The sequence below is a fragment of the Microcaecilia unicolor genome, chromosome 3 (genome assembly GCF_901765095.1).
Source record: "Microcaecilia unicolor chromosome 3, aMicUni1.1, whole genome shotgun sequence".
NCBI classification, from domain to species: Eukaryota; Metazoa; Chordata; class Amphibia; order Gymnophiona; family Siphonopidae; genus Microcaecilia; species Microcaecilia unicolor.
Genome location: NC_044033.1, coordinates 355,030,779 through 355,174,957, shown reverse-complemented (window position 1 = coordinate 355,174,957; position 144,179 = coordinate 355,030,779). Strand labels below are relative to the sequence as shown.

Below are 144,179 nucleotides of genomic sequence, written 5' to 3'. Positions count from 1 at the left end.
AGAGGAGGCAGACACTAGATTGAAAGGGGGACAGAAACAGGACAGAGAGCAGTTACTGGATGGAAGGGGGGAAGAAAGGGCAGATACTGGCTGAAAGAGGGAAAAAGGGGCAGATGCTGTATGGAAGGGTTGGGAGGCAGAGTAGTCCTGGGCCCACCAGCGGTGGGGGGGGGGGTGCTGGAGGGAGGAATGAGATAAGGATGCTTGCTGGACCCCAGGGGGTAGGAAGAAAAAGAAATGCCAGGATTTGGGGAAAGGAGAAACAGGGATAGATGCTGGTTGACGGGGGACAGAGTACACAGCAGGAGGGAGGGAAGCGAAGGCAAAATTGTTGGATCCTGGAGGAGGACATCAGGAGGGCAAGAGGAAGGGAAGAGAGAGGGAGTGATGCTGGCCTGGGGAGAGGGAGACAGGAGGGAAGCAAGAGAGAAGGAGAGATGCTGGCACATAGGGGGGGGGGGGTTATAGGGACACAGAAGATTTATGTTGGACAGGGCAAGAATAGGGACAGAGAGATGGGAGATGCTCAACATGGCAGGAAGATAGGGGCAAGGACACAAGGGTGATGCTGGGTCAGATAGACAGGAACATAGAGAGAAGATGTTTGGTGGACATGGAGAGAAAAGAAGTGCTAAATAAGAAACTCTGGAAAGACAGTTAAGAGGAGAAAGAGGAAAGCAGAAACGAGAGACTAGGACCAACACATTAAGAAAAATAAAATGACCAGACAACAAAGGTAGAAAAAAAGAATTTTATTTTCTATTTATTAACTGGAATGTCATCTGTCAGAATACGTTTTAGACATGGCTAGAGCCCATGAGGAAAACTTCACTCATTACATAGTAACATAGTAAATGACGGCAGATAAAGACATGTACGGTCCATCCAGTCTGCCCAACAAGATAAACTCATTTTACATGGTATGTGATACTTTATATGTATACCCGAGTTTGATTTGTCTTTGCCTTTCTATCAGGGCATAGACCGTAGAAGTCTGCCCAGTACTGTTCTTGTACTAAGTTCTGAAGCTAACGTCGAAGCCCCTTAAAATTTACACTCCAGCCCATCCCTATCTATTCAGTCATGATTGGGGTGTAGACTGTAGAAGTCTGCCCAGCTCCCATTTTGTTTCCCAATTACCGGCGTCGCCACCCAATCTCTGCTAAGATTCCACGGAACCATTCCTTCTAAACAGGATTCCTTTATGTTTATCCCACACATTTTTGAATTCCATTACCGTTTTCACCTCCACCACCTCCCATGGGAGGACATTCCACATATCCACTACCCTCTCTGTGAAAAAATACTGCCTAATAGTCCTGAGTCTGCCCCCCCTTCAACCTCAATTCATGTCCTTTAGTTCTACCGCCTTCCTGTCTCCGGAAAAGGTTAATTTGTGGATTAATACCTTTCAAATATTTGAACATCTGTATCATGTCACCCCTGTTTCTCTTTTCCTCCAAGGTATACATGTTCAGGTCAGCAAGTTTCTCCTCGTATGGTTTGCAACGCAAATCCTATACCATTTTTGTAGCTTTTCTTAGCACCGCTTCCAGTCTTTTTACATCTTTAGCAAGATACAGCCTCCAAAACTGAACACAATACTCCAAGTGGGGTCTCACCAATGAATTGTAGAGGGGCATCAACACCTCCTTTCTTCTGCTGGTTATGCCCTTCTCTATGCAGCCTAGCATCCTTCTGGCCACGGCCGTCGCCTTGTCACATTGTTTCTTCACCTTTAGATCCTCAGAAACCAACACCCCAAGGTCTCTCTCCTGAGTCGAGCTTACTAATCTCTCCCCCTCTATTTGGTATCTCTCTGGTTTCTGCACCTCAAGTGCATTACTCTATACTTCTTGGCATTACATTTTAACTCTCAATACAATACTCAGTACTAAATCAATATTTTAACCCTCAAAAATTTTATATAAATTTTTGTGAAAATAATGTGCTCAGTTCATACCCATTCCAACCATTATATCCCCAAGGGAATATGTGGCAGAGTCATAGATGGAACCATCATAGCACATTAGGTGTTCCGAATCCCATATCAAGTATGTACATACACTGTTCTTACAATAACTCAATTATATACCGACTGAGTCTCCCACTGTACCTGAGTCCAACAAATGTTGGAGGGTGACTGAGATGGCCTGGTGCTTTGCATTGTGGACTAGATGGGCAAACTTCAGGATGTAGCCCTGACTGAACACCTCAAGGAATGATTGGTCTGAAGTGACATGGGCTCACTTGTGGCCAAAGAGGACCAACCTACCCTTTATTCGAGCCAACGGGGGGCCTGATGTGCCCCTGGAAGAGCTAGTACACAGTCTCCTTTCTGCTTGGGGTCACAAAAGGACCCTGGCTTGAATGGTCTGCTGGGACCCAGAGCAGGCCCAGACTGTTGCCTATCTACCTGAAACCAGCCCCCTCCCTAAGATCAGGGATTAGCTAAGGAGGCATGCAGGGACCCTTTCTGGCACAATTTGAGGAGCCTGAGAGGGCAAGCCTCCTCCAGGTCTTTGAACAACTTTTCCAGGTCCTCCCCAAAGAGCAAATGACCCTTGAAGAGAAGTTGACTCAGATATTTCTTGGAGTCTGCATCTACTACCCAGTGGCACAGCCAAAGCCACCTCCAGGTCACCACACCTGAGACCATTAAACAAGAGGATATTCACACAAGAACACAGAGGATATCTGCCAGGAAGGCCATCACTGATTGCAGCTGGGCCACCTCTGGTGACTCAGGTATTTATTGCAACCAGCACAACATTGCCTTAGCCACAAAACCCCTACATATGTCAGCCTGAATGCTCACCATAGTGGAGGAGAAAGCCAGCTCAATCTATTGCTCCACCCTCTTTTCATGCATCTCCTTGAGAGCCATGCCTCCTTTCATGGGAATGACAATCTTCTTGGTCACAGCCATGACCAGAGCACCCACCTTGGAAAACTGCCAATTCATCTACACCTCCTCAGGAGGGAGAAGATATAGCCAATCCAGAACCTTAGAGCCCCAGAGGATTCCATCTGCCAGAATCATGCAGGAGAGCGCCTTGTGTAGGCGGCACAAGAGCTTGAGGGGCACAAGGGGCTATCCAGAATAGGGTCCCCTTGCATTGGCACAGACGAAGAGGCTGAAGATTAAGGCCTTGAACACCAAATCAATAAGGTGGGAAAGTTCTTCCCACTGAATCAGGCAAATGACATGGGAGTATTCTTTCTCCTCCTTCAGAAGGGGGGAGGGGACGCAGCCTCCAACCCAGAGTCACCAGACTGTGACCTGTGACTCCAAAAGGTCCTCCGGCTCCTCATGTCCACTCCCAGAGGTTGATGATCCTCCCTGCAGTATGTGGTCAATCCTATACCTTTTGGCCCCTGGATCAAGGTCCCCCATCCCCCCCAAATGGCACTCTAGACCCAGGAGGAAACCTATGGGCAGTGAAGGACCAGTGTTAGCTGCCAGCACCTGCTTAACTAGCAAGACCACTGACGTGCAGCTAATCTGAGCTCAGGCCTAGGACAAAGCTCCTAACTTGTTCCCCTACCCTAAATTCACCCCTATTACCAACAATTTTTTATACTCCTGAATCTAGGAATTTAGTGAAATTTTAAGAAAACAAGTTAGGTGCTCGGTCCTGGTTGATTTTCAAAGTTGCCAATTTAGGAGCATAATTCTCAAAGATAGGAACATAAATCCTTTGATTATTGAACCCATGAAGTTTAAGAGGCTGCTGCATTTCCTAGCCTCCAATTATCAAGCGCTTTCTAGGACAACGTTTAGTAAATGTGATCCCCACTACTCTGCCACTTGGCTTGAATAATCAACCTGAAAATATTCAATCTCTTTTTCTCAGCTTTTACTAGCTAGCCCTAATTTTTCAGACAGTTCCGGTTTCTTCTGCACAAATACTGCAAAGTGTGCATATAGACCCTTGAGAAATAGGAAACCACACAGCTTAGGTTCTACTTTTATGACTGTAAACCTGAAAAAGTTTTGAAATAGCATTGTCATTCTCAAGTTTAAACACTTTACCGCAAAACATAGCCAGAAGGAAATCAAGCCCAAGCACGTTGCATCTGGGGTTTGAAACTTTTGCCTGAGACAGTGAGGCCTTATGCTGTGCAACATTTGACCACTCTTTTTTATACTTGCAGAATTTGATGGGCTTCGCTTGCATCAAAGTTAGCTAACAAGTCTGAAATGTGGAAACTGAATGCCATTCTAACTCCTGCACAAGAAGGATAAGAATAACCCTAGATCTTAAGTCACTACATTCACTAGATTGTTTTATTCATTCAATCATTTGTTTGTTAAATACAGATAAAATTAATCTTTTTTTCATTTTACAATGCATAGAATTTTATCTATGAACGGCCAATTGCCCCATTCAATCTGTCCGGTTAATCCTGTTTATACTGCTGAAAATCTATACAGACCAGCCATGAGAGCAGTACAGGATTAATACAATGGCAAACTAAACAGTGCTTAAGGCCTAAATTTGAGAAAGGCCCCATAGATATGCCATATCTCCCACATGAAAGTGGTAAACTCCTGAGAGATGTAGTTTAAATATAGAAAAAAAATTACCTCTGGCAGGAGGAAAGAGTGGTTGCCAGCATCAAGGAAGTCCCGTGGGGAGGGAGGGAGGCTTCAAGGGTGTGGAACCTCATTAGCAGCCATCAGTGAAGAGAAGGGGCCAGCAACCCTTTGGAACCCAGAAGTGCTGCAGATCGTGACTAGCAGCTATTCTCCGGGCCATGGGGAAGGAAATGGACAAGTAGGCTGGAGACAGGGTGAGCTGCAGCAGTCTCTGGTGCCACAGAGAAAGTGGGAGGCAGGCCCAGAGGACAGCCATGACACCCAGAAGAGGGCCGCAGACACAGGAGCCAACTTTTCAAAATAATTGGGGGTGCTAAGCCCAATGGAAATGACCCCTCCCTGGACACATACAAGGAATTTTCTCAATATTGGGGGTGCTCAAGCACCCACAACACCCACAGAGTCAGCTCCAATGGCCGCAGATGCTGGGCCAATGATAGCTAGTGGGGTAACCCTAGTAGCGCTCTAGAAATGTTAAGCAGTAGTAGTAGTAGTAGTAGTAGCAAGAAGCCAATCAGGAGGGGAAGAAGGCGGGAGCCCTGAGCTGGTGTGAAAATCAGATGAGAGGAGGGGCAGAGCAACACCCGAAGCCTGTGTAGACTTGGGCAAAGAAGAGTTCCAGGCAAGCTTAGGCAGGAGGGCAGAGGAAGCAAGCCCAGATTGAGAGAGAGAGAGCTGCTGGCAGCAGGGGAGCAGGCAGACCCAGGCAAGAGAGAGCTGGGCTAGGAGCAGTGAGGCAAGCCCAGGCAAGAGGGAGAATGTCAGAGAGCTCCTGAAGAGAGATAGCTGGGCTGCAGAAAAAGCAGAGACAGAGAGAGACCCAGCAGCAGCAGACATAAGCAGAGGCAAGCTCAGAAGGGAGAGAGCGAGAGCTGCAGGCTTGACTCCCTTGAGAGAGAGAGAGAGAGAGAGAGCGCACTCCTGAGCCAAGGTGTGCTCCAGGGAAGTGGAGCAGTGCAGAGAAGTCCTGGACAGTGCTGGAGGGGCTCAGAGCAGAGAGCAAGAGAAGAAAGCAGGAGAGACCAGAAGTAAACCTGGGGCAGAAGAGGGAGGCTAGCAGCAGATAAGTCTGGACAGGAAGAGGGTTGAGAAAAGTGAGTGAGAAAACAGCCTTCAGGCAAGTTCTACGCTGGGAAGAGAAGCAACAACAGTGAAGCCATCCTGGACAGTGTGAGCAGGAAGAGAGAAGAGGGCTGGTGTGCTGGGCACAAAAAAGGACTGTGTTGAGAAGCTGCACTGGGAGCAGCACTGAGTCACGAAGAGCAGCAATCCTGGGCAGCGCCAGAGAAAGCACGGCCGGAAAGCGAAGCTGAGGGAAACTGCATGATTGGAGCCCCAAATCCATGAGAGAATCGCAGTTTGTCTGCCAGCATAAGTTCCTACCCTGTGAAGAAGAAGCTTGTCCTGAAGAGGAAGTAGCCACACTCAGAAGAGAGCCCGGCCTGAACCGAGTACTTACACCCAAAGAGAGCCAGCAATGGAACGTCTAGCAACATAAGTTCTTGTCCTGAGAAGAAGAATCTGCCGTGCAAATACCTGCACCTGAAAGCCCATTGTGAGTTTCTGCCTGCACCTAAAGGGAAAGAGATCCTGTATCTAAGTGCCTGCCTTGACGAAAGAGAGCCTGTCCTGAAAAGAAGCAGTCTAGTCTAAGCTTATATACCTGTGAGTGTCTATCTGAAACCAGAAGAAGCCTACTAAATTAAGTGCAGAGACGCCAAGGGTGGCCCATCCTAAAGCTGGAGATTTACCACCGCGATGCTGGAAGGTGAAAGCCAATGAGTGACATTTTCCATGTGGGCCCCAGTCATGCCTATTATTGACTGGATAAATGTTACATCACAGAACGCCAGGGAGATGAAATTCCTAGATATAATAAATGACTGCCTCTTAGAGCAACTGGTCCAGGAACTGACAAGAGGGGGAGCTATTTTAGCTCTAATCTTTGGTGGAGTGCAGGGCATAGTATGAGAGGTAACAGTGTTGGGTCTGCTGGGAAACAATAACATTAGCATGATCAAGTTTGAGCTACTATATGGAATCAAGCCACAAAAGAAATCTACTGTAGCAGCATTTCATTTTTGAAAGGGCAACAATGATAAAATAAGGAAAATAGTTAAAAAGAAGCTAAAAGGATCAGCTGCAAAGGTTAGGAAATTAAATCAGACATGGACATTGTTTAAAAATACCATTTTGGAAGCCCAGACCAGATGCATTCCATGTATTTACAAAAGTGGAATGAACAGAAAACAACAACCAGCTGTTTGTGATCTGTAACCTGTCGTTAAAGTTGTCCATAGTACCTGAAGACTGGAGAGTGGTCAATGTGACACAAATTTTTTAAAAGAGTTCCAGGGGTGATCCAGGAAATTACAGACCAGTAAGCCTGAGGTCAGTGCTAAGTAAAACAGAGGAATCTATTATTTTTATTACATTTGTACCCTGCACTTTCTGACTTGTGGCAGGTTCACTACAGCTTACATGGGGCAATGGAGGGTTATGTGACTTGCCCAGAGTCACAAGGAGCTGCCTGTGCCTGAAGTGGGAATTGAACTCAGTTCCCCAGGACCAAAGTCCACCACCCTAACCACTAGGCCACTCCTCCACTATTATAAAAAATAAAATTATGAAACACATAAATAAACATGGTTTAATGGACCAAAGACAACATAGGTTCAGCCAAGAGAAGTCTTGCCTCACCAATTTGTTTCATTTCTTTGAAGATGTGAATAAACACGTAGATAAAGATGAGCCAGTTGATGTAGTGTATCTAGATTTTCAGAAAGCTTTTGACAAAGTTCCTCATGAGACACTTCATGAGAACATTAAAGATCCATGGGATAGGAGGCAATGTTCTGTTGTGAATTAGGAATTGGTTATTGGACAGAAAACAGAGCGTAGGGTTAAATGGCCATTTCTCTCAATGGAGGAGAGTGAATAGTGGAGTGCCACAGGGATCAGTACTGGGACTGGTGCTACTTAACATACTTATAAAAGATCTGGAAATCGGAACGACAAGTGAGGTGATTAAAATTTCAGATAACACAAAACTATTCAAGGTGTTAATACACGTGCAGACTGTGAAAAATTGTAGGAAGACCTTACAAAATTTGAAGACTGGGCATCCAAATGGTAGATGAAATTTCATGTGGACAAGTACAAAGTGATGCACATTGGGAAAAGTAATCTGAATCATGGTTACCTGATGCTAGGTTCCACACTGGGGTTCAGCACTCAAAAAAAAAGATCTAGATGTTGTTATAGACAATACTCTGAAATCTTGTGCGTAATGTGTGGCAGCAGCCAAAAAGCAAACAGGATGCTAGGAATTATTAATAAAGGGATGATAAATAAGACCGAGAATACTATAATGCGTCTGTATCGCTCCATGGTGCGACCTCACCTAGAGTTTTGCGTTCAGTTCTGGTCGCTGTATCTCAGAAAAAGATATAGCAAAATTAGAAAAGGTTCAAAGAAGAGTGACCAAAATAATAAAGGAGATGGAACTTCTCTCATATGAGGAAAGGCTAAAGAGGTTAGGGCTCTTCAGCTTGGAAAAGAGACAGCTGAGGGGAGATATAATTGAGGTCTACAAAATCCTGACTGGTGTAGAACGAGTATGAATTGTTTTTTACTCTTTGAAAAAGACTAGGGGACACTCAATGAAGTTACATGGAAATACTCTTAAAACAAACAGGAGAAAATATTTTTTCACTCAATGAATAGTTAAGCTCTGGAACTCTTTGCCAGAGAATGCAGTAACAGCAGTTATTTTTTATTTATTTATTTTATTTTTGTTACATTTGTACCCCGCGCTTTCCCACTCATGGCAGACTCAATGCAGCACATCTGGGTTTAAAAAAAGGTTTGGACAAGTTCCTGGAGGAATGTTCATAGTCTATTATTGAGACTGACATGGGGAAGCTAATGCTTGCCCTGGGATTGGTAGCATGGAATGTTGCTACTGTTTGGGTTTCTGCCGGGTACTTGTGACCTGGTTTGACCACTGTTGGAAACAGAGGATACTGGGATAGATGGATCATTGGTCTGACCCAGTATGGCTATTCTTATGTTAGTTCTGGCAGATACACATTCCAAAAACGGACATATTCCAATCAATAAATAGAAAATAAAATTATGTTTACTAACTTGCTGCCTGATCATTTCATTTTTCTTATTGTGTTGGTCCCAGTCTCTGGTTTCTGCTTTCCCCTGTCTTCTCTTAACTGTCTTGCCAGAGTCTGCTTGTCCATTTGGCACTTCTTTTCTCTTCATGTCCACCAAACATCTTTTCTCTATGTCCTTACCTATCCAACCCAGCATCACCCCTGTAGTCTTGCCCCTATCTTCCCACCATGTTGAGCATCTCCCATCTCAGTATCCCTATTCTTGCCCTATTCTTCTGTGTCCCTATACCCACCCCTTGTGCCAGCATCTCTCTCTCTCTCTCTCTCTCTCTCTCTCTCTCTCTCTCTCTCTCTCTCTCTCTCTCTCCCTCTCTCTCTTCCTTCCCTCCTGTTTCTCCCCCCACCCCCAGGCCAGCATCTCAACCTCTCTCTCTCTTCCATTCCTCCTGCAGTCCTCTTCCAGGATCCAAAAATTGTCCCCTCTTCCCTCCCTCCTGCCGTGTGCTCACACACACACACACATTCAGCATTTTTCCCTGTTCCTAGCATCCTGTTTACTTTTTTTGGTTGCCGCACACACTGGGAAGAAGATTTCATCATATTGTCTACAATGTCACCTAGATGTTTTTCTTGAGTGCTGACTCCTAAGGTGGACCCTAGCATCAGGTAACTATGATTCAGATTATTCTTCCCAATGTGCATCACTTTGCATTTGTCCACATTAACTTTCATCTGCCATTTAGATGCCCAGTCTTCCAGTTTCCTATAGTGATGATCAGAGGCATAAAAGTGACTTGTAATTAATCAAGATATTCAAGAAAATCAGTTACAAAAATTGTCTTTTCATGTTTGCCACAGATGTCTATGGACCCTGTAGGTTTTATGCCACAACCCCCTCAGGAATCCATGAAAGGTGTCAAACTGAAGACAGGCAATCGGACATCCTTACGTATGCTTCCAACTCTGGAAGTTAATTTATTACAGTGTGGTCTGATTTGTGTTCCATCTTGCAACATGATCCATTTGACATTCATCAGGCATTGTTTAGATTTTTTTGGACTTTGAGATTCAGAGTGCTTTTTCAGAATCAGGAAAGTCATATGATTGATTCAGAATGCCCATTATTGAGTAGGGTAAAATCATCATGGCTACCTCCAGGTGTTCTGGATGCTTCTATTTTAGCTTTTCAAAAATTCATTTTAAAATATCTAGACACTTTTGAACAACAGGGCATTTGAAGTAAATCTAATCTTACTAAGGAGTTAAGAAGGATTTTTGCCTGCCGTGGCTGTGGATATCTCCCTTGTCATTACTAGAGCTGACAAGGGGGGGAGTGATTGTAGTCATGGACAGAGCTCAATATATAAGGGGGGGGGGGTCAGCATTAATTGGTTAGCGCTGCTGAATATTTGCGGTTATTACTTGTACCTAAACCAGCTAACTTGTGAGCGTTCCGGAGGCAGAGCTGGCACAGTAGTTAAGTACCGATACTCAACCTTTGATCGCATAAGATAACCACTTAAATTGAGCCACATAAATAGCAGTTCTATATTTAAGCAGTTCAACTTATGCGGTCAAAGGCTGAATATTACACTTAGATCCTCTATAACAATAAACAAGTGGTTGTGGATTAACCAAATACGCTATGAAATCACAAATACAAATCAACTCAATGAAAAATAACAGATCTCATATATTTAAAATGCTGAAGATAGCTAGAGAGGGTGTATGACAAGCACTATGCCTAAGATATCCTGCCGCCTGGGACCCTGAAGCAGCTTAGCAAAATGCTGGCCATCGTTGGCCCGGGGGCGTGTGGACTGCCAGCAGAGTATTGGCTTGGCTCTGATCTTGGACACGACTCAGGCTCTTTAAAGATAAGTGTTTGTTGACTAAAAATCTAAAGTGATATGGACATAATTGCCAGAAAAGATTACATTAATAAGCATTAACAAGCAGCATAAAGAGCTTTTTTGAAAATATTTCCAGGGAAGGTTTTTGCCATTGATGAAAGGTTAAGAGATCCTTTGGATCCTTCCAGCTCTTCAAATCTTTTCAGATTTTGAGCTCTTTGTGGCTTTTCCTTCCATTTTTTCAAATGAAGAAGGGCTACCTTCGAAAGCTAATCAAAAAATGTATTGTTCGTCCAAATAAAAAAGGTATCATCTTATTTTCTTTTCTATGTTTAATTTTATTCTATTTCTGTTGATTACCTTTAAAAGTGGACTAACACGGCTCCCACATCTCTCTATTCCAATATATGAAAACTGTTATTTTTCATTGAGTGAATTTGTATTTGTGATTTCATTGAATATTACACTGAAACCACATAAGCTTTAGTGGCCAACCTAAAACCAGATTTTCAATGCCCAGTACTGAATATCTGTGAATACAGCCGGCAGCGGACATAAAAATGCTGACCGCTGCCAGCTGAATATCAGCCAGATAATATGCAGTACTTGTAAATATTTTAGCCAAGCTGTGCACTTTAATAGTGTATAATGTAAAAAGATAGCAGCAAAGCTAGTGGGACAGTGCCACTTTTTTTGCTGCCCTGTGCAAGTGATTACTGTGCTGCCCCCTCCCCCCCAGCAGTGGCGTAGCCAAAGGTGGGCCTGGGTGGGCCACTTAGGGCTCAGGCCCACCCAACAGTAGCACATGTTTAATGGTAGCTGGTGGGGATCCCAAGCTCTGCCAGCTGAAGAATTCCCCCTTATGGTAATGAAAATGCTACTCTCCACGATACCGGCACCTGTGCACGCTCCGTTTTCAGTGCATGCCCGCTTCAGACACCCAAAGTGCAAAGAAGCATTTTCCTGCCAGCTGACATATTTTTTTGGTGGGGGGGGGGGGGGGAAAGAACACTTGGTGCCCACCCACTTCTTGTCCAGGCCCACCCAAAATCTATTGTCTGGCTACGCCCCTGCCCCCCGTCTCCTACTGGGAAAACGGAACAAGTAAGACTGCTATAGATCTCTACACAGAAACTGCCTTGGTCACAAGCATAGCACAGACCAAATGCAGAAAAAGGGACCACAAATTAAAAATAGAAATATGAAGATAAAAATTGTACTTGGAAGCATAAGAAGCCAAACTTAGCATATTCTGCAACACTGGAGAAAAGAACAGACATGCCATTTCCTTTTGTACTGAACAAAATACAAAGACATCAGCTGCTTTTTTCTACCTTTTTTGTCTGTGTGTTTTTTTCCCCCCAATCACATTGGTCCCAGAATGAGAGCTGTATAGCTGTAATATCCCTTCCCCCTCCCCCCCCTCCAGAAGCCACTGACATCAGGGCATTTTAAAATAGAATCAAGCTACTTAAAGGGAACTGTTATAATTTGTTTCACCTGCCCATAAGGAATGAGATAACTAACCTGCATCCAAATTATCTCCTGACTATAGTCCAGGAAAGGTCGCAACCTTTTCAGAAGCTCATTGCCTATCAGTAGCTCTTCCCCTGTATACCTGGTCTCGATTACCAGACGTGGATGGATAGTCTGGAGACAAACATGCAATTAGTATTGCACCTGTTGGAGAAGCGACGCAAAGTCAAATCAACCTCCTAAAGGGAAGCATTGGAGGTCTCCTAGGAGAAATGAACCTGGAATCCCTAGCTCTAAGCCCAAAGCAAACATTGGTTCTCCTATAGGAGATAGTATATAAATAATAAGGGATACAAAACCTTTTACAAACCAGTTACTAAGAACCCATCCAAAATAATTTTACTCTGGTATTTTCTACATACATTTTACGAACCATATCTTTATTCATCTAGATTTAAAACATATAAGTACAAAAACTGCTAAACAGGAGTCACATAACCCATGATCACCAATCCCCCACCACACACATGCAAAACAGAGTTCCTCAGCTATTCTTCATAAAAAGCTTTCAATAATGTGCTGAACCTCGTCCAAATCAATGGTGACTAGCCTGCTTATTTTCGAAGGAGAAGGGCGGTCATCTTCCGACACAAATCTCCTAAGGCCGGCCAAATCAGTATAATCAAAAGCCGATTTTGGCCAGCTTCAACTGCTTTCCGTCGCAGAGTCGACCAAAGTTCAAGGGGGTGTGTCAGCAGTGTACCGAAGGCGGGACGGGTGCATGGTTAGGAGATGGCCGTCCTCGGCTGATAATGGAAAAAAGAAGGCCGGCCCTGACAAGCATTTGGCCGACTTTACTTGGTCCTTTTTTGTTCACGACCAAGCCTTGAAAAGGTGCCTGAACTGACCAGATGACCACTGGAGAGAATCGGGGATCACCTCCCCTTACTCCCCCAGTGGTCACCAACCCCCTCCCACCCAAAAAAAAAATGTTAAAAACATTTTTTGCCAGCCTCTATGCCAGCCTCAAATGTCATACCCAGCTCCATCACAGCAGTATGCAGGTCCCTGGAGTAGTTTTTAGTGGGTACTGCAGTGCACTTCAGGCAGGTGGACCCAGGCCCAACCCCCCTACCTGTTAAACTTGTGGTGGTAAATGGGAGCCCTCCAAAACCCACCCGAAACCCACTGTACCCACATCTAGGTGCCCTCCGTTACCCTTTAAGGGGTATGGTAGTGGTGTACAGTTGTGGGTAGTGGGGTTTGGGGTTTGGGGGGGTTGGGGGGCTCAGCACACAAGGTAAGGGAGCTATGCACCTAGGATCAATTTGTGAAGTCCACTGCAGTGCCCCCTAGGGTGCCCGGTTGGTGTCCTGCCATGTGAGGGGGCCAGTGCACTACAAATGCTGGCTACTCCCATGACCAAATGGCTTGGATTTGGCCAGTTTTGAGATGGCCGTCATTAGTTTTCATTATCGGCGAAAACCAATGGCGGCCATCTCTAAGGGCGGCCCAAATGTTGAAATTTGGCCGGCCCCGACCGTATTATCGAAACAAAAGATGGCTGCCCTTCTTGTTTCGATAATACGGTCGGGTATGCCGCTTTACGGGGCCGTCATTAGAGATGGGCGCCCATAGAGATGGGCGCCCCCGTTCGATTATGCCCCTCCACGCGATCCTCTACTTCAAGTCACTCCAAATATGACTGAATCCATAACATTCACTGAAGATACAGTATAAATATCCATCAGCAAATACCCTTGAAACTTGGCAGTTGAGTCAGTAGCAGTAATACATCTTCGGCACACATTGCATCAGGTACTCACTTCTCGAACTTAGCTGCCGACACAGCAAACATACATCTGTTTCCCCAATGACTGTGTCCCTACTAATGCTACTTCCAGAGGTAAAGGGTCATTTAAAAACTCTTGAATCCAGATCAACCTCTTGTCCTCAATATAGTCCTGTATTTTGCAAAAATGCTTCCTCAGGAGCACAAATCTCTCAACCTGAAAAACATAAAAATTACATAACCCCTCAAATACCCTAAAATTCCCCAATCATCATGAATATAAATACATCACAATTATTTATATAGCTCATAATACAAAAATTGACAGCTTACTGAGAAGAAACACAGACCCAAGCATGATTGGTCTAATGTTCAAAAAAACACTGTGAAGCCAACATAGACTCGCCCACACCACCGCGGATCCACGGCTTCACTGTGCACGTATAGGTGAACAACCTACCCACCTTGACTGCAGATTGGTCAACAAACATACCATCTAACCAATCATGTGCCTCTTACAACAGCCAATCCACTTCATTATTTAAGCCACTCAGTGACACTGTTTTCCACAAATCGCTGTTCCCTATATAGCAATGCTTTAGACACATCCCCCCCCCCCCCCCCCCATTTAGAACCACTTGTATTAACACAACTTAATGTAAATCAAAGAATGCCCCACTTGGATCCAATGTGCTACTAATGTTGCTCAAATGTTCCGCTATCCTCTGTTCAATGTTTCTCTGGGTCTGCCCATTATAATAAAGGTCATATTAGCAAATTATGCAATAGAGTACTTGATCACTCTCACAGCTAGTATTGCATTTCAAATAAAATGTTTTTGCCGAATGTGGTACCTGAATAGTAGAGGATAGCATTGAATGCTGACAATGTACACAGTGACCACAGGGGGCATGCCCTCCTAAATGCGGCCTAACAGTCCTTTGTGTCAACATTTTCCCCATATTACAACTATGGCGATAAGCAAAATACACCCAAAACATGGCAGTATTTTGAAATTAAATTTCTAACTACAAATGAATTCTGTGAATAAGGGAGGATACATACTGGGACATTCTCACGTTGCTTTCTCTAAGTTGACAATAACCATCATCTATGTGTATGTAATGCACACCTTGTATGCATGTTTAATAACTCTATGAGGATAACCCTTTTGAGCAAATCTATCAAACAATGTTCCAGCCTACTCTTTATAATCCTCTACTGAGGAATATAAACGTCTTAATCGCAGGATTTGGCCCACAGGAATGCCATCCTTCAAGGCTCAAGGGTGTTAACTTGAATAATAAAGTAGTATATTATGGTCAGTCTCCTTCCTAAATACTTTAGTAGAAATTGTATTAGTTTGAGAAATATGGATGTTTATATCAAAACAATTGATGTTATCCCTACTAAAGTGGTAAGTAAACTTAATATTAGGGTCCATTGATATATTCACAAACCCTTTTAACTCTCCTTCAGAGCCCTGCCAAATAAAGATGACATCGTCAATGAACCTCTTCCAAGGTATAATCTGCCCTACATACTGTGAAGTATAAAACTTTCCTCAAACTTAGTCATATACAGACATGCTATGGATGGTGCCACTGTGGCACCCATGACAATGCCTTTAATCTGAAAAAAATGAATTCTTTATGAAATTCAAAATAGTTATGACAAATAACATATGACAACATATCCATCAACACATGTATTTTACTTCCTGAAATAGGAGCCTGCAACAGATATTCATAGGCCACTTTTAAAGCACGTGATTGAGGGATATTTGTATACAATGCAAACATGTCCAAATTTGCCAAAATCACCTTCTCAGAATTGGGCAAGGATAAAGTGTTCAAAAATTGATTAAATTGTGTGGAATCTTTCACATACAATCTTGCTTCTTCAACAAAAGATTTCAAAAAATGGTCAACAAATTGTGACAAGGGTTCCATCAAAGAACCCTGGCCTAACACAATGGGGAGACTAGGAGGTTGCTGCACAGACTTATGAATTGTAGGGCTAAAATAAATATAAGGAAGCTTAGGGTGTTGACAATATAAAACTTTATATTGGCTTGAGCTAAAAATGCCAAATCCCATTTTTGTAAATCCTGAGTAGGATCACAAGGATTTTTAACATAGGTTAGAACAGTGGTTCCCAAACCTGATCCTCCTCTGCATGTAATTTTATCTCATGAATATTCGTTGTGGGTATCCTGAAAACCTGACTGGAGTGCCTCAAGGACCAGGTTTGGGAACCACTGTTCTAACCTATGTTAAAAATCCTTGTCTAACATAAATTACTTCACTGTGACCCTTATACCAGTGCTAAGACTTGGAATGAACTGCCGAGGCAATTAAAAGGGATATTAGACCACCAATTATTTAAGACTAGTAAAAGAGGCCCGTTTCAGAGCAAATAAAACGGGCGCTAGCAAGGTTTTAGTCACCAACACCCCCCCCCCCCCTCCCTGGCCAACCCCTTTGTTGTTCTGCCATTGCTCCGCCCCCAACATCATGACGTTTGATGCGAGGGCGGGGCCCGGAGCGATTATCCAACCCCCCACCCCGCCTCCCTGCCTCCCTCCCTGCCAACCCCTTCGTTGTTCTGCCATTGCTCCGCCCTCGAGGGCGGGGCCCGGAGCGATTTTGGTGGCTTCACCACCACGAACCTTCGAACCTTTTTGAAGGAAGTCAGGGCTTGCCTTCACTGACGTCAGTGTCCTCAGAACGTTGAGGGTGAGTTTTATTATAGTAGAAGTTCTTAAAGACATTCCTATTTGTGAAAGCCTATTCCTTAACGAACCCCTCCATTGACTCTCCCGTTATAGTTTGAAGTGGGACTCTATCCCAAATGCACTTATTGGACTGTTTTTCGTTCCCATGTCTTTCCTGTGAATTCAACCTCACTCTGTCATCCTATGTCTCTACCTTTCTTTCATTGTAATTTTTCTTGAGTTACTGTACGCCACATTGTGCCTGCGCTAGTGGGAAAATGTGGGATAGAAATGCACTAAAATAAATAAATAAATAACCACTGCTTTAATCATTTTGAATATTGGCCGATCTGTGACAGTTTCAGTGACTAGGACAATATTCTGGCCATCATGCAGCTTGAACTTGTGATTTCAACATTCATGCTGTGCGTGTCACATCAAGTCCTTAGAAGCAACAGAACAATGCCAGAGTCTGCAACACAGCAGCATCTTGCTCACTCATATAGCCAACAAACCAGTGACTGAAGCCTTCTCAGTTATCAAAATGAGCAACAGAAAAAAAAATAAAAATTAAAAATGTGTTCCAGGCAAACTCCTGAGCTAGCCAAATATCCTTACCACAGCAACTACATTAATACACAAAGGGATATTCAGTTGTTAAAAATAAGAATAAAATTTAAAAATGTGTGTGTGTGTGTATATATATAATTGAATTAAAACATGACAGAGATCGAGGAGGGATTGGAGAGGAAAATGCTATTATGTGCTTAATAGTGTTAAAAAGTAGAAAGACATGAGCATTACAGCAACACTTCCTCAGGAAATGTTTCATCATGTTTTGTTTTGTATTGCATTGCCAAGCTTCTTTCTAGACACCATGAAGTTCTGTAGTCTAATATTCTGACACTTGATCCTGTGCACTTGGTTGTCAGGCATAACACCGCAGTGGTGCTAATAAAAAGAACAGTGCAAGGTGATAGCAAGACTCTACAGGGGGGCTTGTAAACTCCTGCCTGTTTATGGTTGCTCTGTCCTGGTTTGGGAAGCCCTGAGCCAGATAGAAATAAGAGGTTCAAAACTGAAATACTTTGTTTTAAATTTATGTTTAAAATGTAAAACAGAGCAGGGGCATAGCCACAGGTATCCACTTTTGCCTCAGGCTCACCCTGCAGCAGTGCACCATTTGTGTAGCTGGTGGAGATCCACTGAAGACATCTGCAACCTGCCAAACACCTGTCAGAAAATGGCAGCAGTCAGCTGCAGACTCTGAGTGGCCAATGCTGGCACAGTGTGCATGTTCAGTTCTCATGCATGCCACAGTTTTCTGATGGAGCAGCTCCAGCGCACTGTGGATGTCTTCAGCAGGCAGGGCTTGGGGATCTCTACCAGCTACGGTATTTAATTTTTTACTTTGATATGGGTGAGGAGGAAATGAGTGCCCACACATCCTACCCATTGGCCCACCCCAAAATTGCCTTCAGGCTACACTACTAAACCAATGGGACATTTATGCATTGCTTTCTGCAATGATAACAACTGGAAAACGTCTAGTGTAGTGTTCTGAATGAGATTAAAACTGTAATTGAGAAAGTCATTCTTTTGTATATTATGTCCGAGCATTGCTTTGGTCCCAGTGTCTCTTTTCAGCTTTTCTGGGGGGGGGTTTCCCTTAATTCTATTTCCAGGGTCTTCTCTCCTTTAGACATTATTTTTTTCACTCTATGTCCACTATTCATCATTCCTCTGCATCTCTATCTGTACTGTTCATGTCTCCTCTCTCCAGCATCCCTTCTCTGTGTCCCTTTCCCTCCCCTTGTGTCCAGCAATGTCCATTTCAGGCTTATTTTCGAAAGTGATCACCGGCCATTTCCCGACATAAATTGGGAGATGGCCGGCGATCTCTCAAAAGTGGCGAAATCGGTATAATCGAAAGCGGCGTTTTTGACAGCATCGCCGCTTTCCCGTTGCCTCGCCGGCAAAAGTTCAAGGGGGGCGTGTCGGCGGCTTAGCAAAGGTGGGACATGGGCGGGCATGGGCGTGGCTACCAGATGGCCGGCTTTCATGGATAATGGGAAAAAAAAGCGGCGTTCATCAGTATTTCGCCGGGTTTACTTGGTCCTTTCATTTTCACGACCAAGCCTCAAAAAGGTGCCCCAACTGACCAGATGACCACTGGAGGGAATGGGGGATGACCTCCCCGTAGTCCCCCAGTGGTCACGAACCCCCTCCCACACTAAAAAAATAAAAATAGAAACCTTTTTTGCCAGCCTCAAATGTCATACCCAGCTCCCTGACAGCAGTATGCAAGTCCCTGGAGCAGTTTTTAATGAGTGCAGTGCACTTCAGGCAGGCAGACCCAGGCCCATCCCCCCCTACCTGTTACACTTGTGGTGTTAAGTGTTGAGCCCTCCAACCCCCCCCCCCAAAACCCACTGTACCCACATGTAGGTGCCCCCCTTCACCCATAAGGGCTATGGTAATGGTGTAGAGTTGTGGGGAGTGGGTTTGGGGGGAATTTGGGGGGCTCAGCACCCAAGGGAAGGGAACTCTGTACCTAGGGTGCCCAGTTGGAGTCCTGGCATGTCAGGGGGACCAGTGCACTACAAATGCTGGCTCCTCCCATGACCAAATGCCTTGGATTTCGCCGGGTTGGAGATCGCCGGCCGCTGAAAAACAAAACCGGCGATCTCCAACCCGACGAAATCCAAGGCATTTGGCCGGGCTAAACCGTATTATTGAAAAAAAGATGGCCGGCCATCTTTTTCGAAAATACGGTTCCGGCCAGCTGTTGCGCCGCCGCCAAAATAGATCGCCGGTGACGTTCGATTATGCCCCTCTTTGTGTCCCTACCCCTGCCCTATGCTCCCTTCATGCCCAGCAACTCTTCTCTGGATTCCTGTCCCTCCCCATATCCAGCTTGTCTCCGCTCTCTCTCTCTTCCCTTCCTCCATGACCCCAGCATCTCTCTGTCTCCTTCCCTTCCTCTTTTGGTCCAGCATCTCTCCCCATTGGTCTGGTCTCTTCCTTCCTCTCTCTCCCTCCCTCTTTCTTCCTTCTGCTCTTTCCTGCCCCCGGTCCAGCATATCTCTCTCTCTCTCTCTCTCTCTCTCTCTCTTTGCTTCCTTCCCCCTTCCCTGTATCCAAATCTGGCATCTCTCCCCCTCTCTTACCTCTCCCCTTTGTTCCAGGTCTCTCTCTCTCTCTCTCTCTCTCTCTCTCTCTCATTTCTCTTTGCTTCCTCTCCAGAACCAGCCTATCCCCCCCCCCCCCAGTGCAAGTCCAGCATCTCTCCATCACCCCCACCCCACCAGTCCACCAAACACACAGTGAGTCACTGGCAGAAGCAGCAATAAAAATAAGCTGTTTCCACCTGGTCCTGCCAATGCATTTCCTGTGCCATATCTTGCCTCTATGATGCAACTTCCTCTGGGTGGGGAGAAGCACAGGAAAGATCCTGGCAGGGCAGGGCTGGCAGAAGCAGCTTGTTTTTACTACTGCCTCTGCTAGTGCCCAGTTTCAAGTTTGGAGAACTGGCGGGGGGGGGGGGGGGGCTGGGAAGCCTACAGAGCAATGCCAGATCCATAGGGTGCAGTGGGCAGAGGAAGATAGGACTGCTAGCCCTGTGAAGGGGGGAGGCTCAACTGCATGTGGCCCTAGGCATTTTGATAGGCTTGCTTAGTGATAGCTATGCCCCTGATTACAGCTTTACTTCTGGGGAGTTTGGATCACTTCATAAAGTTCATTGGTACAGAGAACAGATTTGTCTATCTTGCTCTGTTTTTGACTAAAAGGGCTTTTTAGCTATCTTGGTGGGAGATTGGGCATCATCTATTAAGCTTTGCAGCCAATGATATTCAAAGACAATTTAATTTGGATGTTTCAAAAAAATGCTCCAGAGCAAATCAATGGCATAGTTTTGCCACTGATGCAGGCATTCCCACATATGCCATCCTTCTTTCCCCCCTTTCCATCCAGTGTCTGCCCTCCTTCACTCTCCCCTCCATCCAGCATCTACCCTCCTTCTCCCATTGACCACCATCTCTCTCTCTCCCTCCTTTGTGTCCCAGGTCCAACATCTCATGCAGCATCTCTCCCTTCCTCTACTCCACCATCATGTCCAACATTTCTCCCTCTCTCCCCCATGCACCATCTATCCCTCCCCTCCACCCTAAGTCCCTCTCTCATCCCTCTCCATGCAGTATCTCTCCCTCTCCTGCAACCCCATATACAAGATTTTCCCTTTCTTACCCCTCACCACCCCTTTGCTGCATCTCTCCCTTCCTCCCCCTCCCACCAACAATTCTGCCACTCTCCCCCCCATGAAGCATCTTTTTTCCCTCACCACCCCTTGCTGCATCTCTCCCTTTCTCCCCATCCACCCCATGCAGCATCTCTCCTTCCATCACCACCCTTTTGCTGCATCTCTCCCTTCCTCCTCCTCCATCCCAATTCAGCCCCTCTCCCCCTTCATGCAGCATCTCTCCTTCCCTCACCACCCCTTGCTGCATCTCTCTGCCTTTCTGCCCCTCCACTCCAACAATTCTGCCCCTCCCCCATGCAGCATCTCTCCTTCCCTCTCCCACCCCACCCATAACTCTCCCCCTCACTTCAAATGGTCCCCTGCAGCAGCTCCCACAAGCTACCTGCCGCTAACCTGGCAGCTTCCTCTCTGCCACATCCTGCCCCTGAGTTAGCGGCAGGCAGCATGTGTAAATTACTGCTGCTGGGAACCTTTCTACTATTGCTCCTCATCTTCTGGCAGCAGAGGGTCCAGGATTCGCTGCTCCCTTGCAGCCTTCTGCCGCTCCTCAACCTCCAGCAGCAGTGTGTGCTGTTCTACAAGCATCAGCAGGAATGGCTACATTAGCATGCTACTTGTGTTGATGGTGGGCATGCTCATTGTTTCCCCACAGTAGAGGTCTTTCAGCATTGTGCACCAGTAAATGCAGGCGCTAGTCTGGTGCCTGTGTTTACTTCTGAGCATTGGGGCCTTAATTTCTTTTATGTATAGTATTTAATACACACAAGATACTCTTTAGATAGTGCTCCTGTGAACTGTATCCACCTTATCGTTGCCCTTTTGCAAATGTGGTCTCCTGAACTGCACACAATTTTGAAGATGGGGACTCAACACAGACCTGCAGGTAAAATTACTCCCTCTTTCTACCAGTGATTCCTGATTCCTTTTTTATGCATCCAAGTGTACCATTAGTTTCCCTAATTACTTTTCAGCCTCATTGGTTATATTGAGATCACTAGAGATGATGACCCTCCTGGTCTCTTCCCTGTCTGGTGACAGCTGTTCTTCTTCTCCAAAACAGTACCTAATCCTTGAATTTCTGTATCACAACTGCATGTTTTTGCATTTTGGGGTTTAAAACGTAAGACACCAAACCTTTGAAAAGTCTTCTGATATTGTAAAGCTATCTTTTATTGCATCTGCAACCCCTCCCCCCAATGTCTACTCTGCTATAGATTTTTCTGTACAGTGGTTCTCAACCAGTGTGTCTGGACACATTGGTGTGTCCCCGAGAGATGGGAGGTGCCTCACAAAAAATGTGGTATAGACAGCAAAAATTGTATTTCCTTTACAACCATCACTGGCTGCAAGCTGAGAAGACCAGCAATTTTGAGAGTCAGATTCTTGAAATCCCTGTAACTGGTCCCTATTTCTGCTTCCTTAAGACTCCCAATAATAACTGCTACCTTCAGCCCCAACTGAATGTGTTGCAGGGCTGCTGTCCATAGATTCTGTCTGCTAAATAGTTTGAGTAGCGTATTTGCAGGTTTATGTGTTGCTTCACAGTATTTGGCAGTGGAGGGATTTTGTGCTGGTATTACTGAGGTCACATCAGAATTTGAACATGTATTTCTTTTGTTGTACGAGAATTGAGAAATCTGGGACTGATGTGTTGCATACAGCTTTTTGATATGGGGTGAGCAAATTCATACTAAACTTATAATTAAACAATGAAATATTTAGGCATGCTTTTGATCAGCTGTGAATTTCAGTGTTCGGTGTGTCACAATAGAAGAAAGGTTGAGAATCACTGATCTAATACTAAGATTATGTCAACAAAGATTTCAGTCATATGTTTGTTAAGAACAGTTCCTTGTGAAATCATTTCTAGGATCCTGTAATTCACTGTGTTCAACATGTTGCAACATTCTTTCCTTCAGCAATGCTTCAATTACTATGCCAGCCCATGATGTCAAACTCCTTCTTCTCCATTTCCACCCTTGAGTTATTGTGACAAAGTTGAAATTCTTGGAGTACAATACTCATTTCTTTACAGTATCTATAAACTCTTACAGCACACAGTAATCAACCTCAATAGCTGTACACCAGCCTAGGTCATCTTTTTATGGAGTTATGGCCATCAGAATTGCCCCTTGAACAGGTGGAATCAAATGCACCAATTGAAACAAGCCATTACAGATGTGGTCACTGTAAGACCTGCGCTATCACCATGCAAGGAGATCTATTTACCAATCCGATTGACCGAAGAGAATATCGTTCCACATTCTACACAGACTGTAATCATCACATGTGGTCTATGTATTACAATGCCCATGTTTGAAAGTATATTTGGGCAAGACCATTAGACCTTTAAACATCCGCATGAATGAACATAGACATAGCATTCTCCACTCAAGAGTTGGAGCGTCATTAGTTTCTCACTGTAAAGCATTGTCACACACTCTGGAAGATTTCAGTGTCAGGGTGGTCGACCAGGTGCTCCCCCGCACTCGTGGGGGCAATGTAGACAGACGTTTGCTCCAGCTGGAACAACAGTGGATATTCCGTTTGCAGTCTGTGGAGCCTTCGGGCTTGAACACCAAAATAGATTGAACTGTATTTTTTTGACGTACCTGTATTGATTAAATCTGTTTTTGGCACTTTTTTGATTACCCTATTTTGTTTTTTATATATTCTGATTTTGGACATACAAAAACTTCTTCTGTACATTCTTCTTTTGAGATTTGTAATTCTCCCAATGTAATTTGGCCTATTCTGCACATTGTAAGCCACTTTGAGTCCGCACGACTGTGGAAAAAAGTGGGGTATAAAGGTTCAAAAATAAATAAATAATGGTTGAATGCATAAGCATCTTTCCCCTAGAACCTTTTTTGTAGTCCACTACCAGGGTCTATGGACTGAGGCCTGTATATGGGGACGGATGTGAGGTTGGGCCAACCCATGCTCTCCCCTTCTTGTTGATGCATGGTTGCATCTGTTTGTGTTTTTTCGATTTTTGTTTTGTTTTTCACATTCCCATTTTCACTTTATGTTTGCTTGGCCGTTTGTTTGGCCACTGCAGCACGTCCTCTGACAGTTGCTCCATGCCCATTTTAGAGAACCTAGTCTGCTGATTGGCTACATGCTTTTAAACAGCTGTCTTTTGTACCTTTCAAGATTACGCATTGACGTAGGTGGGGGCGGATGTGCATATAAGACGCCGGCTTTTTGTGGCTCTTTGTGCAACAGCCATGTTTTGAACTGATAGTCGGACGGACAATGTGAAAGAGTGGGTATTTGTTGCTGTTTTTCAGTTAAGACTTCGATGTGTGACAGGATAATTATTTTTGATTCACAATTGGGATTTTTTGTAGGACTTTCTGACTATACTGAAGCAGTGATCCTCAGTCTGGTGTCCCCATCCCCTGAAGAAGCCCCTTGGCGAAGCGGGTCCGTTGGGCGGGGATGTCCATGCAAGACGCTGCTATCAGCTAAGTGTTTTGTACTTTGAGTCTCTACAATTTTGGCATGCACAGTGGATTGAGTCCCTTATATTTAAAAAAAAACCTTTTTGGGTTAAAAAAAACCCACATTTTTACACAAATGGAGGAGGTGGGTGTTAAGACCGATGATTGAAGAAAGCACGTTGACTCTCTCTGAGAAATTCCAGCAGTCTTGCTGTTTGTCACCTTTCTGAGGTCTTTCTCCTCCTCTGAAAAAAAATTTTTATTTCCTGCACATTGCATATAATTAGATTCACTTATATATTGCTGTTGGATATAAATGTCACAAATAAATAAATCAGGGTCACATGGAGCTGCAGAGGGAATTGAACCCAGTTCCCCAGGATCTGAAACCACTGCTGACTGTTAGGTAGCAGTGGGAATTGAACCTGGTTCTCCAGGTCTGCAATCCACTGCACTAACCATTAGGCCACTCTGCCATGTATTCATGTTTATATTAGCCATTTTTAATGTTATGCTGTTAACAAAATTGTAAGTTCTATATTATGTTAAACTGTATCTGCTGTACACAGCCTTAGGTGAATCTCTTCATAAAAGCAGTTAATAAATCCCAATAAAATAAATAAATTAGAGCATGAGCCCTTACCGCCTACAAAATCGGTGGCAGAAGGGGGCTCACATGCTAATGGTCACATGCTAATGGGAAAATTAGCGTGTGGCCATTAATTTAAAAATCAGAAAAGGTTTGGTAAAAGGCCACTTTTTACTGCAGTTTAAGGAGCCCTTTTACCAAACTGCAGTAAAAAGTGGCCTTAGTGTGGTGTCTTTATGCGGGTCATTCCCCTGCGCTAAGGCTCTTTCTTCTGCATAGGTAAAATGGAAGCCGAGACTAAGTCCGAGACTAAGATACAGATAGGTGGAACCTGGCCTTCGTAAATATTCCCCACCACCAGGCATCTTAGACCTGCACTGCCAGCTGCCTGAAGGACTGATGACTGGGCACCCTCTTCCTTTCCCAAGAAACCTTTGTCCAAAAAATTGAATGTGATTCACAGAAAGGCGCACCTACCTTTAATATGCAAAGTATTCCAGCAGGTGTGGAGTTGTCGTAGCATGATGGCAACTTCATGGTGGAGCAGTCTGATTGCATTTTTATTTGACATTATATGTGCTATGTGTGTGTATTGTATGTGGGTGTTGCACACGTAACAGTAACATCTGATTCGTTAATATTATCTGCAGGTGTGCGAAATATGCCTTGTGTGTGTGTGTGTGTGTGTCCCACAGGTAACAGCACTATTAAAAGAACCTTAAAAAAGGCTGATTCACATGCAGAATGCACATGCACGTTGTGTGTATATAAGCCACACCCATCTCTTCTGACACAGAAGATGGAAGAGCAGCAGTACTTAGGTCCCCTGTGGGTCCAAGCCCAATTTCTCCAATATGGATGTCCTGTGGTTCCTACAGTTGTTTACCATAAATGAGAAAAACCTCTTCCCACAGTGGATATATATAATGCACACCTAGGACTCATGCCTAAGATGCGATTTTTTTCCCCTGGGTATACATTTAACATCAACAGTTACCGAGAAACTGTTGTGCATATGTACACATACCAAGCCATTTGCAGAATTTCCATGCATCTCATTTGCATATGGTTTCCCTTGATCATCCATTGATATTTCTGAATCAGTAAGTTCAACTGCTGATAGAAACACACACGTTTATTTTTACAGTGACTTTTGAGTTTATAATCAGCTGCCTACTGAGATGTAAATGATAAAAACTTTTACTGTATCTTTCAGCTGATCAGATTACAGTTTCACTTCATCCAGGGGTGTGCTGTTAAATTTTTAACAACAGGCTCTTTCTCCAGACGTAGCCAGCTCTGCAGTTGGAAGGGCCAGGGGTGGCCGGGTGGGGGGGGGGGAGCAACAGTTGCCTCTCTCTCCTCCCTCCCTTTGTGCGGGCATGCTAGGCATACCTTAAATGGACTGCCACCACTCCCAATGTCTTGCTCTGAGCAGCATGCTGAAACTTCTCACACATGCTGGAGAAGTCCCAGCCTGCTGCTCAGAGCTGGAAACAAGGAGCTGGGAGCAGCAGCAGTCTATTTACTTGGCTGGCAGGGCTCAGCATCCCCACCAGCAAAGTAAAAGAGAATTCAGCAGGGGGCCCAAGTCCACATTTTGGGAGCCAGTTTTGTTAAAGTACCATGGAGGGCCCTACTTTAACAACCGGCTCCCAAAATTCTTAAAAACTTAACAACCGGCTATTGCGAGCCTGTGAGAGCCTGCTCCAGCACACCACTGACTTCATCTAACAGTGGCCAACTGTATACAATGCCTTTCTTCCCTCTCCTCCATGTTTAAAAGAACAATTTCCTTTAACTCCTTTTTTCTCTTTCAACTTTCTCACCTGCATGGTGGGGATCACAAACAGATTCTAAGTACTGTACTTCAGTATGCAGGATGTCAAAATTATCAGTTTAGTTTATACAGATGTTAATTCAGACAAAAGGACTTGGTATGGACTGAATCATTTGTGTGGAATGTGCTTAAAGTCTGATGCCTTGTTTGTTCAGTCGGCTGGTCTCCACCTGTCCTGGCCCTAGTCCCAAAGCAGTAGATATTTATTTTTATTTTATTATCACATTTATACCCCACATTTTCCCAACTGCGTCAGGCTCAATGTGGCGTACATCACACTGCAAAGGCAAACGCCAATCCAGTAAATTAAGCTAATACAAAATAAAACCTACATAAGAAATAATGGAAAGGATGGGGAAGGAACGAAAGGAACAGGGAAACCAGGGGAGAGGGGGGAAGGGTGGATTTGCCCAAAATTGTCATAAAATTAATGTGTATCAAGCTGTGGAGACACAGGCAGAGTCCTTGGGGGTAGGCTTTTCCAAATAAGATGGTCTTAAGAGATTTCCTGAAATTTAGATGGTTTTGGATGGTTTTTGTAGTTTTGGCAAAGCATTCCATAGTTGTGAGCTGATTAAGGAGAAGGATGAAGCATATGTGGATTTATACTTAAGACCGTTGCAGCTTGGGTAATGAAGGTTTAGGTATGAACGGGATAGTCTTAATGCATTCCAGGGTGGTAGCATGATTAGTTTAGTCATGTAGTCTGGGACTTCACCATAGAGAATTTTGTGAACTAGGGAGCAGATTTTGAAGGTGATTTGATCCTTGACAGGAAGCCAGTGCAATTTCTCTCAGAGGGGTTTGGCACTTTCAAATTTGGATTTTCCATAAATTAATCTGGCCGCTGTGTTTTGGGCAGTCTGCAGTTTCTTAATAAGTTGCTCTTCATATCCTGCGTAAATTCCATTGCAGTAATCCAGGTGACATAATACGATTGACTGTATTAGGTGACAATATGATTGTGTGCCTCTCATCCTTATAGCACCGGGTTTACACTAGGCATCCACCTAGTCACTTTAGCAAGGGGTTTACAATTGTAAATACATATCCACCCTGCTACACAGCTCTCACCTCTAACCTACATTCTAGTCATGCATCCCGCTTACTCCCAAAATGCAAGTTAAATTATCCAGGAGATTGGAGCCTTGATAGACTGAATGGTGAGTATCTGGACAGGAGACTAGTCAAGTGTTCAAACTACTTTGTCAGAGTCTTCTACAATATAACATAACATAAGAGTAGCCATACTGGGTCAGATCAAGGGTCCATCTAGCCCAGTATCCTGTTTCCAACAGTGGCCAAGCCAGGTCACAAGTACCTGGCAGAAACCCAAATCATGGCAACATTCCATGCTACCAATCCCAGGGCAAGCAGTTGCTTCCCCATATCTGTTTCAATAGCAGACTACAGACGTTTCTTCCAGGAACTTGTCCAAACCTTTTTTAAACCCATATAGGCTAATCGCTGTTACTACATCCTCCAGCAAAGAGTTCCAAAGCTTAACTATTCATTGAGTGAAAGCATATTTTCTCCTATTTGTTTTAAAAGTATTTCCACGTAACTTCCTTGAGTGTCCCCTAGTCTTTGTACTTTGGGAACGAGTAAAAAATTGATTTACATCTACTCATTCTACACCACTCAAGATTTTGTACCTCTCATCTGTCTCTTTTCCAAGCTGAAGAGCCCTAACCTCTTTTGTCTTTCCTCATATGAGAGGAGTTCCATCCCCTTTATCATTTTGGTCGTTCTTCTTTCAACCTTTTCTAATTCTGCTATATCCTTTTTGAGATACAGCAACCAGAACTGCTACTACTACTACTACTATTTAGAACTTTTATAGCGCTACAAGGCGTACGCAGCACTGCACAAACATAGAAGAAAGACAGTCCCTGCTCAAAGAGCTTACAATCTAATAGACAAAAAAACTGAATGCAATACTCAAGGTGAGGTCGCACCAAGGAGCAAAGCAGTTATTCACCATCCCTTTCCTAATAATTCCTAGCATCCTGTTTGCTTTTTTGGCAGCCACTGAGCAGAAGATTTCAGTGAATTATCTACAATGACACCTAGATCTTTTTGGGTGCTGACCCCCAAGGTGGAGCCTAGCATCAGGTAACTATGATTCGGATTATTCTTTCCAATGTGCATCACCCATTTGGATGCCCAGTCTTCCAATTTCCTAAGGTCTTCCTGCAATATTTCACAGTCTGCATGTGTTTTAACAACATTGCAGTCTGCACATTTTCTATGTAAATAAAGTTGCGTGTACGATACTCCTTTTTGGAGGCGAGTGCCTGTTTTTATGGAATTCTCAGTTGGCCACCCTAATATTTCAGATGCCTGTTACACAAGTTTGATTGTTTCTCGGTCAGTGTTTACCACCAATCAGGGTGCTATTGTATTCTGATTTGACATCAGAACTGATCAGGTATACTGCAGAAAAGTTACTGCAGCCTGATGCTGCATCCATTCCTGCGCCCTTGCTCTGCTCTCAGCACTTCACAGCAGCAAGACAGCAGTAAGACAGCAGTGGCAGTTCTTTAAGCATGCAGGTGCTCCTTTTTGTACATGTATGCCTCTCCTTCCTAGCTACTGCATGAGCCTGGGAGTGTCCATGATGGGCACTGACAGCTGGGTCCTGCTTTGTGCAGCTGCAGCCAAGGGCGTAGCCAGACAACAGATTTTGGGTGGGCCTAGGCAAGAAGTGGGTGGGCACCAAGTGTTCTCCTCCCCCGCACCACCACCAAAAAAAAATATCTCAGCTGACGAGAAAACGTTTCTTTCCACCCTGACAGTCTGCAGCAGGCATGCACAGGTGCAGGTGCCAGTATCAAGGAGAGTAGCGTTTTCATTACCATCAGGGGGAGGTCTTCAGCTGGTGGAACTGGGGATCCCCACCAGCTACCACTAAACGTTTGCTACTGTTAGGTGGGCCTGAACCCTAAGTGGGTGGGCCCTGGCCTACCCAGGCCCACCTGTGGCTATGCCACTGGCTGCAGCACAAACTCATTGAACACAACACCTCCTCAACTTCCACCTCCAGAGCCTCCTCCTTGAAAATTTCCATCCTTGCTCTTATTCTCATGCCAAGTGAGATGGGGAGAATATACAGTGGGGAATGGGACTTGATATACTGCCTTTCTGTGGTTTTTGCAACTACATTCGTGGTTGACATATTATATACAGGTACTTATTTGTACCTGGAGCAATGGAGGGTTAGGTGGCTTGCCCAGAGTCACAAGAAGCTGCAGCAGGAATTGAACCCAGTTCTCCAGGATCAAAGTCCACTGCACTAACCATTAGGCTATGTATTGGGACCTTCAACAGTGCTGGAACTCTGGGAGCCATGTGCAATACCTGCCTTCTCCTGCACTTGTAAATTGAGGGAGTGAGGAAACGGGGATGCCACCTTGTGGCAAGGAGCTGAAAGGATGGGACAGAGGGAGAATGGGTCCATGCAGAGTTCAAAGATAGCTACAAATAGAAAGAGAGCAGCGTCTGCAAGGTGAGGAATTGAAACAGGTAGGCAATAGACACAGTAAAGTAGAGAAAAGCAGAAGAAATTTGGGGACCCTGAACTAAGACTTCTATCTGTAGGAGAGTGAGGTCAAATTATGGTGGAAGCCCAAGGAGGCATTACTGAAAAATGTGCTAAAGCAGTGAGTTTAAAGTAAACCACAAATGTAACTTGCATATACATGCCTTCAGAAAAGGGCAAGGTGTTGAAGTCATCCCTCCCAAGTTTGGATAATTAGATTAAAAGCTTTGTAACTATTCCTATGATATTTTTTTTTCATACATCCCTATTACTTGTTGGTATTCCCCTTAGGAGTGTGCAGGGATTTTTTTTTCCTGTTGTTTTGTTTGGGTTTTGATTTGTTGGTAGGGGATTTTTCTTGTAAATATTTTATTTCACTTTAATCTATTTCGTTTTAGTGCATGCAATTGGCAGTGCTCACTTAAACCATTTCCATACTGCCAAACTTAAAAGTACCCCCTTTGGACTCCCCTAACTCACATACTCTCCCTTGGTTCAACTGGTGCCATTTTGGAGTATGGAATAAGTGAGGCAGGATCAAATGGGGATCCACTCCTGCCCCCTATGAACTCTGGGGTAGTAAGCTGGATGGGCATCTGGATAGGTCAAGGGGATGACAGCAAGCCTGGGGGGAGGAGCTTTTTTTTTTTATTTGGCAGCAATTTAGTCAGAGAAGAGGAGGTGGTTTAGAAACAATTAGAATAGGAAATGTTGTTGCATTTTCCATTTTGTTTCAAACAAAAACTTATTCCCAATGTATCCCCCAACCAAAAATGTATCTGTGGGCACTTACGATCTTGTACTTTTTGTTTGATTCTTGATATACCGCCGTTCTGTGGTACAACCAAAACGGTGTACATATAACATACAGGTACCAATAATGCAACTCTACGTACTAAGTTGCATTAAGGTGCTAATGCACATTAACGAATATTGACGTGCATTAATTCAAAATAAGCACGTGGGGATAATTTTATAACAGGACACCTACGTAAGAAATCCGAAAGGTGCCAATTTTATAAAGGTTACTTGAGCAACAATGTGATTTTATAAAATATATTCTCCAATCCAGCCCCCCTTAAGTGCATAAATGGCACACATTTACACCTGCTTCATGAATGTACACCCACATTTTATAAAATAAGCACGCACATCACAACTCTGCCTTCACTTTGCTCACGCTACGTCACCAAGGATTCCTACACATGGAGAACAAAATGTTATATATGGTGCTGAAAAATTAGCACTGAAAAAAATGAGCACTAGGCATATTCTGTAACAGTGCTCGCCAGGGTTGGACTGAGGGTGGTCTGGGCCCCCCACCAGGCTGCTGCCCCCGCTGCCCCCGTCCTATCTGAGGGGTCATGATGGTCTGGTGTCCTCTGTGGGGAGGGGGGGGGGGACAGCATGTTCTTTCCTGCCTGCTATGCTGCTGCTGCTATTCCCCTGCCTGCCGACACCACCGTGTTTTCAAAATGGCGGCTGAGACTTCCTGCGGGTCTCGACAGTCTTGCATGACTTCTACAGGGAGTATAGGCTGCCAATTTTAAAATACTGTGGCACCGGGTGGGTGGGGAATAGTGGCAGCTCAGTGGGCTGGGCAGGAAAGAGCATGTCCCGTCCTGTCCCCCACTGAGGCGACTAGATCACCAGCGGCTTGCTGGGAATCCAGCCAGAACCTCTGGGCCCTCTAGAGCCTCTGAGCCCTTGGGCACTATCCAGTTGTCTGAATGGTCAGTTCGCCCCTGGTGTCTACAAATTCTTGGAACTCACATGCCCCTTTTTCAGATGCACGAACTAGAATTTTTACATGCATCTTTATAGAATACACCTAGCAAGATGCACACATAAATTCTAATTGTTGCCATTTAGCACCAATAATTATTAGCACCCAATTACCAACACTAATTGGTTCATTATTCAATTAAAGTGCATGCAGAAATGGGGCACATACCCAAATTGCCGTACACAATTTTGAGCACCGCATACAGAACCCGAGGGAGATTGTGTAAAAGCAGATGTACACTTTCTGTGTGTGTACTTTTTATGAAGACAGTCCTTCAATGCACTTCATCTTTTACTACTACAGGTAATAACTGTAGGAATAAATACAGCAGCGGTTACCTGCATGGTGAGTATGTATGTATGTATGTCTGGTGTGCAATCTCTCTAGATACGGACATCGATTCAGATATAATCACAATTAAGGATGATAGAGTGGGGCAGCCATTACAGCATCCTCTTGTAACACAGACATGTCAGCCAGTTGCCTACAAATGTCACTGCAATCCTTCTTCATTGTAATGGGTTCATATGTGTCTTTGCTCTCTCTCTCCCTAAACCCCCAAATTCTATATATCACACTGAAAGTTGCTCACTGAGGGGCATGTTTACTAAGGCATGTTAGCGTTTTTAATGTGCCTTTAAATTTAAGGCGCATTAAACGCTAACGCACCAATACATTCCTATGGGTACATTAGCATGTAACGGGCGTCAACCATTAACACACATTAAAAACACTAAAGCGCCTATATTACCTTAATAAACATACCCCTGAATTTTGGGCATGCGCCCTGGATTAATCAACAAACTTAACTAGCAATAATTGGGTGCTAATCACCAATTACTGCAGTCAATTGGTTTTGATTGGCAGTTGCACTCGCATCTTGCTATGCACTATTTTATAAAGATCTGTGTGCAACTTATATAGTGCTTATCTGAAAAGGGGGTGTGGCCAAGGGCATGTTAGAGGCGTTCCCAAAAGTTGCACGTGGAATTATAGAATTAGGCAGAGATGGGGTTGTTACTTTTAAAAAGCACTTATATAAAAACTAAACGTATTGGCTTCAAAAGCAGTGAAGTAAAAGTAGAAAGTCTTATCCCAAAAAATATACTAGTACTAGTAAAAAAGGCCCATTTCTGACACAAATGAAATGGGCGCTAGCAAGGTTTTCCTCAGAGTGTGTATGTTTGAGAGAGTGTGTGTGAGAGTGACTGTGTGTGAGAGAGAGAGTGAATATGCGAGTGTGTGTGTGTGACAGAGAGAGAGTGAGACTGGGTGCAAGTGTGTCTGTGAGAGAGCAAGTGTGTGTGTGAGCATGAGAGTGTGTGCCAGGCCCCTCCCTCCCTCCCTCCCAGTTCCAGGGTCCCCCTTCCCTCCCTCCCACTGAGTTCCAGGGTTGTTGTCCCCCCCTCCCTCCCTCTGAGTTCCAGGGCCGTCCCCTCCCTGCCTCCGAGTTCCAGGGTCGTCCCCTCCCTGCCTCCTTCCCAGTTTCAGAGTCCCCTCCCTCCCCTGCATTATGCTGTCTCCCCTGCATTCATCCATATGCAGGCAACGTCCTCTGTGCCCTGCCCTCTCCATCCATCCATGTGCAGCATCTCTCCCCTGCCCCCTCCACCTCCCTCCAAGTTCCAGGCCCCCCTCCCTCCGAGTTCCAGTGTCCCCCTCCCTCCCTCCCATTTCCAGGGTCCCCCCTCCCCCTGTTCCTCCGTCCCTCCCTCCCAGTTCCAGGGTCCCATGGAACTGGGAGGGAGGGGGACGGAGAACGTTGGAGGAGTGACATCAGCAGGTGGTTACAATCCCAGTGACACACATTGGAATGTTGGAGTAGAGTGTTGGAGGAGTGATGTCAGCAGGTGGTTACGATCCCAGTGAGACACATTGGAATGTTGGAGGAGCAAATTATTATATTAGATACTGTACAGCTCTCAAAACTATTTTTTTAAAATACAAAGTAATAAGTATTTTCAACAAGTTGGACCACAGAATCTAGTATATTTACAAGCAATACTGTATTGTGATTATTTACCTATCAACTTGTAATCTATCTAGATCTCTGTGGGTACAATGGAACAGAAACTTAAATGAAATTACAATTTTAAGTTAAATATCTTTTTAACAAGCTTGTTAAATGTATTTGTGAGAAGGTGGAGGAGGGAAGGAGTTTTGTGTTTTACATTTTCAAATGGTTGCCACTATAACATTTTTAATAGCCATATGCATAGCATTTTTAAATGAGGATTAATTTTACATTTGTAAATGTTGTCTTTTAATCACCTCCATGATAGGCTTCCGTATGGGACACCAGCAAGAAAGGGTAGGACTAGGAATGGAAAAGGGAAGCCCTATGAGAGAGAACAAGATGAAAAGCCACCTGTGTCCACTGCTTCCCTTCCCCCCTTCCCCACCTCCTCTGCAACCCTAAAGAGGTCAGATAAGCCAGGATATAGGACCTGCAAATATCCGGTCGGCTTTCTCTTGGCTCAATGGTGGGCTGATTGCTTAGCTTGCTGTTGCAAAAAATAATACACCTGAACTGGTACTGCTGCAGAATGCAGATCAGACACAGCAGTGGCGTAGCCAGACAGCCAATTTTGGATGGGCCTGAGCCCAAAGTGGGTGAGCACAATATTTTCTCTGCCCTGCCCTACCGCAAAATATGAATACATTAGCTAATAAGGATCCTCAAACTCTGTCAGCTGAAGACTTTCTCTGAAGGTGGCCAGAACTCCCTTTTACCAAACTTGACAGGCAGTAGCAACATCCGTAGGCCACTGATGCCAGCACCCTATGCGTGCTTAGCTGTCGGTGACTCAAGCATGCTGTCACTGACTGCAGAGCTTGGTAGAAGGAAGTTATGGCCGTCTTTGGAGGAAGTCCTCAGCTGGGGAGGCTTGGGATCCCTACCAGCTATACAGCAAGGGTCATAACTGGTGTTAGAAATGCTAGGGCCCCCTCCCTGATCCCCTCTCCTCCCTGCCTTCCCTCCAATTTCCCAACCTGCCATTACTGTCACACCAACAGACCCTCACCAAATACAGAACATGGGATCGCGTATCAGAAATAAAAATATTTAGACAAAAATTGAACTCGGAACCCCCAAAAAGTTAAACTTAGCATGTACTTCAACACTGGAGAAATAAAAACAGAAATGCATTTCCTTTCTCCTGAACACGATACAAACACATTTGCTATGTAGATTTCCCAAAGCCAACATATTCCATTTAAAACATTCAAAATACATTGTTTTCTACCTTTGTGGTCTGGACATTGTATTTTTCCATCATGTTGGTTTCAGCTTCTTTTCTGCTTTCCTGTCTGTCGTCTTCTAATTCTCTTTCAAGCGGCTGCTGTCCATTTGTCTTCTTTTACCTTCACTACACATGCTTCTGACATATTGACTTCTTATTTTTAGCTCTTTCCTCTCTTTTTTCTTCTTTCTGCCTTGCTGTCAACTCAAATTTCACCCTCTCACTGTTCTCCTCCTTTTTAGTTTTCATCTTTTTCTCTCACCTACCAGCTTTTCCATTTCCCCATCTCACTCCTTCCTCAGCCCTCCATTCCCTTTCATTACCATATTTCTATCCTCTGTAATCACTATCTTTTTATTTATTTCCTTGCCACCCTCTTCCTCTCCTTCCTGGCCTCTCCCACATGGTTCCACCATCTTCCTTCCCTCCACCCTTGTAGCCCAGCATCTGCTCCCTCTTTCACCCCACCCCACTCTTGTAGCCTTACATCTCTCTTCCCTCCTGCCCTCTCCCCCATGTTCCAACATTTCTCCCTCTCTCTTCCCTCACTCCCACTGTCCGGCATCTCTCCATCACCCTTCTGCTCCTGAATCCAACATCTCCTCCTTTCTTCCCTCTCCACCTCCTGTGTTTTTCTCTCCCTCTCATTCACCCCCAGGTCCAATATATCTCCCTCTCTCCCACGTTCTACCATTTCTCCCTCTCTTGTGCCATGGGTCCAACACTTCTCTTCCCCCCTCCTCCCATGCAGCATTTTCTCTCTTCCTCCCTTCCACTGCCGTGCCATGTCCAACATTTCTGCCTCTCCCCCTCCCTTGTGCCCCATCCAACATCTCTCACTTCCCCCTACAATATCTCTTCCTGCCCTCCACCATCATGTCCAATTTTTCACCATCTATCTTCTCCTCCTCACCACCCCGTCCAACATTTACCATCTCTCCCTCCCCACTACCCACCAATGTCCAACATTTCTCCCTCTCTTGTCCCTCTCCCCTCCCCATGCAAGATTTTTAACTTTCTTACCCCTCTCTACCCTATGTCCCACAATTCTCTCTCTCTTGCCCCTCTCCACCTCATGCCCCCCCCCCCCCCATGCAGCATCTATCTTATGGAGACCTCCCTCCAACTCTCCCTCTCTTCAATGGGGCACCACCCTTAAAAGGCTGAGCTCCGATCCTGCATCTCCCTCCCTCTGTCCCACTGCAGCGCTTCCCAGACGCTGCCTACCTACCACCACCATGATCCAACATGTACCTCCCGTTTCAGCAGCAGCAGTAGCGATTCATGCTGCTGCTGCTTCGTTCTAACCCGGAAGTGACTCCTCTGCCAAGCGCCCGCGTCCTGCCCCAGCAGAAACAAGAAGTTGTAATAATGGGGACGGGACGCTGCAGAGGAGACGCTTCCGGGTTAGAACGAAGCAGCAGCAGCATGAATCGCTACCGCTGGTCCGCACTGCTGCTGAAACGGGAGGATCGTGGCGGCGGTTGGTAGGTAGCGTCTGGGAAGCGCTGCAGTGGGACAGAGGGAGGCAGATGCAGGATCGGGGGAGCTCAGCCTGCTCCCTCTGCTGCCGTTCAAACGAAGGTGCTCTGCTGGGTGGGCCTGAACCCAAACTGGGTGGGCCTAGTGGTGGGCCCCCTGAGACACAGTGAAGACTCCGAGACTGAGAGGTAGCTGACTACTAGTTAGTAGCAGTAACTAATGGAATAAAAAACAGACTGTTTTTTGTTGGCCCCTAAATAGATCCTTTGATCTAAATTTATTACGCAAATTGATTAAATACAACAAGACACATAAAAAGGGTAAATCCCGCACAAAACATTTATAAGCAATTTATTTATTTTAGTTACATTTGTACCCCATGCTTTCCCACTCATGGCAGGCTCAATGTGGCAGGCAATGGAGGGTTAATTGACTTGCCCAGAGTCACAAGGAGCTGCCTGTGCCAGGAATTGAACTCAGTTCCTCAGGACCAAAGTCCACCACCCTAACCACTAGGCCACTCCTCCACTCTATCAATTAATAAATGGATCCTGATTGGAGATAAGGAGCACTCATATTTCAGAAAAATTTGTAATTAAATAATTGCTATTCTATTAGGGAAAATATTTTTATGTAACTTGAATTCTGTTCAAATCTCATTCTTTGAATTTTCTTTGTTCCTAACCATGCTTCCTTTTTCTGCTCTGACTCCTTGGATTATTAAAGCTACAGTGCTTTACAAAAAAGAAAAAAAGGCACAGGACTGCTAGAGGAAATTCTTGGTGGCCATAAGAAACTTCTCTACATTCTTGTTTTTTTAAATGTTTGATTTCCTGGCTCTAAAGCACTGTAACTAGGGATATATTTAATTTTAGTTGTAGGCAGCGTCTTTCTTTTCAACACATTTTTCTTTTTCTTCCTGGAGAGAATATTACTGAAAGCATAGATTAATTGTTTCCTTTGTTATGGACTGAATGGCTTGATCTAAATAAATTATATGTGTTTCTGTTTGTCATCTTTACTTAGCAACTTTCCTTTGTTTTCAATTCAATGCTAGAAACTGTACTTTCTGTTTAAGAGCACTATTTGAACAGGATATCTTATTATATCCTCTACGTGAGCATTCCAGCACTACTGATAAGGATTAAATTACCTTTTGTCTTTAGCCCAAAGCAATTAACTGAACACATCTGCTGACCTGGCACTACTTTTGCATCATAAAATTTAAAAAAAAAACAGTTTCCCAAGTTTGCCCTACAGTTTTATTTCTATTGTCTTAAATCTAATATTTATTGGATACAATTTTATTTCAATGTTTTCCTTTGTGTATATGATTTCTAGATAACAATTTTGTTTTCCTGCTAAGAATTCTACAGTTTTATTTTCAGGATATTTAAAATATTAGGAATATTTGGTCCACATTCCAGTATGAAAATTTATGGTATTTTTTTCCTGCTTCTTTTGAGATACTATGAATGAAACATGTACATGTGTGTCCTAAAAAAAATGACATAGCTAGACCAGTGGAATATAAAGAAATATTTTCTTTCTTTTTTAATTATTTCAATGCACTCCACCGAGATTTCTGATCAGCTGCAGAGATACAGAATCTCAATGGAGCATTTAAACAGTACTATTGTACATTTTTTCCTACATCTGGCATAGCTATCTCATATTAATTCATGCACATAAGAAGTACTTCTAACCCTAGGACACTTTTGGTAATTTATCTTACATAATTGTGAATAACACCATGTTTAATTTAAAGGTTATGCCCAGTACTGCATTTCAATAGCATGATCTAATTTACAACCTCTTAATTCTTTCTCTTTTATTTGTTAGTCTGTCTTTATGTTACCCCTTACATACAATCAGTATAACCACTTTTGATTTTCTTCCAATTTTGTGGGTAATACAATCAGTACATATAAAAAGTTTCTCTCTTGAATACAAATCAGTTGTATATGCAATATAACAAAATATTTATTTTCTGCATTCCATAGTAGGCATGTTAATTACTTATATTCTGTCTCTTATCAACATTTTTAATGCATTAGTTACAGCTAAAGTGTAATGTTTTCACATTCCGTACAGAATTACGGTCCCTTTTTCTTTAAGAATACACTTTTCCTTAAAGATAACTTTTACCTGGATGTTATCTTTGCCCCACCTTGATTGTACAGACATGTGTGCTATATTTCTTGCTTAATCTATGTGAACCTTTGTAAAAGTCAGTCAAGGATGCAGCTTTTGTCTGCCTCATTAGGATTTTTCTTTTTTAAATCTGATTTTTGTTGCATTGCATTCAAAATTTGACATCCACATTTTTGGATAAATTTTACAATAACTGTGAGATTTACTGTAAGGTTCCTGCCTATATAGCCTATATATTTCTGTTATGTCTACATACTACATACTTTTACACTTTAAACTTTGTGATGCAGTTTTATTGTTCCCATATGTTTGCATTCTATTCTTCCATAATATCCCTGAGCAATCACCTGTATTTTGCAAGTGAGATTCATCAACACAGGATTTAACACAGTCCTGCTAAACCTTTGTCTCCTGATTTACTCAATCTGTTTAGTTCATCACTCTTATGATAAATATATCTATATCACTGTGCAGACCTTATAAGCATTCTCCATTCAATTTTGGAAATTTTATGTTGAAAGTTACAGAAATGTTTAAACAAATGAGAAAGTCTATTTGTAATGAGAGCTGAGTAGAGCAGTGTGGTAGCCGTGTTAGTCCACTTTTAAAGGTAATCAATAGAAATAAAACAAAATAAAACATGGAAAAGAAAATAAGATGATACCTTTTTTTATTAGACATACCTTAATACATTTCTTGATTAGCTTTCGAAGGTTGCCCTTCTTCGTCAGATCAGAAATAAGCAAATGTTGGTAGATGACAGTATATATAAGTGAAATATCAAAGCATTTCAGTGACAGTCTAACAGGATGGGGTGGATAGTTGAGAGACAGGAAGAATCAGGTGGATGAGGGACAGGGAGATATGCATGGAGATAGGAGGGTGACATGCATGAGGCATATTTTCAAAGCACTTTGGGAGGCTAAGTTCCATAGGTTTCTATGGAACTTTGGGAGGCTAAGTGCTTTGAAAATGAGCTTGAAAGCAGTACAATTTTATGGTTTATAATGGGCTAGAAAACCCAGATCTTTGTTAAGTCCTGTCTGGTGGGTGTCAAAATATTTAATCATTCTGACTTCAAAGGTCCTACGCTCCTGTATTGTTTTAAAGTTCCCTTTGAAGATTCTTACCACGAAGTCACTGGTACAGTGTTCTGGTTTTGTAAAGTGCTGCCCCACAGGCGCAACATCTTTATTGGTATTGGCATTTTTCATATGGTGTTTATGTAAATTAAATCTCTTCTTTAGCATCTGACTGGTTTCTCCAATGTAGCAGCCTTCATTGCATTTTTTACACTGAATGATATATACCACATTGGAAGAATAGCATGTGAAAGGTTCCTTAATGTTGACCCCTTTGTGAATGCCTGTGGGGTCCTGCAAAATGTTTTGGCATAGTTTGCAGCTGGATATATTGCAAGGATGTGTGCCATTCTTTTCTTTTTGAGTCTGTGTTAGGAGCTTACTTCTAATTACCTTGTGTTTTAAGTTGGGTGGCTGTCAGAAGACAAGCACTGGTGGGGATGGGAATACAGCTGAAAATATGCATGTGTAAACTGAATCTAAGTAGAAATGTTTGTACAGGGACATGTATATCACTTCTGACATCCTTTTTTTGGTCAGACCAGTATGGTCATTGAGTTTTATTATATCCTACATATACCTTGAACTGTGCAAAGAATGAAATCTGAGAACACCCTTAAGTTAATGACATGTTATTAATGAATTGGACAACTATTATATGGACTATTTAAATTGCTGGAAAACATGAGGCCCTCTAAGTAGAAGTTTTCTAGATGCAACATGATGCCTGCCTGGGTGAGCCTTCCAACAGTATACAGACTGCTGCTTCATAATACCAGAACCTACACTAACCTATAAATTTGTCTGATGCCAAGATTGTCTACTTATCAAATCAACAAAATTTTAAGTGACTTTCCAGCTTATTTTCGAAAGAGAAAAACGCCTATAGTGCGACCTAAATCGGGAGATAGACGTTTGTCTCGCAAAGGTGCCCAAATCGGTATAATCGAAAGCCGATTTTGGGCGTTTCCAACTGCACTCCGTCGTGGAAACGAATAAAGTTGACGGGGGCGTGTCGGAGGCGTGGTGGAGGCGGAACTGGGGCGTGGTTATCAGCTGAGGAGAGATGGGCGTCTTTAGCTGATAATCGAAAAAAAAGGCGTTTTTACCGCGATTTTGGGTCACTTATTTTGGACCCTTTTTTTCACCACCAAGTCCCAAAAAAGTGCTCCAACTGCCCAGATGACCACTGGAGGGAATCGGGGATGACCTCCCCGGACTCCCCCAGTGGTCACTAACCCCCTCCCACCCAAAAAAACCCCACTTTAAAAACTTTTTTTCCAGCCTGTATGCCAGCCTCAAATGCCATACCCACCTCCATGACAGCAGAATGTGTTTGATCCTCTCACAGCCTTTCCCTGGGTCAGATGTGGCTCTCGGGTGCAGTACAGGGTCACATCAGCATTGCATTGTGGTGGGTGTAGGGTATTGGGCTCCTTGATTTCATTAGCTTGTATTACAGTCTCACGATGTTGGTAGTTGGTAGGCTCTTCTCCCTTGGCGCTTTTCCCCCTGCCTACTGGGTCAGAGTGTGCCCTGTTGTGTTTCCTGTTGTAGTCCATGCGGTAGTGGCCATTTTTGTAAGCCAGTTTTAGTTCCCTTTCCTGTGTTAGCCACGTTGGACAACTTAGTTTTTCCCTTGAATGTGGCTGAAAGAGGGCATTGTACAGCATTCTGCCAGCTCTGACCTACTGCTCATCTCAGTACCAGGGAGACTCGTTGCCAGTGGGGCACAACCTCTGATCTGCAGTTAACTGTGAGTAAACGCGGTTATTCCAATAAAAGACGTTTTCGGAGAGATTAGTCTTCAGGTGTCAACTGGTGTGCCAATGTTATATAGCAGCAACCAGTCCTAGAGGCCTGCGTGTATGCAGGTCCCTGGAGCACTTTTAGTGGATACCGCAGTGCACTTCAGCCAGGTGGCCCCAGGTCCACCTCCCCCCACACCTGTAACACTTGTGCTGGTAAATGGGAGGCCTGCAAAACCCACTGTACCCACATGTAGGTGCTCCCTTCACCCCTAAGAGCTATGGTAGTGTTGTACATTTGTGGGTAGTGGGTTTTGGGGGAGGGGGTTGGGAGCTCAGCACCCGTGGTAAGGGAGCAATGCACGTGGGAGCTGTTTCTGAAGTCCACCGCACTGACCTAGGGTGCCCAATTGGTGTCCTGGCATATCAGGGGGGCCAGTGTACTATGAATCCTGGCCCCTCCCACGACCAAATGGCTCAGATTAGGACGTTTTTGAGCTGGGCGTTTTTAGTTTCCGTTATCGCTAAAAAAAAACAAACGCCCAGCTCAAAAACGTCCATTTTGTCGAAAATACGGTTTGGCCCGCCCCTTCACGGACCCGTTCTCTGAGATAAACGCCCATGAAGATAGGCATTTCCGTTCGATTATGCCCCTCCACAAATACCCTGCTTTCTAGCAGCTTACATTGAAAAACCACACATTATGGACTTTTCAAAATTTTTATTTCTGAATTATCTCCTTACATCACAAGCTATTTTATGTACTGTTGATGTTAATTACTCACTCATACATTGTTCACGATGCTATGGAAAACCTTGTTATTCTTAATACATTACCTTAGCTGATGAGCTTGCTGAGAATTCTGTACCTGGCCAAGGTGGATGGACAATATTTTTGGGAAATGGAAAACCTCCATATTATCTGGTCTGACCACATTGATAATCGTTATTACTGTATTCATACCTCTCGGCTGTTGTGTAATACCCTGTGTAAGGAGCTTGGTGCAACAGTTAATTGAAACTGCTTTAAGTAAAAAAGAACCTATAGGACATGCATATGTATTGTATGAAAGACTACGCATTAATGCAGAAACTGAAAATGTTGAAGACAATGTTTAATTTCTTTGTGATACTCTTTATTGTGCATTATTATCTTCCTCTAGGATCATTTAGATGGTAAGGCCGGGGGAAGGTTGAAGAGGGGCGACTTAGATCTCATTATAACCACCATTTCTTATTACCTATAGCCCGATACCTGTAAAAAGGAGTTGACATTGTGACTCAACCCCACAATCACCCTAAGCTTAACATGCATTTGAAAAGGAACTTATTGCTCCCCTCTGGAATGGATGGGACTACAGCAAAAGTTCAAAAACAAATGAGGCCCTTACTCTCGAAGGCCTTCAAGGGGGGAGATGTAAATAATGAGCACAGGTCACGCACCATGGAACACAGCCAAAGAGCGAAAAGCTGATAAGTATGTGAACCAGAAACTCATGATCTGATAAGATATTCTTGTGTGCAAACAGGCATGAGAAAGGAGCAATTAGGAATAGACACAAAAATGTAGTTTAGCAACAGAGGGGAAACAGATGGTGAGAAAAGAAAACAAGATGATCTCTGAGGAAGATAACGTACTAAACCTATGTGAAGCGTTGTTTAAAATAAAGGTATATAAGCAATTGAACTAGAGCATATCTTTGGAGAGAGAGTTTCAGATAGTACTTATGTATAGCAGAGCTGTTCTCCCATGAGAAACTATTAATTGTATCTGTATTTGGTAAGTAATAAAAACTGCTTTTCTCATACGTGGCCTTGGTCTTTTATCTCTCCAAATTGTGGGTGGTTGGTACATAATAATTTGGGGTGGTGGTAAAAAGATCTAAAACCACCACATGTACTAAATCCTCAGAAGCTTATTTTATACCTATGGGCTTCTTAGTAGTGCGTGCTAAGCTTCAGTAAAAGAGTCCCTCAGGGGCCTTTTTATAATGGTACGCTAATCATCAGCGCTCATAAAATGCTAGAGACGCCCATAGGAATATATGGGCATCTTTACCATTTAGCGCACGCTCACTTTTAGCGTGTACTAAAAATGCTAGTGTGCCTTTGTAAAAGGACCCCTAGAGCAGGGACTGTCTTTCTTCTATGTTTGTACAGCGCTGCGTATGCCTTGTAGCGCTATAGAAATGCTAAATAGTAATAGTAGTAGTAGTAGTTTCTTTACCCATTGATCATCATTCACTAGATTGATTCACGAGACTAAGCTTTCCTATCATACTTGTTCATTAAAGAGTTAAAAACCTGGCTAGTTAATAAGTATCTAAATGTTAGATAGTCATTTCATGTTAGCAGATTTATTTTTCTGGTATTATGATGTATTATGAATACTGCCTTACTGAGTTGAAACCATTATGGAGCTTATGATTCGTGACAGTTTGTAAAATGTTTTATGTTGTGTTATGTTATGAGAAGGGCAAGGAAAATGAATGTGACTTGTGATAGGGGGAGGGTCTTAGAAACCAAGGGGCCAATGCTCAATACTGGCTCAAAAATTAACTCAGATTACAAGTTGGCTCCATGAACATAATCTTGTCTTGAACCCTAAGAAATCAAAATATATTCTCTTCTCTGTTAGAGGGAGCAAAGCCTTATCCATACCTGCTTGTCTTTTTAATACTCCAGTACCACAGGTTGATGCCATTCATATTTTAGGTGTTCTTCTAGACTCTCTTTCAGGCCCCAAATTTTTCAGGTGGCTCAGCGCTCTTTCTATAAGCTCCGGTTGATTCACTCTACTCGTTCCTTGATTTTTCCCTCTGAACTCAATATTTTGGTTCATTCTCTACATATTACCCAACCAATAATGAGGACTTTATAATGTCTTTGTTTTGCTCCACGGTGCAACCACACCTTGAATATTGCATTCAGGTCTTTTCACCGCATCTCAAAAAAGATATAGTGAAATTAGGAAAGGTGCTGAGAAGGGCAATGAAAATGATAAAGGGGATGGGACGATTTCCCTTTGAGAAAAGGCTAAAGCAGCTAGGGCTGTTCACCTTGGAGAAAAGACGGCTGAGGGGAGATATGATAGACGTCTATAAAATAATGAGTGCAGTGGAACGGGTAGATGTGTATCGCTCATTTACTCTTTCCAAAAATACTGGGACTAAGGAGCACACAATGAAGCTACAAAGTAGTAAATTTAAAGCGAATTGGAGAAAATATTTCTTTGTAACAAGGAATAATTTATACTTAGGGATAGCTAGAGCACTCACTAATATTTATAATTTTAAAAAAAATATATATATATATACATATATATTGGATAATTCTCCACCAGTTGCCGATTAAAGCAACAAGATTCACAATTGCACTGAATGAAAGGAATTAAGCATATTTATTGGATTACATTAACCTGCATTACCAGGTTTAAGAAAGAACAGACCATATATTTATCTTCAAAAGGAGGTTATCTATACAATTGCAGCGAGAGATAAGAGTCTTACAGAGAATCTGTGCTTAAAGTAGGTAGCAGGTTTTTAATTCAGAAGTTATAACTTACAGAAAAGTCTTTGTTATAGGAGCTGAGTGATGAACACATGGTTATAGGAGCCCAGGGATTTCTGCAGTCAGTGATGGACAGAAGCACAGGAGAGCAGAGAAATCTTGCAGAGAATTCCTTGATTGCAGAGGAGAGAGAGAGAGAGAGAGTCTGTAGCAGGGCTTCTGCAGAGATGGATCTGGGTTGCAGCTGAAGAGAAGAATCTGTGTGTGTCTGGACCAGCTTCTCTCTTTTATATCTTCCAAGCTGCAGGAAGACATGCCACGTGAATCTGGGCATTTGCTTCCTGGTTTGCACTCGATCCTGGGCATTTGCAAAGCATTGTGGTATCTTGGTCTCATGTCTTATGACATCACAAGACTTCCTGTCTGGATTTTGCTGACAAATGGTCTTTTGAAGCACAAGGCTTCCTGTCTCAATCTCTGTAGCAGATACACATTATACTTTCATAGTAACAAAGTAACATAGTAGATGACGGCAGAAAAAGACCTGCACGGTCCATCCAGTCTGCCCAACAAGACAACATATGTGTAAACCTTACCTTGATTTGTACCTTGATTTGTACCTGCCTTATTCAGGGCACAGACCGTACAAGTCTGCGCAGCAGTACTTCCCGCCTCCCAACCACCAGTCCCACCTCCGATCACCGGCTTTGGCATAGACCATATAAGTCTGCTCTCCACTATCCTCGCCTCCCAACCACCAACCCCTCTTCCCCCCACCTGCTCCGCCACCCAATTTCGGCTAGGCTTCTGAGGATCCATTCCTTCTGCACAGGATTCCTTTATGCATATCCCACGCATGTTTGAATTCTGTTACCGTCTTCATCTCCATCACCTCCCGCGGGAGGGCATTCCAAGCATCCACCACCCTCTCCGTGAAAAAATACTTCCTGACATCTTTCCTGAGGCAGCCCCCCTTCAACCTCATTTCATGTCCTCTCGTTCTACCGCCTTCCCATCTCCGGAAAAGATTTTTTTGCGGATTAATACCTTTCAAATATTTGAACGTCTGTATCATATCACCCCTGTTCCTCCTTTCCTCCAGGGTATACATGTTCAGGTCAGAAAGTCTCTCCTCATACGTCTTGGAATGCAAATCCCGTACCATTCTCGTAGCTTTTCTTTGCACCGCTTCCATTTTTTTAACATCCTTCGCAAGGTACGGCCTCCAAAACTGAACACAATACTCCAGGTGGGGCCTAACCAACGACTTGTACAGGGTGTAAACGGGCCCGCTGCTCCAGTATGGGGGAGGAAGCTGTCTCCCCTGAATAGCCAGAACTTCACAAAACTGCCACCAGGAAATACTTCAAAAACATTCCTTTATTTTCCAGATTCATAAACAAAACTTCACTCCAGAGTAGAGACTTGCTTCTCAGGCAGGGCTGTTAATATACATAAGTAATGCCATACTGGGAAAAGACCAAGGGTCCATCGAGCCCAGCATCCTGTCCACAACAGCGGCCAATCCAGGCCAAGGGCACCTGGCAAGCTTCCCAAACGTACAAACATTCTATACATGTTATTCCTGGAATTGTGGATTTTTCCAAGTCCATTTAGTAGCGGTTTATGGACTTGCCCTTTAGGAAACCGTCCAACCCCTTTTAAACTCTGCTAAGCTAACCGCCTTCACCACATTTTCCGGCAATGAATTCCAGAGTTTAATTACACGTTGGGTGAAGAAAAATTTTCTCTGATTTGTTTTAAATTTACTACACTGTAGTTTAATCGCATGCCCCCTAGTCCTAGTATTTTTGGAAAGCATGAACAGACGCTTCACACCCACCTGTTCCACTCCACTCATTATTTTATATACCTCTATCATGTCTCCCCTCAGCCGTATCTTCTCCAAGCTGAATAGCCCTAGCCTCCTTAGTCTTTCTTCATAGGGAAGTCGTCCCATCCCCGCTATCATTTTAGTCGCCCTTCGCTGCACCTTTTCCAATTCTACTATATCTTTCTTGAGATGCGGCGACCAGAATTGAACACAATACTCAAGGTGCGGTCGCACCATGGAGCGATACAAAGGCATTATAACATCCTCACACCTGTTTTCCATACCTTTCCTAATAATACCCAACATTCTATTCGCTTTCCTAGCCGCAGCTGCACACTGAGCAGAAGGTTTCAGTGTGTTATCGACGACGACACCCAGGTCCCTTTCTTGGTCCGTAACTCCTAACGTGGAACCTTGCATGACGTAGCTATAATTCGAGTTCTTTTTTCCCACATGCATCACCTTGCACTTGCTCACATTAAACGTCATCTGCCATTTAGCCGCCCAGTCTCCCAGTCTCGTAAGGTCCTCTTGTAATTTTTCACAATCTTGTCGCGAGTTAACGACTGAATAACTTTGTGTCATCAGCAAATTTAATTACCTCGCTAGTTACTCCCATCTCTAAATCATTTATAAATATATTAAAAAGCAGCGGTCCTAGCACAGACCCCTGAGGAACCCCACTAACTACCCTTCTCCATTGTGAATACTGCCCATTTAACCCCACTCTCTGTTTCCTATCCTTTAACCAGTTTTTAATACACAATAGGACATTTCCTCCTATCCCATGACCCTCCAGTTTCCTCTGTAGCCTTTCATGAGGTACCTTGTCAAACGCCTTTTGAAAATCCAGATACACAATATCAACCGGCTCCCCTTTGTCCACATGTTTGTTTACTCCTTCAAAGAATTGAAGTAAATTGGTCAGGCTGTTCTGCCTTGCTTAGTAGATCAGCCAATTACACAAAGACTTTGCCCCCTTCCCTGAGGGGAATGCAATAGTCCTTTGGAAATCCCTGCTTTTTTTGGTCCCAGTCAGTAGCAAACAAATAGTACTTGTCCCACAAGCAGGATTTCCCCTCAAGACAGTGTTAATCACCAAGCAGCCTTTACTTTCAGGAGGTTCAATACTTTTGGGACTTCCTTCCACCCAAGGTATTTCAGCCTGCTTCAGTTCTTTAGGGACCTGTCTTGCCCAAGGATTTTCAGCCTGCACTGCTCCTCTCCTCCTGAACTGAACCCCTCTTCCCACCAGGCAGCCCTCCTTCATAAACAAGCCTTCCAACTTTAGAGGTTCTCACAATAATCAGGTTTCAAAACAGGGTAGTAATTCCCCACCACTCAGGGTTTCCCCAAAAGAAACCCATGTTTCTCTACTTAAGCAGGGTTTAAACAAAAATAAATTCCCAAAACCATGTAGGTTCCAAACCTTCAGGGGCTGCCTTCCTCAGCTCTCAAGCTCCCATTCCATTCTGCTTTCTTCCCCTGCTCAGGCTGATTAATTCCCTCTTCCATCCAATCCTCCTCCTGCTTCTCAGCCCACCCCTCCCTATTACAGGTGGGCAGCATGATATACAGATTGCTGGTCCCGGGAACTGGCTCCTTCATTCACCCTCCCTCTTGTGTTCAGAGACGGTATATGGCCAGCTTGCCTATCCCCTGGGATCTCACTGCTAGGACTGGAAATGCATTCTGGGATATGTAGTTCATGGTTCTGCTGCTTCACTCTATACATCGGGGATGTAGCCTTGTCACAAGGGGCATCAACACTTCCTTTCTTCTGCTGATCACACCTCTCTCTATACAGCCTAGCAACCTTCTCGCTACAGCCACCGCCTTGTCACACTGTTTTGTCGCCTTCAGATCCTCGGATACTATCACCCCAAGATCCCTCTCCCCCTCAGTACCTATCAGACTCTCACCGCCTAACACATAAGTCTCTCTTGGGTTTCTACTCCCTAAGTGCATCACTTTGCATTTATTCGCATTGAATTTTAATTGCCAAACCTTAGACCATTCTTCTAGCTTCCTCAGATCCTTTTTCATGCTTTCCACTCCCTCCCGGGTGTCCACTCTGTTACAAATCTTAGTATCATCCGCAAATAGGCAAACTTTACCTTCTAACCCTACTGCAATGTCACTCACAAATATATTGAACAGAATCGGCCCCAGCACCGATCCCTGAGGCACTCCACTACTCACATTGCCCTCCTCCGAGTGAACTCCATTTACCACCACCCTCTGTCGTCTGTCCGTCAACCAGTTCCTAATCCAGGTCACCACTTCGGGACCTATCTTCAGCCCATCGAGTTTATTTAAGAGCCTCCTGTGGGGAACTGTGTCAAAAGCTTTGCTAAAATCTAAGTAGATTACGTCTATAGCACGTCGATGATTTAATTCTCCAGTTACCCAATCAAAGAATTCAATGAGATTCGTTTGGCACGATATCCCTCTGGTAAAACCATGTTGTCTCGGATCTTGCAACTTATTGGCTTCCAGGAAATTCACTATCCTTTCCTTCAGCATGGCTTCCATTACTTTTCCAATAACCGAAGTGAGGCTTACCGGCCTGTAGTTTCCAGCTTCTTCCCTATCACCACTTTTGTGAAGAGGGACCACATCCGCCGTTCTCCAATCCCTCGGAACCTCTCCCGTCTCCAAGGATTTATTAAACAAATGTTTAAGAGGACCCGCCAGAACCTCTCTGAGCTCCCTCAATATTCTGGGGTGGATCCCGTCTGGTCCCATGGCTTTGTCCACCTTTAGCTTTCCAAGTTGTTGATACACACTCTTCCGTGAACGGTGCTCTATCCACTCCATTCTCAGGTGTACTTTTGCCAGTCCCTCTCGGTCCTTCTCCAGGATTTTCTTCAGTGAAAACAGAACAAAAGTATCTATTTAGCAAATTGGCTTTTCTTCATCATTATCTACATAGCGTTTCGCTGTATCTTTTAGTCTCACAATTCCCTTTTTAGTCATTCTCCTTTCACTAATATACCTGAAGAAATTTTTGTCTCCCCTCCTTACATTTCTAGCCATTTGTTCTTCCACTTGCGCCTTCGCCAGACGTATCTCTCTCTTGGCTTCTTTCAGTTTCACCCGGTATTCCTCCCCGTATTCCTCTTCTTGAGATTTTCTATATTTCTGGAACGCTAACTCTTTAGCCTTTATTTTCTCAGCCACTTTCTTGGAGAACCATATCGGTTTCCTTTTTCTCTTGCTTTTATTTACTCTCCTTACATAAAGGTCTGTGGCCCTATTTATTACTTCCTTCAGCCTGGACCACTGTCCTTCCACTTCTTGTACGTCCTCCCAGCCCATCAGTTCCTTCCTCAGGTATTCCCCCATTTTACTAAAGTCAGCACGCTTGAAATCCAGGACTTTGAGTTTAGAGTGACCGCCCTCCACTTCAGCCGTCATATCAAACCAAACTGTTTGATGGTCACTGCTTCCCAGGTGTGCACCCACTCGGACATTTGACACACTATTCCCATTTGTGAGCACCAGATCCAGTGTCGCTCCCTCCCTCGTGGGTTCTGTCACCATTTGTCTGAGCAGAGCACTTTGGAAGGCATCCACAATCTCTCTACTTCTTTTCGATTTTGCAGACGGAACCTTCCAATCTACATCCGGCAGATTGAAATCTCCCATCAAGAGAACCTCTTTTTTCTTTCCTAATTTTTGAATATCTGCGATCAGATCTTTATCTACTTCCTCTAATTGTGTCGGGGGTCTGTAGACAACACCCACGTGGACAGAGGTTCTATTCTTTTTTTTTAAGGTGATCCATATCGCTTCTTTTCCCCAGGTCCCTGTCATTTCAGTCGCCATGATATCATTCTTTACATACAGAGCTACTTCTCCAACTTTTCGACCCTCTCTATCCTTCCTAAATAGATTATAGCCTGGTATGTTTGCATCCCATTCATGGGAACCATTGAGCCACGTCTCCGTGATTGCAACAACGTCTAAGTCTGCCTCCAACATCAGGGCTTGAAGGTCATGTACTTTATTGCTTAGACTACGAGCATTTGTGGCCATCGCTTTCCATCTATATTTCCTGGTATGTGTTTTAACATTTGTGATTTGGGGTGTCTTTTCACTTTGGGTACCTTCGTATCTTTTTGTTCCAACTTTATTGCTTTTTCCTCTGCCTCAGTTTTATTTTTAGGAGTATCACAGTGCTGTAATGGAGCAAAAGAATTCTTTAGTGGCAACACTTGTGCGGGTGGATGCTTCTGTGTCACCCGACGAAGTCTGCCTGAGCCTACTGTGAACCATCTGTTCTTATGTGGTTTTCTTTGAGGCAGTGGTGAGAAGTTTTTATTGTGTGCAGTCCTAGAAGCTCCTTTAATTGTATCCAATTCTTGCATTACTTTACTGAGCTCTTGTTTTAAACTAGATAGCTGAAGACAGATAGGACAAGCTTTAAGTCTCCAGATGATTGGCCTTGAAACTAAAGCACCACAATTATTGCAGAGAATAAAAGTCATCCTCATTGGTTGAAATGGGTATGAACAGGTGTACTTAGTTGGGGTTAACAGTCTGTAAGACTGCCTGTGTATGATTGAGTAAAGTTAATGAGGTTTGGTTTGTTTATAAATGAGTGGAAAACCCTGGGGTGGGTGGGATTATAAGTCCCAATGGGTCAGCTAAATGCTGTTATCAAGGCAATTCTCTGGATGGGACCAGAAATGGTACAGTCTGGTCAAAGAATTTTCAAATGATTTAACTTTCAAAATTGCCCTAGAATATAAAAATATTTCCTTGTTGTAATATAAATCCAGATATTCCCAATAATTATATCAGTTTCAACAATGTAAAATGCACTTTAGAGCCTCAATACAATGCAATGCAGCCTCCCTCTCTTTCAGAGCTTGGCAGGAAGAGAAAGAAAGAAAATAAGAGGTTTCACAGGGCAAATTAATTAATTAAGCAATAAGCATTAAATTAAAGAGAATATCAGGTATCTCACCTATAGCCAGAAAGTTGAGAAGTTTGGAATTTAAAAGGTCAGAATTTGCTTTACTTTTGCAGGAGTTTGGTTCAGGTACAGACAGGTCAGCACCTGAAGAAAGTTACAAATGGTTTGTCCCCTATTCAGAGCCCAACCCTTACCTCCTGTTGTGAATTATTTCATTTCTCATCAAAAGCTTTCCTTTTGTCAATAGGTGTGTGAATTCCCACCTTCACAGGTTTCCGGTCTCATTGTATCTACTGATTACCTTTGATCCTTTGTTCTGTTGACCAGCCAGGCTTTTGATCAGAGGAAGAAAGTTAAACCTTTGAAGCAGCCTCTTACTTGTTTGTCCTTTTGTTAAGTAGTAGAGGTGTTAATGGTTTTAGGTGAACGCCTAGCCAGGCTTTTGCTTATCAAAGATTTCCCAAGGAAAAGGGAGGGGGAATAGGGACTTGAAATGAAAGCCAGTTTCTCTGTTGCAGTTTCAAGTCTTTTAAAAGCTGCATTTTTATATCTGATTCAGCATAATCAATATTATGCTACACATTTAATTACGATTAAACTCATATCATGTTACATCTTCACTCAGCATGTAATTAAACTCTGGAATTCGTTGCCAGAGAATGTAGTAGAAGAAGTTAGCTTAGCAGGATTTATAAAAAAAGGTTTGGATAGCTTCCTAAAGGAAAAGTCCATAGACCATTATTAAAATGGACTTGGGAAAAATCCACTGCTTATTTCTAGAATAAGCAGCATAAAATGTATTGTACTGTTTTGGGATTTTGCCAGGTACTTGTGACCTGGATTGGCCACTGTTGGAAACAGGATACTGGGCTTGATGGACCTTCAGTCTGTCCCAGTATGGCCATACTTATGTACTTATGTAAACTACTGTACTTCTCTATACAAAGGACTTTAAAAGAACTCCACCATTTACAGATCATTCAGGACACCACAATCTGGCTGATCTTCAACATTAGGAAATATGATCATGTCACTTCATACCTGAAAGATGCACACTGGTTACCGCTCACTCATCACATAACCTATAAAGCATTTAAAGTCCTGATCTCTGGTGAACCCCAGTATTTTTCATGCCATCTTATCCCATACAGCCCTGCCAGAACTCTCAGATCAGCTCATCAAAACCAGCTGGTGGTTCCCAGCTATCGTGAGATAGTTCATGAATATACTAGACACTCAATCTTCTCTGTTCAGGGTTCTCAGCTATGGAATGCTCTCCCACTTTCCCTCTGCTTTCAGACTTCATTAGCTAAATTTAAGCCTGACCTTAAGACTTATTCTATTTAGCGATGCTTTCTACTAGAATTATTTCATTTCTCATCAACTAGTCTAGGTTGGGATGAGCACTAATCACATTTGTAGCACTCCTTGTGTTTTTTCCCACCCACTGTCCTATTTGATTTGTAGTTCCACCCTTCTACACTACTATTTCATTGTCCTGTCCTTACTTTACTGTAGTCCTATCTATCTTATGTTTTAGATTGTAAGCCACCCTGAAAGCCCCCTGTAGGGCAGGATAGTAAATTCGAAATAAACTTGACTACTACTGCCGGTATAAATGTGCAGTTAACAATAGGTTTGCATGTACATTATACAGTGCCAAATACTCACAGGGCTCGAGTGCTGGTGTAACATGTACATCAAAAATGGTTGCAAATTGTATTGAGATTGAATTTAAATAGATGTAAATTAGGTCAGTAGTATTCCTTCCCAATTCTCAAATGGAAGTGCTTCAATGCCCAGAAAGAAATGATGGAAATGATGGCCTTTAAAGCCAAAACTTACCACCAGCTCAGGGGTAGCTTTAAAGATGTTCAAGAGAAGATTTCTTGTCACTTTTTTACATTAAACTGTGGACTTTGTCCTCTCTTTCTCAAGTGGAAAAAAGCCTGTGCAAGTTTTAAGTGCTGATAGTGAGGAACAAACATGCGTATGAGTCCAAGTAAAACTGATAGTGGAAGCACACATCAGCACCTGTTGTTCTGAATTTAAATGTGAGCCTTTCAAAAATGTAAGTGCAAACTATTTTTGAAAGGCTCATATTTATAGGGCAAGAAGAACACTGATGTGTGCACTTGTGGTTTTGCCTGGACATGTGCACAAGAGCCTTGCTTATCGCAAAACCTTTGTGCATGTGGACCAGACATGTTCCTCCTATTACTTTTGGTTTAATAGAATGACTTAAGCACACATAAGCATGACATAAGCACACCATCCCTGAGCTATTTTTTGGTGGTGTTGTTGCTTTGAGGGTTTTAGCACCCAGCTTTGAACATCATTCCCATGAAGCGCTGCGTACGACTGGTAGCGCTGTAGAAATGATTTATAGTAGTAAATGGAAGTCCATGGTAGGGGGGCCCACTCATACATGTTTGCTTAAGGCCCAATAGTATTAATCCAGTCCTGGTTGCAAAAGGAGCTTCTACCAAGTACTGAGTATGAAGACTCATGAAATCAAGAATTTTTGGTTTATTATTAATTTTGTTATATTTCTTTTTTTTCCACATTGAAAATGTAGAGTATGTTGTATAAATCAGAGAATCAAAATTTAATGCATTATATAATAATGAATTTTATTAACAAAACGTGGAAAGTGTGGAATAATAAGACAAGTTTCACTGATTCATATTGGGCATGCTATAATGTACCTCAGTCCTAATATGCCATGCTGCGTGGTTCTGACATGTTATTGCTCATCGACATCTGCTGCCATCTTAACCACATCTTTTACTTTTACAGCATAGTATCATCCTCGGTTACACAGCATTGTTCTTACGTTCTTATTTGCTAAGGTTGCTACAGTGCTGTTTTGTTCGGTTTTAATGTACTTTTGATTTAAGGCTGCGCTCTTGTTGTGAAACATTAATTCTCCCCTGTTACAGTTTTCCACTTTATTGTTTCGAAACGTTGTGCCCTTGATGTGAGTGACAAAAGCTAGCAACTGCACGGACGAGTTCTATGAAAGCGCGAAGGAAGGTGAACTGTGACATAAACAGGAAACAGTAAAGCCATACTGTGAAATCAGGACTCTTCTTTTTACCACTTACTATCCTCCAAGAATGTATCAGAGGGGTACGGGACAGAGATTTTTTTAAGACCGTGGGTTTGGATCCGCTAGGTCCCAGGGATCCACGTTTTACCCGGGCGAACACGTATCAGAGCCGGCTACAGCAACAGCACGCGCCCTCAGGCGCACCGTTAACAGTTCTTTTTACTGGAAGGCCAGCAGAGACTGCACGTACGGGCGCGCGCGGTCTCGTCTTATTGCCGCAGTTCCAGTCCAGTCACGTGAACACGGAGGAGGGGCGGAGCGAGGAGGGGATTCCCAGACCCAACTCTAGTGCTCACTGCTTGTCCTTCAGGTTTGGATGCAGTTCCCAGATTGCTGGGTGCGGAGGAGTCCGGACAGGTGCGGTGCTGTAATTGTCGCGAGCTGGAGAGAGCGGAAATGACGCGGTGTCCGGTGTGTGATACCGCGCGTGGTTGAAGCGGGGAACCGAACCGGTACCTCTCTTCTCCCCCGGCTCTGACAGTGTTTCGGCCTCCCCTTATTTTGGCCACTGCTGTCAGGAATTTCCGTGTTCAGAATGCGGTCTCATACTTCTTGGAGCCTTTCTAGAAATGCACTGGTGATTCTTTTACTGCTGCAGCATGACACGAGGGCGACGGCGAGCCAGAGCACAGGTGAATACTGCTTGTTATATTCGGTGGATTTCACTGTGTGCTATCATGTAGATATAAATATAGATAATAATGAGAGAGGTGCTGCTGGTGACAAGAACAAGTGGTCGTGAAGATACGACGTCATCTTTGATCTTTTTACTTCTTTGCAGTGCGTCTTCTACATACCAGCTATTACCTTGCTTTGGGTGATCGATAAATATGCGTATTTATTATGCAGGATGTGATGGTGTGAGGCTTGATTTGAAGAAAGGTTAGGGTCTGGGGGTGGGGGAGATGGAAGGGTAAGGTTCTGATATTGAGACAGACTTCAGACATGAAAGAGGTGGCCCTTAGCTGCGGTCCATTTTAACCCCGAGCCTCTTTTCTCCCATGCAGTGTGTTCTTATTCCCTTTCCCACTTCCAGTCCTGTCTCACATTCATCTAGGCCCTATCTTATCTTCTCAGTTGTTCTCCCCTCCCTTATTTTCTCTTCAGCCCCTTAATTCTCTTAGCTCCCATTTGATGTCTTTCCCTTTGTAATTTCCAAGTAGCTGGTGAGAGGAGGTTTTCACCTCAACTTCTGTCACTGAAGTTCAGGTTGCTTCATGTTAGATGATACCACAGGACAAAGTTTGTCCTCATCCCCACCAGCTCCGATCCCGCTCCAGTCTATTTTGTGGTATATGTAATGTAAGTCTTTTTGTAGGCGTATAACCAGTATAACCAAAGAAAAAATATTAAACGTATATTTTTAAAATGTAATCAAAATACTGTTATGATTTTAATTGGTGGATGAATGATGAATGAGTCGTCAACAATCTCTGGATTCAGTCTAGTTCTCCTTTCTTCCACAGTCCTTCTCACAATAGAAAATGTGCATTCCTGTTACCAGCATGTCTTCTGAGACAACAAGATGCTAGTTTTGGCAAGCACTTTTCGCTTGTTTTTCCAAAATGATAAAACATCATTGTCAGCATTACTTGAACATTAATAACTATCCAATTCCAGACATGCCAAGTCATATGCATTTATGCCCCTTATCCGCTCGCATGCATTCTGACTCCCAGCCAGGACAGAGCCGGCAACTACACCATGTTTGACCCCATGGTGAGTGTAGCTTATTTTGCCACCACCGCTGATATTTATCTAGAGAAGCAGCAGCAGGGGTGTCGAGGTGAGAGGGGGACAGTCTGGATGGCAGGTAGATAGGGGCAGGGACATAGAGGGGAGTTGAATGATTGACATGGACAGAGAAGTAATGGACCAGAAGACCCTGGCAGAAGAGTTAAGAGAAGACAGAGAAAGGCGGAAACCAGAGACTGGGACCAACATGGTTAGAAAATAAAATGATCCAACAACACAGTACAAAAATGAATTTTATTTTCTATTTATTAATTAGACTTTTTTTGTAATGTACATATGCCAGAACTGATGTTGCCAGGGGCCTGTGAGAAAAATCTCACTTATTGGCCTTCAACCTCCAGCATAGCAGTGATACATTTCCAACTTTGGGATAGGCCACCTTTGCCATCTGCCTTCAGAAAAGACATCCTATATAATAAAACGCACCTCCAACGTTCTGAAGCTGGCAGCATGGACAAAAACCTTGAAGCATTTGTGCTTCTTCTGTATCCCTCTCCTCACCCAATCACAGCACAGCGCGAGAGTCCATAAGCGTCAGAAGGGGGCGGATCAACCGGGCAAGGACCTACCATGCTTTCTGCCACAGAGGAGGAGTGAGGGCACACCAGCGTTAAAACAAGAGCGGTTTCCCCAGCAAATTCGGCTTTCCTTTACAAATTTAAACCTCTCTGCAGTTGACAGTCAGCCACCGTTCCCCTCCTCTCTCCCTCCCTCCTTGCCTCGGCATTCAGCTCATCATGCGACTACCACGGACAACGAGAATGTGGATGACGTCAAGGGCAGAACACCTATCATAGGGAAGTGTATGCTAAGAAGGGAGGAGCGTCAGGAAGGATCGCTGCACTGTTGCCAGGCAGATGCATGAGGGATCAGGAGGAGAAGGCAGCAGGGGTCATTTATTTTCAGTGCAGCACAGAGGAGAGGAGCATCGCTGGAATGAGAAGAACATTTTTTCTATGTGTTCGTCGCTGGGTGGCTGTAGGAAGGGCAGGGGAGAGAACATAATCGCTGGGTGACTGAAGGGGGGGCAGGGGACACAGGATAATCGCTGGGTGGCTGGAGGAGGGCAGGGCACAGACAATCGCAGTATGGCTCAAGGGGGCAGCGCACAGGCACAATCGCAGGGTGGCTGCAGGGGACAGAGGAGAATCGCTGGGTGGCTGGAGGGGGGGCAGGGCACAGACAATCGCAGGATGGCTCGAGGGGGGCAGCGCACAGGGAGAATCGCAGAGGGGGGGCAGGGGACAGTGGAGAATCACTGGATGGCTGAGGGGGGGGCAGGGGACACAGCATAATAGCTGGGTGGCTGAAGGGGGGGCAGGGGACAGAGGATAATCGCTGGGTGGCTGCAGGGGGGCCAGGGGACAATTTTCTGGGTGCCTGGACGGGGGCAGGGGAGAGAGGACAATCAGACACGCTCTCTCACACACACACTCGCACGGTGCTGCCAACCATGCACAGGGGGGGAGGGCCAGGGGGTCCAGAGACCAGAGGGTAGGGGAGGGGGGCAGGGGAGAGAGGACAATCACACACACTCTCTAACACACACTCCCACCCAGTCTCTCTCTCACACACACACACTTGCACGGTGCTGCCAACCATGTAGAGGGGGGAGGGAATGCAGAGGGGGGGAGGGGATCCTCAGACCAGAGGGGAGGGGGGCGGTATCTCTGTCACACACATGCACTCTCTATCTCACAGTCACTGTCTTTCTGTCTCACACTCTCACACAGTCTCTCACACTATGTCTCACACTGTATCACATTCACTCTCTATGTGTCACAGAGTCACTCACACACGCGGTCTCACAGAGTGTCTGTGTATCGCACACATACTCTCTCACGCACACACTGTATCTGTGTGAAACACACTCACACTCACTGTGTCTCATACGCACTCGCACACATTCAAACACACACACTCTCACAGACATACTCGCACACAGACTCACTCACTCTCTGTCGCACACACACACACTCGCACATTAACTCTCTCTCACACACTCACTCTCACACACACTTTCTGAAACATACACACTCCGAGGAAAACTTTGCTAGCGCCCGTTTCATTTGTGTCAGAAACGGGCCTTATTTACTAGTTGTTCCATAAAAGTTGCTCAGAAAACTAACATCCATTTTTATTCTTTTGGCGAGGCACCACTTGACTACCAGTGCAACCAACCCTTTTATGCCACCTCAGACCTGGTGGTAAATTTCTTACGCTGCTCACATTAGAACGTCCTGTAGACTTTTCTGTCTTGCTGCAGAATATATAATAGGTTTGTTACCATACTGTGTGCCATCTACTGAGTGAGTTAATTCAGGTGCTGAACCACTTTCTGCATCATTCATTTGCCAAGGTGTGCGTTGAACTTATATTTACCACATGCTTCTGCCCACATTAGCTTTCTGCATTGGCACAACAATAGGCACAAAATTAGAAAGGAAAGTCCTTATGAATAAGATCCTGTGAATGTTGTTTATTTGGTAGAAATTGCACGACTGGCTGGGGTTTCCTAAGGATAGGTTTGGGAATCATTGAGTTAGGTGTTAGGAAAACCCCTATTTGAAGCCTGTTTTAGATACATACTTATGGAATATCACTTAGCCGGAAATTTCTTATAAGAGAATGACTTAGGCAGAAAATTTCTAATTAAAGAATGACACAAGAACAGCTTTTGTCCCTGTCTCCATAAGCTTTGACTTCACCCTGTCTCCACAAATTTGTAAAAATTATTACTGTTACTGCAGCTCCCTGTCCCTGTGTTGTTCTTTACTTCATATCTTCTACTGAGGTTTTGATCTGTGCAGTGTAGCTGATGGATTGGCATGGAAGGTGATGGCGTAAAGAGAAAGGTATCATTGGATCGATTAAGCAAGTTGCAGTCAGTTTACTTTAAAGATTAACAGGAGGAAAAGGACTTCAGCGGCATGGGTCACTTCTAAAGTCAAATTTGGACTAATGGCCTGCCCTGCTTCGTCATTAGGCCTAAAAAACCTCCAGTGTTTAATAACACACAATTTTCTATTTTTATTTTTTAATATTTTTTCATTTTGTTAAATTTTTTTTATCTTTAAAAAAAGAAACCGCTCGTTTCAAAAGGTTTCCAGGTACTTATTTGAGGCAGTTCTAACCCGCTCTACAACATGGCAGTTTCACCTTTGCTTCATCAGAAATGTGCTCATTTATGCTGCACTTTCAGTATCCCCTGTCCCGGAAACTGTTCAACATGATAAAACAGAAACCAATCTTAATATCTCAATGAACCCCTTCCGTAGAATAGAAACAAATCAAGATGAACCTTGCAAATGTACATTTACACCGTAATACAATTTCCCACTTTTCTGATGCCAAACTCCAGTTCATCCGGTTGACAAAGTGCCAAGGCTTGTGAAGACGTCTGCCTCACTAGGGGCATTACCTTTCGGAAATAGCCAGTCAAATAATTATTTGTCCTTTCAGAAGGCTGTTAAAATGTTTATTTAGTAGGATTTATTTACTGCCTTTTTGAAGGAATTCATTCAAGGCGGTGTACAGTAAGAATAAATCAAACATGATCAATAGGCAAGTACAGCAGTAAAAATATTCTAATAACAATACAAAGTATACCATAGTTACAGTGTCAACACAATATGTAATACAACATTTTAATTGACAGTGAAGGGTATAAGCAACATATAGATAGGTAAGAGAGTAAGAAGGTTAGAAAGTAAGGCAACTAATTTAAAGAAGGTTGCACATGACGTCAGAGAGGTGATTAACATATAGATAGGTAAGAGGTATTAGAAAATTAAGTGGCTAATTTAAAGAAGGGTGCATACAAGGTCAGAAAGATGGTTAAATATTATGTCAGCTAGGGTAGGATTGGATAAGCATGTCGCGCTGCAGTACATGCAGCCTATGTCACTCCTTTTGTGTTAGTGATACCAATAAGTTAGTTACTTCTTCCATTAAAGGACTGGTTGAAGAGCCATGCTTTCACTTGCTTCCTGAAGTACAGATAGTCTTGTGTTAAGCGGAGCCTTTCAGGAGGTGCATTCCAGACTGTAGGGGCTACTCTGGAGAAGGCTCGCTTGCGGGTATCACATCATGTAATGTCTTTTGGAGAGGGTGTGGTTAGTGATAATCCTCGAGAGGACCTTTGTGTCCTTGGTGGTGTGGTTCTTCAAGTACTTGGGGCCATTTCCTTTAAGGGCATTGAAGGTCAGACATAGAGTTTTAAATTTAGCCCTGTATTGTACTGGTAGCCAATTAAGTTGTTGTAAGAATGGTGTGATGTGATCATGTTGCTTGCAACCTTCTTTTAGTCTTGCTGCAGCATTCTGAATCAACTGAAGCTGGTGCATTCCCTTTGTAGTTAGACCATTGTGTACTGCATTGCAGTAATCCAGTGTTGATGTTGCACAACTGGAATAAGATTTACCTTCTCGATGTAAGGAGAGAGGCAGTGTAGCTGTCACAAATAGTAGAAGCAGCTCTTGAAGGTTGCTTGGATTTGGGGAATCGGAGTAAGTGTTGAATCTAATTGAATTCCAAGGTTCCTGAATTGTGATTTGAGGGGGAGTTTGTACTTCCCAAAAAGATTTTGATGTCAGGTATGTATCCACTTGTGTTAGGGATCCAGAGAAACTCGGTTTGACTTGGGTTCAGGCAAAGTTTCTTATGTTTAGCCCATTCCTGAATTGATGTTAGGCAGGTAATCAATTTATTCAAAGTTGTAGGTAAGTCAGGTTCATTGGGTGTGAGTAGCTGCACATCATGTCCATTGACCGAATCAGCTCAGCTAGTGGCTTGAGTTAGACATTGAATAGAATCTGTTAAACATTATGGATTGTTGCCTTGTTACCTATCTGAAAGATAGGATTTGAACCAGGCAAGTACTGTTCCATTGATACCTGTTTCTGTCAGTCATGTTAGCATGATATCATGATCCACAGTGTCAAAAGCTGCTGAGAAATCTAGCAATGCTAACACTGAAGTGAATCCCCTGTCTCGGTTTCTGTGAAGATCATCTAGTAGGGATATGAGGACCGTTCTGTTCCATAACCGGGTCTGAATCCAGATTGACATGAATCTAGCCAATTTCTTTCTCTTCTAGCCAATCATTAAGTTGAACACAGACTGTTTGTTCAATAAGTTTCCATAGAAATGGGATGTTGGATACTGGCAACTTTCAAGTTTGTCCTGGTCAAGGTTGTTTTTCTTTAGCAAAGGGTGAACCACTGCCCTTTTTAATGCTATTGGTAGTTGTCCATTAGAAAGAGAGTCATTCTCAATTTTTGTGGCACTTTCTATGTTTCATAAATATTTATCTACGTTTTAATTGTTCATATATTTTGTAGAACTTAAGAATAGCCATACTAGGTCAGACCAATGGTCCATCTAGCCCAGTATCCTGCTTCCAACAGTGGCCAATCCAGGTCACCAGTAACCTGGCAGAAACCCAATTAGTAGCAAAATTCCATTCTACCAATCCTAGGGTAAGCAGTGTCTAGGTATGCCTAGTTCCTTTTTGTAATCCTTATAGAACTTGACAGGGTGGATGTGGAATATAAACATTGTAATTTTAAAAAGTACAAGAATCAGAAAAAAGCTATTCTTTTTATTTTATTTATCTATTTAATACATTTATACCCCACATTTTCCCATACAGAGCTGCATGAGTTTGATCTGTTTTGGAGGGGACAGGAGCTGGCAGGCCTTTAAATATGTGCCCATACTCAAGGCCCCCACACCGTGACCGATTATGATACTGCCAGCGGCAGCTGAGAGAGTTACCACCTTTGACTCTGATTCAGGGATACCGCTGACCTGAGGGACTCTGCTCTTCCTTCCCAGAGTGTCAGCTGGGGGAGGAAAATAAAGGAGAAAATGCTGGACAGCACAGGGGCTCGAATATAAACTGGGAGGCAGATTGACCTTTTCTTGGCAAAAATATTTTGGTTCATATTCAAGTATATGTGGTGTTTTAGGAGAAATTTTGTCTTTTATATACCCTTATTTAGTATGTCATATACCAGATCAACATTTTTAAGAAGGAAGTGTAGTGGCATTATAATACTGAAAATGAGAAAACTAGCTCTGGCATTAGCAACTATTTTTTTTTTTTTACTCTTTATTTATAATTTTTTTAACAATCATAGTACATATATGAGTGCTAATACACAAATCTGAAACAATGTACTGTAAGAAAAAGAAAATTTTTAAAGTCCATTTACTATTATCGACCACTATATAGGTAAATGGACCCAAGAAAAGAAATATCATACTTAATAATTAAGCAACAAAGAAATAATCAAAATCAAAAAGTAGCTTAATTCCCGAGTGGTTCACTCTAGCCTGCCTTACAGTGTTACATATGTGACTAAACCTGTACATCGACTTCTTCCCTGCTTATAAGAAAATCCTCTAACTGTTTAGGGTCAAAAAATTGATATTGTTTAGACTGAAATTTAATTCTACATATGCAGGGAAATCTCAACAGAAAATCAGCACCAATTGCTTGTGCCCTTGGTCGTAGCAACAAAAACATCCTACGTCTCTTTTGAGTCTCCCTGGACAAATCCGGAAAGACTCTAACTTTTGAACCTAGAAACAGAGAATCCAAGTGTCTTAGGGAAAGTTTGAGTACTGCGTCCCTATCTATTTCCAACGCAAAGGTTACCAACAGAGTTATTCTCTGTGTAATAACTTCAAGAGAAAACTCAAGGAATGAAGTGAGATTCATTGCTCCTTGTCCTTGTAAGTTTTCTGATGGCGTACCACCAGCTTGAAGATAATACGCTCTAGTTATAGGTGGCAATGAATTTTCTGACATTCCCAGAATCTCTATTAGATATTTTTTAACCATTTGAATTGGAAGAATCAAAGGAGACCGAGGGAAATTTATAAACTGTAAAGTTAGTCTCTTTGATTGATTTTCTAAATATTCTAAGCGTCTTTGAGTAAAGCATATGTCTTTAACAAACGTCTGTTCCACTAGTTCAAATTTTTCAGTTTTTTCAGACAGTCTTTTAGTCTCAGAAGCTTGAATTTCAGTAGCTTGTATCTGTTTTAACGCAATCTCTGCTAGAACTTTAATTGTCTCCATATTTTTAAGAATTAGAGTTTGTAAAGCAGTTTGGGTCGTGGAGGTCAAGTCCCATAGTGACTCCAAAGTCACTACGGCAGGTTTCAACACTCTCCCCATAGAGAAATCCGGTAGAGGGGCCTTTAAAACTTGCTCCAGGGTACTCACTGTTTCAGGCAACACATGAGCCGTTGTCAAACCCGGTCTTCCTAAGTTTTCGGCACCAGATGATCTCTCCTGCAGGCTCCCTCCCTGTTCCCCTTCTCCTCCGCGAGGTACGGCCACAGGACTTGCAGTGAGCGAAACTCTTCCGGGTTGAGGGGGCGCCGCACGTTCGGGGCTCAGGGAAGCCCCGTCTACACTGTCGTCCAGCGTCGAGATGCTGGCTCCGGCAGAGGGAGTGGATGCCATTCCGGGACCGGACAGAACTCCAAATCGCTCCAGTCTCGTCTGGTGCAGCTGGGGCGTTCCGCCCGAGACATGGGGAGCCTCCCGGACTTTGCCTCTCCTCTTACCCATCCAAACAGCGGGTAAGACGCTCGCACTAGAGTCGACTGTTGAGAATTCCGGAGCGTGGCCGGTTAAGCTACTTGCACCGTCGCCATCTTGGATAGCAAGATCACCGGCATTAGCAACTATTGATGGGGATGTGGCAAGGTCAGCGCAGGTCATATGAAGGCTAGAATGGAAGTCTTGGCCTCTTTAATTGGCTGGGTTTATTTTAGTCCTCAACAAAATATTGGTTTGACATCCTTTTATAACGGATGGTTTTGTTGTTGTATCTCAGCATATAGTTATAGAAAAGAGGCAAAAATCACAAACAACTTTGACATACCAGTGACTGGAGCTTGAGGGGGTAGTTGTTCTTCCTTAACAGAAATAAATAGCCAAGTTGCTGCACAGAAAATAGAAGCTTGACTAGTGTGAGTATATTGATTTTTAAAGGAAGTAACATTAATTCTGCTGTTCTGCAATCAGTTTTACACTGTTTCCTATAAGTAAATCTTAATGCCCAGTTATCAGCGTATCAACAAGGAGAAAGATAAAATACCGAAACTGATAAATAGGTAGTTTTGGGCTCTGTGCCAGTTTCTGTAAGCTGTTCAGCTTGGTTTCTCCCCTTCTGAAGTCTATCAGATAACACAGCATGTACAAACCAAGGAAACAGAAAACAATGTATTAAAACTTGGCAGTATGGTAGGCAGGACCTGCCCAGTGCATCCCAGGATGCACCTAGGTGGGGCAGGGTTCGGCCAGTTTGCAGATGACTGCTTCTCGGAGGCAGGAGTAAGTGAATATAGCTCCTGCTTCGTATGGGGGTTGGGCTCCTGCTAGATCAGGGCATTTTTGTTTGCAACTAGCAGTAGGGGAGGTGGGTTAGGGGGCCCCTAGACCATGATCATCAGGGCATTTTGTTTGTGACTAGGGGAGAGGGGCTGGGGGGGGGGGAGGTATCCATGACCAACACAACACCTTTTTTTTTTTTTTTAATTTGGGGAAGAGAGGTCGGGAGGAGGTTGATCATGTGGGGTGCTGCTAGCCACCAGGAATATGTGTTCGGAGGAGGGGCTGGAAGAAGTGTGGGGTTGGGGGTAAGGGACTGATCATGCCTCTGCATGCTTGTGCATGTTGTATTTATTTATTTTATGCTAACCCTTCTACCTCCCGGGGTCTAGCATTGCTTCCTCTCTCTCCCTTCCCTCCCTTCGCCAGCCTGTGTGTTCATTGTCTCAATCCCCACTCTCCTTACTGTGTACCTTCAAAAGCCTCTTCTATAGAGCCACGGCAGTGCAGCCATCTTCCTAGGCTGCCTGCGGCCTGCTCCAAGCACACTCTGATCTGTCCTGCCTCTTCTGACTCAAATTTCTGTTTCTGTAGGGGCAGGACTGATCAGAGTGTGCTTGGAGCAGGCCGCAGGCAGCCTAGGAAGATGGCTGCTTGCACAGTGAGGAGGGTGGGGATTGAGGCGCTGAACCTGCGGGCTGGCAGGGAAGAGATGCAGGATTGTGCTGCCGATGGGATCCGGGGGTGCTTAATTTTTTTCAGATAAGATGCCCCCCCCCTTTTTTTTTTAAAGTCACATTTTGTTCAAATTTTATTGGCTTAGTCGAGAATATACGGTATACATATTAAGATCTTTAAGTCTGTCCTCACATGCTTTACGATGTTTCTATTTGAGGGTAGTCTAAGTCAGTGGTACGTTTCTCTCACGCATATTACTGTAATATTATCCTACTAAGTTTACCTGGTAAGCTAATAGCAAGGCTGAGTTTGTATAAAATACTATCACAAAGCTAGTTATAGAAGGTACTAGATGGGAGAGAGGAACTTCACTATAAGTCAAGATGTACTGGCCACTGGTGCAAGCCTGAATACAGTGTGAGGTTTATATGATCTTGTGCATCCACTGACCCTGCCTGTTCGTCTAACGTGGAGGAGCTATGTGTTTCTATGCATAATTTGTGATCCACTGACACACACAGGCTGAGGGCTGTCCCTCAGTGTTGATATTTAGAGCCTGTTCTTGTGATGTAGATGGCAGAGGTTCCTTCTAACTCTGGCAAGAGCGCTCAAGCTTCCTCTAATGTGAGTATTTGCTGTAGCCTTCTCTCCAAACAGTAGGAAAGAGGAAAGAGCAAAGGGATACGGCCAACAATATATAATTTCTTTTTCTCTAAGATATTGAGTAAAAACTCGCATCTTAGATCGCCTCTTTAATGTTATTGCTGCCAAATCCTGGTATAACTCTTTTGGGAACGTATCCCAATGCAGAGGAGCAGAAATATGGACCTATGCCAACACCTGTTCCTTTACTTTGTATTCCATAAAGCAGTCTGTCCGGCGAGTAGCCACTCTATGTGCCTGTTCTATTTTTATCATCTCCGTCGGTATCATTTGGTCTTCTGAGGATAAGAGTATACTTGCAATCTGCTGCGTCACCAGCTCGCAATTAAGATATTCAACTAGTTCAGGTACTCCCCAGATACGTATGTTAGCTCTGCGACCGCAGTTCTCTAAATCTTCCACTTTATCCAGCAGGACAATATGAAGAGTCTGTTGCTCCACCATGGATATTTCTTTTGATATTAAGGTCTCCTGTTGTGCTTCGACTCGGTTATCAATGTCTTCCATGTGGTGGCCCAGCTCTAGGATTTCTCCATGTAGATCAGTAACTAATGCCAAAAGTTTCTCTTGAACCCCTTTAACATCAATTTGAATTTCTTCTAGCAACTCCCATAAATCACGCTGTGTCTGACCTCAAGCTTGTTCCGGCGCAGTGCCCGAAGGGCCTGCGGGAGCCGCCATCTTATGTGCTTGAGGTTGTGAGCGAAAAGCAAAGTCTTTTAAGGACTTGTGAGAGCGCCTATTGCATTTCAACTGCACTGGACGTTGTGTGAAACCGAAGCAGAAGGCTACAGGCTAGTTCGTTGTGAATCTTCAACTTTGGCTGGGGTTAAACTTATTGTTGTAATGTGGTATGCAGAGCCTCTCATTCAAGCAGCCATTTAAGACGTGATGTCACCACTCTCCCCATGAGTGGCAGGGCAGAAGCAAGGTCTAATCTGATCAGTACTTTCAGAAGCTTATTTTTCTTTGAAGTCAGTTTGTAGCTGAGATTTTGTGAAGTCTTTTATACAGTGATATCTTAGTCGAGATGAATGAGAGATGCTTTTATTTATATAGTATGGAGAAATGTCTTCCAAAGCAGTGCTTCCCAACCGTTAAAAGCACATCTACATTAATGTGTGTTCTGTGACACACCAACCTACCTTGAGTATGCAAGTTCAGTCATGGAGAGGCCTCATATTTAAAAACATTTTTTTTTTAACTTGTATTTTTCTTTTCCGAGCTTTCAAATAGCATGTTACAATAACATTAACTAATCAGGTCCAATACCCCCATCCTTCTCACTTCAGCTGCAGATATTATTATTATTATTATTTGTTACATTTGTATTCCATATTTTCCCACCTTTTGCAGGCTCGATGTGACTTACATATAACCGTTAATGGTGTTAGCCGATTACGGTTTGAACAAATACATAGTATGAATGAATACAAAGTGATATTGTGGTATAATGAGGTATATGTATGATGGGGAACTTAGAGAGGGAAAGGGGGGAGAAGTGTCAGGTAATGTCCCTTCCAGTCTGTTTCAGTGTTCCCTCCTGGAATGACATCTGGCTGTAAGCTTTTCCATTAGCACAATTTGTCCCGGTTTTTGCTTTCACTATAAGATTCTTTGTGGTTCCAGTTGCACCAGCAGTATTCTATTTCTTCCCTGGCTACAGCTAAAACACTATTTTCCCATATTGATATGATCCCTTCTCCTACAGGCCCAACAGGTACAATTTTGCAGCCAAAGCACACTTCCTCCCACTTATACTCTTGATCTCTTTCTGTAATTTCACCCAAAACAACCTAGGGGTTGATGAGCGCCGCCCACCGAATAGCGTTTTCCTGAGAAATTCAATTCTGTGTTATATCGTGGCTTTGGCATTGGATTTCCTTATTTCTGGGGCAGTCTAAACCATAGCCAGTGCAATATAAGATAGGACTGACTTTTATGTGATCCTGTTTATGTTATTACCTTGACCAGTTAAGTGCTGATATTTAGAACTTTATCAAGTGCTGACTCTGCCCCTGGAATGCCCTCAAAATAACCAGGTTTGAGTTCATCGCTAAATGGTCTTTTTCTTAGTTGCATTAGCCGGTTAAATGTCACTGAAAATTAGCGGTCCACCTTGAATAAGCAATTTAATCAGCCAGGACCTGTTTCTGGCTGGTTAAATCGCTGTGAATAATGACCCCTTAATTTTAAGGCAGTCCTATCATACACGCATGAACATCTCAAAACCCCTCCCCTTCCTCTCTGGCACATCTCCAGCATGTTCCGGAAGGAATTAAGTGCCAGCGCAATATAACTTTTAAACTATTTTCCTTAAGTTTTACTGAAATCAAAGTTTTATGAAAAATATTAATTTTAACCAAGTTTTTTTTCTCCATTAACATCTCCCCGAGTCACCCTCCCATAAGGACATAAACTGAAATTTTTGAACACCATCCTGTACTACCACCCTATGCAATGCTGATGTCAGACCCCTTGAGCTCCTACTCTCTCCTCACCCAAACTATCGCTAGGGTTGTGAACTTCTTTCCCATAAGTCCTCACCACTTCAGCTTAAGTGGTTTACAGATACTAAAACAAAACCATAACATGTATGAATTAAACATTTTACAAAGCAGCAATCCATTAGCATTCTTTAAATCCTGAATAAAATAGAATTTACTGTTTATTTTTTTTCCTTTCTAAGAGGTGAGGGTAAACAGTATGTCCCCCCCCCCCCCCTGAAAAAAATAAATGAAAGCTCCACCAGTATCTTCCAATTTGTAAAACAAAGAGAGAGAAATTGAGGCAATAAACCTGAACCTGTACCCTGTTCCAATGACTTGAAACTGCCATATTTCTGCAATTCTAAGATGCCGTGGAGGGGCATAATCGAACGCGAGCACCCATCTCTGTGGGCGGCCATACGAAAGGGCTGGACAAACCACATTTTTGGAAAAAGATGGCCGCCCATCTTTTTTTCGATTAATATGGGTTGAGCGGGGCAAATGCCTAGGATTTGGGCGTTTTTGAGCTGGGCGCTATCAGTTTTTAGCGATAATGGAAACCGAAGGCGCCCATCTCAAAAAACGAACAAATCCAAGGCATTGGGTCGTGGGAGGGGCCAGGATTCATAGTGCACTGGTCCCCCTCACATGCCAGGACACCAACTGGGCACCCTAGGGGGCACTTTTACAAATTAAAAAAGAACATAGCACCCTTCCCTTGTGTGCTGAGCCCCCCAAATCCCCCCCCCCCCCCCAACAGCCACTGCCCACAAGTCTACACCATTACCATAGCCCTAAGGGATGAAGGGGACACCTACATGTGGGTACAGTGGGTTTTGGGGTTTTTTGGAGGGCTCAGCATTAAGCACCACAAGTGTAACAGGGGGGGATGGGCCTGGGTCCATCTGCCTGGAGTGCACTTCACCCACTAACAACTGCTCCAGGGACCTGTATACTGCTGTCAGGGAGCTGGGTATGACATTTGAGGCTGGCATATAGGCTGGAAAAAAAGTTTTTAAAATTACTTTTTTGTGGTGGGAGGGGGTTAGTGACCACTGGGGGGGAGTCAGGGGAGGTCATCCCCGATTCCCTCTGGTGGTCATCTGGTCATTTAGGGCACTTTTTTGGGACTTGTTCGTGAAAAAAAAGGGTCCAAAAAAAGTGCCCTAAATTCTCGCGAAAAGCGGCTATTTTTTCCCATTATCAGCGAAAGCCGCCCATTTCTGTTCGGCCGATAACCACGTCCCAGTCCCGCCTTCACCACGCCTCCGACACGCCCCTGTCAACTTTGGCCGTTTCCGCAACAGAGTGCAGTTGAAGACGCCCAAAATCGGCTTTCGATTATACCGATTTGGGCGCCCACGAGAGAAAGACGCCCATCTCCCGATTTGGGTCGAAATATGGGCGTCTTTCTCTTTTGAAAATAAGCTGGATTATCTTCTACCCATATACTGGTATTTCTGTGCTGGCATCACATGCTTTGAGCTCTGATGCTTGAGCTTTGATGAAAAATCGATGATGATGACATTTGTCCCTGTCTATTGCTGTTTAACAATATAAATACAATATTTTGAAAGAAATCAGCACCCCCAAAGTCACACAGCTTTGGGGTGCTGATTTCAATTTAGCCACCCCAAAGCTGTTTGACTTGTAATTTTTGTACTTGAGTCTAAGACTCCATCGAATGTAAACCTCGCCTACTTTCCGTGCACATTAAAATGAGTAAAAACGTGCATCTTAGAAGTGAGGAAATAATTGCTATGCCTGTTTTATAGCAGGTGTCTTTCCCATACCACCAACTGTGTATATATAAAGAGAAAGGCAAGCAAGCATACATACATACAGGCACAAGATTGCTGGTTCCTGTTATTTCATTCCTTCTGCTGTCACCATGGCTTCCCTGGTACTGAGTGAACATGACTGAATATGTTGTATTTGTGGGTTACACACAAGTGTCAGCAGGTCTTCAGTAATACTTCCTCTGTCTTCAGCACCAGTGTAGCCCTGTTGTCCATAGATTTCCCCTCCCTCCCCCCCTTATCTTTATTCACTTTGTCTATGCTCAGCTGTTTTTAACATGAGTATATTTTTCCCATGTGCTTCAGATTCGTTAACTACAGATGACTCCTATTCTTTTTACTTTCTGCAGACTTCCTGCTCCTTTCTTGAGGCCTGATTATACGTGTTCTGCTTTCTTGTTAGTACTCCCATTTTGGGACTTAGATTTTGCCTCAGCTTAATGAAAAAGCCAGTAAGTTTAGTGTGTGCTGACACAGGACTTTCCCACATGCTAAGCCCAGTGTTATAAAAGTCAGGCTTTTTTTTTTTTTTTTAGATCATGCGTTAGTTTGTTTGGTACCTGCAAAAAAAAAAAAAAAAGAAGAAGAATAAAGGAGCAGTTACTGCCTTGAGGGGGTTCTGGGGGCTCCCGTGCTAGTGTGCACTAACTAGATAATACCCTGTTTCCCCGAAAATAAGACATCCCCTGAAAATAAGACCTAGTAGAGGTTTTGTTGAATTGCTAAATATAAGGCCTCCTCCGAAAGTAAGACCTAGCTCCAAATTGTATCTTCCCCTCCCGCCCCCCGGCTAAGCCCGCCCTCAACTCCCCGACATATTACCTTCTATTCCGTTCCGGACACGCCGCCCTGCGTTTAAAGCTCAGCTGTTATTTTAAGTTGCTGCGGCAGCTCGAGACCAGTCTCTCCTGTCAGTGTCCCGCCTTCCTCTGATGAGGTATTTCCTGATTCCGCGAGGGCGGGACATTGAAGGAAAAGGCTGAAGTCGAGCCGCCGCTGCCCTTCCCCACAGACGTTCGGCAGCCTCCTGACATCTTTAAAACTGGGTGAGTGTCCCAACAGAAGGTACATGGAGGGAAGGGAGAGAAGGGGGTATTAGGAACCCTAAGGACTAAGCTTACTTAGAATGCTGTACTTATCTTACGGTAGGTAAATGGAGATTCTGTGCACTGTATTGCTCAGTCTCCTTCTTTTTCGTTGTAGGGGGATTGTTGTGCCGACTCATGTTTCACCAAGCTGTATCAAGGCTTCCCCTTAATTTACTTAATGCTGACTTCTTGTCCAGCTGCTGTGAAATTAAAAAGGCTGCTGAAATTCTAGGAAGCTACTGCTAAAAGTTGCACTGGCCATTTTCTCTAAGAAGCTGCAATTTTACTGTAGTACGGTATTTTGAACAGCTTGTAGCCTCTGCAGCTGATATTGAGGTAAGCCTTGGAGTAAAGAACTGCAATAATCCAATCATGTTACCGTGTTTCCCCGAAAATAAGACATCCCCTGAAAATAAGACCTAGCGCATCTTTGGGAGCAAAAATTAATATAAGACACTGTCTTATTTTCGGGGAAACAGGGTATGGAGTTAATGCAAACCCAGTAGGTGGATAATTCTTCCATGCCCATTTTCCACCTATTACACTCCTTTGCAAAAAAAATATTTAAAAAAAATAGCATGCACTAACTTGCATGTTAGCTATCAGGCAAATTAAAAAAAAACACTTTAATGCATCTTATGGTATGCCTTTTCATATGCGCGACGCACGCATGAAGGCTCTATGTCCTTTAGTAAAAAGGGCCCCTTAATACTATACTTAGGAGGGAGAGGTGTGCATGATTACCAGCATGTTCAGAAAGGAACTCTTGCTCACTTTCAAGCTGTGGCTGCACAGAGCAAATCCTGGGCAATGGTCTCAAACAGTGGTAACTTGGGAATGGCACACCTGATCAAGTATGAGAGGGTACCAGTATGCTATGACAAACTGAATATAAGAATAGCCATACTTGATCAGACCAATGGTCCATCTAGCCCAGTATCCTGTTTCCAGCAGTTGCCAATCCAGGTCTCAAGTACCTGGCAGAAACCTAAATAGTATCAACATTACTATTTTAAGGCCACCTAGATTATAAAAATGTTCTCATACCTTGCTGAAGACATTCTTCAGCTGAAATGAAAACAATGTATCTCTCTCTTGTTCTGGTCTGAAAATGTTGAATCCAAGTCATGCTTTTTATAACTCTTGGGTGGCTTAACCGCTCATTACTCAGAACAAACTGTAAGTATGTTTCCTTATCTATGGGTTGAATTGTAACTGTAACATAACATAGGAACATAGTTTCCTTGTCTTCAAGCAGATGAAGCCATTACGTATGGGTTGTGTCCATCAACCAGCAGGGGGAGATAGAGAGCACTCAACTTTTCACAGTGCCTCAAGGCCAGCTACTACTACTTAACATTTCTAGAGCGCTACTAGGGTTACGCAGCGCTGTACAATTTAACAAAGAGAGACAGTCCCTGCTCAAAGAGCTTACAATCTAATAGACAAGTGAACGGTCGGTCCGATAGGGGCAGTCAAATTGGCTCCACTGCCTCTTCAGTATTCTCTATCTCCCCAAGCAGGGTGGCTGCAGCTTCTTCGAGCTCCGTCAAAAATGTGCCTGGGGGTGGCTCCTGGCTTGCCAGTTGTTAGCCGGGGTGTTAGAGGCTATAGCAGCTTCACTTTGAAGGCACATAGGTCAGCCCTTTCCCTGCCTTACCCATGCCCCCGTGGATGTGGACATATTAGCTTGCTTTTTTCTGTCCTTTCCCACTCAGTGGATGCAGGCACATTGGTTCGCCTTTCCCTGCCTTTCCCACTTATCTGAGCCTCCGAAGTGTTTTTATTTACCTTTTTTGCCTCTGCTTTCCTCACAGCGTTAAAAAATAAATAAAGTCACGTCGCGCTTTAGCGCAGCGATCTTTGAAAAGAGGTTTTTTTCTTGAGATTCTTCTGCAGGACCAGAGCTGTGATACTCGGTCTAGTGAGGTAAGAGTGTTTTCTGACTCCTCCAGGATGGGCCCGCGATCAAGAAGTTTTTGGCGCGAACCGCCATTTTTTAATTTTACCGCCATTTTCGGCGATGGCTGCGGAAACTGTAAAGCGCTGTTCTAAATGTGGCAAGCGCAAATCAGCAGCGGGGCTCTGTAATTAGTGCTGTACAGACGGTAGAGCCGGCCTGAGCATGGCGAGCGGCGATCTTTTGCGCTCTGAGCTGGCAGCGGACGCCATTTTGGATTTTCCAAATGGCGTGGCCCCCGTTGCGACGGAGAGACCTGAATCCGGGGGGGTCCTCTGAGTGAGGCTAATAATAGAGCTGATAGCCCTGGGCAGGATCCGGGCGGTCAGGGAGCTCTTCCACAGGGATCTTCGAACCTTCTCCAAGGTAATGGTGGTAGTAGCTGCCTTTCTCAGGCGAGAGGGTATCCGGGTTCACCCGTACCTAGATGACTGGCTCATCAGAGCAGACTCAGAAAAAGAGAGTCATCTAGCTACAGCCAGAGTGGTTTCAGTCCTTCAATCTCTGGGCTGGGTCGTCAGTATGGCCAAAAGTTACCTGACCCCCTCGCAATCTCTAGAATATTTGGGGGCCAGGTTCGACACAGCCTCGGGCTATGTGTTTCTTCCCGAGCAAAGGCGGTGCAAGCTTCAGAATCAGGTCCGTCTGCTCCTGAGGATGCCCCGCCCGCGAGCTTGGGACATTGTCCAGCTGTTGGGATCGATGACGACCACCTTGGAAGTGGTGCCATGGGCGAGAGTGCACCTGAGACCTCTACAGTATTCTCTACTTCAACGATGGTCTCCAGTATCTCAGGTTTATCAGTGCAGGCTTTCTTGGCTCCCTGCGGCCCGCCTCAGTATGGAGTGGTGGCTCTCGGACAGCATGTTGCGGCGGGGAATGCAGCTGGTGCTCCCCGATTGGTGCCTGGTGGTGACAGATACCAGCCTGAAGGGCTGAGGCGCACATTGCCAGGGGAAGCATGCCCAGGGTCTGTGGACGCCCGACGAGTCGGAGTGGTCTATCAACCGCCTGGAGTTGAAAGCGGTGTTTCTGGCTCTTCTGGCCTTTCAAGTGACCCTGGAAGGATTGGCTGTCTGAGAGATGTCGGACAACACGACAGCAGTGGCCTACATAAATCGACAAGGTGGAACTCAGTGCAGAGCTCTAGCTGCGCAGGCCGAACAAATTTGCCACTGGGCCGAGCTGCATCTACAGTTCCTGTCAGCAGCTCACATTGCAGGTCAGAGCAACGTGCAAGCCGACTATCTAAGCAGGCATCGGATCGATCCAGCAGAGTGGGAACTAGCAGACGATGTATTCCTGCAGATATGTGCCAAATGGGGCAAGCCAGTGATGGATCTTATGGCGACCAGTTCCAATGCCCAAATCCTGTGCTTCTTCAGCAGACAGAGGGATCCTCGCTCTGCCGGGTTGGATACCTTGGCTCAACCTTGGCCCCTGGGCTTGCTGTATGTCTTCCCTCCATGGCCCTTGATAGGGCGAGTGCTCCTGCGGATTCGGCTGCATCCAGGAGAAGTGGTGCTCATCGCCCCGGATTGGCCCAGGAGGCCTTGGTATGCGGACCTCCGACAGATGCTGTTGGAGGCTCCCTTTCCGTTAGCTCTGGTTCTGCACCTGTTGTCACAGGGTCCGGTGGCCATGGAGGACGCTTGCCGCTTTGGTCTTATGGCATGGCGATTGAGAGGGCGCAATTGAGCGATAAAGGCTACTCAAGGTAATTTCCACTCTCCTGCAGGCCCGTAAGCGCTCCACTTCCGTGGCTTATGCCAGGATCTGGTGCCAGTTTGAAGTCTGGTGTGTTTCAAGAGCGCTTTCTCCGTTGCGTGCTCCTGTCTCGCCGATTCTGGACATTTTGCAGGATGGTGTACACAAAGGCTTGGCCTATAATTCCCTGCGGGTGCAAGTGGCAGCATTGGCCTCCCTGCATGGCAAGGTTGTAGGCGTGTCCTTAGCTGCTCATCCAGATGTGGCATGGTTTCTTAGAGGGGTGCTTCGGCTCCGTCCTCCCGTGCGGGCACCTTGTCAAGCTTGGAACCTGGGGTTAGTATTGAAGGCCCTTCGGGGTCTCCCTTTGAACCGCTTCGGCGTGCTTCAGAGAAAGATTTGACACTGAAGGCCGTCTTTTTAGTGGCCATTATACCTCGGCGAGACGGGTGTCACAGCTCCAGGCGCTGTCCTGTAGAGACCCTTTTCTGCAATTCTCAGAGTCAGGGGTCACAGTTCGGACCGTGCCTTCCTTCATGCCTAAGGTGGTTTCAGTGTTTCACCTAAACCAGCCTGTTTTTCTTCCCTCATTTGTTGAGGAGGAGTTTCCAGATTCATTTGGGCAGTTGCACCTTTTGGATGTGCGCAGGACTCTGTTGCAGTATCTGCGAATTACAAATGCTTTCAGGACCTCTGATCATCTTTTTGTGCTGTTTGCAGGTCCTTGCAGAGGGTCTTCAGCGTCTAAAGCCACTTTTGCCCCTTAGCTCAAAGAAGCTATCTTTTCAGCATATCTGCTGTCTGGCCGGGCTCCGCCTGAAGCCTTTAAGGCACATTCCACAAGAGCGATTTCCTCTTCCTGGGCGGAAACTGGAGCACTATCTCTTCATGAGATTTGCGGTGCTGCAACATGGGCTTCTAAGCTCTCTTTCGCCTGACATTACAGGCTGGATGTGGCTGCCAGGAGGGATGCGCGTTTTGGAGCACAGGTGCTAGCGCGTGGTGTGGCTTGTTCCCACCCTATTTAGGGATTGCTTTGTTACATCCCATAAGTAATGGCTTCATCTGCTTGCTGACAAGGAAGGGAAAATTAGGTTCTTACCATGAGAATTTTCTTTCCTTTAGTCATAGCAGATGAAGCCATGAGCCCTCCCTGTATGATTGTCTGTATTGCAGTGATTCTGATTTTAGGTGCTGTTCTTGTTTCCTGAAGTTATATTCCTTCCTTGGGGAGTCGGAAAACAGTCTTCAGGATTCTTGTTACAGTTATAGGAGGATGAGTTCATTCCCTCCAGTTCATGTTTTGGGAGGATGAGTTTATTCCCTCCAGGAGGATGCAAGTATTCCCTCCGTTTATACAAAGTGGAGGACGAGTTTATTCCCTCCAGGAGGATGAGTTCATTCCCTCCTTTTTTTGAGTTTATGCCCTTGTTAAGGGGCCATCGTTCGCTGTGAGGAAAGTTCATGTTATTCCCATTGCGGTTTGCCATACTGCTTTGGAAGCTTCAAATACTGAAGAGGCAGTGGAGCTAGCTGGCCATGAGGCACTGTGGAAAGTTGAGTGCTCTCTATCTCCCCCTGCTGGTTGATGGACACAACCCATACGTAATGGCTTCATCTGCTATGACTAAAGGAAAGAAAATTATCATGGTAAGAACCTAATTTTCCCATATGACAGCAGAGAAAGACCTGCATGGTCCATCTAGTCTGCCCCATAAAAGGTGACCAGAACGCCTCCTTCCACTCTGTGCAGGTTACAGTCCATCATGATCAAATACTGGCACAGTATGTTTACAAACTTGTACATAATAACTGGGAAAAAATTAAAAAACGTAACCATCTAGTAATCTCACGCTGATGGAAAAATATTTTAGAATGGTTTTTCGTTGATTTCTTTATAAATGTGGTTTCTTTTTTTTTTTTTTTTGCTTTTTGGGCATGAAGTTTTATTTATTTATTTATTGCTGTTTTCAGAGTCTGACAAGTTCTGTGCCCCCCCCCCCCCCCCCCCCCCCCCCAAATATATATATGTATTTTCTTCTTTCCCTGCAACTCTGCTTATCTGTGGGTATTTTCACTTCACAGTCTGACTGATTCTTTACAGAGGAAGTCTGATAATGTTCCTAATGCATGCATAAGAAAAATAATTGCTCCCTATGTATTAAGCAAATTGAATGCAAATTTGCTGTGTGCAACAAAATGCATTAATATGGGAAAGCACACAGATACATGCACACATTTGTTTGTGTTACAGCAGCTATATTATGGCACACAGGAAAACTGAATGCACGTGATGGAATGCTATTCAGTGCATTCAGTTTTGCAATTCAGTTTCTGTGCAGAATAGCATTCCAGCACATGCACAGTATGTGCTTGCAAATCAAAATGCCAATACACAGTGTTAAATGTTAGCATTTTTTTTTGTTGTTGTTGTTCTATCACACTCCTCCTCTAAAAGGAAGCCAGAAAATGTTGTTTGCCCTGTTGCATGCAGTAAAAAGAAGAAACAAATGCTGACCATAGAAGAAGGAGCTAACCCTTTATTCCTCCTCAAGGCTTGTGTTAAAACCCCAGCATTTGAGGAACCTGCACTCAGTCTTTGCGTCTTCTGTGCACTTCTTTGCAAATGCGCTGAACACCTAATATCTTCACTACCATGGCATTTAAATGTGCTCTCTACTAATGTCTAGCCCACATGTACAAAACTCCCTTCTATATTTGTACAAGATTGTATATTGAAGGCAAGTTAACCTGTGTGAAAAGCCCAAAGCTCTTTATTGTATCGGGTCCAGAGCTGCAGCTCCATGCCCTCCTCTCCATGGCCTAGTTGGGGCCACACTATGATACTGTAGCAGATTTTCTTCCCTAAAGCATGGTCAGGGTTAGAGAGATCTGCTGCCTTAGCCTTTTGTCATTACGTGCTTGAGTTCACGGTTGTAGTAGCAACAGGTCCTCATCTATTAACTTGTCACCTTTTTCTCCTTCTACTAGAATGTTTCCCCACCTTCTATCACTATGTATTAGTCATAGGTAGTTTCTGTTTAATCTTTTCTCACTTAAAAGCTTGAGGAGTCTTGCAGTTGTTAATCCTGTTTACATTGCAAACATTCATTGAGTCAAAGGAATGTAGTGCATGTTTTACCTCACCTTGTTTTCAGTTCTCTCCCTTCCTAACACTTAGATTCCCCCCCCCCCCCCCCACGATTCCCTCCCTTCCCTTATTGAAGCCAGTAAAGAACCAAATAAATTAACTTGACTGTGAAATATCAGAAAATTACTGTTTTTATAAAGTAATTAGGAAACCTGTGCAAATGTACAACATTGCTACAGAAGTTCTGAATCTGTGGCAAAATTTTCCACCTTTTCCTACAGAATCTCATCAGCTGCTGCACCTCATACCTCTGACACAATGTCCTGTTTACATGTGGGTGCAGCAGAGAAAAAAACTCTGGGTCGGCTTGGGCAAGGAGGTTTTATGACAGGAGACAGCATGATGAGAAAAAGTTTCAAAGTTTTCAAAAAATTATAAAAATTCAAAATATACAAATCAAATTATCCATATCTTTTACACCAATGAGGTGGGTGCTGTAAATCTCGCAACCATTGAAGCAGGTTAGCGAGTAGCACCGCAGAGGTGTTTTGGATTAAATATATACATTTATTGAAGATGGGACAAATTTGGATTATTGGATGTGGTGAATGAATCCTATAATCGGTATTTAGCCTTTCTACAGTTTGTCAAAATGTTGAAGCCATCTCCCCAATGCAGCCACCATTTTGGTGTACCTTAAATAAATTATCAGCATTCGGATGTACACAGAGGAACCATCAGAACTGTAATCTGAGTTTAAATTATTTTTACCTTGGTTGGGGGAGGGGTCCTTGGCGATGAGGAGACTCCTGTTGGTGCCTGCAGGTGGGGTGCAGGCACTCCGTAGCGGCAGACTTGTTTTTGAAGTCGTGAGAGGCTTGAATTTTGTAGGGTGCAGCTTTAAGAACTCAGGGCCGAGTTGTGGGGACTCCCAAACTCCATAAACAAGTCTGCGTTTTTTTATATCGCCAAAGTTTCCAGTAGAAAAACCATCCATTTTTTAATAAAAAAAAAGCATTAATAATAAAAAAGCAAATTTTTCAATCATTTACACAGTCTCATTTTTTATTTTTATATGTCACAAACACCGTATAATTCAGAAGTATATTTTCTTTACTCTCTGTTGACATTCCAGTTTAATCAGTAAAGACAGAGTTTAAGTATCACTATTTTAGTTTATTTTACTTAAATGTTATTCTAATACAGTTCATACATTATGATATATAAATGTATGCATTCATTTTTCATATTTCATTCAGATAACTAAAGGATTTTACAGCCAGGTCCTTGTTTTAGGATTCTCCTGTTAAATAATACATTACAACATCAGATGTACCACAACAATTCAGTGTTTTCAATATATTTTTTAAATTTATAGGTAATATTATGTTTGTGTTCATTTTGTAGTTTAAAATTTTATATTATTTCTAAAGATTAACTTTATTTATTTTTACTGTATTTTTTATTAGTTTACATATTCTTTATGCATCAGTATTTTTTTGATTGTAATCTTAAGTGTCGTCATATTGTATTGTTTCGTTTTGTATGCACATTGCCAAAAAGTTCTTTATGAATTATTTTAGTCTACAGACAATGTATATCCATGTCTTTCTTTATGTAGATCCATCAAGACCCTTGAGGCAGGCCTTCGGGTCGAAACACGGCCGTGTCGGGTCGTATTTTAAGGCATCCCCAATAAAGACTTCATTGTTATCCTCCTTGAATCCACCTCACTGTTTTCTTTGTACTTCTCATGGTTTCTTGAGGGTTATTCCTCCTTTGTTGTTGTTTCATTCACTAGAGACAGGTCAGACAGTAATTTCTTTGATGGGATGACTAGAGAATTGCATCAAGGGAGAGCACTAGATGTGGTTTACATAGATTTTAGTCTTTGGCACAGTTCTGCATAGACAACTAATAAAGTAAACTTAGTGCCCTGGCTGGTTTAGAAATTGGGTGAGTGGAAGGCAATAGAGTGTAGTGGTAAACGGAGCTCATTCTGAGGAAATTGATGTTATAATATGTGGCACGGTGCAAGGATTGGTTCATGAACTGTTTCTTTTTCAATATTTTGTAAGCGATATTGCAGAAGGGCTGTCTAATAAGGTTTTGCCTCTTTGTGGATGATACCAAAATCTGCCATAAGGTAGACATCCCTGATGTGGATAACAGAAGGTGAGACCTAGCAAAGCTTGAAGAATTGATCCAGAACTTGACAGCTAAGATTTAATGCTAAAAGAATGCAGGGTGTTTTTAGACCCCTTGTACCCCTCCCAAATTAGCATATACCAACCATCAACAACTTGGAGGGGGGGGGGGGTGTAATGGAATAGAATTTTAAAAGATTGCTTTTCAACCCTGTCTAGACCGAGCAGTTCACTAGGGGTCTGTATTATTGATTAGAAGTAATTCTGTTTCATTCATTGTTTAAGTGGTATCTTAAAGGATTGCTATTCAACCCTGTTTTTGTCCGATGATACACTCTGAAGTCTTTTGTCTCTGACCGAAAGTAACTTCTCTTGGAATGCAGGAGATAAGACACAGCTCTAACTAATTTGGTATGCAAAGGGGAGGATGGCACTAGTTTCACAGGCCCAGCTTGACCACCTGGACTTGGGGAAACATGTGATGTTCCCACAGACGTGGGCAGAGAAGCTTTTCTGTAATCTTCCCTTAGAAGCTTAGCTGTAACTTTCCTTAACTGTAACTTTACATGGAAGCTGTCTGTAACTTTCCGTAGCTCTGATCATGGGCTCAGAGCCTAATAAATAGGGAGGGCTTGTCACAGTGGAGTTGGGGTTCATCTGTGGGCAGACATGTCGCTCAGAAGGCTTGTACCTCCAAAAAGCTCCTTTCTCTCTCGCTGTGTAACGGACCTCCCAGCTGATGAATAAGAGCCTGGATGATGAGAAATCAGTGTTGTATGTATGTATATATATATATATAGCTTTCTCTTCCTGGTCTAAGAGGTGCAGAGACCAGTGGTAGAATGATTGTAATGATAGAGCTAATCATTGTGTTTGCTTCTTTTCCTGGTCTAAGAGATGTAGAGATCAGTGATGTAACCATTGTTTTTATATAGCTAATCACTGTATATGTGCTAACCATAAGTACATAAGTACATAAGTAGTGCCATACTGGGAAAGACCAAAGGTCCATCTAGCCCAGCATCCTGTCACCGACAGTGGCCAATCCAGGTCAAGGGCACCTGGCACGCTCCCCAAACGTAAAAACATTCCAGACAAGTTATACCTAAAAATGCGGAATTTTTCCAAGTCCATTTAATAGCGGTCTATGGACTTGTCCTTTAGGAATCTATCTAACCCCTTTTTAAACTCCGTCAAGCTAACCGCCCGTACCACGTTCTCCGGCAATGAATTCCAGAGTCTAATTACACGTTGGGTGAAGAAAAATTTTCTCCGATTCGTTTTAAATTTACCACACTGTAGCTTCAACTCATGCCCTCTAGTCCTAGTATTTTTGGATAGCGTGAACAGTCGCTTCACATCCACCCGATCCATTCCACTCATTATTTTATACACTTCTATCATATCTCCCCTCAGCCGTCTCTTCTCCAAGCTGAAAAGCCCTAGCCTTCTCAGCCTCTCTTCATAGGAAAGTCGTCCCATCCCCACTATCATTTTCGTCGCCCTTCGCTGTACCTTTTCCAATTCTACTATATCTTTTTTGAGATACGGAGACCAGTACTGAACACAATACTCCAGGTGCGGTCGCACCATGGAGCGATACAACGGCATTATAACATCCGCACACCTGGACTCCATACCCTTCCTAATAACACCCAACATTCTATTCGCTTTCCTAGCCGCAGCAGCACACTGAGCAGAAGGTTTCAGCGTATCATCGACGACGACACCCAGATCCCTTTCTTGATCCGTAACTCCTAACGCGGAACCTTGCAAGACGTAGCTATAATTCGGGTTCCTCTTACCCACATGCATCACTTTGCACTTGTCAACATTGAACTTCATCTGCCACTTGCACGCCCATTCTCCCAGTCTCGCAAGGTCCTCCTGTAATCGTTCACATTCCTCCTGCGACTTGACGACCCTGAATAATTTTGTGTCATCGGCGAATTTAATTACCTCACTAGTTATTCCCATCTCTAGGTCATTTATAAATACATTAAAAAGCAACGGACCCAGCACAGACCCCTGCGGGACCCCACTAACTACCCTCCTCCACTGAGAATACTGGCCACGCAATCCTACTCTCTGCTTCCTATCTTTCAACCAGTTCTTAATCCATAATAATACCCTACCTCCGATTCCATGACTCTGCAATTTCTTCAGGAGTCTTTCGTGCGGCACTTTGTCAAACGCCTTCTGAAAATCCAGATATACAATATCAACCGGCTCCCCATTGTCCACATGTTTGCTTACCCCCTCAAAAAATGCATTAGATTGGTGAGGCAAGACTTCCCTTCACTAAATCCGTGCTGACTTTGTCTCATCAGTCCATGTTTTTGTATATGCTCTGCAATTTTATTCTTAATAATAGCCTCCACCATCTTGCCCGGCACCGACGTCAGACTCACCGGTCTATAATTTCCCGGATCTCCTCTGGAACCTTTCTTAAAAATCGGAGTAACATTGGCTACCCTCCAGTCTTCCGGTATTACACTCGATTTTAGGGACAGATTGCATATTTCTAACAGTAGCTATATACATATATATATGTATATATATATATTAACTAATTGTAGAATCTAGCTTCCTCTAATAAAGGTTTCATTTACTCATTACGAATCCAAAAGAATCCACGGTAATTATTGGGTAGTCTGTGTTAGTGAGACAGGCTGTAAATCCATAGCAGGTCAGTGGGGGATAAAGGAAACCAGGGCTACGTGCATATGAGAAAATCAATTGTTTATTTACCAAATACAGCTACAATTATAGTTTCTCATGAGAGATCAGTACAGTTACATAAAAAGATGTTCACTGTGACTGCATCTCTGAAATACTGTTCTGAGACGGTGGCTTATATCGTTTGTTTCAGATTTACATGACTTTTTCTGCAAATTAACCTTCTCATAGATTATTATCTGGTTCTCACCATCTGCTTTACTAAACCTGTTAAACCACATTCTTCCTTTTGTTTATACTAGTTTCTTTCCCAAGTCTGCTTGCCCGTAAGGGTATCATAATAGATCATAAATTCCAGAGTCACACAGACTTATCAATCTCTGGCCTTTTGATCCAATCCATAGTGCATGACTGTACTCATAATTCTACAAGGTTCATACAGTTGGTCTACAAAAACCTGAGGGAGCAGTACAGTTTAGAGGGTGAAGTACTTGGGCACATAAAAGAAGAGCGGGACTTGGATGTGATTGTATGTGATTACATTAAGGTAGCCAAACAGATAGCAAAGGGAGATATGATTGATGTGTACTAAATCCTGAGTGGTGTAGAACAAGTAGAAAATCAATTTTTTCAAAAAGTACAATGACTAGTACAATAAAGTTATATGGAAATCCTTTTAAAACAAATAGGAGGAAATATCTTTTCACTGAACAAATCGTTAAGCTCTGGAACTCTTTGCCGGAGAATGTAGAAACCGCGGTTAGCGTATCTGGGTTTATAAAAGGTTTGGACAAGTTCCTGGAGGAAAAGCCCATAGTCTTATTGAGATGGACATGGGAGAAGCCACTGCTTGCCCTAGGATTGGTAGCATAGAATGTTGCTATTATTTGAGCTTCTTGGCCACAGTTGGAAGTAGGATACTGGGCTAATCTGACCCAATATGGCTATTCTTATATTCTTGTGTTTACTTCTTGACAAAAGCTAGAAGGATGCTTGGGTGTTCAGGGAAAAGAACAGACAGCAGGAAAAAGTTGATAATCTTCTGTATAAGTTTCTGGTGAGATGCGATTTAGAGTACTGTGTACAATCCTGGAGACTGCACCTTCATAGAGATTAATGGATGGAGTTGGGCCAGAAGGTGGCTACTAAAATGGTCAGTGGTCTACATCATAAAGTGTATGGGAACAGACTTAAAGAGCTCATTATGTTTACTTTGGAAGAAAGATTGGAGAGGGGAAATATGATAGCGGCATTTAAATAACTCTATGACTTAAATGCATAGGAGGAGAGTCTCAGTTGAAAGGAAGTTCTGGAATGAAGAGTCATAGGATGAAGGTGAAAGGGGATAGACTCAGGAGTAACTTATGGAAATACTTCACAGAAAGGTTGATGAATTTGTGGAACAGTGGGCTCCTGGTGGAGATAGTGGAGGCAAACTTGAATTCAAGAAAGCTTGGGACAAATATATAGGATCTCTAAGGGAGAAGAAAGGATAGTAGATGGTTTGGATGGGCAGACTGGATGGACCATATGGTCTCTTTCTGCCTTCATTTTCTATGTTTCTGTGTTAAAATGGTGGTCCGTTTTTGCTGCTTCATTTGGTTTACTGATGAATCACATTGAGGCATATTTTCAAAGCACTTAGCCTTCCAAAGTTCCATAGGTCTCTATGGAACTTTGGAAGGCTAAGTGCTTTGAAAATATGCCTCATTGTAACCCTGAAGGGTTAAAAATGTCATATTTACCTGGGGGTGCTGTAGGCCTCGGGTCCAGGTTAGTGCAGCTGGTCTGGCGGCAGTGCAGGGGCTGAGCGGTTTCGGCGGCGTTTGGGAGGCAGCGCTGTGTGGAGGAGAGAGCCCTGGAAAGTCTGGCGTGCACAGCCGGCGTTTTGAGAGGTGCTATTCAGCGGAGTTGGAGGTTTGGCAGTCCCGGGGTGAAGATGAGCAGTGGGAGGATGCAGGCGCAGCATTTGGGAAGGCCAGGGGGGCTTGTGCTGTGGCTGGTGTAGCTTCAGGACAGTGTCGTAATTTTTGAGAGAGCCCAGGGAAGCCCAGTGCTGCATGTGTGGGTGTCTGACATCATTGAGTGGCGTTGGGCGGCCGCACATGCGCGCTGAGGCAGGATTCATGGGCCTAGGGGTGCCGGCTTAATTTTAGAGTCTGGACCGGTTCCAGAGAGGAAGAGGAGGCAGAGGGAGGCTGTAGCCAAGAGGGAAAGTGCTCCAGAGTGCCTCCCAGGGAGTGTTTTGTTTGTTTGGGCCATCCTTAGGTCTGGGATGTGGGTCTTGCGCACGTGCCCGAAGGAGAAGTGGGAGGAGTGAAAACAGCACGAGGAAGATGCCGGCTCGTGGCAGAGCTGTGCATCGGGTGCGTACTCAGGAATGAAAGAAGATATTTGTGAAATAAGAGGCGAAAAAAAAGGTATGAAAATATGCTTATTTTATGCTGTATTGAAGTATACATTTTTGAAATGTTTAAGGTGTTATGAAACTACATTTTTGTGTTGATTGAGTTGATTTGATGCAGAGGCTCTTGGCTCGAGACGAGAGTGACAGAGGAAAATTCTTAACTGTAGATTTGGTCAGTTGGGTGGATATTATGTTACTGGGAGGACCTATGTTGAGAGAATCCGTCCAGAAAAGTTTTAAAAAATTGCTTAAAAATTGAGGAAAATTGTAATTTGAGACTTGAATTGGTGTCTGTATGAAGACTGGTTATAGTTAATTTCAAAGAGCCCCGCAGTTCATTTTGGCTCTGAGATGTGTGATTGAGAGATTAAGCTTGAGGTATCTTACTGAGTTTAAATTATTTCTGTAACTCAATCATAGAGAGAGCTCAGCTAAAATATATGTATTTGAAACTGGTGTGACTTTTTAAATCCCATGACATACCTCCAGGAAGTGACCAGTGAGTAGAGGAGTTTTTTTTTTTTTTTTTTTAATGTGACAGCTGACTCTGTTAACATTGAAGTCTGCTGATCTCCTCTTAAAAAAAAAACAAAACAAAAACATTTTTACTTCTAAAGTAATTAAATAGAAGCACATGTTTGAATAGTGCTGTGCTATTAAAATTTCAGAGAAGATTAAAGATCTCTGAATTACATTTTTAAATTCTTGAAATCTGTTAAATTTAGGTATCTGGCATATATATACAAAAATAAATACTTATTTTAAAAGTTGGTTTCATATGTTTAATCATCTATTAAGGTGGCAACTTTGAGGTTTTGAATTTCATTTTGCGACATCTAACTGAGGGTGGGTTCTAGCTTAGGGATCCTTAATTGAAATGTATTTTATTGCGGTAGCTAGCATAGGAAGAATTTAAATACAAGTTTATAAATAGGGAATAGGTTCTTTCCATTTGAGTTTTATAAGGCAGTGTAGTAGGTATCCGTATCAGATCTGCTATCAAGTCTGTCTAGCGATGGTACCCAACTGAAAGAAAGACCAAGAAAGAAGATCTCAGCTAAGTTGTCATCCAAATTTAAGAGTAATATAAGAATAAAGAAACAAAAGATTTTGAAAGTAATTTTACAGAAGTAAATGAGAGGTGAAAGAGAAATAACAACAAAATTATATACTTACCTGCTTCAGCTGAAATAGCTGGTACTATCTGAAAAAAAAATACACAAAGTACCATTCTTATGATATAAATTCAATTCAAATAACATAAATTGGGTAAGTTTTATGTAGAACATTGCTAAACTTATCTGATGTTTCTTTGTGGAAATTTGCTGAATTACCTTGTTTCTCTGCAAAATGACATCTGTAAAGAGCAATAGATGTTTAATTTTTCTGTTTAACTCATTTTCATCTCGGAGTTAATTTTTTTTTTTTTTTAGAAAATGTCCTACTCTTATTAGCTAGGAATTAATACTTGTGTACGTTGTCTCCCGTTTATTTTAAACTCATCTGAGGTATATGTATTGGGTAAAGTAGGATGAGTTTAAATTCTTGAGAGTGAGGTCACAATTTACATTTTGCTACCGTTTTCTTGCATTCCATCGTTAATTGTTTATAAGAGCCACTTTTTGTGATTGTGTTCTTTCCACATGTTTCAAGTATGGTGAATTAGTGAATGCTTGACATACTTTTTATTTCGGTGTGCATAAGAGGCACTTGAGGATGATTATTTTCATTTATGGTTTACTCTTGGGGAATTCTATGCCACTGTGTATTACAGAATTTGCATAGAATTCCATTTTTGTGCGGGATTTCTGTTCTTGCATGCTGAATTCTGCGTCCTTGGTCCTTTGTGCAGCATCTGTGGGTTCTTGTTTACCTGGAAGGAACTTTCCCACCCCCTTTTCTCAATGACCTCCACTACAGGACAAGCAACTTTCAGATATTTTCCCTTAACTCCAGGTTGGATAATGCTGTTGGCAGGGTTTTTGCACATCTGTAGCCCCTCGGTTTGCAGAGTCTCTAAAGTGTGTGAGCAGAGTATTGTGGACAGAACAAGCCATAGAACCTGGAGTACATAAGTAATGCCATACTGGGAAAAGACCAAGGGTCCATCTAGCCCAGCATCCTGTCCACAACAGCGGCCAATGCAGGCCAAGGGCACCTAGAGCTACTACTACTACTACTTAACATTTCTAGAGCGCTACTAGGGTTACGCAGTGCTGTACAGATTAACGCAAATTGACATAAAGGACAGTCCCTGCTCCAAGGAGCATGCAATCTAAAGGGCGAAATGTCAAGTAGGGGCAGTCTAGGTTTCCTGAATAGAGGTACGAAGGCGACATTGAAGAGGTGGGCTTTGAGCAAGGCTTTGAAGATGAGCAGGGAGGGGGCCTGGCGTATGGGCTCATCAACAGCTCTTCCAACCTCTCCTTCTTCAGTCTTTTGAGTCTACTTTCTCTTGTTTGTCCGGTTTGTCTGTCCTAATTAGATTGTAAGCTCTGTCGAGCAGGGACTGTCTCTTCATGTTCAAGTGTACAGCGCTGCATACGTCTAGTAGCGCTTTAGAAATGATAAGTAGTAGTACTGATACAAGCCTGCCTTGCATCACCTTCTGTAACAAATAAGAAGTGTGGAACCTTGAGCTTGCGCTGTGATGGAAGGCTCAGCTGTGTCCTGGGCAGGGTTCGGTCAGTTTGCAGATGACGGCTTCTTGGAGGCAGGAGTAAGTGAATATAGCTCCTGCTTCGTATGAGGGTTAGGCTCCTGCTAGATCAGGGCATTTTTGTTTGCGACTAGGAGGAGGGGAGGTGGGTTAGGGGGCCACTAGACCATGATCAGGGCATTTTGTTTGTGACTAGGGGAGAGGGGCTGGGGGGGGGAGGTATCCATGACCAACACAACACTTTTTTTTTTTTTTTAATTTGGGGAAGAGAAGTTGGGAGGAGGTTGATCATGTGGGGTGCTGCTAGCCACCAGGAATATGTTTTAGGAGGAGGGGCTGGAAGAAGTGTGGGGTTGGGGGTAAGGGACTGATCATGCCGCTGCATGCTTGTGCATGTTGTATTTATTTATTTTATGCTAACCCTTCTGTCAGTGCCTGAGCCAATCACTGCTCAGGCACTGACAGTAAAGTTGGCATTTAGCACTAAGCTACACTACCACAATCTTTAACATTCCAACATCTACCAGCAGGAATCAGTCTTTCATTATCTCACTCGATGTCTCTCTAACCTCAGCCCTGTCTTGCTGAATTGAAGAATGAATACTTTGCAGTGTTTGCAAGAACCGGCAGATTAGCATATTTGCCGGGTTTGACTGGGGCAGTACACCTGTCAAACCGTAACGCAGGTGTCCTAAGGCGAACTCAGGGAGGACAGAAACCTCCCGTGGAGTAGAAGGGCAAAAGCTCACTTGATCTTGATTTTCAGTGTGAAAGCGGGGCCTCACAATCCTTCTGACTTTTTGGATTTTAAGCAGGAGGTGTCAGAAAAGTTACCACAGGGATAACTGGCTTATGGCGTTCAAATGTTCATAGTGACATCGCTTTTTAATCCTTCGATGTCGGCTCTTCCTATCATTGTGAAGCATAATTCATCAAGCGTTGGATTGTTCACCCACTAATCTCAGAAGCTTAGTGGAGATTGGGTGGCAGCACCGGTGGTTGGGAGGCTGGACTAGTACTGGGCAGACTTCTATGGTCTGTGCCCTGAAAATGGTAGATACAAATCAAGGTCAGGTATACATATAAAGTAGCGCATATGAGTTTATCTTGTTGGGCAGACTAGATGGACCGTACAGGTCTTTTTCTGCCGTCACCTACTATGTTACTATGTATCTTCCAAATAGAAGGGAGCAAGTCCCAATCTAGCACTGCACAGCCCAAAACTCCCTGAGGTCTAGACAGTGTTCTTCCATAAGGGAACAGCTAGTTTGGGATCAGAGGCAGTGAAGAAAATGGTTTGGGATATGAAAATTCAGGCACCAGGGCAGGAAAAGGCCTTGTGCTTTTTTGTCTTGCCCTGGGTTAAGAAAAATTTGAAAGACAATTTGCTCTTTTTAAAGTCTGATATCTGACTCGCATAACCAAACCCTGAAGGAACCACAGCCTCCCTAGGTGAGAATTTAAATTTCCTTTGTAGCCTTCTCGCTTTCACACATCTCTAATCTTAGCACCATCAACCTCTTAGGTGTTGCGGTTTCATTTGCTAACAAACAAAACAGTGGTTGAGAAACTGTTTCCTTTGTCTTGTCTTGTATTCATTCATGTTTTTACTCATTTTCCTGTTCTTTATTATCTCTGAGGGCAAGCAGGCTGTATTATACTCACAATTGGTTCGGCGATTTGCACCGGCCCAGGACCCGGCATCTCACATAGCAAAACGTTTGCTAGAGCCTTCTGAGCACACTGCGCGTCAAACTGCGCATTCGCCAAGTGTCTTTCTGCCCGTCCGCACTCAGTTCTTTTTCTTCCACATGAGGAGCAACAGTGAGTTTCAGTGGCTCCCCTTGCTGCCCGGGAAAGTGCCTTGAACATGTTTTTCACAAAAGTTTTTGTTTTTTTTTCCTCTTCCCCCCCCACCCCCCCTCTCATTTATTTCATGTTGTTAAAAAAAAAAAAGTGGGTTTCCCTTTATTTTCCTTAGTTTATTTCTTCCCCATGTAAAGTTTCCTTACTTTTCTGTTGCGGCCGTTTTTAGCTTGCTCGGCCGGGTTCTTCCCTCCTTTTGTACCCTTTTTTTTTTTTTTTTTTTTTAGCACAATCAAGACTTTTGATTTAGGCGTTGCTGCCTTCCCTTCCATGTCATTGAAGGCTCCCAGTGGCTTCAAACACTGTACTCGTTGCAACCGAACCATCTCAGGCACCGATACCCATTCGTGGTGTATCCAGTGCCTTGGGCCCAACCTTAGCCCATCTCGTTGTGCCCTTTGTCTCCGTATGAAGAAAAGGACTCAACTGGCTCGAGAAGCCCAGAACGAAAAACTTTTTGGGGCTTGGTCTGGTCCTTCGGCATCGGAACCGAGGTCGGCGGCGTCAACATTGAGGGACGCATCGACGTCAGGAGTGGAGGTAGACATGGCTGCTGGGAGGCCACGGCACGCTGGGAGCAGTGAAGCATCGAGTGCATCTCTACCTGCCTTGAGGCCTCCTACTATGCAGGCCCCCCCCCCCCCCGGGACCGTCCATCGTTGGACCTGACCCCGAGGCGACATGGGGATTCCATGTCCTTGGCACTGAGGAGCCTCGGTGAGGTGCATCGAATGAAGGCTAAGAAGCACCGACACTGTTCTCCCTCGACGCATGGTGCCAGGAGCTCCGGGACACCGATGGATTCGGCACCCGAGAAGCGTTGACGCTGGGAGGATCTCTCCCCCTCCATACAAGAGGTGCTGATGTGTCAGTCTCTCAGCAGCCTGGTTCCTGCTCCCGAACCCCAGGTGACGCTGCCACCGACTGCTCTACCAGACCCGCAGCCTCTTCTGATGGTGGCTCTCGACGAACGCATTTGGGCCTTGCTTCCAGAGCTTCTAGAGGGACTGCTGCGTATATCGGCGTCGGGGGTGCTTGCACCTACCGCGTCGCCTGCTGCTGCTGCTGTCTGGCCCTCCACCCGAGGTGAGGTCCCCGAGTTCGGTGCCGTTTGCGGCTCCGGTATCGGCTGCCACCCAGGTCGACTCCCCATCTACATCGGTGGAGGAAGCTTCGCCACAGTCCAAGTGTTGGGTCTTCCTGAGGGTGGATTCCCTGGTTACGGTGGTTATGCAGGTGATCGCTGTGCCTGTCCAAGGAAGCTTAGCCCTCGGGGAGCTCCATGAAAAGAATGTGGAGCAGCAGCTCCATCTGGCTTTTTCAGTAGGGGGTCCAGCATTCAGCCGACTGCGGCCACCTCCCAGGAAGGCTCCCCGACTACGTCGGCGGAGGGAGCTTCGCCGATGCGGGCGAGGGAGTCTACCTCTCGACGCCCCCATCGTGGACGTGGCTCCACGGAGTCGAGCCGGGCGCGGTTGCAGACGCAGGTCCGTGAACTTGTGTCTGACACCGAGGGTGAGGCCTCGTGGGAAGAAGAAGAAGATCCCAGATATTTCTCTGACGAGGAGTCTGAGGGTCTTCCTTCTGATCCCACTCCCTCTCCTGAAAGACAGCTTTCTCCTCCCGAGAGTCTGTCTTTTGCTTCCTTTGTCCGGGAGATGTCTACGGCCATCCCCTTCCCGGTGGTTGTGGAGGACGAGCCCAGGGCTGAAACGTTTGAGCTCCTGGACTATCCTTCTCCACCTAAGGAAGCGTCCACGGTTCCCTTGCATCATGTCCTAAAAAAGACATTGCTTGCGAACTGGACGAAACCGCTAACTAATCCCCACATCCCCAAGAAGATCGAGTCCCAGTACCGGATCCATGGGGACCCAGAGCTGATGCGCACCCAGTTGCCTCACGACTCTGGAGTTGTGGATTTGGCCCTAAAGAAGGCTAAGAGTTCTAGAGAGCATGCTTCGGCGCCCCCGGGCAAAGACTCTAGAACCTTAGACTCCTTTGGGAGGAAGGCCTACCATTCCTCTATGCTCGTGGCCAAAATTCAGTCTTACCAGCTCTACACGAGCATACACATGCGGAATAATGTGCGGCAGTTGGCGGGCTTGGTTGATGCTCTTCCCCCTGAGCAAGCCAAGCCTTTTCAGGAGGTGGTCAGGCAGCTGAAGGCGTGCAGAAAATTCCTGGCCAGAGGAGTTTATGACACTTTTGATGTTGCGTCCAGGGCCGCTGCTCAAGGTGTGGTGATGCGCAGGCTCTCATGGCTGCGTGCCGCCGACCTGGAGAATAGAATCCAGCAGCGGATTGCGGACTCGCCTTGCCGTGCGGATAACATTTTTGGCGAAAAAGTCGAACAGGTGGTAGAGTCTCTCCACCAGCGGGACACCGCATTCGACAAGTTCGCCCGCCGGCAGCCTTCAGCTTCTACCTCTACAGGTAGACGATTTTTCGGGGGAAGGAAGACTGTTCCCTATACTTCTGGCAAGCGTAGGTACAATCCTCCTTCCCGACAGCCTGCGGCCCAGGCTAAGCCCCAGCGCGCTCGCTCTCGTCAGCAGCGTGCGCCTCAGCAAGGCCCCGCGGCTCCCCAGCAAAAGCAAGGGGCGAGCTTTTGACTGGCTCCAGCAGAGCATAGCCGACATCCAAGTGTCAGTGCCGGGCGACCTGCCAGTCGGAGGGAGGTTGAAAGCTTTTCACCAAAGGTGGCCTCTCATAACCTCCGATCAGTGGGTTCTTCAAATAGTCCGGCAAGGATACACCCTCAATTTGGCCTCAAAACCTCCAAATTGCCCACCGGGAGCTCAGTCCTACAGCTTCCAGCACAAGCAGGTACTTGCAGAGGAACTCTCCGCCCTTCTCAACGCCAATGCGGTCGAGCCCGTGCCATCCGGGCAAGAAGGGCTGGGATTCTATTCCAGGTACTTCCTTGTGGAAAAGAAAACAGGGGGGATGCGTCCCATCCTAGACCTAAGGGCCCTGAACAAATATCTCGTAAAAGAAAAGTTCAGGATGCTTTCCCTGGGCACCCTTCTCCCCATGATTCAGCAAAACGATTGGCTATGCTCTCTGGACTTGAAGGATGCCTACACACACATCCCGATACTGCCAGCTCACAGACAGTATCTGCGATTTCAGCTGGGCACACACCACTTCCAGTACTGTGTGCTACCCTTTGGGCTCGCCTCTGCGCCCAGGGTGTTCACAAAGTGCCTAGCTGTGGTAGCAGCGGCGCTTCGCAGGCTGGGGGTGCACGTGTTCCCATATCTCGACGATTGGCTGGTGAAGAACACATCCGAGGCAGGAGCCCTGCAGTCCATGCAGATGACTATTCGCCTCCTGGAGCTACTGGGGTTTGTGATAAATTACCCAAAGTCCCATCTTCTCCCAGTGCAGAAACTCGAATTCATCGGAGCCCTGCTGGATTCTCGGACGGCTCGCGCCTATCTCCCAGAGACGAGGGCCAACAACCTGTTGTCCCTCGTCTCACGGGTGCGAGCGTCCCAGCAGATCACAGCTCGGCAGATGTTGAGATTGCTGGGCCATATGGCCTCCACAGTTCATGTGACTCCCATGGCCCGCCTTCACATGAGATCTGCTCAATGGACCCTAGCCTCCCAGTGGTATCAGGCCGCGGGGGGTCTAGAGGACGTGATCCACCTGTCCACGAGTTTTCTCGAATCCCTGTTGTGGTGGACGATTTGCTCCAATTTGACTCTGGGACGTCCCTTCCAAATTCCTCAGCCACAAAAAGTGCTGACCACGGATGCGTCTCTCCTGGGATGGGGAGCTCATGTCGATGGGCTTCACACCCAAGGAAAGTGGTCCCTCCAAGAACGCGATCTACAGATCAATCTTCTGGAGTTGCGAGCGATCTGGAACGCTCTGAAGGCTTTCAGAGATCGGCTGTCCCACCAAATTATCCAAATTCAGACAGACAATCAGGTTGCCATGTACTATGTCAACAAGCAGGGGGGCACCGGATCTCGCCCCCTGTGTCAGGAAGCCGTCAGCATGTGGCTCTGGGCTCGCCGTCAAGGCATGGTGCTCCAAGCCACATATCTGGCAGGCGTAAACAACAGTCTGGCCGACAGGTTGAGCAGGATTATGCAACCTCACGAGTGGTCGCTCAGTTCCCGTGTGGTACGACAGATCTTCCAGGTGTGGGGCACCCCCTTGGTAGATCTCTTCGCATCTCGAGTGAACCACAAAGTCCCTCAGTTCTGTTCCAGGCTTCAGGCCCACGGCAGACTGGCATCGGATGCCTTCCTCCTGGATTGGGGGGAGGGCCTGCTGTATGCTTATCCTCCCATCCCTCTGGTGGGGAAGACTTTGTTGAAACTCAAGCAAGACCGAGGCACCATGATTCTGATTGCTCCTTTTTGGCCGCGTCAGATCTGGTTCCCTCTTCTTCTGGAGTTATCCTCCGAAGAACCGTGGAGATTGGAGTGTTTTCCGACCCTCATCACGCAGGACGAAGGGGCTCTTCTGCATCCCAACCTCCGGTCTCTGGCTCTCACGGCCTGGATGTTGAGGGCGTAGACTTTGCCTCTTTGGGTCTGTCAGAGGGTGTCTCCCGCATCTTGCTTGCTTCCAGGAAAGACTCCACTAAGAGAAGTTACTTCTTTCATTGGAGGAGGTTTGCCGTCTGGTGTGACAGCAAGGCCCTAGATCCTCGCTCTTGTCCTACACAGACCCTGCTTGAATACCTTCTGCACTTGTCGGAGTCTGGTCTGAAGACCAACTCTGTAAGGGTTCACCTTAGTGCAATCAGTGCATACCATTACCAAGTGGAAGGTAAGCCGATCTCAGGACAGCCTTTAGTTGTTCGCTTCATGAGAGGTTTGCTTTTGTCAAAGCCCCCTGTCAAGCCTCCTACAGTGTCATGGGATCTCAATGTCGTTCTCACCCAGCTGATGAAACCTCCTTTTGAGCCACTGAATTCCTGCCATCCGAAGTACTTGACCTGGAAGGTCATTTTCTTGGTGGCAGTTACTTCAGCTCGTAGAGTCAGTGAGCTTCAGGCCCTGGTAGCCCAGGCCCCTTACACCAAATTTCATCACAACAGAGTAGTCCTCCGCACTCACCCTAAGTTCTTGCCAAAGGTCGTGTCGGAGTTCCATCTGAACCAGTCAATTGTCTTGCCAACATTCTTTCCCCGTCCTCATTCCTGCCCTGCTGAACGTCAGCTGCACACATTGGACTGCAAGAGAGCATTGGCCTTCTACCTGGAGCGGACACAGCCCCACAGACAGTCCGCCCAATTGTTTGTTTCTTTTGATCCCAATAGGAGGGGAGTGGCTGTAGGGAAACGCACCATATCCAATTGGCTAGCAGATTGCATTTCCTTCACTTACGCCCAGGCGGGGCTGGCTCTTGAGGGTCATGTCACGGCTCATAATGTTAGAGCCATGGCTGCGTCGGTAGCCCACTTGAAGTCAGCCTCCATTGAAGAAATTTGCAAAGCTGCGACGTGGTCATCTGTCCACACATTCACATCTCATTACTGCCTGCAGCAGGATACCCGACGCGACAGTCGGTTCGGGCAGTCAGTTCTTCAGAACCTGTTTGGGCTTTAGGATCCAACTCCACCCCCCGAGGGCCCTGTTTGTTCTGTTCCAGGCTGCACTCTCAGTTAGTTGGTAAATTTTTTAGGTCAATCTCAGTTATGTCCTCGCCGTTGCGAGGCCCAATTGACCTTGGTTGTTGTTTTGAGTGAGCCTGGGGGCTAGGGATACCCCATCAGTGAGAACAAGCAGCCTGCTTGTCCTCGGAGAAAGCGAATGCTACATACCTGTAGAAGGTATTCTCCGAGGACAGCAGGCTGATTGTTCTCACAAACCCGCCCGCCTCCCCTTTGGAGTTGTGTCTTCCCTTGAAGTGTATTGTCTTGCTACATACTGGACTGGCCGGCTCGAGCCAGTTTCGGGCGGGAAGACGGCCGCGCATGCGCGCGAGGACTAGCAAAGGACTTTGCTAGTGAAGTTTCCGATTGGAGGGGCTGCCGTGGACGTCACCCATCAGTGAGAACAATCAGCCTGCTGTCCTCGGAGAATACCTTCTACAGGTATGTAGCATTCGCTATATTTGCAATTGTAATATATTGAGGCTTATTTTCAAAGCACTTAGCCTTCCAAAGTTCCATAGAAACCTATGGAACTTTGGAAGGCTAAGTGCTTTGAAAATGTGCCTCAGTGTATATTTTGCATGTATACTATTTATTTATTTATTACATTTGTACCCCACACTTTCCCACACATGGCAGGCTCAATGCGGCTTACATAGTAACAATATAAAGAAAAATATATATACACCTGATATAATAGGGTATGCAGGCAAAATATTTTGTAGGGTTTTATAAACATTTGTTTGAAGGCAGTTTACTTCATGGTGCATACTTTATCTAGCTCAGTAGTGTGCACTGTGCTTTAATATGTGCACATTAAGAATTATTCAGTAGGCACCTAGTGAAAAAATAAGTGCCTACTGATCATTACTGTGCACCATTAATGACACAGCGAAATAACTTTTTCCTGTTTTGAGGTAAAGCAAACCAAACAAACAAAAAAACTTGAAATGACTTGGGAAATGCCACCTCAAATGAAGAATAAACATCCCTAATGTGTAGTGGCTAAATGTCACCTCTGTGCACAGTATGTATGTTCTGTGCCTGCCTCAAATTTCTGTGTAGTGATGACTTGGATGCCCAGAGCTTTAAGTGCTATAAAACATTGCTGCTCACTCAAGTAACATACTGTACATCAAATAAGTAAGTTTTACTTTTTCAGACAATGTTCAACTTCCTGTTGCATTTCTTACTGTAACCAACAAATGCCAATTCTTGAAATTAAGACACTTAATTAGGATTGCTTTGTTTCTCCTATGTCTTTTTAGTGCCTGCACCTACTCAGCTGATGATAGAATCCTATAACTTCAAAACTATGCTGTACTGGAACTATAGTCGCACAATGCCAACTCCTCACTTCAGCGTAGTGGTCCAAGATTACATGTAGGTTTAAACATTTGCATATATTTTACCTGTCCTGAGCATGGATAATTTGTCAGGACAGTACAAAGAAGGAAGGAATCCTCACAACGTCTTCCAAGAAGCACAGTAATGAGGAATGTACCAAATGAAAGAGAAGAGTCAAGTAGCCTTGTTTTAAAAGATTCTTTTATTTGAATCCAACAGGTAAAAATAACAATGACCTAAAGGATCAGACTCGACACAGCCACATTTTGGCAATGATGCCTGAGTCAGGAGCCATGCAGTTCTTGAAAAATGTTGCTCAGGAATTGTAGTGAGCTTCTATTTGTCAAACTCCAAACCACAATTGACTCCGTAGCAGTGCGTCAACTTATAAGCTGGCAGCGTTCATTACAAACAAAATGAATGCTGAATGATGTTTTTCAAGGACTGCATGATTCCTGATGCAGGCATCATTGCTAAAACATGATTATTTTTACGTGTTGGATTTGAATAAACTAAGAAATCTTTAGAATACAAGACTGTTTGGCTCTTCTCTTTTGTTTGGTATATTCCTCACTATTGTGCTTCTAACTTTTCAGGACTGCATACCAGGAATACTCTGGCTGTAATCTTTCTGACCTGATTCATGTTGTGTATATTCACCAGGATAGACTATTAGAACAATGTACAAATTCCACCTCCCTCCCCTCCCCATCAGAATTTCCTTAATGTCGCTTTCCAGTAAGTGGAACCCAATACAAGAATGAATGCTTCAAACAACACTGTATATGTCTTTCGGGCTCATTTTCAAAGCACTTAGCCTTCCAAAGTTCCATAGGTTTCTATGGAACTTTGGAAGGCTAAGTGCTTTGAAAATATGCCTCTTTGTATTTTATACTCATGAGTTTAGAAAACCTGTAGGTTCTCAGGTTTTTCAGGTGGTGCTGCAACCAAAACCAGCACTAGTTAAACTTCAAGAAATATCCGTAATAACATTTTGATTATCCTCTGCCAGTAGCATTATATCATCAATGTGTTTTTGTAATATTAATTTGCTGTATGCGACGAGTCTGATTTATCCAGAACCGTTATAAAAATGAAGGAACACAAACAAGCACCTCCCAGGAGTTTCTGCAAAATTTGCTTAATGCTTGAGGGGAGTTTTAGGTGGCCATTTTATAGGTTTTGTTTAGAACATTATGCTGGTTTTCAGTGGTGCAAAATCTTTATATGATTAAATGTTCCACTATTATAATGGTATGATGCTTTGCTTCCTTGATTATTTTAGGGAAAAAAAACCGGTGCATATTAAGACCTGCGAAAATATTACACAGTATTTTTGTGACATTTCTCATCAAGTTATGGATCCAGACAGTTTCTATAATGTCATGGTTAAAGCAGTAGTCGAATCAAAGGAGTCCAGTTATACTGTCAGAAGAGGCTTTTCACTGCGAACGGATGGTAAGTCCTGCAATACATATTTACAAATTTAGCTTTGATCTTAAAAGAATCTGTTAGTTTTGTAGTACCTTTAACTTATATAACTCTTTGACACAGTGCTGTTTATATCATCAGGTGTTGTAGTGTCATCCTATAGGCCAGGCTTCAATGCAAGGCCCGCAATTCACTAGTGGCCTCTGAGGTGGCCCACGCCATTCTTCTTCTCTTCACCCCCCCCCCCCCCCCCCCCAGGCTGGATGTAGGCCATGGACCTTGCATTGAAGAACACTGCAGAGGCCCAGGTAAGTCTTTCTGCTAATGTTAGGCCCTTCTCCGCTTCCTTTCACCACTTCTGCAGGAAAGGCGCATCTCTCCCTACCTCCCTTTTCCTCCACCACAGCCTTCACCAAACTTGCTATCTTTGCCGGCAGCATGCCAGGTTACTCTGGCAAGCCCCAGGGACCTTCCCTCTGTCATAACTTCCTGTTGCTGCGTGGGCAGGATGCTCTAGGGGGAAGGCTTTGGGGCCTGCTGGAGCAGTCTGGCATAATCGCTGTTGGCAAATACAGTGAGCTTGAGGACTGCCAGCTGGGATGGAGGGAGAGGGAGGCAGGGAAAGATGCCTGAGCCATGGGAGGGATGGGGAAAGAGGTGCTGAATGCTGGACTCGCAGAAGGATGAATCATAGGAGGGGGAAATGTGCTGGAGAAAGGAAAGAGGGAAGGGAGAAGCCTGACATGGGGAGGGACAGCAACACAGCAAAAGATAATGGAAGGTGAAGGAGCATACGAGAGGGAGGAAGCGCTGCATATGGATGGAGGGGAGGGGAAGGGGAGGATCTGCTGCATATAGATTGGAGAGGAGGAGCAGAGATGGGGAAACTTGATAGATTTGAGAAGGAGGCATAAAAACAGAAGAAAGCTGAATGTGAAAGGTCAGTGCCAAAGATGGATGTGGGGCAGAAAGTGAAGAAGAAAGGAAGCAAGTAAATAAATAGCAAATGGACAAGAGGCCCTGGAAATAGAATTAAGAGCACAGACCAGAAGGAAACAGAGCCAGATGATTAGAGAAATAAAATCACCAGACAACAGTTAAGAAAACTGGTTTTATTTTCAGTTAAATGATTGAAATATATCAGTTTTGAGAATTGAAATATGCTGTTTTTATATTTAACGCTATACAGTAGGTCATTCATTTCTTTTTTCCTGGTGTTGCACAGCATGCAGAACCTGGCATCTTAGGGCTTTAGTTTTTGCCTGGTTTAGTACTTTTAATTTGGGGTCATTATTTGAAGAGGGGATATACTGTATATACCTAACTATAAGCTGAGATTTTTGAACCTAAAACAAACCCCAAAATTGGAATATCAACTTATAGTTGGCATGTCTCCCCTCCATCCCCACAGTTGACTGGCATTTCTCCTTACCTGTAAGCCTGGATGCTAATACTGACTCAGGCACAGAAGTAAAAGCAGGGCCAGTCCGGGACATTGAGTATCTGTACATGCTTGAGGCCTGCTGGCTCCCCTCGACCAGCAGGCCTTGAGCATGTACAGATGCCCAAGGTCCCGGACCGGCCCTGCTTGCAGTTACTTCTGTGCCTGTGTCAGCATCCAGGCTTATAGGTAAGGAGAAATGCCGGTCACTTTGTGGGGGAGGGGGTAGGTGAGGGAATGAGAGAGAAGTATTTGATGTCGCGGGAAGGAGGACGGTAACAGAGAGAGAGAGAGAGATGCTGGTCACCACGGGAGGAGGAGGAGGGACAAAAAATAAGAGGAATACTTGAATATAAGCCCTTGGCTTATGTTCGGATTAACATTTTTATCCCTTTAGGGGAAAAATGTTATCTTGGCTTATATTCAGATGGGCTTATATTCGAGTATATACAGTATATGTTCTGCATGTGTGACCAAGGCCAGGTGTTCTGGTGGAGATGGATGCCTGCACACATTGGTTGGTGTTGTGGCCTCATGTAGGAAGATAAATCAACTCTTCAGCCCTTTTGGGCCCAAAATAACCTTGACTTAAGAATTAGCAGAGACCACTGGCATAAGTGATGCTTAGTCAGTCAGACACTACACAGAGCTTGATTTACTCTATATTCAGGGCAACTTCACACCTCAGCTGAAGCATTGAGCTTATTCTTGGATGAATTCTGTGCAAAAAAACATAAAATTCTGTGTACAGAATATAAAATTCAGTAGTGCATTAAAAAAAAAATTACTCAACAACCAATATATTGAAAGTATATAGCCAGTCATACAGAATTTCCCAGGAGTAATCACCAGGGCTGAGGCCCCCCCTCCATGGCCCTGTTTGCTCTTGCAGGTTCGGCACCACTGTTCCCCTTATCAAGGCCCACATGGTCCTCTAGCCTTGTCAGACTAAAGCAGTCTCCTTCCTGGCCATTTAAGTCACCTACATTGTTATAGAAGTCAAATTTGAAAACAGTTGGGTGTGCTAACTCATAATCTCAAATTACTACCCCTCTTCCCTCAAGCACAAAGACAAAAAAAAAATCATAACTTTACCAGGGACTTGTATTCCACTCACATATTTAGAGGTTCGAAGTGGGTTACAGAACAAAGAAACCAGTAACAATTACACTGGAATGTCAGTTAACATAGTAAAACAAAAAGAACATCGTTACCTAATGGCAACAAGTTAACATTAGTCTAATACAAAGGTATATGGAACAGGTTTTCCAGTTCACTTTTTTAACTGGTCGTGTCTACTGCATTATTACAAAGAAACAGATCTTCAAGTTTAACGTTTAACATATTTAATTGGTCATGTTAGGAAAACAGTTTTTATGTAGAATTTGGCATTACATATTTCTTAAATGTGGATTTTAAGGCTTTACTGAATTGAGTATAGCAGTTCAGGTTGAGCATAGACGTTGGTAAGGAGTTCTAGAATTTTCCGGCTTGATAAGAGAGTAGGCTTGAATGGTATTAGAATATAGGAATTGCCATACAGGAGCAGACCAAATATCCATTTAAGCCCAGTATCTTCTTTCCTACAGTGGCTAGTGCAGGTAACAAGTAACTAGAGCAGCGGAGCACCTGGAAGATGTCGCAGGGTAGGCACACACACAGCTTCTTTTTTTTTTTTTTTTTTTTTAATTTGAAAAGGTTGTAGCATGCTCTCTTCCATTTAGTTCCCTCCCTCAGACCCCCAGACCTCTTTCAGTTCTCCCTCATCCTTCTCCCGCCCTGGTCCGACAAACCTCATTTCTTTTCTGGCAGTGGCACCCAGCACACACTACCTGAGCCGACCAGGAGCTTTTCGTGTGCTGTGCCTCTGATGCATTCACATGGGGGAGGATGAGGAAGAAGTGCTGCATACATGGGTGGGAGGGAGGGGCCTGAGGGGAGAAGATCAAGAAGTCTGTGGGTTTGAGGGATGGCTGAGAGGAGAAGAAGAAGAAATGCTGAACTCACGGGGTGGTTGAGGAGAGAAGAGCAAGGGAACTGGGGGAGAAGAGAAAGAAATGCTGGACTCACTGTGGGGGGAGGGGGTGTACATTGGTAGTACGCTACCCCCCCCCCCCCCCCCCCCCGTTGTCAATTGATTTTTAAATCCTTTTTGCAGGGTCCACTGTAATTTTTTTTCTTTGTCTTCCCCTACATCTGAATATTGATCTGTCACTTTTTAATCTTATTTTAGTCCACTTCTGTTTTCCGATGCCACCTCTTTTTCTATGCCCCCTCTATCTGTTCATGGGTTTAACCATCCTCACACTGATACTCCCGTTCTAATCACCACCTTTCACTATCCTCCCCTTCCATCATCCTCTTCTCCTTCCCAGTCACCATTTATTTACCTCTCCTTCCATGCCATTTGTCCACTTCATCTTGCACTATGTTTCACTGTTCCTATCTTATTTTACTCCCCCAGCCTAGTTCTTATGTTGTTACCATATTTTCCTTCCCATTCTGTAATTTTCTTCTTTGTACCCATTGTCTACATAGTGTGTTGCCCTTCCCAGCCCATCTTCCTGTTCTATGTACATTGTCCTTTCCCAGTCAATCATAAGCTGCCAGTCTCTGCTTTCCCACTTCACTCATGTAGTTCCTGCTCTACCCTCTACCCTGCAGCTGTTCCTGAATTCCCCCCCCCCCCCCCCATTACTGAGTCTGCTACCACCTTACCACATTTCCCTCTAGTGCTGGAGCAAAACTTTTTACTGCCCCTTAGGAACGGTAAAAAGCCTTGTTCCTGCGCAGTAAAAAAGCAAACCTCGATTACTGCAGGTCTGGCATCTCTGTATGTCTTCCTTCTTCCCTCCCCCTCCCTGCCACATCTCTCTACCTTATGTAGCCGTGACGAGGATACCCACAGCCCTGCACCAGGACCTTCCCTCTGCTGGATCCAGTCTTCTGATTTAACTTCCTGTTTCACAAAAACAAGAAGTTACATCAGAATGCAGGACTAGCAGAGGAAAGGCCCGGAGTAGGCCTGTGGGGATCCTTGTTGAGGCTGCATAAGGTACAGAGACCGCAGCAGGAGGGGAGAGGAAAACAAAATGCCAAACCCGTGGTGGGGGTGGGGGGCAGCGCTGGAGGGAAGGGTAAGAGGTGCTGGACCTGCAAATAAGCGGAAGGAAGACATACAGAGATGCCAGACCCATGGGGGGAGGGGGGGGAAGGCCATAGCTGAAGGAACAGAGGTGCTTGGTCCCCATGAAGAGAGGCTGAAGGCAGGGAGGAAGGATGAGAGCTGCTGGACCCATGGGGAGGGGCTGAAGGGAAGAGACAGGGGTGCTGGAGTCCCATGGAGGGGACTGGAGGGAGAAAGGGGAGAGAGGTGCTGGAGTCCCATGGGGGGGGGGGCTGGAGGGGAGGGAGAGAGGTGCTGGAGTTTCATGAGAGGGGCTGGAGAGAGAGAGGGAGGTTCTGGAGTCCCATTGGGGGGGGGGGGGGTAGATGGAAGAGAGAGAGGTTCTGGAGTCCCGTGGGAACAGAGAGAGTACCTGCATATAATAAAATGTAAACTTCTTTGGTTGTACAACAGAAAGGTGTTATATCAAATCCATGACCCTTTACCATTTAACAGGATAAGTTCTAATTCAGTTTACTGACTCTACCGCCTTTGGGAATTAGCTACTTCTGTATTTCAGCTTCTGTTGCCTTAGCATAGAATTAGGGTGGCCCCATTTGACAACACCGAGTAGTATGTTCTGCACATTAATGGTAGTCTATATTGAAAAGCCCTTAGAGCTTGTTACTCACAGCAGTGTGGTGGGCACCCATGGGTGATATTGTTGTTCAGTTGTGAGGCCTTATATCCTACTGTCCTTGGTAAACATCTGTTACAGGTAAGCAGTGTTGATTTCTTACTCTTACATCCAGTAACCACTAGGTGTTTTAATATTTCATTGTTGAACAAATATATAACTTTTTGTAGGGAAAATTGGACCACCGGAACTGAAAGTTACAGAGGATGATTCAGACATTATTGTTGAAATTTGGCATCCTGTCACTCCTTATCAAAGGGAAGATCCAGCAAGTGGTTTGGAAACTGTAAGAGACATGTATGATGATTTCACCTACACCGTTTTTGACAGGAGTGGAAATAAGGTTTGTTATTGTAACAGTTGCTCATGCTGAATGTTAGATAATAAAATGCTTTTATTTAATCAAGATCAGAATTTTATTTTCAAATACCTTGCATGGTTTTTCCAGTGATCCTTCAGAAATAACAGAACATATAGCTTAAAGTGCTCTTTCAGGAGCTGATAATGGTTAATAACCATTGACATACCATTACATAAAAAATAAATTTTCTAACCCATTGATGTTTCAAAGCTTATGAGTATAGAACGATTTTAATGAGTATAACAACAATGACATGATATAATCTTTTGCATTCAGTGGCAAAGAACAGAGCCCTAATTTGTACATAGTTGGGTCAACAGTCAAACCTAGCAGTGAGAGTTTTTGTTTCTGCTCGCAACTGTGCATATTGGGGGTGGGGGGAGGGGTAATTCTACAATTAAGCACCTGGTTGGAGCTTATTCTATAATAAAACATAGATGTATACTTTCATTTGTAGAATACTAGCATAACAGCAAAAATATGTGCTTATAAGTTTTATTTATTTATTTATTTATTTATTTGCTACACTTGTACCGCACATTTTCTCACCTATTTGCAGGCTCAATGTGGCTTACATTATATTGCAAAAGATATAGTTATGAACAGAGTAAGAGGTTTGTTCTAAATTAACATATTACTATGTAAGAATTAAGGAAGATATGTCTGTGGAATAATTTACATAACACATAATGAAAAAGAAAAAAAATACGATAATATGGCTAATATAATCAGTTTAGAGGGATTAGTGGTGGTTGGTTTAGATATAGAATAATCAAGTTCTAAGGAGGATTCTTATTGTAAGTTTTTTCAAACAAGTGTGTTTTCAGTAATTTTCTGAAGTTTAAGTTACGTGTTATTTTATAGTGTTTGGTAGTTTGTTCCATGCTTTTGTGCACAGGTATTTGAAGGTAGATGCATGTATTGATTTGTATTTGAGTCCTCTACAGTTAGGGTAGTGGAGGTTCAGGAAGGTACGCGACGAACTGTTGATGTTTCATGCCGGTAAGTCAATTAGGTCTGACATGCATGAAGGAGCTTTTCCATGGATGATTTTATGGGTCAAGGTGCAAATTTTGAAGGCAATACGATCCTTTAGTGGAAGCCAATGCAATTTTTCTCTAAGGAGTTTGGCGCTCTCATATTTCGCCTTACCGAATATGAGTAGCTGCGGTATTCTGTGCAGTCTGAAGTTAGGTGTGTGTATTTATGCCAGCCAGCCATAGAGCTGGTGTAAGTAGTGTGCCTAAGTTCTGGAGATATGTGTATGACTGATGCCTGCCCACCCTTTGCCTGTATTCTGCCTCTGTCTATGCCCACCTCTGAAATAAGCAGTATATATGTATGTATTTACAGAATAGCAGTTAGGTAGAACTTTGGCATTTATGCATGTAATTAGCATGTGACTCTTGGTGTGGACGTTATATAATTGCCCTGCATGTGGTGTTATTCAGCTAAGCAGAACACAGAAGAATCACACTCCACAAACAAACACCAAACAAACAACACAGTGGAGGCAGCAAAATTGTCTAGGAATATTTTTAATGAAAATCTTCATGTGACTCGGCCGTGTTTAGGCAATGGGGCCTATATCAAGAGTCTAAAACCTTAAGTAAATAACATATGCACACTTTATTGATATTTAATATACTGCCTTTCACAGCATGAACCAAATCGGTATACCCCTAACAAAAGACAAGGCAGGAAAAAAACTCAAATTCATTAAAAAAAAAAAAGCCAATGAAAATTAGAGCCAGGGAGAAAGAGAAACACCTCATGCGCCAGTCAACTACACTCTATAAAAATATAAATAATTAAGATTAATAACATTGTGGAAAACTATTTTTAAAAAAACTAAAAAGAAACCATTACTAATTATCCACAATGTTCAAAAAAACTAAAATATCACACAAAACTCTGAATTGCACAGGATACTAAAAAGCTAATCTAACTCTAAAAATAAACATACTGCTAGTGGGGCTTAGAGACATGTAAATGAACATTTTTATTTAAAAAAAAACTTATCTAATTGACTCACAAAACATTTCCATCTAGTTCTCTGAATTGGAATAAAAGACTACTAGGGAATGTGCTGGGGTGGGTGGGAAATAAAGTATTGAGATAATCTAGCTTTTTTTTTTTTTTTTTAAGGCAAACAGAATTAATCAATTTACCTCAGTCAGTCTCTATTTCACAAACTTTCCCAGCAAAACAAAGCTCACAATTTTTGTTTAGTTATCATTAAAGATGTAAGGGAAGAGTGAGAGAGTTCTTGGAAGCAGGGAAAAGAGGGAGGAAGAGCGCTTGGAAGGGGAAAGCAGAATAAAAACAAAAAGTAAAAATAAAGGAATGAAAAAAAATAAATAGTGCAAAATAGCCAAAAAGAGTAGAAATGCAAATATTTTGTCGCCATTAAATATTTTTTGGGCTTGCGCCTAAATACTTTTCAGCCTTCAAACACCGACTAGTTGCAGCAGCGGAAATTTGATCGAACTATTTTAAGAATAGCAGATGGTAGGAATAATGTTCTGACTAATTCTTCTATGATTCGTAAGCGTTTTCAATCTTTTTATCAGTCTTTATACTCTGCTGATCACGCTTTATGTCCTGAAGCTATTGTTTCCTTTTTGTCAGCCCAAGCTTTGCCTTCATTGTCGGAAGAACAACTTGCAGCATTAGATGGCCCTATTCAGGTGGATGAAGTTCTTAGGGTTATTAAGGATTTGCCCCTTGGAAAGGCTTCTGGGCTGGATGGGTTGCCAAATGACTTTTACAGATCTTTTAGGGGAGAACTTGCCCCTCTATTGGTTGAGATATTAAATGCTGTCTGTGAGGGGGAAGATCTACCTCCCTCTATGATGGAGGCTTGGATTGCGGTGATTCAGAAGCCTGGAACGGATAAGACGTGTTGTGCCTCCTATCGCCCTATTTCCATCCTTAACTCTGATGTTAAAATCCTGGCCAAAGTTTTATCTAACCATCTAGCGAAGGTTCTACCAGATATTGTTCATTCTGACCAGGTAGGTATTGTGCTTCATAGGCATGCAAAGGATAATGTTCATCGTATGGTCGATTTACTGCATTTTGTTGACAAATCGGCCTTATCTATGTGTTAGGGTTAGATGCTGAAAAGGCCTTTGATCGAGTCCATTGGCCTTTTATGTTTAGTGTTCTGGAACGTTTTTTTTTTTTGGGGGGGGGGGAGGGGTTTAGAGGTTGGATCCAAGCTTTATATCGGTCCCCTAGGGCATGTGTTCGTATCAATGGAGGTCATTCCTTTGCGTTTCCCTTGACTCAAGGCACGCGGCAGGGGTGTCCTCTCTCACCTGTGTTATTTGCTTTGGTGATGGAACCGCTTGCTTGTGCTGTTGGTTCCAGCCCTGATATTTCTGGGATTATAGTAGGGGATCAGGAATACAAGCTGGCATTGTTTGCGGATGATCTTCTTTCCTTGACTAAGCCCTTACGCTCTGTACCTAATCTTGTTAAGCTTTTGGGGGATTATTCTTCCGTGTCTGGTTTTAAGCTCAATATGACTAAGTCAGAGGCTATGGCTGTCAATCTTCCTAGTTCTCTTCTTCAGTCTTTGCAGTCTCATTTTTCCTTTAAGTGGGTGTCTCGGTGCATAAAGTACCTGGGGATTTCCCTTACTACAGGTTTCTCCGCCTTGTTTGCCGCTAACTACCCTCTCCTTCTGCGGGATATATACTCAGATTTGGACCGTTGGGGTTCAGTTGATCTTTCTTGGTTTGGTAGGATTGGTACTTTAAAAATGAATCGTTTGTATCTTTTCCAGGTACTTCCTTTACGCTTGCCTCGTATATTTCTTTCTGGTTTGCAGAATCATTTGCTTTCTTTTGTCTGGTCCAATAAACGGCCTTGTTTTTCCCGTTTGCTGTTGTATAGTGATAGGAAAAAGGGTGAACTTGGAGTCCCGAATGTTCATTGGTATTGTAGAGCGGCTCAGGCTTCGGCAGCTATTGAATGGTTTCATGCTGACCCACAGAAGCAGTGGATAGCGATAGAGCAGGTTCTGTTGGGCTCATGTTCGTTGCGGTCTTTGATTTGGCTTCCTCGGCGCTGCCGTTCTTTGGATAGTACTTTATGTCCCTCCATAGCGCCTACCTTTTATTATTGGGATGGTTTATTTGATAAGCCTGGATTGGTTCTTTCCAGACTATCTCCTATATTACACAATCCTTTCTTTCCACCAGGACTAGGACAGGGCACTTTTCTTAATTGGTTTTCTGTGAGATTGGAGACTCTGGGAAAGTTTATTGAGTATGGCAAAATGGTGCTATTTGATTCTCTGGTGGATGTTTATTCCATTTCTGTGCGTGATAGTTTCGCTTATGTCCAGGTTCGACATTTTCTCTCATCAAAGGCAATTTGGAAACAGGTGACCAGGGGGGATTCTTTTTTAGAGGATTTGTGTGAAGATTCAGGTTCTTCGTGGGGTCTTATTTCTTGTTTGTATGCGTATCAGCATAATAAGTTGCAGCCTCCTGTGGATCATCGTTTGCATTGGCAGCGGGAACTGGGGATCACAATGGGTGATGATGCATGGGCACATATGGAAACTGCTTCATTGAGGGTTTCTGTTTCAACTCCTTTTCTTGAAAATGCTGTTAGTCTTGTATAGGTGGTATCTAACTCCTGTATGTTTACATCATATGTTTCTAACTTTATTGCCTTTGTGTTGGAGAGGTTGTGGGCAGAGGGGTACTATGGGTCATCTCTGGTGGTCCTGTGTTAAGGTGCGTGCTTTTTGGAAAGCGATTCCATGTAGACTACAGCGTTGGCTTTCAAAACCCATTAAATGGTCACCTGAATATTTCCTTTTTCTGGGTAAGCCTCCGGGTCTAACCATGCCTCAGTCATTGTTGGTTCGTCATGCCATGTCAGCAGCTAGAATTACACTGGCTGCTTCTTGGAAGTCCCCTCGGGTCCCTTCTTTGATAAAGTAGTTAAATAAGGTGTGGTATATTTGTGAAATGGAGAGGCTGAGGGCTCTTAGTGGTAACACTTTGTCAAAGTGGGAGGAGGTTTGGGAACCTTTTACTTTAAAATGTTCATTTTAATTGCTGTTTGTGGAAGCTTAAGGGGTACTGTGATGGGGTGGTTATTATTTTTTTTTGGGGGGGGGGGTTGAGTTTTTGTTCTTTAAAAATTATACTACATGGAAGTTTCTTGGTTGTGTTTGGATAACTGCTGTTGTGACTTGTTCTCTTTTGGGATTTCTTGTGCTGTTTCTTTTCAGTTTAATGACTTGTTGTATCTGATCTATTTTGTCTCCTCAAACTGGTTAATAAAGACTTTTTTAAATTTCAAATGCCCACTGTAGTTTATATTTTCAGTGTGTTGTCTATTGAGATATAAAGGTTGGATCACTTCATAAACACCATTATGGTGGACCATTTGGTTTTGAGTTAGCCTCGTTCTAAAACTTTTATTTATAAATTTAGCTATTAGGATAGACATTATGGTATTCAAAAGATATGCAGTAATTTACAATGCAAGTGAAAAAGAAATTTGTCACTAATCTGATTTGAATTTCCATATTTTGTCATCAATAGTAAATTGCTTTTTATTCTCCATATATAGATGACATCCTATTGATCTGTGACTTTTTGCTTGTTTATTTTTTGTATTTTGTTGATCTTATCTCAGTTTGGAAAAACTGAGAACTACATGATAAAGCAGCAGTTTTCTTCCATAAAAGAAGGCATAACTGATGACATTGTATTCGGGCCAATTCAGAGAGAGGGAATTAGTAATCTTATGTTCCGTTATGGTAGATTTAAATGGAATAGTTCTAAATATTTTCATTCTTTTTACAGTATAAACCAGAGGAATGTGATGAGCAAAAGTGCATCGTAAAAATTCCACATCATTCCAATGATTTGTATGTGTCTGCTCAAGGAGAGTCAATCACTTGGGCTATCGCTGGTGAGACATCAGAAGAAAAACTTCTTAATGTTACTTTTAAAGAACCAGCAAAAGGTAACATATTTTATTTACTGCATTTTCAGGGGTACTTTTTTTTAGCAATAGGTTTTATGCCATTTAATCATTTTGGCTTTATTTCCTTGTCAGTATTATTTGCATTGTTATGAAAGGATATACATAAAGTGATACTTTATAAGATAAACTACCTACCTTTTTTGACTAGCTTTTGGAGGTGTGGTCGCTGTGTTCCAGTGCCTTTTCACCAGCTGTTTTATGGAAGGTTATAGCATTATTCCAACAGGACGACAAATTTTTCTTTGGATTTAGGAGCACCTGAGGCTCCTCCCAACCAACTTGCTCCTACCAGATTTGAGGAGCAGGAAGAGGTCTTCAGAAATCTACCAGAGGTCCTTTAGGGCCTGCTCTTACTAAGGCTGTCTTCCCATTTCCTTTCAAGGGAATTGAAAGATTTTGCAAATCTGGCCTATAATTTGCTTGCAGCTAACCATCTCCTGGTCTCTCTTCCCTCCCCTCATCCCCTCCAAAATCACTCACTCTCACCATTAGTCTCCCTTAGCTATATATCCCTCCTCCTTTAACTCAAGAACCCCTCCCAGCCTAGTTAATCCTCACCAGCCACAGTCCCATAGAAGCTAACTTTTGAAAATGATTGGGGGTGCTAAACTCATGAACTCGCAACAAACTTTCCTTGTAACCAGCAGAGGAAAAAAAAGAAAAAACAAAGTACATCTACTTATGAGTGACCAGCATGTGTCTAAATGTCAAGAGTAGGGCAGGTAATGAGGAGATAAGGAAGACTCATGTAGCCAATTCAAACGTTAAAGATCCTGCCAGTCTCTCCTCCCTCCCACTCCCTGCAGCTGGTCAACATCATACTCTGTCTCTCCTTTCAGGCCATCCATAGCACTTTCTCACAACCAGTCCTTACCAGTCTCTCTTCCCTCAGCCCATCTACACCACAGTCTCTCATCCATTCTTTCACTTCCCCTGATTTCTTCTTCCTCCTCTCTCCTTATCTTCTTTTTGTCCTCCTTACTCCCTCTGCACTTTTTAACCTTTCTTCTCCTGCACAGGCATACTTTGGAGGCCAATTTTTCAATGTGAAAAAGTGGTATAACATTTGCAAGGTGCCAAAATGACCCAGAATACAATAGCACCTGTGTTTCCACGCAGATCTGAAAAGAATCATAGTGATGGGTGGGTCAGGGGCATTCCCTTAAAATGCATTCAGTGTTATTGAATTCTGGGGATCCATGCCCTACACTGTGTTCTATAAAGGATGCCTATCCTGGAGCACCCTTTATAGAAACCAGTCAGTGCTTTTTGCACCAATTTTTCAGCGCCGTTTACTGAATCTTGCCCTTTATGTATTGTTTTGTTGTGTTTGCCATAACCACAATCTGTACCGGTATCTTACATTACACTCTATTCTTGTATTCCGCTAATAGCCAATGAGTTCAAAGAGGATCACAAACTAGATAAAGTACCTTGGACCATATACAAAATTTTTTTTCAAACTTCAAATAAAATCCAGATTACATCAGTTTAGAAGTGACATTCACAAAAAAGAGTCGTTTTTATCATTTTCCTAAATTAGCTGTTCAGCGAGTAATGCACAAAGGAGTTCCGTTTCAATCTTTTCAGTAGCAGCCAACGGTAATCCTATGCAAATATATTACAACGAGCTGATCAGTATTAAAATGAGCATTGAAAGAAGCACCTACTTTTAATGTGCAAAATTTTCTGGAAGGTCTGGAGCTGTCGTAGCGTGATGGCGACTTCTTGGCAGAGCATTCTGCTGTCATATTTTAATAATATTTGCACATGTGTGTTAAATATGGCACGTGCGTGTGTCCCGCACATAACAGTACTATGAAAAAGTTGTCATGGAACTAAAAAAAAAAGGTTGAAGCACGTTGTGGAGGTGCGTCCACAGCACACGCATTATAGCTTTTTTTTTTTTTCATCTTGGGTATGCGTATAGCCAGCGCTTAGCGAGTGACTGTTCTATGCATTGGATAGGTGCTTTCCCAACCAAGCTGCTTGCTGAAACTGCATGCAGCTCATTCACATGCAGTTTCCTTTGTGCATCACTTGCTATTTCGAAATCGGTAACTTCAACTGTGGATCTAAATGCACGCAGTTTTTAATGGTGTTTTTTGAGCATCAGCCCCTTATTTGCTGCTCCAGTTTATTAATTGCAGACATGGAGCAATTGTAGCCAGAATCTGATGTTAGAGGCTACATCATCATTGTTAGGTGGGAATGGGATTGAAGAGAAACCAAGGGGAGAGAGAGGACCAGAAACAGGATCCCAGGCCAAATTTTGGCAACAATTCTCCCCTGCTTAATATCATAACTTAGTGGCTCTCATGATAAATGTCGTTGTTACATTTGTGAACATGACGCATTCCTGGACACAGCAATACAAGGATAACTGGTCTCAAATCAGGTCTACATATTTCTAAAAGGTTGGTACAGGATAAAATAAACCCCTTACCCTGCCTACTGCCAACCAGGAGTCATTCCATTGGGTGGAGGGGGTTAGATGCAATCCCTAGGTGCCCTAGCCCCCAGCTGTCCTGGATTCAAAAGGGCAACCAAAACCCCTTAGTGGTAAGTCTGTTTATTGATTCTGCGAAAGGGTCAATTCTTTGGATCCTTTTTTTCTTTGGTGTGGTGGGGAGGGTGGATGTAGGGCTGGGCTTATCCTACACTTCCTCCCTTTAAGTAGCTCCCCAGGAACATCAAAGGTGGTATCTTTCCATGAATAACACAGCTTGCTTGCAAGATTAAATGGCAAACAGTATTACTCATTTTGTATAATCATGAGCAGGTTTGAATATATTGTTGCCTGGCAAGTAACTTCCCCTGTAAATGTTCTACTTGTTTCTCACAGTAGTCATAACATTTTCAAACCTGTTACATATTTTTATTTTTGTTTTCTAGGTTTACGCTACTCAGTTTTTGTAACTGTTGCCGCCTTGGCTTTTACAATTGTGTTAATCATTTTGGCAGTTTTGTTCATCAAGCTACTAAAGAAAAAGAATATCCAACTACCAAAATCCTTGGTAAGTACAAAAAAAGCACTATTTGTCTTTCAGAAACAATTCTTTCTTTTAGGCTTATAGTTGAAACCTTTTTGTTGTTCCCTTCAGTGGGCTTCTTGGATAATATAGTAACATAGTAGTTGATCTGTCCAGCTACTCTAGCAGAGTAGACAGAAATAACTGAGTAACAGTGTATCCTATTGCCAGATACATATGATATTCTTTAGAAATCATCAGTTTTAAAGAGAGTGGTTTCTTTTTTTTTTTTAGTCCTGTTTGTTTTATTTGATGATATGTGTCAACCTGTTTTCCAGTCAGCAGGGTTTGATCCATCTTGCTTGATGAATTTTCATTGGAAGAGATATTACCTTGCCATTAAATATCTGAATATGGCAAGATTTTAATTGCATAGTTTGGTTCTGCCTTGTGTGCTTTCTTGCAAAGAGCTTTATTTTTTTTTTCCTTGAAGAGCAATATCTCTTTCTCTGATATTGTTTAAGCAACTTTTCCAAAGGGGTTGTTTTGTGCCTTCTGTGATGAACTTTGCTCCCACACCAAGGTTTGTTGGAGATGATACCAGATTTACTGCTAGCACTTATTTCAATGCTTATGTTGAGCCCGAGAGAGAGCTGCTTTCTTGAGTTCATAAGGCAAAATGTATGCAGGCAGCATATCAAGGTGTTCTTTTGAAGTTTTATCAAACCAGTGACATCCAGTTCCTGGAACAGTTTCTGTGACTTTCTGCAACATGTTCTTGGTCTGTGATTACATATTTTGATACTTGAGGATCTTCTTTTCCCACTCATAGTACAGAATAGGGGGGACATGGAGCTGCTGGACTATAGGGGTGTTAGGGGAGAGAGGTAGGTAGATGGGGACATGAATCTGTAGAACCTTAAAGGAGAGAAGACAAGGAGTTGTTGGCACATAATAGCGGGGGGGGGGGGGGTATGGAGCTGCTGGAAGAAAGGGGACAGACGCAGCTGCTGGATCATAGGTTGGAGGGGAGTAGGTACACAGAACTACTGCATCATAAGGTATAAGGGACAGAGCTGCTGGACTATAGGGGTGTCTTGATGCCTAGTAGGGATCCTTTTTTTTTTTTTTTCTTCAATCAGTGGCCTCCTGCCTACCTCCAGAGTTATCTTTAAAAAGTCGTAAAAAAAAAGCATGTACCAGTGAGGTTTCTTGGTGGCCTCACACCTGCCTCCGGAGTTGTGCAAGTGCTTCTTTGGCAGATTTGCTTATATGCATACCGTACACTGTTCCAAGGTCTTTGCCTCCCATCTACCACGTAGTATCAGTGCTTCACTGTTTGTTAGCTTTGGGAAATGTGTATCAGAGATGCATTTCCTTTTTTACTGAACAAAATACATTTCTGTTTATTTCTCCCATGTTGTGGTGCAAGCCTAGTTTGACTTACTGAGGTTCACAGTTCAGGTTTTGCCTTCATTTTTCTATTTCTCATTTGTGATTGCATGTTCTGTATTTGGTGAGGGTCTGTATGTGTTTTGCCTATGACTGAGGGGTAGTATTCTGTTTGCATGTTCTGTTTTACCAGCAGTAGGTGTGTGGATGTTTTAGGGCCCATGTAATATTTGTAGTGTTGCCTGTTCAAAGGTAGGGTTCAAGTTGTTTAAATCATAGGAATTAGTGCTACTCTTTTTATGGTATGTTTACTACATGCATGTTGAGTTAAGATTTTTTTTTTTTTTTTCAGATTTTGTATTTAACAATGTGGAGAGATTTATGTTTCTGTTAATCAGATGACCTGAGATAGTGGGATACAGGTTTTTTGGTTGCAGAGCATGTTTACGTTTAACTCAAAACATTTTCTATACTGTGTCAGATCAAATGTCCATGAGTGTCATGTATGTGGTGTTACATATATGAGCATTGTCTGTCAGGTGTGTCTCGACTGAAAAAAGGTTGAGAACCACTGGTCTAGAAGAAGGCTAAATCCTCCGAGTTACAGATCGAAAGCAAAATCTGTACACCTTTCCTTCATCTCAGCCACCTGGATGTATAGAATATAATGTGAATGAATTGCATGCCATACTTTAGGTTAACAAGGTAACTTGCCTGACTGGTGCAAAGGTGGTGGACTTCACACATCACCTAAATAAGATCTTTAAAAGTTTGGGGGAGGATCTGGCTAGCTTCATACCTATGGCTACCAATGACATAGGGAAGTGTGGGCGGAGGTTCTAGAAGCCAAATTTAGGCTTTTTAGATAGAAAGTTGAAATCAAGACCCTACAGGGTAGCATTCACAGAAATGTTCCTGCTCAGGACCCAAGAAGCAGACAGAGCTCCAGAGTCTCGATGCATGGATGAGACTGTACAGGAAAGAGGGATTTAGATTTGCCTATTAAACAGACCTGGAGGACTTAGAAACTGTAGGTCAGGCAGAGATTAGTGCAGATAGTTAGGATTTAACTTGGATTAGTCTTCTGTGGAGGTTACAGGAAGAGCAATATAGTTACTCATTATTTTTCTGTTTGCAAAATAGAGATGTGGTTTTATGCCTTTATTTTTGTTTGCAAGCAGCTTTATTTCTGGGTGGGAGAAATGAGCCGTTAACAATCAGTAATTGATGTTAATTGGCACTCATTTCGGTTTACGTACACATATGCCCTGCACTCTATTCTATAACGTGCACTTAAATTTCATAGCACACAACTAAAAAGGGGACGTGTCCATGGGAGGGGCATGGGTAGGTCAGGGACATTCCCAGAACTTAGGCGCAGTGTTATAGAATAGAATCATTTACGCGCCAAACTGGCATTAGTTGTGTGCAGACATTTACACCAGGTCTCAGCCGGTGTAAGGCCACACCCAAAGTTAGATGCGATATCTGTGCTAAGCTAATATTTTGTAAAGGGCGCTCCACACAAAGTGCCCTTTACAATATACTAGGTTAGCATGGATCTTCCCAGCACCTAACTTTGGGTGCCATTTATAGAGTTCCTTCCACCGCCCATGTTTTTTTATTTTTTTATGAACCATCCTAATTGAGGGGTTTTTCTGTATTCTAAAGGGCCTATCCGACCTTGTGATGGACATCCTAATAAAGGAAGAGGGAAAAGAGACGGCTGAGGGGAGATATGATTGAGGTCTATAAACTCCTGAGTGGTGTAGAGCGGGTAGAAATGAATCAATTTTTCACTCTTTCAGAAAGTACAAATACCAGGGGACACTCTGACATTAGAAACCTAGATCATGTGAGGGCCAAGTGGCCCATCCTCAGTAATCACTAACTCTCCCTTTCCTAAGGGATCCCACATGCCTGTCCAATTCTTTCTTAAATTCTGACACAGTCCTTGTCTCCACAACCTCCACCGGGAGGCCATTCCAGGCATCCACCACCTTTTTCTTAGATTCCTCCTAAGCCTGTTTCCTCTTAATTTCATCGTATGCCCCTCATTCCAGAGTTTTCCAAAGGCTCACCTCCTGAACATTAAACGCCACTGAGGTATTTAAATGTCTCTATCATATCCCCTCTCTCCTGCCTCTCTTCCAGCATATACATGTTGAGGTTCCTAAGCCTATCCCTTTATGTTTTATAACCGAGACCACCTACCAATTTTGTAGCCGCCCTCTGGACCAACTCCATCCTGTTTATATCCTTCTATGGGTTCAATCTCCAGAAATGCACACAGTAAATAGGACCTCACCAGAGACTTGAATAAGGGCACTATCACCTTTTTTTCCCCTGCTGGTCATCCTTCTCCTTATGCAGCCAAGCATCTTTCTGGTTTTGACCATCACTTTTTCTATCTGTTTGGAGATCTTAAGGTCAGATATAATCACCCACGTCCTGCTCTTTTTTCATACACGGAAGCACTTCACCCCTTATACTGTACCGCTCCCCTGGATTCTTGTAACCCAAGTGCATGGCCCGGCATTTCTTAGCATTAAATCTTAGTTGCCAATTATCAAACTGTTCTTCAAGCTTCGCTAGATCCCTCCTCATGCTATCCACACCCTCTGGGGTGTCCACCTTATTACAGAGTTTGGTATCATCCACAAAGAGACAAACCTTACCAGATAGCCCTTCCATCACTCACAAAGATGTTAAAAAGAGCTGGCCTGAGGCCCGACCCCTGCGGTACACCACTGATAATATCCCTTTCCTCAGAGCAAGCTCCATTTACCACTACCCTCTGTCTCCTTCCATTTAACCAATTTTTAACCCAGTTAGTCACTTTGGGTCCCATACCGAGGGCACTCAGTTTATCAGTCGCCTGTGTAGAACTGTGTCAAAGGCTTTGCTAAAATTCAAGTAGACCACATCTAGTGCACCTCCCAAGTCCAACTGTTTGGTCACCCAGTCAAAGAAATCAATCAGGTTTGTCTGACATGACCTGCCTCTAGTGAAGCAAACACCCACAGAAGGTGAGCTCTCCACAAGGAAACCAACGATAGGCAAAATACACAGTGGATCCAAAAAAGTCCTCTCACAATGAGTGTCTTCCTGAACAAGGTCTTTATTAACAATAGCAGACTTGACCCAAGGGTCAAGTCTGCTACTGCCTCTAGTGAAGCCATGCTGCCTCGGGTCCTCCAGTCCATTTGATCTGAGAAACCTCAGAATCCTCCACTTCAGAAGTGTTTCTATTAGTTTGCTCACCACCGAGGTCAGACTGACAGGTCTGTAATTTCCAACCTCCTCCTTACTTCCACTCATTTGTAGAAGGGCCATATCCATTCTTCTCCAGTCCTCTGGGACCACCCCAGACTCTAAGGAAGCATTGAAGATGTCAGCAGATCCAGAATCTCTCCGAATTCCTTGAACACCTTCGGATGTATCCCGTCAGGCCCTATCGCTTTGTGTACTTTTAGTTTAGCTAGCTCCTCACAAATGTAGTCTTCTGAGAATCTGTCCCGATCTATAATACTTCAATCCAATTTGCATTTGTGTTCTACGGTCCTACCCCTAGCCTTTCATCCATGAAAACAGAACAGAAATAATTGTTAATCAGTTCATCTTTATCAGCTTTGAGTCTCACAGTGATGTTATGACACTTCCTCCTGTCATTTATGTATCTGAAAATGTTGTGTCCCCCAGTTTACAGTTTTACTGTATCAGCTATCTTTTCTTCCGTTTGCTTCTTTGCATTCCTGACAGCTTTTCCATGAAAATACTTTTTAAAGCAAACAGGAGGAAATATTTTTTCACTCAAAGAATAGTTAAGCTGTGGAACTCATTGATGGAGGATGTGGTAACAATGGTTAGCATATCTGGGTTTTAAAAAGGTTTGGACAAATTCCTGAAGGAAAGTCCATAGTCTGTTTTTTACAAGGAAGTTCGCTGAAGATTTCATCTATTGTTAAGACATATTTTTTTCATTTAAGACAAATTAGGTCATTCTACAACCGTTTGGCCTTTCTCCACTACTGCCAACTCCAGACTTTGCGCCTTCTGTCTCGCTGCACCCTATGCCTGGAATAAACTTCCTGAGCCCCTACGTCTTGCCCCATCTTTGGCCACCTTAAAATCTAGACTGAAAGCCCACCTCTTTAACATTGCTTTTGACTCATAACCACTTGTAACCACTCGCCTCCACCTACCCTCCTCTCCTCCTTCCTGTACACATTAATTGATTTGATTTGCTTACTTTATTTTTGTCTATTAGATTGTAAGCTCTTTGAGCAGGGACTGTCTTTCTTCTATGTTTGTGCAGCGCTGCGTACGCCTTGTAGCGCTGTAGAAATGCTAGATAGTAGTAGTAGTAGTTATTGAGATGGACATGGGGGAAGCCACTGCTTGCCCTGGGAATTCGTAGCATGGAATTTTGCTACTCATTGGGTTTCTGTCAGGTACTTGTGAAGTGGATTGGCCACTGTTAGAAGCAGGATACTGTTCTAGTTGGACCATTGGTCTGACCCAGTATGGCTGTTCTTATGATTTAGATTTATTAGGAGTTGGGCAACATTCTGAGGGATTGATGGGATAGAGGGACTTAAAACAAAAGTGGGCTCCACATAACCAGGCAGCTGGCACTAACTTTTAGAGGAACTGTTAAACTAGAATCTGGGGGGGAAGCAAGACCAGTCACTCAAGGCCACATGTCAGATGTGGTATCTTTGAGGGATACTATCAAAACAGGGAAGTTAAAGCATCCTGATAGAGTTAAATGCAAAAGTAGCTCAGGTGCCTTGTATGTAAAGACCAGCTAGTTGAAAGATAGCAAATTATCTGTCAACTGCTAAGCAGGTTCCAAATAAAAGAAATACATACTTTGAAACATGTATATATAAATGATGCCTTAAAAATAAGATAGAAGAATTAGAATATATAGCAGTGAATGAAGAGACAGATATAATAGGGATCTCAGAGACCTGGTGGAAGGAGGATAACCAATAAGAAACTGATACCAAGGTAGAAATTATATTGCACTGATAGGGTGGATCAGATTAGTTGGGAGTAACGTTATGTTATAGGGCATTGAGTCAAAACTGAATAAAAGTTTTCAGGAACTAGAATATAGTGTTGGAGGTATACTACTGTCTGCCTGGTCAGAGTGAACAGACAAATATTGGAATGTTACTAGAAATTAGGGAAGCTATCAAATTTGATAACACAATGAGCGATTTGTTACCCTATATTACATAAGAGTAACCATACTGGGTCAGACCAATGGTCCATCTAGCCCTGTTCTACGCCACTCTGGATTTTGTAGACCTCTATCATATCCCCCTCGAGTGGTCTCTTTTCCAAGCAGAAAAGCCCTAACCTCTTAAGCCTTTCCTCATATGAGAGTCGTTCCATCCCCTTAAATATTTTGGTCACCCTTTGAATTTTGAATTCCGCTATATCTTTTTTTATATACAGTTACCAGAATTGCATACAGTGCTCAAGGTGGTATTAATCTTTGTCTTTTCTTTTTTTTATCCCATTCCTAATAATTCCTAACATTCTGTTTGCTTGTTTGGCTGCTGCCGCACACCACACAGATTTCAGCATGTTGTTCTCTATGACACCTAGATCTTTTTCTTCGGTGGTGACTCCTAAAGTGAAACCCAGCATCAAATAACTTTGGTTTGGATTAATCTTCCCAACACTTTGCATTTGCCAACATTAAATTTCATCTGCCATTTAGACGTCCGGCTTTCCTAAGGTCCTTCTGTAATTTCTCACAGATCCCTGCGGCACTCCACTATTCTCCTTTCTCCATTCAGAAAAATGGCCATTTAACCCTACCCTCTGTTTTCTATAAACTAATTTCTAATCCACAACAGAACATTGCCTCCTATTCTGTAGCCTTTTAATTTTTTCAGGAGGAAAATTTGTCAAACTGTTTCAAAAAATCTCGATATATTGCATCAACTGGCTCATGTTTATCCACATGTTTATTCATGCCTTCAAATAAATGAAGCAAATTGGTGAGACAAGGTTTTCTTTGGCTGAATCTATGTTGACTCTGTCCCATGTTTGTCTATGTGTTTAGTAATTTTATTCTTTATAATAGTTTCTACTATTTTGCCTGGCACAGAAGCCAAGCTGGATAAATGTCATGTTAGAACGTGTTAGGGAGGTAAAATTCGTAGATGAAATAAATGTGTGTGAAGACTTTTCTAAGGGAACGGGAGCAGCCTGTTTCTTTCACTGATTTCTCAATTGCATGCTATCTTTAGTCATGCTGTTATTCTGGTTCTGCTTTTAAGTGCCCCCTTTCTTCAGTTTGGCTAGGGTTTGCCAACGTTTTGTAAAACCCACCACTTGTTAACTGCCCATGCTGCCCCACCGCACTCCCAACAAATAACTGCAGAGAGGGCATTAGTGCAGGCTTCAGTGCCTACAGGTTGTATCAGGGAGAGGGGAGTACAAAAGGCTGTCCCCATTGAGCCTCAGTCCCCTAACATAGATGTGCTCCCCCATATGGTATTAAATCCAAACATATTCTGCATTTACAGAACCTCCCAGCCCCTCCTCCAACAACGAATGCATAGTAGAGCTTGGACATTTCCTCATAAAACTTAATGTACAAAAAAAATGATTCTAGTGTCATCTAAGTAGAGCAACATAAACTCCTCTCAGTATCGGGCATATTTTAATTTAATTAAATATAAACTACAGAATGTCTCTCCTAGGACCTAGAGCAAATCTACCATGCCAGCACTAACTTCAAAACTCACACAATAAACGACCCTATCCAGGAAAAGACAGCACTGTAAATATTTCAGTGCGCCTTGGAATATCAACATGCCTATTCAGAAAACTAAACAAGAAAGATTAGTGCAGAACACCTGGCTTCAGTTGCACAGACACAAGGATTACAGAATAAGTGACGAAAAACCAGAAATATGTAGACAAAATTAAACTCCAAGAAGTTAGATGTAGTGTAACAGAAAAAGAAGATGCCTTTACCTCTGCACTGTGCAAAACATGAAGACATAAGACGTCAGGGCTGGCATTAGGATGGGGGGTAGGGGTTCATGTATACCCATATCAAGACTGAGTTTACTAGAGAAAGGTGCATTCCAGGACCGCCAGCTGTAACTGCATCCGTAATAGGAGCAATCATTTATCACCACAATTGTCCTTCAACTGTTTTATTCCTGATTAGTGGATTCCTGATGCAGCCTGCACATCGAAGCTTGACCAAGTTGGGTCTTTTCTCAGTAAACATTGATTGATGGAAATTTGGGCAGCTCTTCTTTCCTTTGGCCACCTTTGCTGTTTTTGTCCAGTTTTCTATCCCGCCAGCCTGCAGCCTCCGATGTAGTCACATACTAGTTTGATTGGCAACCCTACCCCTGGCACATCATGTAACACAACACTTGTCACCCTCCTGGAGATAACCTGGCTGGCTGGGTGTTTCAGGATTACCACAATAAATACGCCCGAGAGATTTGCATACAATAAATCTCTATATATGCATGTATATCATCTGTATATTCATTGTGGTAATTCTGAAAACCTGACTGGCTTGGGTGTGCCTCTAGGAGAGGGTTGAGAAGCACTAATGTAAGGTTTTTCACTTTTTGGTGCATTGGTGTGATGTTCTATTAATGCAGCCTAAGTGCTGCAGCAGCTTCTTTCCGAGGTCAGTAGAACTGCATGCGTCTGCCACCAGAGAAATTTAGTGCTGTTCTTAACAAGCCACTTGGTTTCAGTATAACAGTTATTCCTGCCCTGTGAATCTGTAAACGTTTTATCTGCAGTAGTCTGTGTTCTGGTTAGTGTAAGAAAACAAGCCAGGAGCTTGCACACCATTTGAGTGGCTACTATTATGAAAATGGGTTTTTAGGAGTGATGGGAGGTCCTGTTCCTTTGTGAATTCCTTCTTTGTTGAACTGAAGCACAGTTTTGTTTTGTTTCTAGGTGTCTGTTGTAAGGAGTTTTGGTTCACGGCACATAACTGTTGAATCGGAACATACCTGCATTGTAACAACTGAGCCATCTTCTCCAGTGGGTCCAGATGAAAGCTTACTGCAAAGTGAGGAGCCAATGGAAGCACAGAAGACTTCTAATAATGAGTCCATAGAAGAAGCAAACACCAGCCACTTGCTAGAGACCTCAAAGGACTCTATAGAGGAGGAGACTGAAAGAAGCTGTACTGAAATGACACACAGTGGTGGCATTAAAGCATACTCTGTCACTAATAAAAATGGACCAGAAGCCATTATCTTGGACTCTGAGGTTTCAGAGGTTTGTCCTGAAAGTAATACGAATCACAAGCCCTTGCCAGACATCCCAAACCGTAATACATCCTTTGGTTACAACAAGCCTCATGCTCCTTTAGAAGTGATGCTAGTAGTTGGTGAGGGAGAGACCGTGCATGGGTATAGTCCAAACCCCAGAGATGTATCCTAGTGCAAAACCTAAAAATAAAACCAATAGCAATTTGAGTTACATTAAAAGGACTAGAATTCCTGTTGGTGGAAAGTGATTAATGTTTAAAACTTAAATCGTGATCATTTTTATTGATCAGACTTTCCATTCTGCTGGCTGGAACTACTCTTACGTAAGTAATGGTGTGAGAATAACAGTTTTTACCAATTTGTCAAAATCTGCACAAAATAGGAACTACCAGAATATAAACCAGGTTTGAATGAAGCAAGGACATTTCTTCATTTAAACCTTAAAGACCTGGGAAAAATACAGTGTTAAATAATCTGCTTAACTATTTCAGGATGTACTAAGCATGAGCTCATTGAATACAAGCTGATCTTGCTTTTAAACCAGCTTTCGTCCTTCCAGTGTCATGTAACTTTAAAACAGTTAATATTTCCAGATATCTGCAGCTGGCCTAAAAAACAAAGATGGTGGAAGACAAAGGTTTTGCACTGCTTGATTGTCCTAGTGTGAAGCTACCAAGTAGTAAATTTAAAACAAATCGGAGTAAATATTTCTTCACTCAACATGTAATTAAACTCTGTTGCCAGAGAATGTGGTAAAAGCAGCTTAGCGGGGTTTAAAAAAGGTTTGGGTAGCTTCCTAAAAGAAAAGTCCATAAGCCATTATTAAAATGGACTTGGGAAAATCCACTGCTTATTTCTGGGATAAGCAGCACAAAATGTATTGTACTGTTTTGGGATCTGGCCAGGTACTTGTGGCCTGGGTTGGCCACTGTTGGAAACAGGATACTGGGCTTGATGGACCTTCGGTCTATCCCAGTATGGCAATACTTATGTACTTATGTAGTAGAGAAGCAATCATGTTTCCTAGTTATTCATTTGCAGATCTTAAGTGACTCATACAGATACGATAAATGCCAAATTGCTTTTGCTTTCTCTGTATAGGTGTGGAAAGCTGGAAGTGGTATATTCAGTGCATTCTTAGTGTGTGTGCTTGAAATACATTGTATTATAAAAAGAAAGCTTAAATCACCTGCATTTGAAAGGATTCTACAAGAGAATTGTTAATATGTAGCAGAAGCTCAGTAAGACGAGTAAGAGCCTGTGTAAATCTGGCAGTATGATGTTGGCTTTATATAAACAACATAAGTGTAGAGATTGTGAGGATCTATAACTTATAAAATGTGATGTTATCTATTATACCGTTAAGAAAATATGCTATATATTCTATTAAGTCTGATGGTTTGAGTAGTGGGCCGAGAACCAGGGAGTCAGGTTTCTGATCACTCCGCTTCTCCTTGTGATCTTATGCAAGTCACTTAAACCTCCATTGTCTCAGGAACAAACTTAGGGGGTCTTTTACTAAAGCTTAGCTTGAGTTACCTGCAGCAGGGCCCATAGGAATAAAATGGGCTCTTCTGCAGAAAACCAGCTAAGCTTAGATTGTAAGCCCTCTGGGGGCAGGGAGATTCCTAATGTACCTGATTGTAAATTAGACTGTATGCTGTGTTGATCAAGGCTTGTCTCTTACATGTGTATACATCTACTAGCGCTATAGGAAGAATAAATAGTGGTCGTATATAAATCACCTTTGAAAAGCTGTGAGCTAAATCCAAACTCCCTTTCCCTTGTTTAGGATTTTAAGGCTTAAGAAGCAGCAAAAATCTTCTCATGCCAAAGTATATTCATACTGTAGTTCAAGTACAGTACTGGGCAGACTTCTACGGTCTGTGCCCTGAGAAAGGCCAAGGACAAATCAAACTCTGGTATATATATATATATAAAGTATCACATACCATGTAAAATGAGTTTTATCTTGTTAGGCAGACTGGATGGACCGTACAAGTCTTTATCTGCCATCATTTACTGTGCACTTTGTATGTTTAAATGTTGATTTTTTTTTCACATGGGAAGAAAATTAAAATGGATCTTATTTTATAGTATTTGAATTTAATTATCAAAAAATGAATGTAGTTATAAAAATGATCTATCTAAAATTGAACCTATACTATATTCTCTAATGGACATTTTCAACATTAGATATAGTGTACACCACTTAAATCATCTATTGAAGCTGTGGGCTTTAATTATGAGGTGACTATTCTGAAAGGCACAGATCTGCCCTGCTTTCATGTGGAGCTGATATGGTGTCCATGCTCTTTCATCAGCTTTGGAAAAGCTAAAGTTCATTCAAAATTCCTTTGTTTGAAGCCAGCTTATCTTTGTGTCCTTGGATGTGTTTGCAATATGCATAAATTGAGTCCAATACTGGAACAATAAATTGAAACTACATCAGTGACCAGGTAAACTAAGCAACCCGAAATGGGCAGGAACAAGCCTCTAATTATATGCTTGGACCAAGTTTCAGTCATAAGCTTACTTACTATGTACCCAGTCTGAAGTCTGTCCTGGACAAATCTGCTCTAGATCGAGGAGTTGCTTCCAGAATTTAGATACCAGGATGGATACTAATGTGTGCCCTCCTGAGACCTCTCCCAGCAGCTCTTAAATTTCCTTTTAAATAATCCCGCTCTATCCAACAATTTTATTCCTATTCCTCTGATCCTCACCTCTATATACTCACTGATGCTGCCTTACCAATGCATTCACACAACCAACTCAAACACAGGATCTTCCCTGACTGATAGGGGGAGGGAGACCTTCATACTGTATTGGCTTTCGCCAGTGGACCACATTCAATCTCACAGTATGAATGCATACTGCTGGCAGGTTCCCAAATGTATGGTCACTACATGGCTCAAACAGTGATACTGATGAATCGCCGCCCTCTTCAAGACAGATGGGGAATGTCACATAGGAAGGGCAGTGTACAGATTTCAATTTAGGAGATGAAACAAGGGAGAACGAGGGTGCTTCACCTGACCTACCTCTGCATTTTATTTTTGCAGCTGGCTTTTTCATGATTTAGTGGAAGCTGGCAAATGTTGGGTAGTGGGAAATAATTTCAAGGCAACACAGTGTATCCTTGCCTATACTGCTGTGGTTCTAAAATACAGCCTTTTTTAGATGTATTTTATAAATAGTGTGAGCACCTATTTCTGGGGCTTTGTCCATCTATATATGCATGTTTTATGCTTTTCTGGTGCATGTTCATGGCTGTGCAAACTTTAACTTATACTGCATGTGTAAACACTTAAGGGAGGAGAGTGGGTGGAGCAATGGGAGCCTCTGATGCTAAGTGGTTTCGCAATGTCTGCAAGCTCCAAGCATTCACCACAGCTGCTAGAATATATTCTGGATTGGGAAGCAGCATTACGGACACCATCATTTACGGACACTGTAGGCTGTCTTGAGCTAAGTCAGTGGTGCATATTCCATAAAGCCACAGCCACTGGAGGCTGTCTTTAGTGATGTGGATCTTCTTTAATCAAGATGCTGAGGGTGCAAGAAGGAAAAGGTAAATAAGAGGAGGGAGGAGGGAACAAGACCAGTATGAGAGAAAACAAGGAAAAAGATGGAGAGAAGGATGAAATAAGGCAGGAAGGAAAGAAGGGAGGGTGAAGGGAAAAGGGACAGTGGGAAACAGGCCTTACACGCATTTTAAAATTTCTTGTTTTTAATTTGAATTGTGTTTAAAAAAAAATTGATCAAAAATGAAAATTCAGTACTTCAGTAATTAAAATAAATGCTGCATTGCCAGCTTGGCAATAGCCTTAAATCTCATTTTTGTCAATCATAGGCGGTCGGTGGCCCAATTGTCTGGGGAGGCTAATGGGGGTGGGGCCAGGGGCGGGGCTTACATCCATAATTGTGTGACAACACACAGAAAAAAATAAGTAAAAATAAAATACCTTTTATTAAATTTAGATATTAGATATGTATCACATGTCAAAGAATAAACTGGTTGCTCAAAGCATATACTAACCACAATTGCTCAACTGCAAAACACTATGCACAACTTTGTGCAAAAACACACTCATAACCTTACTGTACTATAAATATTACACTGGGCAGACCTAATACACCAATATACCACCATACGGAAAATGCAGACCGTCCATAATATGAAACGGGATCATAATATCATGATACGTGTAGAGCCAAAAAACACCCTTTTAGGGTGGCTAGTGTTCACAATGAGCTCCTTTTATTAACGACCATATGTAGATCCTTCAAGAGGTAGTGTGTCATGATTTAGGCTCTACACCCTTTCTGATGTTTTGGTGCCACCTCAGGCCAACACACAATCTCTCCACTGCAAAACACTATACACAAACTTGTGCAAAAACACAGTCATAACCTTACCAAACCATAACAGCACTAATTCCAAGGACAGGCTGAGCTACAACCTTATGCGTGGAAAGGCAGCACTATAATTACACCTGGCTCTAAAACACCAGTATACAACCTAGTGAAACAAAACAAAAAGGGCTGCAAATACTACACGCTAACAGAATACTGCATCTTGATCACACATGAAAAACACATGACACAACAGATACGAAGGCAAAATACTGAACTGGAAAGTTACCTCAAGAAGTCAGACTCATCACAGACAGTTCCAGGGTCCCCCTCCCTCCCTCCTTCACAGACAGTTCCAGGTTCCCCACCTCCCTCCCTCACAGACAGTTCCAGGGTCCCCCGTCCCTCGCTCCCTTCGAGTTCCAGGCTTCCTCCAAATTTTAAACGTCATCTATCATACCTCGTGGTGTTAGAGCAGCAGTGAAAAGCATTGCAGGCTGCTGGGCTCCGTGCTTTAGTTGTTTTGCCTTCTCTCTCTCAGCTCTGGCCCACCCTTGCGTAAACAGGAAATGAGGGCGGGCCAGAGCTGAGAGAGAAAGAGAAGGCAAAACAAATACTTTTCATTGCTGCTCTAACAACACGAGGTATGATAGATGACTGAGAGAGAGAGAGAGAAAGACGCTTGGGGCTTGCGGCCAAGCCTCTTATACCGGGCGCCTATGTTGTCAATGATCCACCAGCTACTGATTTTCTAGTTATAAATACATGGCCTAAAATTTATATAATACCAATGTTTTTAGAAATTGTAGGTTACTTGCGTCAGACGGGGCGGGCCCAGGAGGAAAGGAGGGACGCCCGAAGACCCCACGAAGAGGCATCAGCTGTTTTTGCCCCTGTAGCGCCTTCACACAGAGGTGAGAGGCGCTGCACGGGCTCGGTAAGATGGAGGGGGGCCCGGTGGAGGGGGGGAACGGCGGCGATGACCTCGGGGGAGGGCGGGGCACGGGGCGGAGGATGGCGGGAGGCGGAGCTGGGGAGAAGAGAGGAAGGGAGGGGGCCGGGGCAGCTTAAAGTTTTGATTTTTGGGAAGCGGGGAGCAGCGGCGACCTGGGGCAGGGGGGGCAAGGATGTCCATAAAGGACGCTCCTGATGAGTGCCTTTGACCCCTCCCGATCCTTTTTTTCCCCTTTTAATGCAGGGAGACCGGGGAACAGCGATGACCTCGGGCGTCAATAAAGGACGCTCCAGACGCGTTTTTGCCCCCTCCCTCGTGATTTTTTTTTTTGTTTTTACATTTAACTTTTTAGCTAGGCAGCCCCAACGAGAGGTACAACCTCTCGTTAAATTTTCCGGCGATTTCCACCGTTAAGGCAAGCGGAAAACTTTAGTGCATCTTATTTCAATAGGGTTTCTACATGAATTGCTCATCTGCATTCCATTTTCATTAACTGCTAGCGTCGTCGGAAAATGGCCTTTAATGCATGCTACGGTTAAAAATTTGTTCGTTAAAGGGTCGTTAAAGGCTCGTTTTGTTTAGTGCATCTGGGCCTAAGAGACATAAACGCCGCATTAACCAGTACAATCAGCTGACTCTGATATTTCTTTACAGTCTATTATGTGTGAAATACTCTCAATTAAGGGTCTGTTATAGGATAACTTCAATGAAGTACGAGAGGAATTTACAGAGCTTAAGGCTAACTTCTCAGAGACAAAATATGTATGGAGACTATCGACGTCAAATGCAGTTCTAATTCAACGGCCATAATGGCTTTTTAGCGAAGAATCAGAGAAATTGATTTACTTAGACAAGACCTTGAAGATCTTAACAGATCTCGAAGGAATAATGTTCGCGTTCTGGGTATTCTTGAAGGGGCTGAAGGCACCAATATTATTGCCTTTCTGGTAAAACTATTACCTTCATTACTTGATCTGAGACTTGAGACTCCCTTAGAAATTGAACGTGCTCATCGTGTTCTGTCGGTAAAATCAGCTGATCAAAAGTACCCAAGGCCGATAGTCCTCAGTCTCCTTTGTTATCTGCATGCTCTTGATATTTTGCAGTCTACTAAATTAAAATCACCTGTAAGGTATGAAGATAAGAAACTCATGTTTTTCCCTGATTTAAATAAAATGACAGTTCAAAAAAGGAAGAAGTTTGTCATACAGAGATCAGCTTTAGAAGATTTGGTGCTCAATATGGGCTCTTTTACCCTGCAAGGTTTAGAGTCACTGTCCATAATTCTACCAGATCCTTCACTGATCCGATGGCTCTTCAGGCTTTCCTGGACTCTTTAAAGGTTTAAAGATTTGTTTATTGTTCATGTATCTATCATCGATCTGGTATTATTGTTGTATTAGTGAAGGTAGTTATCTTTTATTGTTTCATTTTAAAAGTGGCATGTCTTACAGCAGTCTGTTAATTGTTAGCTATTTCTGATATATACTATATTATACTACTTTTCTATAATTACGGATACTTACTGTTCATTAGTATCTTGTATTGTTATTCAGATCATTTTGTTGTTTAGTCATCTTATGCCTGTTTTCACAGTATTACAATTCTAACGGCAAATTTCAGGTGTTCTTATCCCTAGACCTCTACTACCCACGCTTTGTCAGCTTTCTGTCTGGATTGTTTTTCCAGGTAGATATGTTTTTCTTTATTTACCAAATGTATTATCATATATTTCAGTTTTCTATTAAGATATTTATGATGCTGATTTTATATATGCATTTTCAACGCTGTTCTTCTGTAGCCCTGTGCATTTTTATGACCTTTCTTATGAATACTGTTGGTCTCTTTCTCATATACATTCATGCACATTTTGTCCATTAATGTTAATGGGTTGAATAACCCACTTAAAAGAAAAAAAGCTGTTTTTGTATCTTACATCTGTTAACCCCGATATTGATTTGATCCAGGAAACCCATTTGCTAGATATAGATGATAATATAGTCTGAAAGATAATCAGTATACATTGGCAGCATATTCCCCAGTATTAAATAAACGTAATGGTGTTGCAATTTTGCTTAGGAAATCTCTTTCAGCCACTATCATAAAACAACCTGCTGATGTTATTGGAAGGTGGGTAATTTTGGAATTGCAAATTTGTAATATCTCCTATATAATATTTAATATTTATGGCCCAACTTCCAACTCTTCTGAATTTTTTCAGAATATATCTCAGACCCTCTTACAATTTCAAGCTACAAATATTATTTTGGGAGGTGACTTTAATCAAGAACAAGATTTAGTGCTGGATAGATAATCAAATTGCCCCTTGAGAAACTCAAAGTCTGAAATAGCTATTGATAACCTTAAAAAAGTGTTTGGCCTTTGCGACCCATGGAGAATAAGGAATCCCTCTCTTAGAGAATATACTTTTTATTCCTCAGCTCATGCAAGTTTTTCTAAAATTGATTCTTTTTTAATCTCCTCTTCCTTATTTCCCAAAATTAATACCAAGATACATGGCTCAGTCATTTCAGATCACTCTGCCTCCTCTCTTTGTTTTACCCCTGCTCACACCTACTTTTCTAGACCTCCCTAGTGGTTTCAAACTATTCTTTTACAAGATGATTCCTTTATACATTATATGAAACATATTATATCTGATTACTTTAATAATAATTCATGTACTGATGTTAAGGTTAACTATTGGTGGGGTGCATTTAAAGCTACTATTTGGGGAGCTATTATCAACTTCACAGCAGGGAAGAATAAAGAGAAGAAAAAAAATCTCACATTTATTAAATACTATTAAGGACTTGGAGGATAGATATGTAAGCAAGATTTAAAGGAAATCTCCAATGACATCAACCCAAAGTCTCCAAATCATGCATTCATGGGCGGATGCATTCCGACTGAAACTTAATGCAAATAAAACCCAATGTCTAATACTCACATCTCAACATAACAAGAACAGATTCACCGCCATTAACACACCTAATCTGAACCTTCCAATTTCGGATACCCTAAAAATTCTTGGAGTTACCATCGATCGACACCTAACACTCGAGAACCACGCGAAAAACACAACCAAGAAGATGTTCCACTCAATGTGGAAACTAAAAAGACCTTTCTTCCCAAGGACTGTTTTCAGTAACCTAGTACAATCAATGGTGCTCAGTCACCTAGACTACTGCAACGCACTCTACGGCGGCTGCAAAGAACAAATAATTTAAAAACTTCAGACAGCCCAGAATACTGCAGCCAGACTCATCTTCGGCAAAACAAAATATGAAAGTGCTAAACCCTTACGAGAAAAACTACACTGGCTTCCACTTAAAGAACGCATCATGTTCAAAATATGCTCCATAGTCCACAAAATCATTCACGGAGATGCAGCAGCCTACATGTCAGACCTGATAGACTTACCACCCAGGAATGCCAAAAGATCATCCCGCAAATTCCTCAATCTGCACTACCCTAACTGCAAAGGTCTAAAATATAAACTAATGCACGCGTCAAACTTTACCTACACGAGCACACAGTTATGGAACGCACTACCGAATAACTTAAAAACGATTTACGAATTAATGAGCGTCCGCAAATTGCTGAAGGCCTATCTCTTCAACAAGGCATATTACAACGACCAACCAATGTGAACACACACAACTCCTCTACATATATTCAGAACTGTCTTCAATCTCTGCTTATTATACTATTATTTTGTTATATCACTATCATACTGCCCAAAATCCCTCTGTAACACTAAATGTCTAATTTCTAATATCGTTCCATTATTCAAGATGAATTGTAAGCCACATTGAGCCTGCAAAGAGGTGGGAAAATGCGGGATACAAATGCAATAAATAAATAAAATAAATATTAAACTCCTGTTCATGCCTTCATTCTGAACTCCAAAAGGTTAAGAGAGAATATAATTAATTGCTAAGGAAGCGTTATACATTCTCAAAAATCTCTTTACTATGCTGAAAGTAACAAATCTAGCCATCTACTTGCTCAATATTTAAAAATTTAAACAAGATAGGTCTAGAATTACTCAGATAATAGATTCATCAGATATTATACATATCACGGATCCTGATATAGCCTTTCAGTTTCAGAGTTTCTATAAGAATTTATTTTGTTCTGAATTCAACTTCTCACCCTCTTCGTTTCATGGTTTCACTGAGTGACCCCTCCTACTATTCCTCAGAACTCACTGCATTCTCTTGATCAAGATATCACTGAAGTGGAAATACTTTCAGCTTTGAAATCATTTCCAAAATATAAGTCTCCAGGAAATGATGGGCTTTAATGTTGAATTCTATTTAACTTTTTCAGACATTCTTGAACCCAAACTCCTCCAGTTATATAATCTTTTTCTAGCGAAAGACTCTTCTAAAGGATCTTTTATAGAATCTACAATTATAGTAATTCCTAAACCTTATAAAGATCACAATAAAGTGGAAAATTATAGGCCCATATCTCTTAACACTGATGATAAAATATTTGCTAAGAAATTCTCCCTATTATTATTCATAAAGATCAAAATGGATTTACTCCCCAACGTTTTCCAAATGATAATTCTCGACTTTTTTGGAATAGCTTCTCAAATGCTCGTCATTTTGATGATTCTTTAATTACAGTCTCCTTAGATGCAGAAAAAGCATTTTGACAGAATTGAGTGGCACTATCTGTTTTATACCATGAGATGGTTTAGTATTGGTGAAAGATTTATAAACATGGTTAATGTTCTTTATGATAATCCACTGGCTACTATAGTGGTCAATGGCAATGTATCTAAACCATTTCCCCTAAAAAGGGGAACCAAACAAGGATGCCCTCTCTCGCCACTTCTTTTTAACATTGCTTTAGAACGTGCACCTTGTGTCTCGGCTTGCAGAAGCGGACACAGGTGGCAAGGCAAGTTCTTCAGAACCGTCTTTTTGGAACTTGTGCCGGCCCCTCGACGGCCGGATCTTCGGTACCGGTACCGATGTCGACGAAATCGGCACCGACGATGGCACCAACCCCAGGAGTACAGGTACCGTTGGCCCGCCGGCCTACCGGCGACGGCGGGGGGGGGGGGGTGAGCGGCCGCGCGGGCAATCGGCCCCGGCCACTCCCTCTACCCAGGGCCATCGGGACCGAACCCTGTCAGACCCGATCCCTCGAGGCCGGGGGGGAGTTCTACCTCCTCTTTATCTCTGCTGCCGAGCGCCGATGATGGGCACCGAAAGAAAACCAAAAAGCACCGTCATCGGTCGCCCACAGCACATGGGACTACCAGCTCCGACGCCTCCAGAGGTGATTCGACGCCGAGGAAGCGGCAGTGCCGAGAAGAGCGTTCCCCCTCGGTTGAAGAGGTGTCGCTGCGTCAGTCCATGGGTGCTTCGGTACTGTCTCCTGGACCCGAGCAGCTTCCGGCACCGACGCCCACACCGGCCCCCCTGCCTTTCCCGACAGCGGGCCTTGACGAGTGCCTCCGAGCCATCCTTCCAGGGATTCTGGCTGATGTGCCAGGCTTTGCCGGCACTGGGGGTGCTTGCGCCCCCGTCGATGGAGGCGCCGGTGTGCTCTAGCCCGATGCCGAGGCCTCTGACACCGACGCCACTTGCGGCACTGGTGTCGACCGCCACGCAGGTGGAATCCCCATCGACGTCGATGGAGGGAGCTTCATCCTCGCCGGCGCGGGAGTCCACCGCTCAACGCCATCATCAAGGACATGGTTCCTCGCAGTCGAGACGGGTCCGGTTCAGGTCTGAGCTGCAAGAGCTCATGTCCGACACCGAGGAAGAAGCCTCGTGGGGGGGGGAGGAGGAGGACCCCAGATATTTCTCAGAGGAGTCTGAGGGCCTTCCCTCCGACCCCACTCCTTCACCGGAGCAAGAAACAGAGGGAAAGCAGCATACAAAAGCAACCAAACAAACAGAAAAAGTAAACACTGGGCCTTCAGGAATGAGAAAATGCAATCCTTTATTAATGATGAATACCCGACACGGGCCGTGTTTCGGCGTACAAACACCTGCATCAGGGGTCAAAAAGCTCTTCTAGGTCAGCTAGTTAGCTAGTAGATAAAGATGATTAACAAACAGCTTATATTCCCTTTACGTCTGAAAAATAACACGTCAGATCGTGAATTCCACAACGCAAGATCAGACGCCACCAACCAGAACTTTTTTCCTTTAACAGGATTGCATTTTTCTCATTCCTGAAGGCCCAGTGTTTACTTTTTCTGTTTGAAAATACAGCAAGACAGAATAATACATTTAACAAAGATGAGATTACCATGCATACCCAACTGAGCATTTAAAAGCATTTAATGATGCCGCATGTTCAGAAATCATAGCCATAAGTATAGACAGTTATTCAAATATCACATGCATACACTAGAACAGGCAGCCATACACACATTGCAAAAGTAAACAACAACTTCTACAGAGCACTTCCAAAATGTAATTTTTATTTTCTCATTTCCATCTTCCAAAATTCCAGACAGCAGATGAACAGATGAGCAGGAAACAAAGCAATCAAAACCAAGTAAAGTAAAAAATCAAAACAAAACCCATAGTTGATACCTAATTGTTCAACCACCCTTAGGATTCACCGTTGGGTTTAAAAAGCAAACCTATGTGCATGTAACGATCGGATAAATGAATTAGAACAAAGTTTACAGCAAATGCCCTTAATATGTAATACAGTGCACTCCATTTAAGTGCACGTCGGATAAGCGCATGCTCTGTTTAACTGCATGCCATACTTCGGTCCCGTTTTTTGCGCCATCAATTTCTAGGGGGACAAACCGGTTTAGTGTACCACTGATAAGTGCGAGATTCGCTTATATGCATGGTTTAAGATCGTTCCTCTACAGGAAAGACTCCGCATAAGCTCGCGCACGGAATATGGAAGCCGATTGGCGCCTGACAACGAGATTTCAAATTTACCGCCCCTTTAACTCCCACAGGCAGAATAAGCGAAAGAATGTTGTTAGAGTGTACACTGGGGTCGTCTGCGTCGGCATAGCATTCTACTTACGTTAACACAATACACAATAAAACATCTTAACAGACATCATAGAGTGTAAGCGGAGGTGGAACTTATAGACGGATAAGATTGAGAGGAGTTAGAAAATAAGGGGACTAACTTAAAGAAAGTTGAATATGGGGTCAGAAAGGTGCATTAATATGGCATTAAAAGCAGCATTAATGTTTGCTAGACTACAATGCACAATGCTTTTAGAACATTGAAGCTAAATTTGACTGCATTATAATTAACCAGAGGTTAAAGCAACCCTCTGAATGGGCAATGTCTCCAAATGGGTTAGTTATGTGCATACCATGACAGTAATGAACCTCACTCCGAAGTCAGAGTATGTGAAGTATGACCTCAAGCTCTCAAATTTACTGTTAACGCTCCCAGAAGTACTTGCATAAGCTAAACAGAATTTCCTTCTGGACTTCATAAGATATAACATGTATAGGCATCCTATCAAGACGTGCTTGAAAATTCCTTTTAATCAGACCTGTGGCACCCAAAACAATAGAAAATATTTTTATATTCTCCCACATTTTCTTGGTCTTCTACTGCATCTCTCTGCATGTTAGTCAGAGAATGATCGCTCAGCACTGACACCTTTATTATCAATCGCATTTATGTCTGGTTTTCTTGCATCTAGCTTTTTATTGATCAGAATGGATATGTCCCAGGTGATCATAACCTCTTCATTTTCCATTATTCTCTTTTGGGTGATGATCCCAGTACTTTTCTGATACAGCAGCACTGTATTGTTTCTAACCTTTTTGTGCCTTTCTGTATAGCAAATTTCTATCATCAGATTAACCAAGAAAAAGTAATCTACAGCTGTCTGTCGTACCAATTTTTCCTGTGCTTGCTATGAACCATCTCGTCTGTAATCCACTGTCCTGGGCTACAACTATCAATCGTGCATCCTTAGGTTTCAGTTCACTTCTCCATAATCATTCATATGTCCAGTTTAGATCAACAAATGGTTCCTGGAGTAACCCTTTCTATTTCTTATTGTACCTATGCATTTGCCCCTTTTTAAAAACTTGTTTGATCTAATTCTTTGAAGAGTTGTTCTGTTGCATCTTTCCCTTTGTGTAATGATGAATAAAAGAGGTTCTGGAAACCAGGTATTATTATTTAGCAAGGCTTGCAACTTGGTAGTTCTCAGCCTTGCTGAATACCATCTCTCAGTTTTTCAGAAACCTTACTTCTAAATCACAGAGTTTTTCAAAAGTAAAAAGAACAGGAAGAAGCTAGAATTCTGAATGCAATTTGTGTTTCACAAAACATATAGACCACTTTTCTGAAAAAATATCTATGAAGCAGTTTCAAAAGTCTTGTTTTTTGGTCTTGCAGTTTCCTCTTCCTCCTGAGCGCTTCCTGTTTAGAGATTGGCCTCTGGTGTTCTCTAGTGCCATGAGAAACGTCACGGGGTTCTTCCTCTATTTTTATATCTGCTTCTCAACTTATGGCATTGTCTTCCTCCAAAGCCATAAATTATCATGCCTGCCTATGGTAGTGCTTCTCTGCCCTCTGCTGGAGGCTCCCTTAACTAGTCAATTTTTCAGGATTACCAGAATGAATATGAATGAAACAGATTTGGTCTCCAGTATATGCAGATTTTTCTCACACATTGTGGTAATTCTGAAAACCTAACTAAGGCGGTTTTTTTACTAAAGATTAGCTCATATTATCTACCACAGGACCCATGTTATTCCTGTGAGCCCTGCTGCAGATTACCTGCACTAAACATTAGTAAAATTCCCTCTAAGTGTCCTTCAGGAGACTTTGAGAGGCACTGCACTGAGGAACCCAGCTAACATTGACCCAAATTCTGGCCACTAGATGTCAGTTTTAGGTAATGGGTCAGGCTCTTTCCCATCAAGATATCAGAACACTGCCTCTGCAGCCAATGCAGGCAACAAAATCTTGGCTCAGGAGACAAATCTCAATGCATGACAATGCATAGCCCCTGCCTCTAAGCCACAAGGCTGGCTTATTTCAACAGTCCTTTCTTTTTTCTTTTTTTTTTTTTTGCTTCATATTTTTATTAAGAATTTTGTGTCAAACATAAAACAGACAGTAAAACAAACAATAACAACAACAACAATCCATGGCATATACAATAAAAGATCAGAGCATTAGCGGCGTTCCATCCCTAGACACCAGCAGGAATATACAAGGTTAGGTAATGACAGGAGATTCTTGACAAAATAAATCCAAACGGGCCCAGGTCTTTAATACTGACTTAACTCTATGATATTTGCGAGCCAAAATCATTTCATACTTTCTGATCACACATACATAGCTCCACCATTCATTGTAATTTAAATGTACATTATTTTTCCAATTGGAGATAATTAAATGCAAGGCAACAGCCAATAGGATGTTGAACAATTTCTTATCCGATTCCAAAATAGTGATAGAAGGAGAAGAGGCTCTTAAAATCACTATTTCATAAGAGATTGCTGTGGTCATTGGCAGATGAAAAACAAGACACATTTTTGCCCAGATAAGTCGCCAGTATGCTCTAACGTTCTTACAGAAGAAAACCATGTGTGCTAGTGACCCATCAGGGCCTTGACACGACCAACATTTATAGGTAACACTTTTAGTGATCTTAGCCACTCTAGCAGGGGTCCAGTAGGCTCTGTGGAATATAAAATAAGAGGATTGGGATATCGCCGCTGATTTAGTAGGTCGCAGTGAATTAACCCAAAAGGTATACCAATCAAAGTCAGTTGTGTCAAAACTCAAATCCGCTTCCCAAGACAGCCGCAAGGGAGCAACAGCATCCACATAGGAATCTTGAAGTTTCTTATACAAAAGAGATGCCTTCCTTCTACCTGTTGCAATGCTACGGCAGAAGGAGACAAAATCGGAAGGAGTAGACAAAAGAGAGTTAGAGACCTGAAAGGACAAAATACACTGAGCTATGTCCCTCCACCCATGTGGATCTATTAAGGAGACATCATATAATGTTGATACAGCATCCGGAGATAACAGAGTACCAGCAAGAAATAAGTGAGATAACAACCAGGTTCAGGATCTTCAACAGTCCTTTCTGATTCATAGCTTTGAAAACTATGCCAGAAAACTTCCATTCATTTATAGATTTCAGAATTATGAGGGCACCCTGGCATTTTCCTATTTCAGTAACTGTAAGCTGCCAGCAGTCTGGATGTGTTGTGCAAGGCAGCATGATACCATATTAGGTTGAAGTGACAGCCCCTGGCAAATTCTTCATACTGTTACAGAGTGGCAGAAAAGTGCTCAATACTGTACCCATCTCCATTTGAAGTTGTAGTGCTCAACGTTTGCCACACTGAGTTGCAGTAGCAGCAACTCCTTGTCCTAAAGTTGTTCTTTTAACCCTACAATTTAAGTTTTAGTTTTATATTTTCCTTAGTTATAAAAAAAATAAAATGAGACAAAATGCATTGTAGCTTGGGAGTCATGGGATCTCTTTTACTAAACTGTGCTAGTGATTCCCGTGCAGCAAATGTGACACAGGCCATTCAAATTAAATGGACTGTGGCACATTTGCCATGCCAGGAATCGCTAGAGCAGTTTAGTAAAAGAGGCCTTTAGATTGAGCATAACTGGTCAAAAAATTACATTTGTGGGACTTATTTCTATGCAATTCCTGATGGCAGTAATATAGACAGACAAAAAAAGGATTTGGAAAATTTTGCTTTTGATCACTAAGGGTGAGTGGCATACAGAGAGGCATAAAAACACACATATTTGCCTTTTATTTCACCAACAGGATCAGTGCAAGAAGATAATTTGGAGTCCTAGGCAAATCTTCCATCTTGCACCAATCTCTGCCTCCATCACACATACAATTAATTTTCAAATAATGGTGATATGCATTAGTATGATTAAAATTCTGCTTTTATACCAACAGATTGACATTAAAAAAAATAATAAGATGATAACTGAATATTTAAAATCAGCACACAAAAGCAAAGCATGTATGTGAAGGGCAATTCTACACCTGGGTACCACTGTTCCCTCTAAGCTGACCAGGAGTCTTTCAACTGCATTGCTGCCAGTAGAGGGCGGTGCTTCACTATTGTATTTTCAATTGATAGAAACAGGAAGGTTCCCTGGAGTCCTGCAGAGCTTGCCTGTTTCTCACTATTGAAAATGTGATAATGAAACAACACCCACACTGACAGGACTAGAAGTGGAGGCCTCCCACTCGACTTACAGGGAACAGTACTGGGTGCTTGCATTTGCACACCCCTTGCGTGCGTTAATCAGTGCTTTTTTTTTATAGAAAAAAAGGTGTCGATACTCATTGTGGGCGGGGTCACCACATATGGCTCCACCCCTGTTATAGCCACACCCACATTAGCCACACCCCTTATACCAGCCATGGTACATATAAACAGACATTGAAAATATTACAGTAGTATAGGAGAAAAAAATAACGTGATTTTTATTATAAATAATTTCTGTAAGCTGTTACAGGTCCAGTATCCCCAGTGGGATACTAGACCTGTAACAGCAGATGTAAATTCTCAAATTGGACATATTCCAGACACTAAAATGAAAATAAAATGATTTTTTCTACCTTTGTTGTCTGGTGACTGTTTTTCTGATCATGCTAGCCCAGTATCCGATTCTGCTGCTATCTGTCCTCTTAACTCCATTTCCAGGGCTTCCTTTCCATTTATTTCTTTACTTTCCACTTTTCTTCTTCATTTCTTGCCCTACATCCCAGGGGCGTAGCTACGGGTGGGCCTGGGTGGGCCCAGGCCCACCCAATCTCGAATCAGGCCCGCCCAGTTTACAGCAGCTAAACAGCCAACCACATTGTTCCCACAGACTTACTTTATTCTGTCTGTGCAGCGTGGCCCTCTCAGCCACCTCCCACCTGGTTTCATCGGCAATCAGCAAGAGAGCTCCGCCTCCTCATCGGCCAGCGCGACCTCATGTTATCTTGTGCTGCTCTGTGCAAGTGTGCAGAGTCGCAGATTCCTGGCTGCTGCATTACGCGCGCCACCATGCTGCACTGCCGTCTCGCTCCTCCCCGGGCTCAGCTGTGGCCCGCCCCACACGGCACGATCACGCAGTGCCACATGGGAAAGGTCAGGGCGCGGCTCCAATTCCACAATGTGCCTGCTTGTTGTACCCTGCCGGCCGGGTCTGTGGTTGTTTTCAGTCGGTTCGTTCGATCACAGTAGCACTCCCCTGCGGCACCACTCTGCTATAGAAGCCAGGTAGTACATATATTAAAAAATTTTTTTTACATGTCATCATGTAGTACTTATTTTACTATTTTGTACTCAAAATGCTGGTAGTGGTGGGCTTCTGGGTGGGGTAAGCACTTCACTGCTTAGGGCAAAAAGGTATATTTAATGATTAAAATATACCTTTTTTTGTCCTAGGCAGTGAAGAGCCCACCCCCACCCAGAAGTCTTGTAATCAAAATGATGGCTCTGGTGTGTGTGTGTGTGGGGGGGGGGGGGGGCTCTTCACTGCTTAGGACAAAAAAAAGTATATTTAATCATTAAATATATCTCTTTTGCCCTGGGCAATGAGGAGTCCATCCCCACCTAGAAATTCACCAACAACAAATTTTAATAGTGCCCAGACAGATTCATTTTTAAAAAGTTGTCTATTTCTCTCATTTTGGTGGGGATGGTCTCTGCGGTGCCTAGGTTAAAATTACAAAAAAAAAAAAGTGTAGGTTGTTTTCTCTGGGTGGACCGGTGTGGAGGTGGGCTCTGCATTGCCCAGGACATTAAAAAATAAGTCTTTTACATTTAATGCTATGGGGGGGTGGGTAGGGAGTAGGACAGGGCTGACGCTAGGCTACAGGGAGGGAGGGGTGCGGTGGTAGGATAGGGCTGATGCTTAGCTATGGGATGGATTGTGGGGAAGGGAAAGATTGATACTGGGCTACAGGGATGGATGGGGGGGGGGGGGGGTAAGGTAGAGAAGGGAAGCGCTGGTGCTGAGCTGTGGGGATGATGGATAGGGAGTAGGGAAGGGAAAAGCTGATGCCAGGCTGCTGGGATGGATGGGTGGGGGTAGCAAAGGGAAGGTCTTTATGTTTTTGTAACATGTTTTAAAATTATGTGTGTTTAATTGTGATTTGCTTAGAATTGCAGCGATAATGTGGCATAGAAATTTAGAAATTAAATCAATACATTTCTAATTTTTGGTCCTTTATTCTGTAATTGATGAGGGTTGGTCTGTGATCTGCATGTGACCCAGCAGGTAAGAGTTTCTGCTGGCAAGTGGTTTGTATGGAGATCAATGAATCTGACTTGTCTGACTTTTCCTATGGGATGTGTATTGCTGTTCTGTACATTCACTGCTGCCTTTTTAAAGGTACTGTTATTGGAGCTGGTGTTAGGGTTTGCAATATAGGCTCTAAGAAGCCTCTTGCAGGATTTAGTGTTACTTCACAAAGTACCTGACAGTGACGGGATTTTATTGCTATTATTGGGTGCTCCCAGAATTTGAATACATGGTTATATGTCATTGCTGTAATTTTAATGCAGGATCCTGTCATGTGCGTTGAGATGTTTGCCATTATAGTAGACTTATGTCTGGTCAAGTTTGATATGGCATAATGTAACTATATTTACAAATATCGTTTTTTAAAGTATGTATATGGTTTATATTGATGCAGGGCAGTTGTTGGGCAGCATTCTAAGGCATTATTTTGTAGTATCCCAAGAAGCACTACTCATACCTATATACATAGTGCCCACCCATATTAGCTCTGGGCCCACCCAAAAAGTCAGGTCTGGCTACGCCACTGCTACATCCATAAGTAAAAGCTGGGTCCTACTCCACAGACGTGACTGTCCAGTGGATCCAGCTTCTGCCTATTTTCTTCATCCATGTGCAGTTTTTCTCCTCTCTTCCTTTTCCCTGATCTCATCTCCTTCCTCACTCTTCCCTCCCCTCCATCCATGTCCAGCAACCCTCCTCTCCCCTCCCCTCCAACCATGTCCAGCAATCCTCCTCTCCCCTCCATCCACCCATGTCCAGCAACCCTCCTCTCCTCCTGCCCCCTCCAGCCACCCATGTCCAGCAACCCTCCTCTCTCCCCTGCCCATGTACAGCATGTCTCCTCACCCCCTGCCCTCCCCTCCATGCCCAGCATGTCGCCTCCCTCCCCTGCCCTCCCCTCATCCATGCCCAGCACTTCTCCTCTCTCCCCTGCCCGTGTCCAGCATGTCTCCTCTCCCCCTGCCCTCTCCTCCATGCCCAGCATGTCGCCTCCCTCCCCTGCCCTCCCCTCATCCATGCCCAGCACTTCTCATCTCTCCTCTGCCCTCCCCTCCTTGTCCAGCGATTCTCTCTCCCCTCCTCTCCATGCCCAGCATGTCGCCTCCCTCCCCTCATCCATGCCCAGCACTTCTCCTCCATCCCCTGCCCTCCCCTCAGCCATGCCCAGCACTTCTCATCGCTCTTCTGCCCTCCTCTCCTTGTCCAGCGATTCTGTCTCCCCTCCTCTCCATGCCCAGCATGTCGCCTCCCTCCCCTCATCCATGTCCAGCACTTCTCCTCCATCCCCTGCCTTCCCCTCAGCCATGCCCAGCACTTCTCATCGCTCCTCTGCCCTCCCCTCCTTGTCCAGCGATTCTCTCTCCCCTCCTCTCCATGCCCAGCATGTCGCCTCCCTCCCCTCATCCATGCCCAGCACTTCTCCTCCATCCCCTACCCTCCCCTCAGCCATGCCCAGCACTTCTCATCGCTCCTCTGCCCTCCCCTCCTTGTCCAGTGATTCTGTCTCCCCTCCTCTCCATGCCCAGCATGTCGCCTCCCTCCCCTCAGCCATGCCCAGCACTTCTCCTCTCTCCCCTGCCTTCTCCTCTGCAAGTCTGGCGATTCTCTCTCCCCTCACCTACCCTCCATGTCCAGCACGTCGCCTCTCTCCACAGCCCTCCCCTCTGCAAGACACACGAACCGGTCCGGAAGTGAAGGCAGCAAGGCAGGCACGCAGCAGACAGCTTCCTCTCTTCTCGCGTTGCTTCCCTCTCAGCGTGTCCCACCCATGAATCGTGTTTTTGTGGGGACTTTATCATCAAGGAGGTTTTTGTGCCTATGATGAATGGATGGTGCTCCCTTAAGTTGAATAAATGCTCAACAAAGGAGTATCCAATCGTCAATTGAGGCTTTTCCTCCATACACACAGAAATTACACCTACACTATAATAAGTGAATAGATATCATTATTTCGGGCTGTTGTTATGACATTGTGATATTCTACTAGCTTTGAGTGGTATTTAGATTTACTGACATTGTGAGTAACATATCTGTGTTACAGTATATGAATATTCTTCCATGCTGCCTACTATGGTATCATTTGTATTCTGCTGACATTTATCGTGTTTCAGTTATATGTTTGTTCTACAGTGCTGTTAAATATATATCTGTATCATATTAGTCCTATTACTAGGATTCAATTTGCCTTCTCCAAGTTTACTGCATTAATTATATTTATGCTTATATTTGGTCATTGTACTTTTGTTATTCTGTTAACAAAATTGTAAACTTTATGTCAAGCTTTACCTGCTGTGCACTATCTTGGGTGAATCTTTTCATGAAGGTGGTTAATAAATCCCAATCAAGAAAGAAAGAAAGTAAGTAGACGCCTAGTGGTTGTATTAGTCTTGGACAAACTGGAATGGCATAAGAATGTATTCATATAGCCCTTTTTCTAGATTTTTAATATCTCTAG

At 43.4% G+C, this 144,179-nt stretch overlaps 1 protein-coding gene across 1 annotated transcript; it reads left to right on the top strand.

Moving 5' to 3' along the window:
- The first annotated feature begins 55,356 nt into the window (after positions 1-55,356).
- Positions 55,357-123,875, top strand: IFNGR1 (interferon gamma receptor 1). The gene is made up of 7 exons (XM_030198519.1): positions 55,357-55,753; positions 97,351-97,465; positions 98,715-98,887; positions 104,275-104,447; positions 110,303-110,465; positions 113,382-113,503; positions 122,813-123,875. Exons 1-7 carry the CDS (start codon positions 55,657-55,659, stop codon positions 123,302-123,304), a joined length of 1,335 nt encoding a protein of 444 aa, XP_030054379.1. The 5' UTR covers positions 55,357-55,656; the 3' UTR covers positions 123,305-123,875.
- The last annotated feature ends 20,304 nt before the right edge of the window (positions 123,876-144,179 follow it).

Bases quoted from the DNA above. Each gene is read 5' to 3' on its own strand.
- IFNGR1 (XM_030198519.1), top strand. From the start codon at position 55,657: ATGCGGTCTCATACTTCTTGGAGCCTTTCTAGAAATGCACTGGTGATT. The intron at 55,754-97,350 runs GTGAATACTGCT...ATGTCTTTTTAG, and splicing joins GACGGCGAGCCAGAGCACAG to TGCCTGCACCTACTCAGCTG. The intron at 110,466-113,381 runs GTAACATATTTT...TTTGTTTTCTAG, and splicing joins TTTTAAAGAACCAGCAAAAG to GTTTACGCTACTCAGTTTTT.